Source organism: Myotis nattereri (assembly GCF_964212035.1).
Source record: "Myotis nattereri genome assembly, chromosome: 16".
In the NCBI taxonomy this organism is placed as follows: Eukaryota; Metazoa; Chordata; class Mammalia; order Chiroptera; family Vespertilionidae; genus Myotis; species Myotis nattereri.
The window spans coordinates 2,156,938-2,278,833 of NC_138091.1; the positions used below are offsets into that span (position 1 = coordinate 2,156,938).

The window sequence follows — 121,896 nt, forward strand, 5'->3', positions numbered from 1 at the left end:
CGGGCCGGGGAGGAGCCTGCAGCTGAGGTGCGTGCCCTTGACCAGAGTCGGACCCGGGATCCTTGGGTACCCAAGCCAGCGCTCTAGCCACTGAGCCACACCAACCAGGGCCAGCCATTTCAAGGCCTCAAAGAATTGGGTGACACCGAAACAACTTCATGAGCTGATCCAATTCTCTAAATACTTTCTCTCACTCTTTTTTGTAAATCCTTTCACAGTTTCACTTTAGCTTAGCTTAAGTCTGAGATGGTCTTTAATAGTTTCTTTTCATTCATTCTGCCTAATTTTACTTCTGGATTTTTCTAGTTGTGTACACAAAAGATTAAAGTAGAAGCATCAAGGACCCTCAGCTCAGCCACCTCAGTGCTATGGGAGGCTCACTGTCGGGGCCTTGTCCACTGGGAGACATGATTTCTGTGTTAATTCTGAGACCTGTAGAGTCTAAACCAGCTGTGGGCAAACTACGGCCCGCGGGCCGGATCCGGCCCATTTGAAATGAATAAAACTAAAAAAAAAAAAAAGACCGTACCCTTTTATGTAATGATGTTTACTTTGAATTTATATTAGTTCACACAAACACTCCATCCATGCATTTGTTCCGGCCTCCGGTCCAGTTTAAGAACCCATTGTGGCCCTCGAGTCAAAAAGTTTGCCCACGGCTGGTCTAAACACACTTCCAGGGAAAACCAGCCCTGACATGCACATCGCTAGGCGAGCCCACAGAGATTCCAAGGCCCGGCTCCTCTCTGTGTGACCCCATCCCAGGGCTCCCTGACCTTCCCCCGGCTCCTCCCAGCTCCTCTGGGGCCGGCGCTGACACCCCCTGGCCCAGTGCCGCACCCCGGTTCAGGGTTCTAGCTACTGTCACCGCCCATTGGCTGTCCAGGTTGGAGAAGCCAGTGTCCTCCCTCTCTCAGCCAAAGAGAGCTCAGTCTCTCGTTTAACCAGCCAAGATTTCACTCACTCTCGGTAGGCGTTCTAGTTAAAAGCCTAAATTTAAAGCAGCCACCCATTCCCCCTTTTCCCTGGGCTACCTCAGCCCTCCTCTGTCTCGAGGGTTTTCTAAGAACAGCTCAGGTAAAGCCACGGCCTGCAGTTTTGCAGTTTCTTTTATGCATTTAGAATTAAGAAGGTGTAAGGAAGATGACATGAAGGCGGGAAAAGCAAGCTGGGGCTGGATTAAAGGTTAGTTAATAATACTACGTGCTTTCCTGAGGGTGGTCACGGCTCATGTCAGAGGTGTGTTCAGCTAGATGCACAAAGAACAGTGGGCTGGGTTGGCTTAAAACCCATCTTTTCCATTCGACACAGTGACCCCACTTCTAGGAATATAACCTAAGAAACCTGAAACACCATCAGAAAGGACATGCACCCCGACATTCATAGCAGCACAATTCACAATAGCTAAGGTCTGTAAACAGCCAAGTGCCCATCAGTAGATGAGTGAATAAAAAAACTGTGGTACATTTACATCGTGGAATACTATGCAGCAGTAAAAAAGAAAGATCTCTTACATTTGCAACAGCATGGATGGACCTGGAGAGCATTATGCTGAGCAAAATACAGTAAGTCAGTCAGAGAAAGATAAGCATCACATGCTCTCACTCATATGTGGAATCTAATGAACCAAATAAACTGATGATCAAAAGCAGACCTAGCCCTAGCCTGATTGGCTCAGTGGATAGAGCATCGGCTTATGGACCAAAGGGTCCCGGGTCTGATTCCAGTGAGGGGCATGTACCTTGGTTGCAGGCTTCCCCCCAGCTCGGGTCCGGGTCGGGGCGCGTGCAGGAGGCAACTAATCGATGTGTTTCTCTCACATCAATGTTATTCTCTGTCTTTCCCTCTCTCTTCCACTCTCCCTAAAAAGCAACGGAAAAATATCCTCAGGTAAAGATTAACAAACAAACAAACAAAAATAGACCCAGAGTCATAGAAGCATGAGCAGACTGTTGAACCTCAGAGGGAAGGCAGGGGAGGGTGGGTTGGAAGAATTAACCAATGAACTTGTGTGCATATATGCATAACCCATGGACACAGACATGGGGTGGTGAGGGCCTGGGGGATGCGGGGGCAGGAGCAAGCTGGAAGAGGTTAATGGGGGGGGGGGGGAAGGACCCATGTAATACTTTCAACAATATAGATTAAAAGAAAAAACAATCAACCCCCCAAAAAATCTATCTTTTGTGATTTCTTTTTCCCCCTGATTATTTTTAGTATAGACATTTTTATTATTATTATCTGTTGAAATTGCATAGGTAACAAACAGATGTCAGAGGAATGGTGGCCTGAGAGATCCCCATGGTCTTTCCCCTTGAAGTTTCAACAATTTGAACAGCTATAACCCAACAAAGCATTCCCTGCTCAATGCACAAGCATGAATGAAAGGTGGGCAAGTGAGAGCAAAAGGCGGAGAGGAGAAGGGGGAAGGGCCAAGGCAAGTCACGGACCCAGCCCTGCAGCCAGGAGCTCAGAGCGGGTTCAGCGCAGAGCAAGGAAGAACCCGGTTGTGGCTGGAGGAGCAGAGAGGTTCCTAGGCGTTCCTGCAGGAGTGACCCGCATGAGCTGCAGCTGAGCCCAGAGCCCTGGGAAGGGCACAGCATGGGGTGTTGCCTTGGTTGTCAGGTGGTCCACATTCCAGGCAGAGAGACAAAGCCATGGAGCCCTGCCACTCCAGAGTCTCCCAGGGTGCACCCCCTTCATCCTTGGCATTGGGGTGCAGAGCACATTCTCTGCAAACCCGAGAACTGGTACTACAGAATCACTTTCTTCCCTGAGCAAAGGGTGCACTCTGTGACTAGCCCTGAGGTAGGGGTGGAGGGTGGGGAGACCCCCCCCCCGCCCCCGGAGGTATGAAGTTACCATTACTTGGAGGCCAAAACAACACAGAAATTGGCTGGTTCCCCCATCCCATCCCACCCGACCCTCACACCTCTCGCTATAATGGACAATAGCATCTGGCTGCCAGAGACAGCACTGGGATGTCACAGAGCTCAAAAAAAAACTTGTGATGCAGCACCACCTACTGGAAAGTACTAGAAAGACCTCTTTGTATTAATCTGCTAGAGAAGTACCACTCATACATAGCTGCTGAGAAAGAGAAGGAATCCATCAAATACCATGAATAACCAAGGTAGTGAGGCAGCTCAGGAACAAAATGAAAAATCACCAGAAAACAAACTTAAACATGGAAATATGCTATATATATGACAGAGAATTCAAGATTGCAGTTCTGAATTCCAAGGAAATACATACAGACAATTTAATGCACTCAGAAAACAAATTAACAAAGTGAGTACTTCACCAGAGAATGAAACTTTCTAAAAGAACCAAACAGACATTCTGGAGATCAAGAGCTCAATAAAAGAGATCAAGAATGAACTAGCAAGCATAGGAAATACAATGGACCAGATGGAGAGAAGGATTCATGATATGAAAGATATAAATCTAGAAATGACACAGAGGGAAGAAGAGAGAGACTTGAGCATAAAACATATGAAAGAGCTCTATGAGAACAGACTCCCCCAGAAAGAGCAATATAAAAACTAGGCACCCCAGAAGAAGAGAGGGAGAAGGGAATGGAGAGTTTATTGAAAGGTGTGAATGAGAACTTCACAACCTCTGGAAAGAGCTAGAGCCTCGAATCCTAAAGCAAACAGAACACCTAGTTACCGCAATCCAAAGAGGCCCTCTCCAAGGCACATGGTATTAAAACTGTCAAAAATTAATGACTAAGAAAGACTTCTCAAGGCAGCCAGGGAAAAGAAGTAAAGGAAAGCCCATTAGGTTATCTCCGGACTTTTCAGCAGAAACGCTACAAGCCAGGAGAAAGTGGAACCAAGTATTCAAACTACTAAAAGAGATGAATTACCAGCCCAGAATAAATATCCAGCAAAATTATCCTTTAAATATGAAGGAGAGATAAGGACATTTCCAGATATACATAAGCTGAGGGAATTTATCATCAGAAAACCTCCATTGCAGGAAATATTCAGGGGGGCTGTTCTACCTGAAACAAAGAAAAGGTGCCAAACTACCAGTAAGATCACCACCAAAGTTACAGCATAAACAGCGATAATTTGTGACAACAAAACCATAAATAGAAGGAGGGGTAAGGATCTGAGTGCTTTTCTGCATCTATTGATATAATCATGTGATTTTTATCTTTCATTTTGTTTATGCGATGTATCACATTTATTGATTTGTCAATATTGTATCAGCTTTGCATCCCTGGAATAAATCCCACCTTGTCGTGACATATGATCTTTCTAATGTAATGCTGGATCCGGATTGCTAACATTTTGTTGAAGATTTTAGCATTTATGGCCTGTAATTCTCTTTCTTTGTAGTGTCTTTCTCTGGTTTTGGGGTTAGGCTAATGCTGGCCTCATAAAAAGAGCTTGGAAGTGGCCTTCCTCTTGGATTTTTTGGAGTAGTTAGAGGAGGACAGGTGTTAGTTCTTCTTTGAAAGTTTGGGGAAACTCCCCTGTGAAGACTTCTAGTCCAGGGCTTTTGTTTGCTGGGAGTTTTCTTTACTGCTTCTATTTCATCTGTCTATTCAGGTTTCCTGATTCTTCCTTATTCTTCCTGATTCAATTTTGGAAGATTGTGAGTTTCTAGGAATTTGCCCATTTTAACCAGGTTGTCCAATTTCTTGTCATATAGTTGTTCATAGTATTACAATCCTTTGTATTTCTTTGGTGTCAGTTGTTACTTCTCTGCTTTCATTTCTGATTTTATTTACTTGGTCTCTCTCTTTGTTTCTTGATGGGTCTTGTTAAAGGTTCATCAATCTTGTTTACCTTTTCAAAGAACCAGATCTTGGTTTTATTGATCTTTTATATTGTTTTTTAGACTCTATGCCATTTAGACTCTATGCCATTTATTTTTGCTTTTATTTTTATTGTTTCCTTCCTTCTACTTATTCTAGGCTTTTCTTGTTCTTCTTTTTCTAATTCTTATAGGTGTAGGGTTACATTGTTTATTTGAGAATTTTCTTGCTTCTTGAGGTAGGCCTGTAATGATATGAACTTCACTCTCAGTACTTTTTTTTGCTGTGTCCCAAAAATTTAGGGCTGTTTTGTGCTCATTTTCATTTATTTGCAGGTAATTTTCTATTTCTTCCTTGATCTCCCTGGTAACCCATTCATTGTTTAATAACCAGCTAGTGTGTGTGTGTGTGTGTGTGTGTGTGTGTGTGTGTGTGTTTGAGTTTTTTCATTGTAGTTGATTTCTAGTTTCATGCCATATGGTCCAAGATGCTTGGTATGCTTGTAATCTTCTTGAATTGGTTAAGACATATTTTGTGTCCTAGCATGTGGTCTATCATTGACAATATTCCATGTGCACTTGAGCAGAATGTGGATTCTGCTTCTTTGGAATGAAATGTTCTGTAAATATCAATAAAATCCATCTGCTACGGCATGTCATTTGATGTCACTCTTTCTTGTTAATTGTTTATCTGTAAGATCTATCTAGTGATTATATAAAGTCTCCTACAATGACTATTCTATTGCTGTTGATCTCTCCCTTCAAGTCCACCAAAAAGTTTTTTATATATTAAGGTGCCCCTAAATTGGGTGCATATATGTTTACAAGGGTATGTCCTCTTGTTGGATCAATCTCTTTAATTATATGTACTGACCTTATTGATCTCTTTTATTGCCTTTGTTTTTAAGTCTATTTTGTTAGATACAAGTATTGGTAACTCAACTTTTTTTGTTTCCATTTGCATGGAATATTTTTTCCATCCCTTTACTTTCAGACTATGTTAATATTTTGTTCTGATGTGGGTCCGTTGTAGATGGCATATACATGGGTCATGTTTTCTTAACCATTCAGCTACTCTAGGTCTTTTGATTGAAGTATGTAACCCATTTACATTTAATGTTATTATTGATAGGTACTTACTTACTTTCCATTTTTTTCTTTGTGCCAGTGTTCCTCTTTCTATTTCTTCATCTTCTCTAAACAATCCCTTTAACGTTTCTTGCAATGTTTGGTTTGGTTTTAATAAACTTCTTTAGCCTTTTATTTTTCTGGGAAGCTCTTTATTTCATCTACAAGTTTAAATGATATCCTTGCTGGATAGAATCATCTCGGTTTCAGGTCCTTGCTTTTTATTTACTTTGAATACTTTATACCAATACATTCTGGCCTGAAGTGTTTCTGTTGAAAATTAGCTGACAGCCTTATAGGAACTCCCTTCTAGGTAACTGTCTCTCCCTCTCTCTCTTGCTGTCTTTAAGACTCTCTTTTTGTCTTTAATTTTGCCATGTTAATTATCATGTTTCTTGGCATGGGTCTCTTTGGGTTCATCTTGAATGGGACTCTCCGTGCTTCCTGAACTTGTGTGACTATTTCCTTCTGCAGGTTAGGGAAGTTTCCTGCCATTATTTCTCAAACAGGTTTTCTATCCCTGGCTCTCTTTCTTCTCTTTCTGGTACCCCTTTGATGAGGATATTGTTATGTTTCATGTTATCCCAAAGTTTCCTTAAACTATCATCACTTTTAAAATTTATTTTTCCTTTTGTTGCTCTCATTGTTTTTTTTCCTACCTTGTCTTCCAAATTGCTGATTCAATCTTATGCTTTATCCAGTCTACTGTTAATTCCTTCCAGTGCATTCTTGATATCAAATATGGTATTCTTCTTTTCTGACTGGTTCTTATTTATGGTTTCTATGTCCTTTCTCATACTGATGTATTTCCCACTAAGTTCCTTGTAATTTTCACTAAGTTCCTTGAGCATCCTTATAACCATTACTCTGATTTCTATATCTGATAAGTTGCTTGCCTCCATTTCATGTAATTATTTTTTTAGAGATGCCTCCCTTATTTTATTTTTGGGGTTGTTTCTTTGTGTCCTTATTTTAGCTGTCCCTTTGTTTTTGTTTCTATATATTAGATAGAACTGTTACAACAGTCTTCGTGGGCTGGCCTTATGTAGTAAGTGTCCAGTGGGACCCAGTGGTGCAGTCTTTTGGATCTCCTAAGCTGGATGTTCTAGGAATGGCCCTTCTGTGGGTTATTTGGGCTCTCCTGTTGTAACTGAATCTTGACTCTTTTTCTCCCATTCATCTGTTGGGTCTCCCCTCAGGTTAGCTGACTGTGGAGCTCACCCCCGACCACATCATGTGAGCTGTTGTTCAGGTGCTCTTAGCTCTGTGGGCAGCAGTGGCCTTGAGAAGCAGCAAGGCAGCAGTGGGAGCACCCATGGCCAGCCAGAGCAGATGAGGCCACTGAAGGAGGCAGCTGTAGCCAAGAACTGCCACAATCAAAGCTTTATTTTAAGAAATTTAAAAAGACACAATGAAATCGAAAGCCATTTGATGTTTATAAATTAGCAAAATCAACATAGTTAAAATGCCCATATTACCCAAAGCAACAGATTTAATGCAATGCCATCAAAATCCCAATGTCATTTGTTAAAGAAATAGAACAAAAAATCCTCAGAATTGTATGGAACCACAAAAGACCCCCGAATAGCCAAAGCAATCCTGAGAATAAAAGTACAAAGCTGGAGGTACCACACTACCTGATTTCAAATTATGCAACAGAGCTATGATAATCAAAACAACATGGTATTGGCAGAGAAACAGACACACGGACCAATGGAGCAAAACTGAGAGCCCAGAAATAAAACCACATACATATGGGATACTAGTATTTTACAAAAGAGACAAAAACACACAATGGAGAAAAGAAAGCCTCTTCAATAATTGGTGCTGAGAAAATTGGAGAGCTACATGCAAAATAATGAAACCAGATTACAGTTTTTGCCCCTGTACAAAAATTAATTCAAAATATATCAAAGACCTAAATATAAGATATGATACAATCAATTACATAGAAAAAAACATAGGTACTGAACTTACGGACCTGGGTCATAGAGAACATTTAATGAATTTGACCCCAAAGGCAAGGGAGGTAAAGGCAAAAATAAATGAATGGGACCCATTAAAAGCGTCTGCACAGCCAGAGAACCTGCCAACAAACGAAAAGACAGCCAACCAGATGGGAGAGGACATTTGGAAACAACAGCTCTGACAAGGAGTTTATATCCAAAATATATAAAGAATTCATACATTTCAGCACCAAACAAACAATTCAGTTAAAAAATGGGCAGAGAACCTGATGGACACCTCTCCCAAGAAGACATACAGATGGCCAACGGCTATAAGAAAAGGTATTCAACCTCACTAGCTATTAGGGAAATGCAAACCAAGACTACATCGAGATGCCACTCACACCTGTTAGACTAGTGATTACCAATGCAACCAGCAGCCACACGTGTTCAAAAGGTTGTGGAGAATAAGAAAGCCTCGTTTGCTTTTAGTGAGAATGTAAACTGCTGTGTCCACTATGGAAAAGAATATGGAGGCTCCTCAAAAAGTCAAGAATGAGCCCTAACTGGTTTGGCTCAGTGGATAGAGCGTTGGCCTGTGGACTAAAAGGTCCCAGGTTCGATTCCAGTCAAGGGCATGTACCTTGGTTGCGGGCACATCCCCAGTGGGAGGTGTGCAGGAGGCGGCTGATTGATGTTTCTCTCTCATCGATGTTTCTGACTCTCTGTCCCTCTCTCTTCCTCTCTGTAAAAAATCAATAAAATATATTCCAAAAGAAAAAAAGTCAAGAATGAAATTACCATATGACACAGCAATTGCTCTTTTGAATATCTACCGCCAAAACTAAAAAACTTTTTTTCACAAAGACATATGCACCCCTATGTTTATTGCACCATTATTCATGGTGGTCATCACATGCAGACAACCAAAGTGTCCTTTGATAGAGGATTGAATAAAGAAGATGTGGCACACATATGCTATGGATACTACTCAGCCATAAGAAAAGATGAAACACTGCCATTTGCGAAAACATAAAAGGACCTTGAGAAAATGCTAAGCAAAATAAGTAAACCAGAAAAAGCAAAGAACAATATGATTTCACTCATATCTATAATAATAAAAGCATAATATGCTAATTAGGCCAGACAGCCTTCCGGACGACCTTCCAGATGAAGCTGAGGCTTCGAGGGAAGCCCGGGTCCCTAGTGCCAGCGGGAAGATGGTGCCGGCGGCCGGGGGAAGGAAGGCCTGCTCTTACACGGATTTCATGCATCGGGCCTCTAGTGTGGTATGTAAAACTGAAACTCAGACACCGGCAACAGTATGGTGGCTACCAGAGGGAAGGGGGGGGGGTAATGGTAAAGGGCACCAATCATATTGTGGTGGAAGATGATTTGACTTTCAGTGGTGGGAACACAATGCAATACACAGATCATGCATCACAGCAATGTACACTAGAAACCTATATAATCCTATTAACCAATGTCACCCAATAAATTTAATTTCAAAGTTGCATATGTGCCATAGACTCTTTGGTATGTCTCATAAATTTCATAGTTAAGACCTGGCCAGTTTGGCTCAGTGAACCAAAGGGTCCTAGGTTCAATCCCGGTCAAAAGCCCGTACCTTGGTTGCAGGCTCCTTCCCGGCCAGGGCCCTGGTCGAGGCACATGCAGGAGGCAACCAATCAATGTGTCTCTCCCACATCAGTGTTTCTCTCTGTCTTTCTTTCTCTCTTCCATTCTCCCTATAAATCAATGGGAAAATATCCTCTGGTGAGGTTTAACAAAAAAAATGTTTTCACAGTTAAAAAATAAATATAGCCAGACCAGTGTGACTCAGGGGTTGATTGCTGACCTATGAACCAGGAGGTCATGGTTCAATTCCCAGTCAGGGCACATGGATTGTGGCTCAATCCCCAGTAAGAAGAGTGCAGGAAGCAGCTGAATGATGGCCCTTTCTCATCATTGATGTATCTGTTTCTCTCTCCCTTTCCCTTCCTCTCTGAAATCAATAAAAAAAATATTTTTACAAAGTCTACTATATAAAAAATAAACACGTCATCATGAGGAGGGTCAAGATGGCAGCATAGGCAAATGTGGTACTTGCCTCCTTCCACAACCACACCAAAATTACCACTAAACTGTAGAACACCATCATCAGAGCCACCTGAAAACCAGCTGAACTGGAGTCCTACAACTTGAGAATTAAATAAGAAGCCACAGTGAGACTGGTAGGGGGTCAGAGGTATGGAACAGGCTGGTCTGACACCCACGTGTGGTGTGTCGTTGTTGTTTATCAGGAGAAACGTCGTGGCTGAAGAGGTCTCCCCTGAGGAGCAAGGAGTCCCACTCAAGAACCCTCAGCCCAGTGTTCCAATACCAGGAAGAGAAATCCCTGTAACTTCAGGCTGTAAAAACCAGCAGGGATTGTGGCTGAGTGACACGGAGGCTGCTGGAGACCCAGGCAGTTCCTCTCTTTCTCATCCTCAATCCCCACTGGTTTTTACAGCCCAAACTGATGGTGATTTCTCTTCCTGGCACTGGAACCCAGGGCTGAGAGAGTCTGGTGTGAGGCTGGGACCCCTCACTTCTCAGGGGGGACCTCCATAGCCAAGTTATCCCTCCCAATTAAAAACCCCACACATGGTCCACCCTCCTACCAGTCTCAATGCAGCTTCTTTAATTCCTTAAATGTAAGACTTCCATTCAGCTAGATTTCAGGCATTTCTGAATGATGGTTGTTTTGAAGATTAGTTGTATTTTTATGTGGTTTTATTCCAATGGAATGCAAATTGTCCCCTCGGGAGTTTGACCAACCAGGAGTTTGACTGCTCACTATGATGTGCACTGACCACTAGGGGGCAGCTCAAAATGAAGGAAGGCTCCGGCCTGCAGCCGGCAGCCAGCAGCCAGGAGAAGGAAGGCCCCAATGAGCCCTGATTGCCAGCCAGGCCTAGGGACCCTACCCGTGCACGAATCTCATGCACCAGGCCTCTAGTTAGAATTATATTCCCTTTAAACACCTAGCCAGCATCTGATCTATTTGCCTCAGGTTTGTTCTATGTACCAGTTGCTGCTCCCGAACTTCTTTACGAGAGATAACTCTCCTATGTGCCTTTTCTTTGCCACCTAGGGGGTGTCTTTCTCTCATTTTAATCCACCTGAAATAGTAGATGGGAGGCCACACCCTCAATCTAATATTTACCCTCAGGTACTTCAATCCTGTGAGAGATGTTGCTGGGTTTCTGGCCCAAAGCCTTTGAAAACCACCTCAGACTGTTAGCAATCAGGAAGCAGCTTGGGGTTCAGCCTGCTCTGTCCTGAACTCCTGACTGATCCCAACTCCTTTCCATTCTCTGAAGCTGTTTTCTTTCCTGTCATCCGTCCCCAAAGCAGCCAACAACAGTGAAGAAACATTACCATCTTTTTTCCAGCCTCCTCCCCAAGAATGATGAATTCAGGAGTCACTCGGTGTGTCTTCCCAACTGTCACACAATACGGGTTTGCCACATGGTTTGCTTCTTACATTGCATGGATCCTGGTCTCTGCAGCCCGCCACCAGCTCCCCGTCTTGTCCCTGCGCTGCTAATTCAGCTCCTATTTCAGGATCTGCAGTGGCAGCATTTCCCTTTCACAGTTTCTCTATGAGTCGGGATGTCAGGCTGTGTGAATCAGCCCCCAGAATTCACTGACCTACTACTTGAAACGTTCACTCTCTGCTCATATTCGGTCCCATGTGGACTGACAGGGGGGAGGGGGGTCCAGTGCTCAGGGACCCAGCCCCCTTTATCTCAGATGCAGCTGTGCCATTGAAATGACCTCGGCGGCAGCTGTGAAAGGAAGGTCTCAGCTGCCGTGGAAAGCGGCAGCCTTGAGGAGCCTAGAGGACTCCTGTGCACTCCTGGGCGTGGGGATGACAGGGCCAGGAAAGGGCTAAGGAGGTGGGAGCTGTGCAGACACTGCAAACCCTCAGCGCCAGAAAGAAACTCCCTCAGGGCAGAACCCCACACGGAGAAGGATTTGCTGCGAGCAGCATCCAAATCAAGCAGAACAAAGACAATAAAGATCAAAACATAAAAGAAAGAGAAAAAAGGAACAGAAGGAAAGGAGAGAAGAGGAGAAAGAGAGAAAGGAAGGGAGGGAGGGAGAGAGGGAGGAAGGGAGGGAGGGAGAGAGGGAGGAAGGGAGGGAGGAGGGAGGGAGGGAGGGAGGAGGGGGAGGAGGGGGGAGGGAGGAGGAAAAAAGGACCAGGGGATATAAGACTTTATTTCATAAAAACAACAAAGAAGCAGCTCTGAAGCCATGAATCTCAAGAGGCGGCTCTGACGCAGCCCCTCCCGAAGGTCAGAGGGTTCCCTTCATGTGAAAATGAGCATCAGAAAAGGCGTGTCGTCCCATCCATGCAAAGTGGCCATGAGAACCATGAGCAACGCCCTGTGGGTGACAGAGGCTTTCCAGAAATGCACGCCCACGGAGCACATGCCCACAGCGTCAGAGCTGACGCCAATGTTGTGAACGAGTCCACAAGATCGAAAGGATATAAATCAAAATACTAGTTATACACCTTAAACTTACACAATGTTATATGTCAGTTATCTATCAATAAAAATAAGTTTTAAAAAGATGCTGGTCATAAATAATTCTGGCACATGGAATTACAGATGTTTTCTTTTTAAATTGCTCAATATCTTCTAAAATTTCTACGGTGAACACCCAGCATGTTACAAATTAAGACAAGCCCAGCCGGTGTGGTTCAGTGGTTGAGAATCGATCTATGAACCAGAAGGTCATGGTTCAATGCCTGGGTTGCAGGCTCGATCCCCAGTGTGGGCTATGCAGCTGATCAATGATTCTCTCTCATCATTGATGTTCCTCTCTCTCTCTCCCTCCCTCTCTGAAATCAATAAAAATATTTTTTTTTAAAAGATTAAGTAAAAGTAGCCCACCTTTCCTGTGGGCAAAGGTTTCTCTCAGGCCCTGCAGGTGGACAGCTGATGGCACAACCAAGCCAGGAAGCTGTGCGGCTGCACAGGCAGATGGGCTCACTGGGTCGCGCTTCTCCTCTTGGAATCATGCGGGGGTCCTCTCACACCCAAAGCGCCCCGTGCTGCCTGCTCACCGCGGCCCGTCCAGGATGAGTTACTGGAGTGAAAACTCAGGGTCAGAGGCCACATCCAGCGAGAGGGGACGCCTGGTGAAGGGTGGCACATGATGACAACTGAATGGTAAGCAGCCATCAAAATAGCGATTATCGGGTACATCGCCTCAAACTTAATGCGTGTGGAACAAGGATGCATGTCTGACATGATTCCAGTTTTGCAAACATGTGAAGAATGAATGGGACCCAATTATCAGCCTCATGTGACACCCATTAATATTTTAAATTAAAATGCCTTGACCCCTTCTGAGGGAAATCTGGCTTTCTCGAAGCTTCCCTGGGAATCCTCGGGAGGCTGATGGTCCCTGGAAGCCCCTGCTCCCCGCCCTGGCCTCTGTCTGTCCTCACGGCCTGGCTGGCTCCATGGACACAGCCCCTTCTCCTCCATGTGCGACCCTCCCTGGCCCTGTGGGTCTCACTTGGACTGAGAAATGGAGGAGCCTGGGGTGTATGGCGAGGGTCTCCTCTCTGCAGGCTGCTCCTCCTGGACACGGGACATGGGACACGGACACGGGACACTGGACACAGGACACAGACATGGGACATGGGACACGGGACACGAGACACAGACACTGGACATGGGACATGGGACATGGAACACAGGTACAAAACATGAGACATGGACACAGGACATGGGACAAACACGGAACATAGAGCACAGATACGGAACACGGATGCGGGACACAGAACACGGGACATGGGATGCGGAACATGGATACAGAACACAAATAGGAACATGGACACAGGACATGGATATGGAACACAAATAGGAACATGGACACGGGACACGGATACGGAACACAGACACGGGACACGGATATGGAACACGGACACAGGACATGGATACAAAACACGGACATGGGACATGGGACACGGGACACAGACACGGAACACGGATATGTAACACGGACATGGAACACGGAACCGGGACACAGAACAAGGATACAGACACGGGACACGGGACACGGGACACGGGACACGGGACACGGTCTGCCTCTTCCTGCAGCTCCAGGAGGCCCTGCTGCTCCCACAGCACCCTCAGCACGTTCTCTTAAACCAAGGCCATTCTCTCTGTAAGGGCGCTCTGCCCCCGCCTTAGGGCCATTCTCTCTGTAAGGGCGCTCTGCCCCCGGGTTAGGGCCATTCTCTCTGTAAGGGTGCTCTGCCCCCGTGTTAGGGCCATTCTCTCTGTAAGGGCGCTCTGCTCCCGCCTTAGGGCCATTCTCTCTGTAAGGGTGCTCTGCCCCCGTGTTAGGGCCATTCTCTCTGTAAGGGCGCTCTGCCCCCGCCTTAGGGCCATTCTCTCTGTAAGGGCGCTCTGCCCCCGCCTTAGGGCCATTCTCTCTGTAAGGGTGCTCTGCCCCCGTGTTAGGGCCATTCTCTCTGTAAGGGCGCTCTGCCCCCGTGTTAGGGCCATTCTCTCTGTAAGGGCGCTCTGCCTCCGTGTTAGGGTCATTCTCTCTGTAAGGGCGCTCTGCTCTTGGGTTAGGGCCATTCTCTCTGTAAGGGTGCTCTGCCCCCGCATTAGGGCCATTCTCTCTGTAAGGGTGCTCTGCCCCCGCCTTAGGGCCATTCTCTCTGTAAGGGCGCTCTGCTCCCGCCTTAGGGTCATTCTCTCTGTAAGGGCGCTCTGCTCTTGGGTTAGGGCCATTCTCTCTGTAAGGGCGCTCTGCTCCTGGGTTAGGGCCATTCTCTCTGTAAGGGCGCTCTGCCCCCGGGTTAGGGCCATTCTCTCTGTAAGGGCGCTCTGCCCCCGTGTTAGGGCCATTCTCTCTGTAAGGGCGCTCTGCCCCGCCCCCCCCTCCCCCCCCCCCCCCCGTTAGGGTCATTCTCTCTGTAAGGGCGCTCTGCTCCCGCCTTAGGGCCATTCTCTCTGTAAGGGCGCTCTGCCCCCGTGTTAGGGCCATTCTCTCTGTAAGGGCGCTCTGCCCCCGTGTTAGGGCCATTCTCTCTGTAAGGGCGCTCTGCCCCCGGGTTAGGGCCATTCTCTCTGTAAGGGCGCTCTGCTCCCGCCTTAGGGCCATTCTCTCTGTAAGGGCGCTCTGCTCCCGGGTTAGGGCCATTCTCTCTGTAAGGGCGCTCTGCTCCCGGGTTAGGGCCATTCTCTCTGTAAGGGCGCTCTGCTCCCGCCTTAGGGCCATTCTCTCTGTAAGGGCGCTCTGCTCCCGGGTTAGGGCCATTCTCTCTGTAAGGGCGCTCTGCTCCTGGGTTAGGGCCATTCTCTCTGTAAGGGCGCTCTGCTCCCGCCTTAGGGCCATTCTCTCTGTAAGGGCGCTCTGCCCCCGCCTTAGGGCCATTCTCTCTGTAAGGGCGCTCTGCCCCCGGGTTAGGGCCATTCTCTCTGTAAGGGCGCTCTGCTCCCGCCTTAGGGCCATTCTCTCTGTAAGGGCGCTCTGCTCCCGCCTTAGGGCCATTCTCTCTGTAAGGGCGCTCTGCTCCCGGGTTAGGGCCATTCTCTCTGTAAGGGCGCTCTGCTCCTGGGTTAGGGCCATTCTCTCTGTAAGGGCGCTCTGCTCCTGGGTTAGGGCCATTCTCTCTGTAAGGGCGCTCTGCTCCCGCCTTAGGGCCATTCTCTCTGTAAGGGCGCTCTGCTCCCGCCTTAGGGCCATTCTCTCTGTAAGGGCGCTCTGCCCCCGCCTTAGGGCCATTCTCTCTGTAAGGGCGCTCTGCCCCCGCTTTAGGGCCATTCTCTCTGTAAGGGCGCTCTGCTCCCGCCTTAGGGCCATTCTCTCTGTAAGGGCGCTCTGCTCCCGCCTTAGGGCCATTCTCTCTGTAAGGGCGCTCTGCTCCCGCCTTAGGGCCATTCTCTCTGTAAGGGCGCTCTGCTCCCGCCTTAGGGCCATTCTCTCTGTAAGGGCGCTCTGCTCCTGGGTTAGGGCCATTCTCTCTGTAAGGGCGCTCTGCTCCCGCCTTAGGGCCATTCTCTCTGTAAGGGCGCTCTGCTCCTGGGTTAGGGCCATTCTCTCTGTAAGGGCGCTCTGCTCCTGGGTTAGGGCCATTCTCTCTGTAAGGGCGCTCTGCTCCCGCCTTAGGGCCATTCTCTCTGTAAGGGCGCTCTGCTCCCGCCTTAGGGCCATTCTCTCTGTAAGGGCACTCTGCCCCCGGGTTAGGGCCATTCTCTCTGTAAGGGCGCTCTGCTCCTGGGTTAGGGCCATTCTCTCTGTAAGGGCGCTCTGCTCCCGCCTTAGGGCCATTCTCTCTGTAAGGGCGCTCTGCTCCCGCCTTAGGGCCATTCTCTCTGTAAGGGCGCTCTGCTCCCGCCTTAGGGCCATTCTCTCTGTAAGGGCGCTCTGCTCCCGCCTTAGGGCCATTCTCTCTGTAAGGGCGCTCTGCTCCTGGGTTAGGGCCATTCTCTCTGTAAGGGCGCTCTGCTCCCGCCTTAGGGCCATTCTCTCTGTAAGGGCGCTCTGCTCCTGGGTTAGGGCCATTCTCTCTGTAAGGGCGCTCTGCTCCCGCCTTAGGGCCATTCTCTCTGTAAGGGCGCTCTGCTCCTGGGTTAGGGCCATTCTCTCTGTAAGGGCGCTCTGCTCCTGGGTTAGGGCCATTCTCTCTGTAAGGGCGCTCTGCCCCCGCCTTAGGGCCATTCTCTCTGTAAGGGCGCTCTGCCCCCGCTTTAGGGCCATTCTCTCTGTAAGGGCGCTCTGCTCCCGCCTTAGGGCCATTCTCTCTGTAAGGGCGCTCTGCTCCCGCCTTAGGGCCATTCTCTCTGTAAGGGCGCTCTGCTCCCGCCTTAGGGCCATTCTCTCTGTAAGGGCGCTCTGCTCCCGCCTTAGGGCCATTCTCTCTGTAAGGGCGCTCTGCTCCCGCCTTAGGGCCATTCTCTCTGTAAGGGCGCTCTGCTCCCGCCTTAGGGCCATTCTCTCTGTAAGGGCGCTCTGCTCCCGCCTTAGGGCCATTCTCTCTGTAAGGGCGCTCTGCTCCTGGGTTAGGGCCATTCTCTCTGTAAGGGCGCTCTGCTCCTGGGTTAGGGCCATTCTCTCTGTAAGGGCGCTCTGCTCCCGCCTTAGGGCCATTCTCTCTGTAAGGGCGCTCTGCTCCCGCCTTAGGGCCATTCTCTCTGTAAGGGCGCTCTGCCCCCGGGTTAGGGCCATTCTCTCTGTAAGGGCGCTCTGCTCCTGGGTTAGGGCCATTCTCTCTGTAAGGGCGCTCTGCTCCCGCCTTAGGGCCATTCTCTCTGTAAGGGCGCTCTGCTCCCGCCTTAGGGCCATTCTCTCTGTAAGGGCGCTCTGCTCCCGCCTTAGGGCCATTCTCTCTGTAAGGGCGCTCTGCTCCCGCCTTAGGGCCATTCTCTCTGTAAGGGCGCTCTGCTCCTGGGTTAGGGCCATTCTCTCTGTAAGGGCGCTCTGCTCCCGCCTTAGGGCCATTCTCTCTGTAAGGGCGCTCTGCTCCTGGGTTAGGGCCATTCTCTCTGTAAGGGCGCTCTGCTCCCGGGTTAGGGCCATTCTCTCTGTAAGGGCGCTCTGCTCCTGGGTTAGGGCCATTCTCTCTGTAAGGGCGCTCTGCTCCTGGGTTAGGGCCATTCTCTCTGTAAGGGCGCTCTGCTCCTGGGTTAGGGCCATTCTCTCTGTAAGGGCGCTCTGCTCCTGGGTTAGGGCCATTCTCTCTGTAAGGGCGCTCTGCCCCCGGTTTATGGGGATCTGTCCTCCGTGTTTGGGTGGGAACTGGCTGCAGCAGAGAAGGGTCTCCAGCCCCGCACAGCCAGGCCGCGGGCGTGGATGCTGGCCTAGGGTTGGGCTGCTGAGTGAACCCTGCAGGCGTGGCCCGAGGATGCAGGTCCCCATGCGGGCCGGGCCCAATGCCAGGTGGCTGAGTCGGAGGGAGGGAGGCTGGCGAGGGGCACCCAGACTCTCCGGGGAGCTGGGGAGCTGCAAAGGCGAGGTGGCCCAGGTCGGGCGTGTCCCTGCGAGGAGTCGGGGTCACTGGCTGAGGCCGCCTCTGGCCAGGAAGCCTGGCGCGGGGGCCTGCGGTCCCGACGGTTCTCCTGGCACCGCCGCCCGGGTGCTCCCCGCGGCAAACGGGGGGATGGGGGGGTGAGGGGGGTGAACGCGAGCGATCCTGAGACTCGCCCCCAGGAAAGCGAGATGGGAGACCGCGCCCCGTGCGTGTGCTCCGCGGGCGGGCGTCCCCGGGGAGGGCCACCGGCCAGGGCAGCTCGGGCGGCGCTTCTACCCCCGCGGCGAGGGCGCCCGGGCCCGGGAGCTGCCGGCTCTTCGCCGCCTCCCCGTCGGTTCTGCCGTCGGCGCCGCCGCCCTGAGTGCGTCCTTTCCGTCAACCTCGTCGGGTCCGCGGAGACGCTCCCCGGGGCCGCCGCTTCCCGCTGGGCCGCCGGCGGACGCCCCGCCCGGAGCCCGGAGCCCCGAGGTGCGGCCGGAGCCCCGAGGTGCGGCCGGAGCCCTGCTCGGAGCGGAGCTCAGGGGCGGCGCTCAGGGGCGGCGCCCGCCAAAGGCCGGCCGCCTGGGCCCTCGACCGCCAGCTCCTGCCCTGGAGCGGGCCCCCCAGAGCCGCAGAGACGCGAGGAGGAGCCGAGGCGCGGGCCGTGGGGCTGCGGGCGCGGAGCGGACCGACCCGCCTGGGAAACGCCCCGGGGCGTCCGCGGCTGCACGCGGGTCCTGCGCGGGGCTGCTGGCCGCACCCGCAGGGGCTCCGCGGGGCCCGGGCTCTCAGAGACCCAGGCCGTGACCTCGCTGCGCGGCCTGGGAAAGAGGAACAGTCTCCGCCGCCCGCCGGGCACGGTCCCCCTCCCCCCCCCCCCCCCCGGCCCCCACCTGGCGCTGCCGGGCCTCCCCCTCCTGGGGGCTCAGAGGCTCCGAGGGATGGCCAGGGGCTGGGCTCGGAGAGGTCGGAGGCCGTGCAGGGCGGACTGGGGCTGGGGTGCAGGGAGACAGGGGGCCTCGCCCAGCTGAGGTCTTTGGGCCCTGTCCCCCAAAGCGGGGGCTGGAGGCTGTCCAGGAGCCAGATGGGCGGAGGCTGGGCTCTGGCCGCATGGTGGGAAGCAGGTCCATGCTCCCTTGTGAGTTTAGAGTTCAGCCCGCACTGCCCCTGAGCAAGAGAGGAAGTGCCCACCCCTCCGCCATAGGGTGCTGGCCCCACCCCAACCCAACCAAGGGTGCGCTGCAGCCCACATCAGAGCTGGACCCAAAGAGCCACAGAAGCAGCACAACCAAGGGGGTCCCGCCGGCACCAGGCACTGCTGGGAGCAAGCCCACTTTGGGGGCAGCCCCTGCACAGCACCTCATACCTGGTGTTCAAGGTTCACCCTAGAGTCACCGAATCACTGACCCACAAAAGGGCCAACTGCAATCAAGTCTCAACTACCTCAGGGGGTGCATATAGCCCACAAGAGGCATTCCTGGAGCACGGAGCTCAGAGGATCCAGAGGTTGTGCACGGAACCCAGCGAGACACTGCGGGCCTGCACCACACGCAGCCTGCACGCTGTGCCAGGGCTGAGCCCACATCAGCCAGCAGGAGGGCCAGTCACCCCACCGATGGGACATCAACGATTCTCTCATCACTCATGTTTCTGTCTCTCTCTCCCGCTCCCTTCCTCTCTGAAATCAATAAAAATATTTTTTAAAAATAGCTGGGGTAGCAAAATGGACTTCAAAACAAAGGCCATAAAAGAGACAAAGAAGGTCCCTACATAATACTAAAAGGAACAATCCAACAAGAAGATATAACCCTTGGAACATATATGCACCCAATATAGAGGCACTCAAATATATATAAAACTAGAGGCCCGTTGCACGAAGATTCGCACAACAGGCCTTCCTTCCCCTGGCTGCCGGCCCTGGTTTTCCTCCGGCAACCGGGACCCAGGCCTTCGCTCAGCCGCCGCAGCGAGGCTTGGCTTCTCCGCTCTGGTTGCAGCAGAGAAATCAAGCCTCTTCAGTCTTCAGTCATCTTCATTTGTCTTCTGTCTTCGCTCCACGCCTGCATATGCAAATTAACTGCCATCTTTGTTGGGTTAATTTGCATACTTATCCTGATTGGCTAGTGGGCATAGTGGAGTGACACCAATTTGCATGTTTCTCTTTTATCAGTGTAGATACCTCTTGGAGGATTTTAAAGTCATAGTAGGGGACTTTAACACCCCACTGTCATCACTGGATAGATCCTCGAGACGGAAAAAAAAATCAATAAGGAAATAGAGACCTTAAATGATACACTAGATCAGATTGATTTAATTGATAATTACAGAACATTTCATCCCAAAGCGGCAGAATATACGTTTTTTTCAAGTGCATATAAAACATTCTCAAAGACAGATCACATGTCAGGACATGAAATAACTCAACATATTCAAGATTAAAATCATATCAAGCATTTTCTTGGATAACAATGGCATGAAACTATAAATCAAAGACAATAAAAAAATTCAAGCCTTGGCCAGTGTTGTTTCATGGTTAGAACATCAGTTCATGAACTGCAGGTTTGATTCCCAGTCAAGGGCACATACCTTGGTTGCAGGTTCAATCCCTGGCCCTCGTCAGGGCACATGCGAAAGGCAACCAATCATTGTGGCTCTCTCACATCAATCTTTCTCTCTCTCCTCCTCCTCTTCCCTGCCTTCTACTCTCTCTAAATAATAATAATAATGGAAAATATATCCTCAGGTGAGAATTAACAAAAAAAAAAATTGAATTAAAATCACACACATGAAGACTAAATAACATGTTATTAAACAATAAATGTGTTACTAAAGGAAGAAATATTTTTACTTCCTGGCAACAAATGAAAATGAACACACAATAACCCAAAATCTCTGGGACACAGCAAAAGCAGTCCTGAGAGGGAAGTTCATAGCATTACAGGCCTACCTCAAAAAATAAGAAAAATTAATAATAAGCTATTTAACCCTACAACTTAAAGAATTAGAAAAAGAGGGGACTCGGAAGATGGCAGCCGGCAGGACGGAAGTGAGGAAGAGTGTGAGAGAGTGAGGGAGCGAAAGGGAAGTGTGTGGATGTGTGGTGTGTGTGTGTGTGTGTGTGTGTGTGGTGTGTGTTTGTGTGTGTGTGCGAGAGTGTGTGTGTCTGAGCGTGTGGTGGTGTGTGTTGTGTGTGTGAGAGCATGGTGTGGTATGTGTGTGTGCATGTGTGTGCATGTGTGAGAGTGTGGTGGTATGTGTGGTGTGTGTGTGTGAGAGAGTGTGTGTGTGAGTGTGTGGTGTGTGGTGAGTGTGTGTGAGCGTGTGGTGGTGTGTTTGGTGTGTGTAGTATGTGTGTGTGAGTGTATGTGTGAGCGTGTGGTGTGGTGTGTGTGTGTGAGTGTGAGCGTGTGTGTGTGAGAGCAAGGGACAGTTAGATTCTGCAATGCTCCCTCATGGGCTGGGAACCCCCACTACCGCTGCATCACTCCCGGGTGGTTGGCGCTGGCACAGAAACCACGCCATCTTGAAGGGCAGAGCTGCTATGACTAGGAGCCCAAACTCACCACCACCCAGACTGGCCTCAGACAAAAACCAAGACCCTACAGCCAATCTGGACAAAGACCTGCTGCCACAGCTGCAGATTCATGGGCACTGGCTCCACGCATGCTGGTCTCAGGCTACTGTGAGTCCTGAAGTGTGTTACCCTCCTGCCTACCTACCCGGCAGCACAGGTCCCACGCATCCCAAGCTAGCCCTCTGACTGTTGGTGTGCGCGGACCGCGTCCACCACAGTGGCACATCTCCCAGGCACCAGAACTGGCCACCTGACTGTTGGTGCATGCGGACCCTGCCCACCATGGCTGCTGCATCTCCCAGGCACCCAGCCAGCCCCCCTGACTGTCAGCTTGCGTGGACCCTGCCAGGATCGCAGCAGCAGCATCTCCCAGGCACCAGAACTGGCCGCCTGACTGTGGGTATGTGAGATGCTCCAGCCAAGCCTGCCGTCACAGCTCAGGCTCCACACAACTGGGACCTGGACCCTTCAACAACAGCAGAAACGGGAAGACAAAAAAGCAACCCCCAACGGAAAGTAAAGGAAGAAACGCAAAAAAAAAAAGGAACTAAATGAAACGGAAGCATCAATATGTCTAAAAAAGAATTTAGAGTAATGGTCAGACAGTTCATAAACCTGATGGATGATAAAATCGACAACCTATGTAAGAACCAAGAAGAAATCAAAAGTGATATAGCTACAATAAGGAACATGATGGAAGGCTTCCACAGGAGACTAAGAGAAGTGGGGGACCAAATTAGTGAGCTAGAAGATAGGGCTGAGAAACAAGCCCAATCTGAACAGCAACTGGAGAAAAAAATTGGAAAGCAGGAGGAGAGCCTAAGGGAGCATTGGGACAACATGAAACGAAGCAACATACATATAATAGGGGTGCCAGAAGGACAAGAAGAGCAGCAAGGATTAGAGAACCTATTGGAAGAAATAATGACAGAAAACTTCCCTGATTTGGGAAGAAAAAAATCACCCAAGCACAGAGAGTCTCAAACAAGATGAACCCAAAAAAACTCACACCAAGACGCATCATAATTACAATGGCAAATGTTAACAATAAAGAGAGAATCTTAAAGACTGCAAGAGAGAGACAGAGAGTTACCTACAAAGATCTCCCATTAGATTATCAAATGATTTCTCAACAGAAACACATCAGGCCAGAAGGGGATGGAATGAAGTATACAAAGTGATGCATGGCAGGGGACTGAGTCCAAGAATACTCTATACAGCAAGGCTATCATTCAAAATTGAAGGGTTAATTAGGAGCTTAAAAGACAAAAAAGGGGCTAAGGGAGTTTATCACTGCCAAGCCAGCAATGCAAGAAATGCTAAAGGGACTGCTGTAAGAAGAACAAAGAAAAGGAGGGGAAGAAGGAACACAGGCACCAAAAATATAAGTGGCCACAAACACATACCTTTCAATAATAACTTTAAACGTAAATGGACTAAATGGTCCAATCAAAAGACATTGAGTGGCTGAATGGATAAAAAAAAAAAACATGACCCATATATTTGCTGTCTACAAGAGTCACACCTCAGAAGAAGGGACTCACACAGACTGAAAGTGAAGGGATGGAAAAATATCTTTCAGATAAATGGAAATGAAAAAAAAGCTGAGGTAGCAATACTTATATCGGACAAAATAGACCTCAAAGTGAAGGCCATAACAAGAGATAAGGGAGGCCACTTCATAATACTAAAGGGATCAATACAAAAAGAGGATATAACCCTGATAAACATATATGCACCCAATGCAGGAGCACCCAAATACATAAGAAAACTCCTGGAAGATATCAAGGAAGAGATCGACAATAATACAATCATAGTAGGGGACTTTAATACACCACTGACAACACTGGATAAGCCCTCTAGACAAACAATCAGCAAAGAAACAGCAATCCTAAATGACTCACTAGATCAGATGGACTTAATTGACATCTTCAGAACACTTCACCCCAAAGCCACAAAATATACGTTCTTCTCTAGTGCTCATGGGACATCTTCAAAAATAGACCACATATTGGGTCACAAACAAAGTCTCCCCAAATTCAAGCATCTTCTCAGACCACAAGGGCATAATATTAGAAATGAACTACAATAAAAACAACCCAAAATACTCAAACACTTGGAAGCTGAATAGCATGTTATTAAATATTGATTGGGCTACCAATGAGATCAAAGAAGAAATTAAAAACATCCTGGAAACTAATGACAATGAAAACACAACAATCCAAAACCTATGGGACACAATGAAAGCAGTCCTGAGAGGGAAGTTTATAGCTCTACAGGCCTGTCTCAACAAACAAGAAAAAATGGTAGTAAATCATCTAACTGTACAACTCAAAGAATTAGAAAGAGAGCAACAAGAAAAGCCCAGAGTGAGCAGAAGGAAGGAGATAATAAAGATTAGAGCAGAAATAAATGACATAGAGACCAAAAAAACAATACAGAAAATCAATGAAACCAAGAGCTGGTTCTTTGAAAGGATAAACAAGATTGACAAACCTCTAGCCAGACTCACCAAGAAGCAAAGAGAGAGGACCCAAATAAACAAAATCAGAAACGATAGAGGCGAAATAACAACAGACCCCACAGAAATACAAATGATTGTTAAAAAATACTATGGACAGCTCTACTCCAACAAACTAGACAACCTGGAGGAAATGGACAAATTCCTAGAAAAATACAACATTCCAAAACTCAATCAGGAAGAATCTAAAAATCACAACAGGCCAATAACTATGGAAGAAATTGGAGCAGTCATCAAAAAGCTTCCAGCAAACAAAAGCCCAGGACCAGACGGCTTCACAGGGGAGTTTTACCAAACATTCAAGGAAGAACTAAAACCTATCTTCCTCAGACTACTACAAAAAATTCAAGAGGAAGGAACACTTCCAAGCTCATTCTATGAAGCCAGCATCACCCTAATACCAAAACCAGGTAAAGACAACACAATGAAAGAGAATTACAGGCCAATATCCCTCATGAACATAGATGCCAAAATCCTCAACAAAATCTTAGCAAATCGGATCCAGCAGTATGATCTTTCCATCAGAAAGATCATACACCATGACCAAGTAGGATTTATCCCAGGGATGCAAGGATGGTACAATATCCGCAAATCAATAAACGTGATACATCACATAAACAAATTGAAAGAAAAAAACCACATGGTCATATCAATTGATGCAGAAAAAGCATTTGACAAAATTCAACACCCATTTTTGATAAAAACTCTCAGCAAGGTGGGAGTAGAAGGATCATACCTCAACATAATAAAAGCCATATATGACAAGCCCACAGCCAACATCATACTCAATGGACAAAAACTAACACCATTTCCCCTAAGAACAGGAACAAGACAGGGATGCCCCCTCTCACCACTCCTGTTCAACATAGTACTGGAAGTGTTAGCCATTGCAATTTGGCAAGAAGAAGAAATAAAAGGCATCCAAATTGGAAAAGAGGAAGTAAAACTGTCCTTATTTGCAGACGACATGATATTATACATACAAAACCCCAGAGACTCCATCAAAAAGCTACTAGACTTAATACATGAATTTGGCAATGTAGCAGGATACAAAATTAACCCCAAGAAATCTGAAGCATTTCTATACACCAATACTGAACTTTCAGAAAGAGAGATTATAAAAACAACCCCTTTTACCATCTCACCAAAAAAATTAAGCTACCTAGGAATAAACTTAACTAAAGAGGTAAAAGACCTCTACTCAGAAAACTACAGGACGTTGAAAAAAGATATAGAGGAAGACATAAACAGATGGAAGAATATACCGTGTTCATGGATTGGTAGAATCAACATCATTAAAATGTCCATACTACCCAAAGCAATCTATAAATTCAACGCACTTCCCATTAAAATACCAACGGCATACTTCAGAGATCTAGAACGAACTCTCCAAAAATTCATCTGGAATAAAAAAAGACCCCAAATAGCTGCAGCAATCCTGAAAAAGAACAAAGTAGGTGGGATCTCAATACCAGATATCAAGCTGTATTACAAAGCCACTGTTCTCAAAACTGCCTGGTACTGGCACAAGAATAGGCATATAGATCAATGGAATAGAATAGAGAGCCCAGAAATCAGCCCGAACCAATATGCTCAATTAATATTTGACAAAGGAGGCAAGAACATACAATGGAGTCAAAACAGTCTCTTCATTAAATGGTGTTGGGAAAATTGGACAGATATATGCAAGAAAATGAAACTAGACCACCAATTTACACCATACACAAAAATAAACTCAACATGGATAAAGGACCTAAATGTACGACAGGAAACCATAAAAATTCTAGAAGAATCCAAAGGCAACAAAATCTCAGACATATGCCGAAGCAATTTCTTCACTGATACAGCTCCTAGGGCACTTGAAACTAAAGAGAAAATGAACAAATGGGACTACATCAAAATAAAAAGCTTCTGCACAGCAAAAGAAACCATCAACAAAACAACGAGAAAACCCACTGTGTGGGAAAACATATTTGCCAATGCCATATCTGATAAGGGCCTAATCTCCAAAATTTATAGGGAACTCATACAACTTAACAAAAGGAAGATAAACAATCCAATCAAAAAATGGGCAAAGGACCTAAATAGACACCTTTCAAAAGAGGACAGTCAGAAAGCCAAGAGACATATGAAAACATGCTCAAAGTCACTAATCATCCGAGAGATGCAAATCAAAACAACAATGAGGTACCATCTCACACCTGTCAGAATGGCTATCATCAACAAATCAACAAACGACAAGTGCTGGAGAGGATGTGGAGAAAAAGGAACCCTCCTGCACTGCTGGTGGGAATGCAGACTGGTGCAGCCACTATGGAAGACAGTATGGAGTTTCCTCAAAAAACTAAAATGGAACTCCCATTTGACCCTGTGGTCCCACTTCTAGGAATATATCCCAAGAAACCAGAAACACCAATCAGAAAGGATATATGCACCCCTATGTTCATAGCAGCACAATTTACAATAGCTAAGATTTGGAAACAGCCTAAGTGCCTATCAGCAGAAGAGTGGCTTAGAAAACTGTGGTACATCTACACAATGGAATATTACGCTGCTATAAAAAAGAAGGAATTCTTACCATTAACAACAACATGGATGGAACTGGAGAGCATTGTGCTAAGTGAAATAACCCAGTCAGATAAAGATAAATATCACATGATCTTACTCATTTTTGGAAGATAATGAACAATATAAACTGATGAACAAAAATAGAACCAGAGCCATAGAAGCATCAAATAGACTGTCCAACCTATGTGAGAAGGCGGGCGGTGAGGGGGTAAGAGATCAACCAAAAGACTTGTATGCATGCATATGAGCATAACCAATGGACACAGATGGGAGGTGGTAGGGGTAAGGGCATGTGTTGGGAGGTGGGGGCAGTTGGGGAGTGGTCAATGGGGTGGTGGGGGGAAAGGAGACTTATGTAATACTTTAAACAATAAAGAATTTAAATTACAGAAGAAAAAGAACAACAAGAAAAGCCCAGAGTAAGTAGAAGGAAGAGAATGATAAAAATCAGAGCAAAAATAAATGGCATAGAGACTACAAAAAATACAAAATATCAATAAAACAAAAAGCTGGTTCTTTCAAAAAATAAACAAAACTGGTGGACCTTTAACCAGACTCATCAAGAAACAAAAAGAGAGGACCCAAATAAATAAAATCAAAAATGAAAGCAGAGAAGTAACAACTAACACCAAGAAAATACAAAGGATTATAAGAAAATACTACAAACAACTATGTGCCAACAAATTGGACAACCTGGGAGAAATGGAAAAATTCCTAGAAACATTCAATCTTCCAAAACTGGATCAAGAAGAATCAGAAAGTCTGGATAGGCCAATAACAACTAATGAAATAGAAGCTGTAATAAAAATAAAACTCCCAGCAAATGGAAGTCCTGGACTAGATGGCTTCACAGGGGAGTTTTCCCAAACATTCAAAGAAGAACTAACACCTGCCCTCCTCTGTTCCAAAAAATTCAAGAGTAAGGAACACTTCAAAGTTCTTTTTATGAGGCTAGAATTATCCAAAGTTTCTTCCAAAACCAGATAAAGACACTACAAAGAATAAAATTAAAGGCCAATATTCCTGATGAACATAGATGCTAAAATCCTCGACATATTAGCAAACTGCATCCAGCAATATATTAGAAAGATCATACAACATAACCAAGTGGAATTTATTCCAGGGATGCAAGGCTGGTACAATATTCACAAATCAATAAATGTGATACATCACATAAACAAATTGAGAGACAAAAATCACATGATCACATCAATAGATGCAGAAAAATCATTTGATAAAATCCAGCACCTGCCCTAACCTGTTTGGCTCAGTGGATAGAGCGTCGGCCTGTGGACTGAAGGGTCCCAGGTTCGATTCTGGTCAAGGGCATGTACCTTCGTTGCGGGCATATCCCCAGTGGGGGGTGTGCAGGAGGCAGCTGATCAGTGTTTCTCTCTCATTGATGTTTCTAACTCTCTATCCTTCTCCTTTCCTCTCTGTAAAAAATCAATAAAATATATTTTTTAAAAAATCCAGCACCTGTTTATGATTTTTAAAAAACCTCTCAGCAAAGTGGGAGTAGAGGGATCATACCTCAACATAATAAAGGCCATATATGGCAAACCTACAGCTAACATCATACTCAAAAACTAAAAGCGTTTCCTTTAAGATCAGGAACACGACAGGGATGTCCGCTCTCCCCACTCTTATTCAACACTAGCGGCCCGGTGCACAAAATTCGTGCAGAAAGGGGGGTTGTCCCTCAGCCCGGCCTGCACCCTCTCCAATCTGGGACCCCTCGGGGGATGTCCGGCTGCCGGTTTAGACCCGATCCCACAATCCTCTCACAATCGGGGACCACTGGCTCCTAACTGCTCACCTGCCTGCCTGCCTGAAAAGGCTAAAGGAGTTCATCGCCACCAAACCAGTATTATATGAAATGCTGAAAGGTATCCTTTAAGAAGAGGAAGAAGAAGAAAAAGGTAAAGATACAAATTATGAACAACAAATACACATCTATCAACAAGTGAATCTAAAAATCAAGTGAATAAATAATCTGATGAACAGAATGAACTGATGATCATAATAGAATCAGGGGCATAGAAAGGGAGTGGACTGACTATTCTTGGGGGGGGGAGGGGTAAGGGGGATGCGGGAAGAGACTGGACAATAATCGTGCACCTATGGATGAGGACAGTGGGTGGGGAGTGAGGGCAGAGGGTGGGGTGGGAACTGGGTGGAGGGGAGTTATGGGGGGAAAAAAGAGGAACAAATGTAATAATCTGAAAAATAAAGATTTAATTTAAAAAATAAAAAAAATTAACTAAAAAAAAACAAAATAAAAATAAAACCAAAATGAAACAGAATGACAAATGTTAGAGCAGCGGTTCTCAACCTGTGGGTCGTGACCCCTTTGGCAGTCGAACGACCCTTTCACAGGAGTCACCTAAGACCATCCTGCATATCAGATATTTACATTATGATTCATAACAGTAGCAACATTACAATTATGAAGTAGCAACGAAAATAATTTTATGGTTGGGTCACAACATGAGGAACTGTATTTAAAGGGCCAGAAGGTTGAGAACCACTGTGTTAGAGGGAAGGGGGAGGGGGGACTGAATGAAAAAGGCGAAAAGATTAGCCAAAGAACATATATGCATAATCCATGGATGTAGACAACAGTGGGGGGCGGGGGCTGAGTGGAGGTGGGCAAAGGGGGGTAAAATGGGGGACATCTGTAATAATGTCAACAATAAAATTTAAAAATTTTTTGAGCCGAAACCGGTTTGGCTCAGTGGATAGAGCGTCGGCTTGCGGACTGAGGGGTCCCAGGTTCGATTCCGGTCAAGGGCATGTACCTGGGTTGCGGGCACATCCCCAGTAGATGTGCAGGAGGCAGCTGATTGATGTTTCTCTCTCATCGATGTTTCTAACTCTCTCTCTCTCTCTCTTCCTCTCTGTAGAAAATCAATAAAATATATTTAAAAAAAATTTTTTTTGAATAATGCGGAGCTTTTAACTTAGCCTGATTAACCGACTCAGGGGGAGGGAAGGGGTGGAGGAGGGAATGAGCTCAGTGACCAGACCCTACCCTGGATGGGCTGTTTCTAGGGGGCGAAACACCCTTCATTCACCAGCCCTAGAGCCAGGCAGCCTGGTCCTGCCCCCTCCGGCTCTGTGATTTGGATACATTGCCTAGGGTCTCTCTGCCTGGCTTTCGTCCTGTGTAAATGGGAGAGGCCATAGGACCCAGCTCCCACACCTGCTGTGAAAATGCAATGCGTTAACCACAGAGTGTGCGAGACCGTGCCTGCCGCTTAACTAATGCTCAGCCTCTGCCTCCAGGAGCAGAGTCTGGTACAGGACACAGACTTGCGGCCGGTGTGACTGGGGCGGAGAGCGGGGAGGGGCTGTGGGAACCCTGAAGAAGGAGTGGCCAATAGAAGAACCCTGCAAAGGCAGAGCCGGTGAAAATGAGTTTTGAGGGATGAGCAGGAGTTGACAGGCAGAGAGGGAGGTATAGTGAACGTGTGTGTTGGGTGGGGTAGCTGCACAACCTCCAACCCCTTCTCATTCGGGAGGGAGCCTCCCGTATGGAATCCTGGGTGGACACTGTCCTGGTTCCCACTGTGGAAGCGAAATGAACCAGACTCGGGTTTGGCCAATAGGCCGCTCCTGCCTGGGACTCTGAAGTGTAACATGTGGGGCAAGGGCCACGGCGGAGTCCCGGCCAGATGCCAGGCCCTCCCCCCGGCCTCCTCAGAGCTGGAACGTTCTGTCCAGGCTATGAGCCCTGAGACTGAGCCGGGAAACCCCTTCACTTGGGAGGACAGTCACTTCTGTTGCCTGTGACCAAGGATTCTGAGGGAATTCCTAGCAGAAAGGCCAGAATGAACACGAGATTGTAAAGAATATAAACGGAACCACTTCAAAAGGGAGGTGGAGCTGCCGGGCCAAAGGAGCGGCCTGCCCTCCGATGCTCAGGCCGCGGAAGGTTCGAGAATGGGGCAAACGCTTCTTTGGACTGACTGGGCCCAAGAACTTTATTTCCCCAAAACTGGGAAGAGAACAGGAAGCAGTTCTGACCAGCGGGCTGATGACTGCCCGGCCGCAGGGAGAGCATCATTCAGACCGGCATCACTGTGCGTGTGACCCGCACGGCAGACGCTGTCCCCTCCCTTTCTCACCAACACCTGCCCCGGTGTCAGAGCGCCGGGCCTCCTCCTGGGCCAGAGCCTCCCCGAAGCTGCTCTTCCTGACCTCAGATAAATGCTTGTTGCCTCTCACTTTGAACAAAGGCCCTTTATTTTCACGTTTGCAAGGTGGAAGGGGGAGACGTCCTGGTGACCCTGGCCCGGGCCCTCCCCGCTCACCAAGTTGTTCTCACGAAGACTCACTGGGATTAGTCTCGGCGGGGGGCTGGGGGCGGGGGGGCCATTTCATAGCCAACAGAACTGGCACCTATTCGAGGTGCCAGTGACAGAGGGGCCAGATGGCTCTGCTCCGGGACCCCAAGATGGGCAGGTCGGTCGCCACCTGCACAGCAGCCGGGGGCATGTGGGCCCAGGAACACACCGATGCCAGGGCTTATGAGGCCACAGAGAGTGAGGTTTTGGCTTAAAGGCAACAGAGGAAGAAAGAACTCTGACCCTGATGCTCATCCTTCTCTCTGCGCTGTGCCGGTCAGGAGGTGCTGGAGGACAGGGACCAGAGAGGTGGGTTTACTAGCTGCACACCTGCTGTGTGCTGGGCCTACGATGGGCCTCCGTGCTGGGGTTTTATTAGAACCACCTGTTATCCTGTAAGATCCGAGGTAGCACCTTCAACTCGCAGATGAGGAAACACGTCAGAGAGGCGCTGGGACACTGTCTGTCAAGGGGGACGGAGTCCCATCCAGGCTGCCGGACTTCAGAGCCGATGGCAGAGGCCGCTGGCGGGCGGGCGGGCAGGCCGGGCAGGGCTCTCCGCGGTGGCGTCTCTCCCGCCTTCAAGGCTTCCAGTGACTCCCCTTGCCCTGAAGAGAACGTTCAGACCAGCGGTTCTCAACCTTCCTAACGCCCGACCCTTTAATACAGCTCCTCATGTTGTGGTGACCCCCAATTTCATTGTTACAAATGGAACATAATTAAAGCACAGTGATTAATCACAAAAACAATATGCAATTATATGTTTTCCGATGGTCTTAGGCGACCCCTGTGAAAGGGTCGTTCGACCCCCAAAGGGGTCGCGACCCACAGGTTGAGAACCGCTGGTCTAGAGGCTTAGGCAGGACCTGCAGCCCCATGTGGTCTGCCCGCCCCCTGTCGCACCAAGCCCCCCGCGACTCCGCGAGGCTGTCCCACCGGCTCTCTCCTCTCCTCCTGCCCCCCTCCTCTGAAGCTGCGGACTCTCCAGCGTGTCCAGCGCCCAGGAAGGTCCCACACTGGCGGCCTTTCCTGGACGCCCAGCGCGGTCACGGGCTGCAGCGCCGTCCGCCAGGAGGAGAGGCTCCCGGAGGAGGGAGCGCGGTGGCCGCCGCGTCCACCCCCAGAGCTCGCTCCTCCGCCGCACGTGGCTCATAAGAAGGAATTAAACGTAGATCATTGTGATCAAGTTCATTTAATTTAAAATTTAATTGTTATTCAATCCAATGTGTCTCCTGAGGGCGCTACAATTTAAAAAGTAGGACATGCAGGCCTGTCTTGGTCCCGCAGCGGCTCCAGCTCTAGATGCGCCGGGCACAGGCGGGGGCCCAGTCCCCTCCGGGGCCGAGCCTGCGGGACACCCACCCGGCTCCGCGGGCCGTGCGCGGGCTCCTGGCCGGGAGGGCGGGGCGCCGGGCCGGGAGGGCGGGGCGGGGGCGCGGATGCCCCGGGCCGGGAGGGCGGGGCGGGGGCGCGGATGCCCCGGGCCGGGAGGGCGGGGCGGGGGCGCGGATGCCCCGGGTCGGGAGGGCGGGGCGGGGGCGCGGATGTCCCGGGCCGGGAGGGCGGGGCGGGGGCGCGGATGCCCCGGGTCGGGAGGGCGGGGCGGGGGCGCGGATGCCCCGGGTCGGGAGGGCGGGGCGGGGGCGCGGATGCCCCGGGCCGGGAGGGCGGGGCGGGGGCGCGGATGTCCCGGGCCGGGCGTCTCCAGCCCGGGGGCGGAGCGGCGTCGCCTCCTCCCTCCACCTGAGCCGCTCCCACCGGAGCCAGTCCCGGCCTCGCAGCGGCTTCCGCGGGCCAGGACCTGCGCAGGGCGGGGCAGCTGTTCACCCGGCCGCCCGTCAGAGGCCTCGGAGCAGAACCCCGACAGGACCCCTGGTCCCCCCAGGGCCCCCGGGCAGTGGGAAGAGCGCCCCGGAGAGGAGCAGGGGAGGACAGGACGCGGCCGGCGGGCGCCTGGGAAGGGAGTCCCGCCGCGGAGGCTCCGCGGGTGCGCCGTCTGTGCTGGGAGGGGACGACGCAGTCCCCCCGGCCCCTCCCCACACAGCAGCCGAAGGGCGGCCAAGCGGTGGCTGCCCCCTCCCCCGAGGTGCCAGACAGGCTTAAACATGGAGCGGGCAGGGGCCCTCCAGCTCAGTTCCTGGGACTTGGAGTCAGAGAGCCGGCGCCCTGTCCGCAGGCGGCGCGGCTGCCGGTGCCTGGACGGCGGATCCGGTCCCAGCGTCGGGGCTGCTGGCGGTGCGGCCTCCCCGGTGGTTCCCTGCCTGAGCGCAGGGTCCGGTCAGTCAGCGCGGCTCTGCCCTCTCCTGGGGTGCCTCCCGCCTGGGGCCCTCCACCGCCTCCAGCCCAGCCTGGCACGTTCCGGGCAGTCTGCTCCCTGGGCGCCCTGCCCTGGTTCTGGGCTCCACGGTGGTCCCCGAGGGCACCTCCCCTGCGCTGGCCGTCTCCGCTGTCGTGGCCCCTTCGTGCCAGACTGAGCAAGACAGACAGATTCATCCCGCCCCAGGAGAGCCCGTCCCAGACTAGGCGGGAGCTGGTCAGCAGACAAGAACCTAAAAATACCAGGCCTGTCAGAGTGAGAAGCAGCATGTATTGGGATCAATAGGAAGAGCTGTTGGAGGCGTCTGGTTCAGGCCGAATCCCAGGGAGGCTCTGGTGAGGACAGAGGCGGGTGAGGGAGGGGCCTGCCCCGCGGGCGGAAGGCGCTTCTGTCCGTGCAGCTCACACAGCGCAGTGATGCCAAGTCTAAACCACGTTCTCACTTTCTGTCGGGTAGTCATCAGCCCAGTGGTCAGAACTGCTTTCTTGTTGTTATGCCCAGAATTCAAGATCCCCAAGAAACCACGCCAGGGAGCCAGTCCGATGCAAAAGCAGAAGGTCCTTTATTGAGTTAGCTAACCCGACCCGGGCCTCCAGTCGACACAGCGACCGGAAACCGAGTGCTACTCAGGAGAAAATCAGGGCTTTAATAGTGAGGGGAGGGGAGCTGACTGTAGGCCCTCCAATTGGCCAGGCGCCAAGTTGGGTCTTGTTCCCGGGCGTGGCCAGCAGGGGCCTGGACCTCCGGGAAGAAGGCACTCCTCTGCCTCTGCCCCAACATGGAGGATCCAGGGCAAGATAGAGGGCATAGCCTCGCCCTTTCACTTGTTATCTTTGCAGTTTTTTTAAAGAATATACTTTTATTGATTTCAGAAAGGAAAGGAGAGGGAAAGATATAGAAACATCAGGGGAGAACCAAGATGGCGGCATAGGTTAACGCCAGAGTTTGCTGCCTTGAAAAACTACTTCATAAGTGAAACTAAAAGTCTGAACGGACATCACCCAGAACCACAGGAACGCTGGCTGAGTGGAAGTCCTACAACTAGGAGGAAAGAGAAACGCATACGGACACTCAGAGGAGGCGCAGTGCTGAAGTCAAATTCTGAGGTGCGGAGTGCGCCCGGCGGAGGGCGCGGTTGGCGTTTTCAATCGGGAGGGAGTCGCAGACTCTGAGCTCCAGATACGGGCGAGTCTTTAGGGACCCAGACTCAAACAGGAGAAGCGGGTCTGTCTGGCTTCGGTCAGAGCGAGTGCAGCTTTCTCTCCGAGCTTTGCAGCGGGTGCTGGGACTCAGAGAGGCAGAGCCCCTGGGGACAGGACTGAGAGCCGCCATAACTGCTCTCTCCGGCCCACCCTGTTGATCCTGTGCGACCCGCCCCACCCAAGCCCTGCACAGAGCCATTTGCCGGATAGCCTCAGGCAAAGGCTAGATTAGCACCTCCCTAGAGGACAGAAGTTCTCTCACTGCAGACACAGCTGATTCTCACAGCCACTTGGCCTGGAGGTCAAACCCTCCCTGGTATTAGCTACAACAATCAAGGTTTAACTATAAGACTGCGCACAAAGACCACTAGGGGGTGCACCAAGAAAGCATAACAAAATGCGGAGACAAAGAAACAGGACAAAATTGTCAATGGAAGATCTAGAGTTCAGAACCACACTTTTAAGGTCTCTCAAGAACTGTTTAGAAGCCACCGATAAACTTAATGAGATCTACAAGAAAACTAATGAGACCCTCGATGTTATGTTGGGGAACCAACTAGAAATTAAGCATACACGGACTGAAATAACGAATATTATACAGACTCCCGACAGCAGACCAGAGGAGCACAAGAATCAAGTCAACTATTTGAAATGCGAGGAAGCAAAAAACACCCAACCGGAAAAGCAAAATGAAAAAAGAATCCAAAAAGGCGAGGATAGTGTAAGGAGCCTCTGGGACAGCTTCAAGCGTACCAACATCAGAATTATAGGGGTGCCAGAAGATGAGAGAGAGCAAGATATTGAAAACCTATTTGAAGAAATAATGACAGAAAACTTCCCCCACCTGGTGAAAGAAATGGACTTACAGGTCCAAGAAGCACGGAGAACCCCAAACAAAAGGAATCCAAAGAGGACCACACCAAGACACATCATCATTAAAATGCCAAGAGCAAAAGATAAAGAGAGAATCTTAAAAACAGCAAGAGAAAGAAACTCAGTTACCTACAAGGGAATACCCATACGACTGTCAGCTGATTTCTCAACAGAAACTTTGCAGGCCAGAAGGGAGTGGCAAGAAATATTCAAAGTGATGAATACCAAGAACCTACAACCAAGATTACTTTATCCAGCAAAGCTATCATTCAGAATTGAAGGTCAGATAAAGAGCTTCACAGATAAGGAAAAGCTAAAGGAGTTCATCACCACCAAACCAGGATTATATGAAATGCTGAAAGGTATCCTTTAAGAAGAGGAAGAGGAAGAAAAAGGTAAAGATACAAATTATGAACAACAAATATGCATCTATCAACAAGTGAATCTAAGAATCAAGTGAATAAATAATCTGATGAACAGAATGAACTGGTGATTATAATAGAATCAGGGACATAGAAAGGGAATGGACTGACTATTCTTGGGGGGGAAAGGGGTGTGGGAGATGCGGGAAGAGACTGGACAAAAATTGTGCACCTATGGATGAGGACAGTGGGTGGGGAGTGAGGGCGGAGGGTGGGGCGGGAACTGGGAGGAGGGGAGTTATGGGGGAAAAAAAGAGGAACAAATGTAATAATCTGAACAATAAAGATTTAATAAAAAAAAAAAAAGACACTTGAAAAAAAAACAAAACACATCAATGATGAGAGAGAATCATGGATCGGCTGCCTCCTGCACGCCCCACACTGAGGATGGAGCCCGCAACCCAGGCCTGTGCTCTGATGGAAATTGAACTGTGACCTCCTGGTTCAACCCCTGAGCCACGCCAGCCGGGCTTCTTTGCATCTTTCGGGAAACCAGCCCAAAGGTTATTTTGTGGTTTTGAACCTCTGAGGTTTGAGCACAGAGGTGCGAGCAGCCCCCTGGCCTGGCAGCTCTGCCACCTGCACAGCGGCTCTGTTAACGTGACCGCGAACCAAGTAAGTGTGAAGAGCACACAGCAAGGCGAGGGGACGAGTGATGGGTGAGCGGTGGTCAAGGGCCTCTGTGCGGAGGTAGCAGCTGAGCAGGAGAGCATCCCGGGCACCGAGGACGGGAGTGCAAAGGCCCTGGGCCAAGGCGCAGGGCGAGTGGAGTGTGGTGGGCGGGTGGGCAGTGAGGCCCAGCTGGAGTGAGCATTTTGGGGGACCCTCAGACAGGTGCTGGGGGGGGAGTAGCCACAGAGGGTCTGAGAGGGGAGAGACTGAGCTGACTTAACGAGGCTGCAAGGGCAGCCGCCCGCTCTGGCCCAGCCTGCGGGGCTTTGTGACCGCGAGGCTCTCCCACCAGAGGTCCCAGTTCTCCACCTGTCAGTCCTGAGGCCCCCGAGCCCAGGCCTGGGACAGGCAGCATCCAGCCCCTGCTGCCCGAGGCGGTGGAGAGCCCGGGACCAGGCGCAGGTCCTGTGCAGCCCTGTGCCTGTGCCCTCAGCCTCAGGCGGGGAGACGGCCCGCCATGGGGGCGAGCGCAGGGCGGCCGGCCGGGACGCGTCATGGGTTGTATCGCTGTCCCGGGCCTGCAGCCGGAGCAGGTGCTTTGTGAATGTCCATCGATCTGCACACTGGCCTCCCGCCGTGGTGCCCGGACACCCCCTGTGAGAGCGAGGGCTCCAGTCAACTGAGCCTGTTCCCAGCTCCTAACACTGGGGGGAGGGCCCTGCCCACTCCAGCGCCTTCTCCCCTTCTCCGTGGCCAGTGCTCGGCCAGGAGCTACCTGGGAAACGGTAAAGTGCCCTTTAACCCTGTAGAGGGCGTTGCAAACTGGAAGTTACTTTGTAAATTGTTTTGTAAACAGCCTTGAGCTTTGCAAACCACGAAGTTGTTTGAAACGTTAAGGCTCTCTGTAAACGGCAGGAGAGGGCTGTGCCTGCAGTGTCTGTGGGGAACCAGACCCCCGACCTGTCACCCTGCTTCAGCAGAGTTCCCAGCAGGGCCTGTGCACAGAGCGGGGGAAGGGGCAGCCAGGACGTGCACAGGCAGCCAGGGCTGAGGTGCAAGGGCAAAGCCCCAGACTCTACCCCCTGGATCCCCACCAGGAACCTGGGAAGGTGGCGGTGGGAGGGGCGAGGGAGGTAAGAGTTGGCCATGGGGTGTTCGGAGGCCTTGTGGGCAGGGCTCTGGGGACATGGGGATCCCAGTCGGCGTCTGGTGTCTCCTGGTGGCTGCAGGACTGGGACGCGACCTGGGGTTCGGTGGCCTGCCCTGGGCATGCGGGTGGGACGACACACACACAGGGTTTTAGACTCACTCACGCCTTCCTGCTTTGCTGTATGTTTTATTCATTAACAAAGGCTGAGCGAGCACAGTGGCAGTCAGATCTACTCAGACGAAGCCTGGCTGGACCAGGGGAGAGGCAGGCCTGGGGGAAGGGGTCCCAGGCGGGGGGTACAGTCTGTGCAAAGACCCCAAGGTAAGAACAGCCTTCATCATGGAGGGAGGTTGGGAGGGAGCGGCACAGACGTGCCTTCAAGTGTTCAGTGTGTGCCAGGGAAGGGTTAGTGGGCAGAGGGCTGTCCTGGACTGGAGGCTCTTTGGCACCAGGTTGTGCTGAGGACAGGTGGGGGCCTGAGGACAGGGGCGCTGGGGTAGAGGAAAGAGGACCCCAGAGAAGATGCCCTGAGTTCCCCTGGAGGACTAGGGAGGCACATTGTCAACCCTGAGATGTGGGTGGGCTGATCCTCCTGGCTGATGACTTGGGGGTGGAGGGGGGGAGATGTGACCCCTTCCCGCCCAACAAGCCAGACCTGGGGCTGCAGTTGGAGTCTGAGCCCCTTTGCTAAACTGGGAGGAGCCCTTGGGTCCTGCCTTGTTCCCACGAAGGGTGTGGACCGAGAGAAAGCAGCTAAGGCGGACACGAGCGCTACAGGGACCAACCCGCTCCTGCCCGACTGCCTGAGCCGCACACAGCTGTGCTCACGTGAGCAGTCACTCCTGCTGCTAACAGCGGTGACGGCAGTTCCCGCCCAGCCCAGACCCGAGGACCACAGGTCAGGCTGGACCTTGGCAATGCCGCCTTCCTCAAGCTCCCCTCCAAGGGTACACGGCCTGGCTCCAAGCTGCTTCTCACCATTACCAGCTCGGTGCTTGGGGCGCGTCACTTCAGCTCTCTGGGCCTGTTTCTCAGAAAGTGGGACAACATCGTAGCCCAAGACAACATCCCACCTCCGTGAGTGGACAGCATCCAGGGGAGGGTGTCAGCAGAGCGCTCTCCCATGGCCAGCGGTCAGGCCTGTGTCTGCTGCTCCGCCCAGCACCCAGCACAGGACCGGCCCCTCAGCACCGCCCCGGGGCCCTGGTGCAACCCCCTCCCCCGACCACACAGCCCGGCCCCACCCCAGGGCAGGGGTCCTCCCAGTGGCCACAGGCACCCCGAGGCGTGGGCTCTTCACGGTGACAGTCTCACGCCGCCTTCGGACCCACTTTTTTTTTTTTATTAAAACAGCAAACAGGTAACTGCCCCCACCCATCAGGGACAGAACCCAGGACAGGTAGTCCTTTCTTAAAAAAAAAAAAGCATATATGTATATGTGTGTACATACACACCCACACACACACACACATATTATGAAAAGCTAATCTATAGCCTGCCAGGCCAGCCCCGAGGAGTGTCTCTGAGCAGAGACTGGAGGCCAACCTCCTAGAGCCACCCGAGCAGAGGTGAGTCTTGGCTGCTGGCGCCGGGGGTGGCAGAGAACGTATGTGGCTCCACACCGTGCAAAACAAACAACAACAACAGCAATAAAAACCCAGCCAAACCCACAAAGCAAAAGGGAAAAAGAGGATAAATTAAAAAAAAAAAAAAGTGAAACGACACCCCTAGTAGATTTGATAGGAGGGGCTGGGCCACGGGGTCCCGGGGGGGCCTGCGTGCCGCGCCCGGCGAGGGCTCCAGCAGCTGGGTCTCCCTCAGGGGGCTCGAGGTCCACGTGGCTCACCCGTCCGCACCCCACACCACCCAGCAGAGTCCTGAGCCAAAGTGTGCAAAGTCCATTCAGTCAAGAAGTAGAAAAATATACAACTTGAAGGCATCTGGGCGGGGCCAGGCAGTGCACAGGTGCCGGCTGCCTTCTCTGTGAGGGGCGGCAACATCTGGGGGCATCCAGGTCACCACAAGTCCAGGGTCTTGGGGGCTAAAGACTTGGGGTCCTTGAAGCAGCAGGACAGAGGCACTGGTAGGCCCATGAGGGCCGCAGGGAGCCCTGACAGTCTGGTTCTTTGGCACTTGGGACCAGCCCCTCGAGTCCTCCCAGGATGCCCACGGCCAGTGGCAGTAGCTTATGGGTGTGGGCAAGCATCGCCCCGCGGAGGGCTCTGGGCTGGGGGCCCCTCTACGAGTCCTCTCCCAGGATCTTCTTCACAAAAGCAGCGATGTCTGTCTTCTTGGTCTTGTGTAAGGTGAAGAAAGGGTGCTCCTGGGGGAGGCAGGACAAGGGGTGAGGAGAGGTGCTCCCGCCACACCCCCCCCCCCCCCGCAGCCCAGGCCTGGTGTGCTTCCTGCGGGCAGACTCCCACGCATCCTCCTAGGACTCGCCCCAGAAAGCCCTCCTGGTTAGGCAGCAGTCACTGCCTCCTGGGCCCCCCACTAGCCATCCATAGGCTACAGCACATTCAACGGGGAATGCCCGCTCCATCATAGGTAAGTCCTTATTCATCCTTCCAGGCCCAGTTCAAATGTCACCTCCTCTAAGAAGCCTTCCCTGATGCCTTCAGATAAAACAACCCACCTGCCTCCCCACCCCGCCCCTGTGGCCCTGCGTGGGCTACCTGAATGACTGCAGGGCCAGCCCGAGGAGCTGCTCACCTGTGCGTGGGGACGCAGCCCCCTCCCTCCCTAGAGAGCCACCCAGCGCTGCCCCCATCACTCACCATCAGCTCCAGGTAGCTCATGCGCTCCGCGGGGTTCTTCCTCAAACTAGGAGAGAGCAGGGCAGGCTGGGGTCAGGCTGGCCTGGAGGAAGGGGTCCAGCCCTCCAGGCCAGCCAAGTCCCTGAGCCTGGGCAGCGAGGGGACACATGCTCCGGGCTCAGGGAAGAAGGAGCGGACTGTTCCGGGAGCTCCTGAGGATGGAGGGGACCCACAGGCGCAGACTCAGACTCAGGGCAAGTTCTCTGCCTCTGGGGTTTAGCTTTCTTGTCTCTCTAGCAATCTAGGAAATTTCCAGTGAACCTCCTATTGGAATGATACAAAATGCTGCCATTAACACTCATATCCGTGGTGTCCTTCGTCAGGAGGGAAATTCCTTATCACAGGTCCCAGGAGGGGGAGCCCTGAGTGCAAGGAGTCAAGGGGATGGTGGCTGTTCGTAGAGCCTTTTGTCTTCAGAAGGAAAGGCTGTGCGTTTCCCTCTGTCTCTTTACTCATAACACAGAGACTAACGTCATTTTCTTACTCTTTCACTTCTGAACAGCTTGTAACTTCATTTTTCAAACGTTTTCATAAGCCAAGAGTAAGCCAGAATTCACCTGTATCTCCACGCAGCTCTCCCGTAGTGGGGACGCGTTCTACCTCCTTGTGGGCAGACCATGGCCGCGGCCTGCCTGCGCCTCTCCCGTCTCCGTCCCCAAGCACTATTTCATAAGGCTCCTGCGGGCACCCTTAGCTTGTGGAGTTCCAACACCAGTAACCTGCCTTTCTTCGTGCTACTCCAGCCTGAAAAGCTCTGCTTTCTCTCGGCCTCCCTTGCTCTGTCCGTGTCAGAGGGCCAATGGCAGGCTTCCCGGCGCAGCGCTGCCTCTGGGTTTGGATGTGGCGCTGCTGGGGGCTATGTGCTGAGGGAGAAGGTGCCGGCCAGGGCGCTGCACTCACCACTGGGCAGTGAAGTCCACAAACTCCGGAGAGAAGCGGTCAGCCGGGAGCTGAGGGGACGGCTCCTCCACCACCTGCTTCAGCTGCTGGAAGGGGGTCCCCCAGGACTCGTAGGGGAACCGCAGGATGGCCATCTCGATCTGCAGGGAGGACGGGGTGCTGTCACCGCATCAGCCGCAGGACAGGTGGCCAGGGCCACGAGGCCGGTCAGGGCTGACCCATGACACCAGGTGAAAGGTGAAAGCCAGGTGGACCCAGCAGCTGCGGCTCCGACCACCCAGCAGCAATGACGGCTCGTGGAGGAGGGCCTGCTGAGCGTGACTAGCTGACCATCCTCAGATATTCAAACAACCTGAATTCAGACGGTTTCACTTAAAAACCCAGGTTCCGGCTAATCTAAAAAAACCCACAGAGCTGCAGCCGAGTCACCTGTCCCTGAGGCAGCAGCAGGCACAGGATGCGGACCGGCAGCAGCTCGCTGGTCACAGGTCACTGCCCCCCAAACATCTCCCTCACGGCTCCCTAATGTCCCCCTAACACCTCCGCCGGGTCTGAGCAGCTGCTGCTACAGAGGCGGCAGGTGGAAGCGAAAGACGCTCTTACCCATCTCCCCAAGGCCCTAGAGGAGATATCGGACCCCGAGGCCCACACTCAATCGCTCCTTGCCAGCAACACCTGCTCCAGGCCCGTCGGGTATGGAGTCTGCAGCCCCTCCTCCTCCATCGCCCCCACGACCCGCCCCACGCCCTGCAAGACCCATTCCCAGCCTCCTCCTCCATTGCCCCCACACACCCCTCCCCCCCACAAGACCCATTCCCAGCCTCCTCCTCCATCACCCCCACACATCCCTCCCCCGCTACAAGACCCATTCCCAGCCTCCTCCTCCATCGCCCCCACACACCCCTCCCCCACTGCAAGGCCCATTCCCAGGCTCCTCCTCCAGAAACCTTCTCCTCTCCCCATCGTGGGTTCTCCCTGACCCCCTGGATGTATGGCCGCGGAAGGTCTGTCCATCCTGCTGGGCGTGGACCTAGGCTCCCTGCATATGGCTTTGGGGCCTGCTCTGCACCCAGGCCAGCCCCTCACTCACGCCTCGCTGCCTTGGCAGGAAGTCACTGTAGAACACACTGGCTAGCTTATGACCAACTCTGAGCTCAATTTTCACTGCCGAAGTGAAAACACATCAGGTCCACACAGGAACCGCCTGAAACTGCAGTCGTCAGGCCGCAACTCAAACACACGCTCATGCTGGCAGCCACCCAACAGCTCACCACCTGCTGTGCTAAGAAAGAGCCTTCCCATGAGGCTGACGGCCCTTTCCAGCCGAGACACACCCCGAGACAAGGCTATGCACAGCGCAATGGGCATTGGTGTGGTTCTGTGTGTGTGTGTGAGAGTGTGTGTGAGTGTGTATGAGTGTGTGAGTATGTGTGTATGAGTGTGTGTGTGAGTGTGAGTGTGTGTGAGTGTGCGTGTGTGAGTGTGTATGAGTGTGTGTGTATAAGTATGTGTGTGAGAGTGTGTGTGAGAGCGTGTGTGTATGAGTGTGTGTGTGTGAGAGTGTGTGTGTGTGTGTGTGTGTGTGTTCACAGGACAATCTCAGGCCGTGCTCCTAAAATGTCTACTGAGTCCAATAAGCAGCAGCGAGGCCATGCATGGGCTGCCAGAGACGGGCCCAGAGGCCACCCAGAGTTGATCATCAGAAACACGGAAACATGTCCAACCCCGGCCGGCCCTCCATTCCTGGGCCTCCACTCTGAGGAGCTCAACAAACTGGAAAACAAACAAAGCCAAGCCTTGAGCACAGAGGAGTGTGAGCACAGAGGATGTGAGCACAGAGGGGCGTGAGCACAGAGGAGAGTGAGCACAGAGGAGAGTGAGCACAGAGGGGCGTGAGCACAGAGGAGCGTGAGCACAGAGGAGAGTGAGCACAGAGGAGAGTGAGCACAGAGGGGCGTGAGCACAGAGGATGTGAGCACAGAGGAGCGTGAGCACAGAGGAGAGTGAGCACAGAGGAGAGTGAGCACAGAGGGGCGTGAGCACAGAGGAGCCTGAGCACAGAGGGGCGTGAGCACAGAGGATGTGAGCACAGAGGGGCGTGAGCACAGAGGGGCGTGAGCACAGAGGGGCGTGAGCACAGAGGAGAGTGAGCACAGAGGAGAGTGAGCACAGAGGAGAGTGAGCACAGAGGATGTGAGCACAGAGGAGAGTGAGCACAGAGGAGAGTGAGCACAGAGGAGAGTGAGCACAGAGGAGAGTGAGCACAGAGGATGTGAGCACAGAGGAGCGTGAGCACAGAGGAGAGTGAGCACAGAGGATGTGAGCACAGAGGGGCGTGAGCACAGAGGGGCGTGAGCACAGAGGGGCGTGAGCACAGAGGAGAGTGAGCACAGAGGAGAGTGAGCACAGAGGATGTGAGCACAGAGGAGCGTGAGCACAGAGGAGAGTGAGCACAGAGGAGAGTGAGCACAGAGGAGAGTGAGCACAGAGGAGAGTGAGCACAGAGGATGTGAGCACAGAGGATGTGAGCACAGAGGGGCGTGAGCACAGAGGAGAGTGAGCACAGAGGAGCGTGAGCACAGAGGATGTGAGCACAGAGGATGTGAGCACAGAGGAGCGTGAGCACAGAGGAGAGTGAGCACAGAGGATGTGAGCACAGAGGGGCGTGAGCACAGAGGGGCGTGAGCACAGAGGAGAGTGAGCACAGAGGAGAGTGAGCACAGAGGAGAGTGAGCACAGAGGATGTGAGCACAGAGGAGAGTGAGCACAGAGGATGTGAGCACAGAGGAGAGTGAGCACAGAGGGGCGTGAGCACAGAGGAGAGTGAGCACAGAGGAGAGTGAGCACAGAGGAGAGTGAGCACAGAGGAGAGTGAGCACAGAGGATGTGAGCACAGAGGAGAGTGAGCACAGAGGAGCGTGAGCACAGAGGAGAGTGAGCACAGAGGAGAGTGAGCACAGAGGAGAGTGAGCACAGAGGAGAGTGAGCACAGAGGATGTGAGCACAGAGGAGAGTGAGCACAGAGGATGTGAGCACAGAGGAGAGTGAGCACAGAGGAGCGTGAGCACAGAGGAGCGTGAGCACAGAGGAGAGTGAGCACAGAGGAGAGTGAGCACAGAGGATGTGAGCACAGAGGGGCGTGAGCACAGAGGGGCGTGAGCACAGAGGGGCGTGAGCACAGAGGATGTGAGCACAGAGGAGAGTGAGCACAGAGGAGCGTGAGCACAGAGGATGTGAGCACAGAGGAGAGTGAGCACAGAGGATGTGAGCACAGAGGAGAGTGAGCACAGAGGAGAGTGAGCACAGAGGAGAGTGAGCACAGAGGATGTGAGCACAGAGGAGAGTGAGCACAGAGGAGAGTGAGCACAGAGGATGTGAGCACAGAGGGGCGTGAGCACAGAGGGGCGTGAGCACAGAGGGGCGTGAGCACAGAGGGGCGTGAGCACAGAGGAGCGTGAGCACAGAGGAGAGTGAGCACAGAGGAGAGTGAGCACAGAGGATGTGAGCACAGAGGATGTGAGCACAGAGGAGAGTGAGCACAGAGGATGTGAGCACAGAGGGGCGTGAGCACAGAGGGGCGTGAGCACAGAGGGGCGTGAGCACAGAGGGGCGTGAGCACAGAGGAGAGTGAGCACAGAGGAGAGTGAGCACAGAGGAGAGTGAGCACAGAGGATGTGAGCACAGAGGGGCGTGAGCACAGAGGAGAGTGAGCACAGAGGGGTGTGAGCACAGAGGAGCGTGAGCACAGAGGAGAGTGAGCACAGAGGAGAGTGAGCACAGAGGGGCGTGAGCACAGAGGAGCCTGAGCACAGAGGGGCGTGAGCACAGAGGATGTGAGCACAGAGGGGCGTGAGCACAGAGGGGCGTGAGCACAGAGGGGCGTGAGCACAGAGGAGAGTGAGCACAGAGGAGAGTGAGCACAGAGGAGAGTGAGCACAGAGGATGTGAGCACAGAGGAGCGTGAGCACAGAGGAGAGTGAGCACAGAGGATGTGAGCACAGAGGGGCGTGAGCACAGAGGGGCGTGAGCACAGAGGGGCGTGAGCACAGAGGAGAGTGAGCACAGAGGAGAGTGAGCACAGAGGAGCGTGAGCACAGAGGGTGTGAGCACAGAGGATGTGAGCACAGAGGAGAGTGAGCACAGAGGAGAGTGAGCACAGAGGAGAGTGAGCACAGAGGAGAGTGAGCACAGAGGGGCGTGAGCACAGAGGAGCCTGAGCACAGAGGGGCGTGAGCACAGAGGATGTGAGCACAGAGGGGCGTGAGCACAGAGGGGCGTGAGCACAGAGGGGCGTGAGCACAGAGGAGAGTGAGCACAGAGGAGAGTGAGCACAGAGGAGAGTGAGCACAGAGGATGTGAGCACAGAGGAGAGTGAGCACAGAGGAGCGTGAGCACAGAGGAGAGTGAGCACAGAGGAGAGTGAGCACAGAGGGGCGTGAGCACAGAGGAGCCTGAGCACAGAGGGGCGTGAGCACAGAGGATGTGAGCACAGAGGGGCGTGAGCACAGAGGGGCGTGAGCACAGAGGGGCGTGAGCACAGAGGAGAGTGAGCACAGAGGAGAGTGAGCACAGAGGAGAGTGAGCACAGAGGATGTGAGCACAGAGGAGCGTGAGCACAGAGGAGAGTGAGCACAGAGGATGTGAGCACAGAGGGGCGTGAGCACAGAGGGGCGTGAGCACAGAGGGGCGTGAGCACAGAGGAGAGTGAGCACAGAGGAGAGTGAGCACAGAGGATGTGAGCACAGAGGAGCGTGAGCACAGAGGAGAGTGAGCACAGAGGAGAGTGAGCACAGAGGAGAGTGAGCACAGAGGAGAGTGAGCACAGAGGATGTGAGCACAGAGGATGTGAGCACAGAGGGGCGTGAGCACAGAGGAGAGTGAGCACAGAGGAGCGTGAGCACAGAGGATGTGAGCACAGAGGATGTGAGCACAGAGGAGCGTGAGCACAGAGGAGAGTGAGCACAGAGGATGTGAGCACAGAGGGGCGTGAGCACAGAGGGGCGTGAGCACAGAGGAGAGTGAGCACAGAGGAGAGTGAGCACAGAGGAGAGTGAGCACAGAGGATGTGAGCACAGAGGAGAGTGAGCACAGAGGATGTGAGCACAGAGGAGAGTGAGCACAGAGGAGAGTGAGCACAGAGGAGCGTGAGCACAGAGGAGAGTGAGCACAGAGGAGAGTGAGCACAGAGGAGAGTGAGCACAGAGGAGAGTGAGCACAGAGGATGTGAGCACAGAGGAGAGTGAGCACAGAGGATGTGAGCACAGAGGAGAGTGAGCACAGAGGAGAGTGAGCACAGAGGAGAGTGAGCACAGAGGATGTGAGCACAGAGGGGCGTGAGCACAGAGGGGCGTGAGCACAGAGGGGCGTGAGCACAGAGGATGTGAGCACAGAGGAGAGTGAGCACAGAGGAGCGTGAGCACAGAGGATGTGAGCACAGAGGAGAGTGAGCACAGAGGATGTGAGCACAGAGGAGAGTGAGCACAGAGGAGAGTGAGCACAGAGGAGAGTGAGCACAGAGGATGTGAGCACAGAGGATGTGAGCACAGAGGAGAGTGAGCACAGAGGATGTGAGCACAGAGGAGAGTGAGCACAGAGGAGAGTGAGCACAGAGGAGAGTGAGCACAGAGGAGAGTGAGCACAGAGGAGCGTGAGCACAGAGGATGTGAGCACAGAGGAGCGTGAGCACAGAGGAGAGTGAGCACAGAGGATGTGAGCACAGAGGGGCGTGAACACAGAGGGGCGTGAGCACAGAGGAGAGTGAGCACAGAGGAGAGTGAGCACAGAGGAGAGTGAGCACAGAGGATGTGAGCACAGAGGAGAGTGAGCACAGAGGATGTGAGCACAGAGGAGAGTGAGCACAGAGGAGAGTGAGCACAGAGGAGCGTGAGCACAGAGGAGAGTGAGCACAGAGGAGAGTGAGCACAGAGGAGAGTGAGCACAGAGGAGAGTGAGCACAGAGGAGAGTGAGCACAGAGGATGTGAGCACAGAGGAGAGTGAGCACAGAGGATGTGAGCACAGAGGAGAGTGAGCACAGAGGAGAGTGAGCACAGAGGAGAGTGAGCACAGAGGAGAGTGAGCACAGAGGAGCGTGAGCACAGAGGATGTGAGCACAGAGGAGCGTGAGCACAGAGGAGAGTGAGCACAGAGGATGTGAGCACAGAGGAGAGTGAGCACAGAGGATGTGAGCACAGAGGAGAGTGAGCACAGAGGAGCGTGAGCACAGAGGATGTGAGCACAGAGGAGAGTGAGCACAGAGGATGTGAGCACAGAGGAGAGTGAGCACAGAGGAGAGTGAGCACAGAGGAGAGTGAGCACAGAGGGGCGTGAGCACAGAGGGGCGTGAGCACAGAGGAGAGTGAGCACAGAGGATGTGAGCACAGAGGGGCGTGAGCACAGAGGGGCGTGAGCACAGAGGGGCGTGAGCACAGAGGATGTGAGCACAGAGGAGAGTGAGCACAGAGGAGCGTGAGCACAGAGGATGTGAGCACAGAGGAGAGTGAGCACAGAGGATGTGAGCACAGAGGAGAGTGAGCACAGAGGAGAGTGAGCACAGAGGAGCGTGAGCACAGAGGAGAGTGAGCACAGAGGAGAGTGAGCACAGAGGAGAGTGAGCACAGAGGATGTGAGCACAGAGGAGAGTGAGCACAGAGGATGTGAGCACAGAGGAGAGTGAGCACAGAGGAGAGTGAGCACAGAGGATGTGAGCACAGAGGAGAGTGAGCACAGAGGAGAGTGAGCACAGAGGAGAGTGAGCACAGAGGAGAGTGAGCACAGAGGAGAGTGAGCACAGAGGATGTGAGCACAGAGGAGAGTGAGCACAGAGGATGTGAGCACAGAGGAGAGTGAGCACAGAGGAGCGTGAGCACAGAGGATGTGAGCACAGAGGGGCGTGAGCACAGAGGGGCGTGAGCACAGAGGGGCGTGAGCACAGAGGAGAGTGAGCACAGAGGAGAGTGAGCACAGAGGGTGTGAGCACAGAGGATGTGAGCACAGAGGAGAGTGAGCACAGAGGATGTGAGCACAGAGGAGAGTGAGCACAGAGGAGAGTGAGCACAGAGGAGAGTGAGCACAGAGGAGAGTGAGCACAGAGGAGAGTGAGCACAGAGGATGTGAGCACAGAGGATGTGAGCACAGAGGAGAGTGAGCACAGAGGAGAGTGAGCACAGAGGGGCGTGAGCACAGAGGGGCGTGAGCACAGAGGAGAGTGAGCACAGAGGATGTGAGCACAGAGGGGCGTGAGCACAGAGGGGCGTGAGCACAGAGGGGCGTGAGCACAGAGGATGTGAGCACAGAGGAGAGTGAGCACAGAGGAGCGTGAGCACAGAGGATGTGAGCACAGAGGAGAGTGAGCACAGAGGATGTGAGCACAGAGGAGAGTGAGCACAGAGGAGAGTGAGCACAGAGGAGCGTGAGCACAGAGGAGAGTGAGCACAGAGGAGAGTGAGCACAGAGGAGAGTGAGCACAGAGGATGTGAGCACAGAGGAGAGTGAGCACAGAGGAGAGTGAGCACAGAGGATGTGAGCACAGAGGAGAGTGAGCACAGAGGAGCGTGAGCACAGAGGAGAGTGAGCACAGAGGAGAGTGAGCACAGAGGATGTGAGCACAGAGGAGAGTGAACACAGAGGATGTGAGCACAGAGGGGCGTGAGCACAGAGGAGCGTGAGCACAGAGGAGAGTGAGCACAGAGGGGCGTGAGCACAGAGGGGCGTGAGAACAGAGGAGAGTGAGCACAGAGGATGTGAGCACAGAGGGGCGTGAGCACAGAGGAGAGTGAGCACAGAGGAGAGTGAGCACAGAGGATGTGAGCACAGAGGATGTGAGCACAGAGGAGAGTGAGCACAGAGGAGAGTGAGCACAGAGGGGCGTGAGCACAGAGGAGAGTGAGCACAGAGGGTGTGAGCACAGAGGAGAGTGAGCACAGAGGGTGTGAGCACAGAGGAGAGTGAGCACAGAGGATGTGAGCAGAGAGGGGCGTGAGCACAGAGGAGAGTGAGCACAGAGGAGAGTGAGCACAGAGGATGTGAGCACAGAGGAGAGTGAGCACAGAGGAGAGTGAGCACAGAGGATGTGAGCACAGAGGAGAGTGAGCACAGAGGGTGTGAGCACAGAGGAGAGTGAGCACAGAGGATGTGAGCACAGAGGGGCGTGAGCACAGAGGAGAGTGAGCACAGAGGAGAGTGAGCACAGAGGATGTGAGCACAGAGGAGAGTGAGCACAGAGGAGAGTGAGCACAGAGGATGTGAGCACAGAAGAGAGTGAGCACAGAGGATGTGAGCACAGAGGGGCGTGAGCACAGAGGGGCGTGAGCACAGAGGAGAGTGAGCACAGAGGAGAGTGAGCACAGAGGAGCGTGAGCACAGAGGATGTGAGCACAGAGGAGAGTGAGCACAGAGGATGTGAGCACAGAGGAGAGTGAGCACAGAGGATGTGAGCACAGAGGAGAGTGAGCACAGAGGATGTGAGCACAGAGGAGAGTGAGCACAGAGGATGTGAGCACAGAGGAGACTGAGCACAGAGGAGCGTGAGCACAGAGGATGTGAGCACAGAGGAGAGTGAGCACAGAGGAGAGTGAGCACAGAGGAGAGTGAGAACAGAGGATGTGAGCACAGAGGGGCGTGAGCACAGAGGAGAGTGAGCACAGAGGAGAGTGAGCACAGAGGATGTGAGCACAGAGGAGAGTGAGCACAGAGGAGCGTGAGCACAGAGGATGTGAGCACAGAGGAGAGTGAGCACAGAGGATGTGAGCACAGAGGGGCGTGAGCACAGAGGGGCGTGAGCACAGAGGAGAGTGAGCACAGAGGATGTGAGCACAGAGAGGTGTGAGCACAGAGGGGCGTGAGCACAGAGGAGAGTGAGCACAGAGGAGAGTGAGCACAGAGGATGTGAGCACAGAGGATGTGAGCACAGAGGAGAGTGAGCACAGAGGATGTGAGCACAGAGGGGCGTGAGCACAGAGGGGCGTGAGCACAGAGGAGAGTGAGCACAGAGGATGTGAGCACAGAGGAGAGTGAGCACAGAGGAGAGTGAGCACAGAGGAGAGTGAGCACAGAGGAGAGTGAGCACAGAGGATGTGAGCACAGAGGGGCGTGAGCACAGAGGAGAGTGAGCACAGAGGAGAGTGAGCACAGAGGAGAGTGAGCACAGAGGAGAGTGAGAACAGAGGATGTGAGCACAGAGGAGAGTGAGCACAGAGGATGTGAGCACAGAGGAGAGTGAGCACAGAGGATGTGAGCACAGAGGGGCGTGAGCACAGAGGAGAGTGAGCACAGAGGATGTGAGCACAGAGGAGAGTGAGCACAGAGGATGTGAGCACAGAGGAGAGTGAGCACAGAGGAGAGTGAGCACAGAGGAGAGTGAGCACAGAGGAGAGTGAGCACAGAGGGGCGTGAGCACAGAGGAGAGTGAGCACAGAGGAGAGTGAGCACAGAGGAGAGTGAGCACAGAGGAGAGTGAGAACAGAGGATGTGAGCACAGAGGAGAGTGAGCACAGAGGATGTGAGCACAGAGGAGAGTGAGCACAGAGGATGTGAGCACAGAGGGGCGTGAGCACAGAGGGGCGTGAGCACAGAGGAGAGTGAGCACAGAGGAGAGTGAGCACAGAGGATGTGAGCACAGAGGAGAGTGAGCACAGAGGAGCGTGAGCACAGAGGATGTGAGCACAGAGGAGAGTGAGCACAGAGGATGTGAGCACAGAGGGGCGTGAGCACAGAGGAGAGTGAGCACAGAGGAGAGTGAGCACAGAGGAGAGTGAGAACAGAGGATGTGAGCACAGAGGAGAGTGGCAACAGAGGATGTGAGCACAGAGGGGCGTGAGCACAGAGGAGAGTGAGCACAGAGGAGAGTGAGCACAGAGGAGAGTGAGCACAGAGGAGAGTGAGAACAGAGGATGTGAGCACAGAGGAGAGTGAGCACAGAGGAGAGTGAGCACAGAGGATGTGAGCACAGAGGAGAGTGAGCACAGAGGAGAGTGAGCACAGAGGAGAGTGAGCACAGAGGAGAGTGAGAACAGAGGATGTGAGCACAGAGGAGAGTGAGCACAGAGGAGAGTGAGAACAGAGGATGTGAGCACAGAGGAGAGTGAGCACAGAGGAGAGTGAGCACAGAGGATGTGAGCACAGAGGATGTGAGCACAGAGGAGAGTGAGCACAGAGGAGCGTGAGCACAGAGGATGTGAGCACAGAGGAGAGTGAGCACAGAGGATGTGAGCACAGAGGGGCGTGAGCACAGAGGGGCGTGAGCACAGAGGAGAGTGAGCACAGAGGAGCGTGAGCACAGAGGGTGTGAGCACAGAGGAGAGTGAGAACAGAGGATGTGAGCACAGAGGGGCGTGAGCACAGAGGAGAGTGAGCACAGAGGATGTGAGCACAGAGGAGAGTGAGCACAGAGGAGAGTGAGCACAGAGGAGAGTGAGCACAGAGGAGAGTGAGCACAGAGGAGAGTGAGCACAGAGGAGAGTGAGCACAGAGGATGTGAGCACAGAGGGGCGTGAGCACAGAGGGGCGTGAGCACAGAGGAGAGTGAGAACAGAGGATGTGAGCACAGAGGAGAGTGAGCACAGAGGATGTGAGCACAGAGGAGAGTGAGCACAGAGGATGTGAGCACAGAGGAGAGTGAGCACAGAGGATGTGAGCACAGAGGAGAGTGAGCACAGAGGAGAGTGAGCACAGAGGATGTGAGCACAGAGGAGCGTGAGCACAGAGGATGTGAGCACAGAGGAGAGTGAGCACAGAGGATGTGAGCACAGAGGGGCGTGAGCACAGAGGGGCGTGAGCACAGAGGAGAGTGAGCACAGAGGATGTGAGCACAGAGGAGAGTGAGCACAGAGGAGAGTGAGCACAGAGGAGAGTGAGCACAGAGGGGCGTGAGCACAGAGGAGAGTGAGCACAGAGGAGCGTGAGCACAGAGGAGAGTGAGCACAGAGGATGTGAGCACAGAGGAGTGTGAGCACAGAGGATGTGAGCACAGAGGAGAGTGAGCACAGAGGAGAGTGAGAACAGAGGATGTGAGCACAGAGGAGAGTGAGCACAGAGGAGAGTGAGCACAGAGGATGTGAGCACAGAGGAGAGTGAGCACAGAGGAGCGTGAGCACAGAGGAGAGTGAGCACAGAGGAGAGTGAGCACAGAGGAGCGTGAGCACAGAGGAGAGTGAGCACAGAGGATGTGAGCACAGAGGAGAGTGAGCACAGAGGAGAGTGAGCACAGAGGAGAGTGAGCACAGAGGAGAGTGAGCACAGAGGAGCGTGAGCACAGAGGATGTGAGCACAGAGGAGAGTGAGCACAGAGGATGTGAGCACAGAGGGGCGTGAGCACAGAGGGGCGTGAGCACAGAGGAGCGTGAGCACAGAGGGCGTGAGCACAGAGGAGAGTGAGAACAGAGGATGTGAGCACAGAGGGGCGTGAGCACAGAGGATGTGAGCACAGAGGAGAGTGAGCACAGAGGAGAGTGAGCACAGAGGAGAGTGAGCACAGAGGAGAGTGAGCACAGAGGAGAGTGAGCACAGAGGATGTGAGCACAGAGGAGAGTGAGCACAGAGGAGCGTGAGCACAGAGGATGTGAGCACAGAGGAGAGTGAGCACAGAGGATGTGAGCACAGAGGGGCGTGAGCACAGAGGGGCGTGAGAACAGAGGGGCGTGAGCACAGAGGGGCGTGAGCACAGAGGAGAGTGAGCACAGAGGATGTGAGCACAGAGGAGAGTGAGCACAGAGGAGAGTGAGCACAGAGGAGAGTGAGCACAGAGGAGAGTGAGCACAGAGGGGCGTGAGCACAGAGGAGAGTGAGCACAGAGGAGAGTGAGCACAGAGGAGCGTGAGCACAGAGGAGAGTGAGCACAGAGGAGAGTGAGCACAGAGGAGAGTGAGCACAGAGGAGCGTGAGCACAGAGGGGCGTGAGCACAGAGGAGAGTGAGAACAGAGGATGTGAGCACAGAGGGGCGTGAGCACAGAGGAGAGTGAGCACAGAGGATGTGAGCACAGAGGAGAGTGAGCACAGAGGAGAGTGAGCACAGAGGAGAGTGAGCACAGAGGAGAGTGAGAACAGAGGAGAGTGAGCACAGAGGAGAGTGAGCACAGAGGATGTGAGCACAGAGGAGAGTGAGCACAGAGGAGAGTGAGCACAGAGGAGAGTGAGCACAGAGGAGAGTGAGCACAGAGGAGCGTGAGCACAGAGGAGAGTGAGCACAGAGGAGAGTGAGCACAGAGGAGAGTGAGCACAGAGGATGTGAGCACAGAGGAGAGTGAGCACAGAGGAGAGTGAGCACAGAGGATGTGAGCACAGAGGAGAGTGAGCACAGAGGAGAGTGAGCACAGAGGATGTGAGCACAGAGGGGCGTGAGCACAGAGGAGCGTGAGCACAGAGGGGCGTGAGCACAGAGGGGCGTGAGCACAGAGGGGCGTGAGCACAGAGGGGCGTGAGCACAGAGGAGAGTGAGCACAGAGGAGAGTGAGCACAGAGGAGAGTGAGCACAGAGGAGAGTGAGCACAGAGGAGAGTGAGCACAGAGGAGAGTGCGCACAGAGGAGAGTGAGCACAGAGGAGAGTGAGCACAGAGGAGAGTGAGCACAGAGGAGAGTGAGCACAGAGGAGAGTGAGCACAGAGGGGCGTGAGCACAGAGGAGAGTGAGCACAGAGGAGAGTGAGCACAGAGGAGAGTGAGCACAGAGGAGCGTGAGCACAGAGGAGAGTGAGCACAGAGGAGAGTGAGCACAGAGGAGAGTGAGCACAGAGGAGAGTGAGCACAGAGGAGCGTGAGCACAGAGGAGAGTGAGCACAGAGGATGTGAGCACAGAGGAGCGTGAGCACAGAGGAGAGTGAGCACAGAGGAGAGTGAGCACAGAGGATGTGAGCACAGAGGAGAGTGAGCACAGAGGATGTGAGCACAGAGGGGCGTGAGCACAGAGGAGAGTGAGAACAGAGGAGAGTGAGCACAGAGGAGCGTGAGCACAGAGGAGAGTGAGCACAGAGGATGTGAGCACAGAGGAGCGTGAGCACAGAGGAGAGTGAGCACAGAGGATGTGAGCACAGAGGGGCGTGAGCACAGAGGAGAGTGAGCACAGAGGAGCGTGAGCACAGAGGGTGTGAGCACAGAGGGTGTGAGCACAGAGGAGAGTGAGCACAGAGGAGAGTGAGCACAGAGGGGCGTGAGCACAGAGGATGTGAGCACAGAGGAGAGTGAGCACAGAGGAGAGTGAGCACAGAGGAGAGTGAGCACAGAGGAGCGTGAGCACAGAGGGTGTGAGCACAGAGGGTGTGAGCACAGAGGAGAGTGAGCACAGAGGGGCGTGAGCACAGAGGATGTGAGCACAGAGGAGCGTGAGCACAGAGGATGTGAGCACAGAGGAGAGTGAGCACAGAGGAGAGTGAGCACAGAGGAGAGTGAGCACAGAGGAGAGTGAGCACAGAGGATGTGAGCACAGAGGAGAGTGAGCACAGAGGAGAGTGAGCACAGAGGATGTGAGCACAGAGGGGCGTGAGCACAGAGGAGAGTGAGCACAGAGGGGCGTGAGCACAGAGGGGCGTGAGCACAGAGGAGCGTGAGCACAGAGGAGCGTGAGCACAGAGGAGAGTGAGCACAGAGGATGTGAGCACAGAGGAGAGTGAGCACAGAGGATGTGAGCACAGAGGAGAGTGAGCACAGAGGAGAGTGAGCACAGAGGGGCGTGAGCACAGAGGAGAGTGAGCACAGAGGATGTGAGCACAGAGGAGAGTGAGCACAGAGGAGAGTGAGCACAGAGGAGAGTGAGCACAGAGGATGTGAGCACAGAGGATGTGAGCACAGAGGGGCGTGAGCACAGAGGAGAGTGAGCACAGAGGATGTGAGCACAGAGGGGCGTGAGCACAGAGGGGCGTGAGCACAGAGGAGAGTGAGCACAGAGGAGAGTGAGCACAGAGGATGTGAGCACAGAGGATGTGAGCACAGAGGAGAGTGAGCACAGAGGAGAGTGAGCACAGAGGATGTGAGCACAGAGGGGCGTGAGCACAGAGGGGCGTGAGCACAGAGGAGAGTGAGCACAGAGGAGCGTGAGCACAGAGGGGCGTGAGCACAGAGGATGTGAGCACAGAGGGTGTGAGCACAGAGGGTGTGAGCACAGAGGGTGTGAGCACAGAGGAGAGTGAGCACAGAGGAGAGTGAGCACAGAGGGGCGTGAGCACAGAGGAGAGTGAGCACAGAGGAGAGTGAGCACAGAGGAGGGTGAGCACAGAGGAGAGTGAGCACAGAGGAGAGTGAGCACAGAGGAGAGTGAGCACAGAGGGGCGTGAGCACAGAGGAGAGTGAGCACAGAGGATGTGAGCACAGAGGAGAGTGAGCACAGAGGATGTGAGCACAGAGGGTGTGAGCACAGAGGGTGTGAGCACAGAGGAGTGTGAGCACAGAGGAGAGTGAGCACAGAGGGGCGTGAGCACAGAGGAGAGTGAGCACAGAGGAGAGTGAGCACAGAGGAGGGTGAGCACAGAGGAGAGTGAGCACAGAGGAGAGTGAGCACAGAGGAGAGTGAGCACAGAGGGGCGTGAGCACAGAGGAGAGTGAGCACAGAGGAGAGTGAGCACAGAGGATGTGAGCACAGAGGAGAGTGAGCACAGAGGAGCGTGAGCACAGAGGAGAGTGAGCACAGAGGGGCGTGAGCACAGAGGATGTGAGCACAGAGGGGCGTGAGCACAGAGGATGTGAGCACAGAGGGGCGTGAGCACAGAGGATGTGAGCACAGAGGGGCGTGAGCACAGAGGAGAGTGAGCACAGAGGAGAGTGAGCACAGAGGAGAGTGAGCACAGAGGAGAGTGAGCACAGAGGAGAGTGAGCACAGAGGATGTGAGCACAGAGGGGCGTGAGCACAGAGGATGTGAGCACAGAGGGGTGTGAGCACAGAGGATGTGAGCACAGAGGAGAGTGAGCACAGAGGAGCGTGAGCACAGAGGAGAGTGAGCACAGAGGAGCGTGAGCACAGAGGAGAGTGAGCACAGAGGGGCGTGAGCACAGAGGGGCGTGAGCACAGAGGGGCGTGAGCACAGAGGAGTGTGCCCGCCTCTGGCCTGTGGGTGCTCCTCTCCACCTCAAACAGGAAACCGTTTACTTGGTGGCGTAGGTCAGGGCACATGCCTGGGTTGTGGGCTCGATCTCCAGGGTGGGGGTGTGCAGGAGGCAGCCAATCAATGATTCTCTCTCATCATGGGTGTTTCTCTCTCTCCCTCTTCCTTCCTCTCTGAAATCAATAAAAATATTTTTTTAAAGAGTTTAACTGTAGCATTAAGAAACATTGAAGGTGTCACCAGTTCCTCCATTTTGTCTGACAAAATGACTGATTCTCAGTCACTGTGAACAGACACAGGTTATAAAATTACAATCATACAGTGATGAGGAGGGTTATGGCAACTACAGCACCAGTACAATCTAAGACCTCCAATGACCCTGACACTTCTCTAGCCTCCCCAACCCTGGCTTCAGGCTCACCCCCAGGGAGGGGTCAATGTCACTGAGGGCACTCCCTTCATTATACCGTCATTTGGGGCACGTTTCAGAGTGAAGCCAACACTTTCTCCGGGGCCTGAACTATTTGACGACGCCCAAAACGCTCCCTGACCGTGTGCCCCTGCCTGGCCCCCCACCAGCCCCAGGCCCAGCCCAGGTACCATGGTGATGCCGAGGCTCCAGACGTCGGACTTCACGTTGTAGCCCTTCTGGTTCAGCTCCGGGTTGATCCTCTCGGGCTGTGAGAAGGACCAGGGAGGCATCAACACCCCTCCATGGGGAGGGGCCCGCACAGGGGTGCCTGAGCCCCTGGCCCCAAACTGAGGGGTCAGTGCTCATCCTACCCCGCCTCCCGGGGACAGATGAGGAAACAGGCCAGGGAGGGTCAGGGTCATATGGTGGAAGCCTAACCCTTGCCTCAAAGGTGCCCCGATGGGGCCTGAGAAGAGCACCTTCAGGACACTGGCGGGGGGGCCTGCACAGACCCCCTGAGCTACCTCCGCGTGGGGGTCCATAAAATCTGTCCTCCAAATGGGTGCTCCAGGGCAGGACTGCTAACCAGAGGGACAGGCCCTGGGCGGGCTGGGTGGCAGCGCCACCTCTGATGGGCAGAGGACCCTCCATGTGGTCCCGGAGTGGGGGTCAGGGCTACTCACGGCCATGTAGGGCTTGCAGCCAGCGTCCATTGTCTTGGCCACAGAATCTACCAAGTAGCCGCTGATCCCAAAGTCACACATCTTCACGTGGCCCTCCTTGTTGATGAGGACGTTCGAAGGCTTTACATCTGCAGGAACAGAAGAGCTGCTCAGCCCAGGTGCCCCCCACACCCCAGCCACTTAGGCAGACCCTGCAGGGCCAGGGAGCAGGTGAGGGACCGAGGCTCCAGGAGGCTCTGCCCGAGCCCCAGGCCACAGCTGGGGACGACCAGTGAGGATGCACTCCAGCCACTGGCTTCGCTGCCGCCCCCAACGGCGTCCAGTGCCGTCCTCAGCCTGTGGACGGGAGGCTCCTCCTGGCTATGCAGCCGCACCCTTCCCAGCTCAGCCTCTAGCTCTGATGTCTTCTCAGGCTGGGGTGTGGGAGTCACCACTGAGGGTGAGACCCAGAAACCACCCGAGTGTCCACGCCCAAGAGCCAGCAGGTTCACGGAGGCTCAGGGCAGCAGCTAACACAACAGGGGCGGGTCTGCAGGCGAACACGGAGCCCCCCCCAAGTCCGGAGCAGGCTGCACAGCGGGCAATCTCAGCAAACGCACCCCCTGCTCCCCATGAGCTGCCTCCAGGACCTGGGTGGAATAGAAACGCCCAGAGAAAGGTCTGGCAGGTTCCATGCTGACCTGTCAGCAGGGCTGAGCTGCGGTGGGGAAGGCCACAGAGGGGCCAAAGGGCTTAGTCTAGTTAACTCTGTAAGAAGCAGCACATCCTGGTAAGAGAACCACCAAGAATAATGAGCAGGAAGGAACTTCAGCCTGCACAGCCTGGGGAGCTCAGAAACATGAGGCCAAGGGAAGGAGGCTGGACAGAGGCACAGCGTGGAGGCAATGGACATGAAGTTCAAGAACAAGACAAACCAATCAATGTTGGGGGGCGGGGTCAGACGAGGAGCACTGGGGGATGTGGGGCGCAGGGGACCAGCCAGAAAGGGCCAAGGGAACTTTCCAGGATGGAGGGGAGGGGGAAGCCTCCTGTATCTTCCTAGGGTGGGGGTTACATGCTGTAAACTCTGAACCAGTGGTTCTCAACCTTCCTGATGTCGCGACCGTTTAATACAGCTCCTCATGTTGTGGTGACCCCCAACCATAAAGTTATTTTCGTTGCTACTTCATAACTGTAATGTTGCTACTGTGATGAATCGTCATGTAAATATCTGATATGCAGGATGTATTTTCAGGGGTCGCGACCCACAGGTTGAGTACCACTGCCAGACTCATGGAAGAGTAGCTACAGAGCAATATGCAAACAATAGGTCCAGACAAAGCCAGTCAGCTGCTGGCAGCCCGGCAGCCCACCTAGTCCTGGCTCGGAGCTCAGCAAACCTGGAGGGTGGGGCGAGGTGGATCACCCAAGCGGCTGGGACTGGCTCTGGGTGGAGACCAAGGAAAATGGCTGGAGATGTGCAGCAGCCTAGCCGGGGAGAGCCTCAGCCATTAATCCAGCACGCACAGCCCTGCGTATCCCTCCCTGAGCTCAGTAGGCTCCTCTTGGAAAGGGAGAGGACCCCCACCTCGCAGGACGGGCTGAGACCGTGCATGGGAGTGGCCGGGGGCCTCCCTGGCAGCCGCAGCGGGCACTGACCTCTGTGAATGACGGAGAGCTTGCTGTGCAGGTGCTCCAGGGCCCTCACTACCTGTGCGCAGGACAGAGAACAGAGTGATGCAAGGACAGCGCAGTAACCCCACCCACCCGTGCCCACCCGTCTCCCTTACTCACACACCCAGCCCCCATCAACCCAGGCTCCTGCCCACATCCGACCTTTGCCCTAGACACCTGGCCTCCTGCTTTTCTCCCACCAGCCAAGTGGGCAGGGTCTTGGGCCCACGCGTTCACCAGGAAATGATGTACAAGAAACCACTGCAGAAATCTGGGCCCATGACCCCCAAGGGGCCATGGCCACTCCCTGCCAGGCTCTTGGGTGAAACCCAGCCTGGGCAGCCTCCCGGCTCCTCCCTCCCCCGCAGAGCTCTTCCCCCCCGGCGCCTGGCTGGGTATGATCAGTCCCAGATGCCGCCAGAAGCACACGGCACAGCCCGACCCATTTCCCTGTCTGCTCCGCTGCCCGGACGCGGGAGCCAGTGCTGCTACCTCCTCGAGCAATGCTCACCCTCAAAAGCTGGGGGCTGGGGAAGGGTGAGGGATGAAGCAGGAAAGAAAAGACTCAGAGACAGAGACAGCATGTGGTGACTGCCAGAGGGAGGGGGTGAGGGTAGAAGAGGGGGAAGGGGGAATAGTGGTGAAGGAGTCTTCACTTGGGGTGGTGAACACACAACACAATCTACAGAAGATGGGCTGCAGAACTGTATACCTGAAACCTATATAACTTTATTAACTAACATCACCCTAATAAACTCAATACAAATGAACAAGTAAGTAAATAGATAAATGGGGGGAGGGGCAAACTTCTGAATGCGACCCTTTCTCCCCTTCTCCCTGCTTAGCGCACCTCCCTGAGCCGCCTCGGGCCTGTCAGCTGAGGAAGCTGTGTACACTAAGTCCGTTTAAAATGCCCCAGGAGCCTGGGCATTGCACACAGGGCCTAGGGGCCCTGGAGCTGCCAGATCTGTGTGTCTCTAGGAGCCCAAGGCTGAGGGTTTCCTCAGCAAAGGCTCTGGCCCGGAGTAGAGGCACTGGGCCACACTGGGGCCCAGCTCAGCCCAAGACACCACCATCAGACTGGGCTTTGTGCCTGCTGGGCTGGCCCAGGGCCTCTGGCTATGGACCTGGAACTCCCAGCCTGCCCCCCCACCCCCTGCCCCAACCCTGAGGCCACTTACAGACACAGCAATCTCCCCCAGAATGTCCTCGGGGATCGTCATGCCTTTCTCAAGCACCTTCCGGTAGAACTTGTCCAGGGATGTGTCCATGAGCTCCATGCAGATCCACACGTCTCCCTGGGGCGGGAGGGGGGGCGTCCAGAGGTCAGCTCAGGCCCGGGGCTGCCCTGAGCCAGGCCTCTGGCTGATACACCTGCCTCTCCCCCAGCTCCTGCCATCCTGCCTCCCAAAGCCTCCTGACCTGTCCACTTCTCCGCCTTCCTGGCTGCACAACAGCCTCCCCCCCTGTCCCCCACCCTCCCCACCCCCGTCACCTCTGGGCTCCCCTATCGGATCCCTAAGTCCACGGTGATTTCCAGGAAGAAGTGACTAAAACACTGGGTCCCTCCGACAGCCACTTCCGCAGCCTGGCCATGACCCAGCTCCACAAAGCCCCCGGCTTCAGCCCTGGTGGCCCTACCACACAGGGACCCAACTCTGACCCTGACAGACAGGTCCCTCCTCCCGCGATGCCTGCCTCCCCCGCCTCTGCACCTTTCAGGACAGCCTTCTCCTCGGGTACCCACAGGCTCCTGGGCCCCCTGCCAGCTCTGACCTAGCACACAGGGGGCTCCGAGCGGCACGGGGATGGAGCCTGGCCTGGCACACAATGGGTCTGGACACTCAACAAGCTCAGGGACCCACTCGGTGCTCAGAGTGAGGCTGGGCCAGGAGCCTGACCTCCCCTGAACCAGGTGGCAACCACCACTGCGAACAATAGCCCCAACCTGGCTCCCGCTCTGTCCACACTCCATGGCCAACACCCCAGCAGGAGCCCATCCTCCCAGCTCCAAGGCCACGCCCTGCTTCACCCAGTCCCTGTCCACATCCACCCCCTACACACCCCCACAGGTGCCCCGCCCGGAGCCCACCCGACAGCCAGGATGCTGCTCAGGCAGGTGGTCACACCACCTGGTGGCACATGCACTGAACGCCGGGCCCCCCCCACACCATTTCATCATGACAACCTCGTGAGGTGGGTACAATTATTGGTCTCATTTCATAGACAAGAAAACTGAGGCAGGAAGCAAAGAAGACAGGCGTCTGGCTCCGAGGCCTGCGCTCTCCAGAGCCCTGCCCTGCTGTCCACAGAGAGGCAGGGCCCGTTCACTCCTGTGCCCAGCGCCCGGCACGCAGGGGCACTCAGCAAGTGTCTGCTGGGGCCCAGAATGACCGAGAGTGGCTTCAGGCTGGGGCCTGGGGGCAAGTGTGTGACAGAGGGAAGGCAGGGTGTCTGAGCTGCTAGCCCCTAGCCTGGCACCCCCCTCCCTCACTCCTGCCAAGGCCCACCTCTCGGAAGAGGGCCCCGTAGAAGGTGACGGTGTAGAAGCAGTCGACCGTGCGCATGTTCACGTCCAAGTCCATGAGCAGGCGTTTCTGCTCCTGGGAGTTCACGGTGGCCCGGATCCGCTGCCAGTGAGAGGGCTGCAGGTCAGGGGCCACGCGGCAGGAGGCAAGCCCCACCATCCTCAGCCCCCACGCCTCCTTCAGGCAGCTTCCCAGGTGTCCCGTGGCCCAGTGCTCCCTGGCAGGGGGACCCTGATCACCTTCACAGCCATGATGGTGCCGCTCTGGGCGTGCCGCACCTTCTCCACCACCCCATAGGCTCCACGCCCGAGCTCTGAGATGGTCACCAGGTCATCGGCCTCCACCTCAAAGTTCTTAGGGAATAGAAGAGAGAGAAGGTTGGTGGTCAAAAGCCAGGAGCTGGCCCTGCCTCCTTCAGTGGAGACAGCTGGGACAGCGGGAAGGGAAGACAGCCAGCCGGTCAGACCTGGATCCAAGTCCTGCACCAGCCGCTCCTGCTGTGTGACCCAGGACAAGTCCTTCCCTCTCTGAGCATCACACCCCCACCTATAGAGCAGGCGCAGCACCAGGACAGTCTGTGAAGGGCCCCCTGCAGGCACAGGGGACTCACGGGAGGCCCTTTCCCTCGCTCGCCCCCCTACTCAGAAGGGTAGACTGAATTATTCAATTTGCTGAGTGCCTACTCTGTGCAAGTCCGTTTTAGGCACTGGCAACACAGAGAGAGAGCAAGGCCTTGCTCTCACAGGAAGCAGCGTGGCGTGGGCCATCTGTTCTCTCATGCTCGCCCTCTCTTGCAGGAGGCAGACCCAAAAGAAATAAGCAAGTAGATGAACTGGCCATCAAACAGGGACGAGGTCAGGGAGGAGAAATAGCCTGAAAGGAGCTGTCTGCAGGGAGAGGCCTCCATAGTGAGGTCTCTGCCTGGAGCCCCCACTGTGTCTCGTGGGTCCAGCGGGGTCCCTGACCAGGACTCGCAGTCCCTGCCCGGCCGTCGGAGGTGCCTGTGGGACTCAGGTTCCAGGCATGCACCCAGGAGTCGGGCAGGGGTCTGCATGCCCCACACAGTCCCCATGGGTGATGTGGGGACAGACTCTGAGGTAAGGAAGCTCAGCAGGGCCCCAGGAGAAGGCCACTGTGCCCTTCCAAAGGGAGTCAGCATGAGGGCTCGGGCCCACAGCACCTCTCCTGGCCCTGGAGGTCAGCTCGGGCCCTAGGAGGTCAGCTCTGGCCCTAGGGGTCAGCTCGGGTCCTAGGGGGTCAGCTTGGGCCCTAGGGGGTCAGCTCTGGCCCTAGGGGTCAGCTCAGGTCCTAGGGGGTCAGCTTGGGCCCTAGGGGGTCAGCTCTGGCCCTAGGGGTCAGCTCAGGTCCAAGGGGGTCAGCTCTGGTCCTAGGGGTCAGCTTAGGCCCTAGGGGGTCAGCTCTGGCCCTAGGGGTCAGCTCGGGTCCTAGGGGTTCAGCTCTGGCCCTAGGGGTCAGCTCAGGTCCTAGGGGGTCAGCTCTGGCCCTAGGGGTCAGCTCAGGCCCTAGGGGGTCAGCTCTGGCCCTAGGGGTCAGCTCGGGTCCTAGGGGGTCAGCTCTGGCCCTAGGGGTCAGCTCGGGTCCTAGGGGGTCAGCTCGGGTCCTAGGGGGTCAGCTCTGGCCCTAGGGGTCAGCTGAGGCCCTAGGGGGTCAGCTCGGGCCCTAGGGGGTCAGCTCTGGCCCTAGGGGTCAGCTTGGGTCCTAGGGGGTCAGCTTGGGCCCTAGGGGGTCAGCTCTGGCCCTAGGGGTCAGCTCAGGTCCTAGGGGGTCAGCTCTGGCCCTAGGGGTCAGCTCAGGTCCTAGGGGGTAAGCTCGGGCCCTAAGGGGTCAGCTCGGGCCCTACGGGTTCAGCTCAGGCCCTACGGGGTCAGCTCGGGCCCTAGGGGGTCAGCTCGGGCCCTAGGGGTCAGCTCGGGCCCTAGGGGGTCAGCTCGGGCCCTACGGGTTCAGCTCGGGCCCTAGGGGGTCAGCTCGGGCCCTAGGGGTCAGCTCGGGTCCTAGGGGGTCAGCTCGGGCCCTACGGGGTCAGCTCGGGCCCTACGGGGTCAGCTCGGGCCCCTTCGAGGAAAAGACTGAGCCCAGGCTTCAGCCAGCACCTACCCTGTCTCCAATGGTGATGAAGGTCCGGGAGTCCAGGTTCCTAGGGGGGCTTTAGGGAGAACACAGATCCCATGAGTCTCTGAGAACCACACCCTTCCCAGCAGAAAGGGGCCAACCTGGGGCCAGAGGCATGTCCATCCCCAGGAGGCAGCGCTCTTCAAGGCCCCTCCTCTCGCCCTGTGCACCTGCTGTGCCAGGTGCCAGGTGCCCCCTCCATCTGAGGTGGGAGAAGAGCACAGTCGGGACCCAGGTGCTGCGAGCCCCAGGCCGCGACCGCGCAGAGGGCTCTGCGGGGCTCTGCCGGGCCCACGACCCCTCCATGCCCCGTCCACTGGGGCCCTCCCAGAGGCCCCCCAAGCTGAGCCCAGGGAGAAACTGAGGCAGACTCACGTGGGGTTGGGCGCGGGCGGCTTGGACACACAGGATATCCGTAAGTCCTTCTTCCTCTTGGCCTTTCCTGAAAGGGAGGAGCGAGGCAGCTGAGACAGTGTCCCAGGCCCAACCTAGCCGTGGGAACTGAGCCTCCCGGATGGGCATCCATCAAGCAGAGCTGTCAGCTCCCAGTTGCGATGCCTCCCCCTCCCTGAGCCTCAGTTTCCCCATCTGTCATGTCAGGGGTGGCTGGGGAACGTGGAACAGATGCACACTGGGGAGCCCCTGGCTGCACCAGTGCCCTGTCCTCCTGCCCCTCAGGTTTTGCCTGTGCTGCCCCTCAAAGGGACGCCCCGGAAGCCCAGTCTCCTCATCGGGGTGCCGGGCAGGCCTGAGCCCTGAGGCCACGCCTCTCTCTCTCACCCGGAGAACAGGCGAGGGCTTGGCCTCCTGCGTCCGCCCCCGGGGATGATGTCCCTGCCTCTAGGAACAGCCGAGTGTGGCCGGGTACTGGGCAGGGGGTCGTGTGATGCTCAGAGACTCCTCCTTGGGTACCATGGGGGGAGGGGGGGTGGCACGGCAGAGGGCACCTCCTTAGGCCCCCTTTTCAGAGGCGCAGGAAACAAGGTGGGGACCTCAGGGAGCCTGTAGGTGAGGAGCCAGGCGGCCTGGGACCACAGCCCTCGCTCCCAGCACCCAGACCAGGGCTACGGTTCCAGAGAAGGGAGGGGCCCTGCCCAGGTCACTGAGCACCTGGGTGGCCGAGCAAGGACAAGACCATGACTTCCTGAAGCTCCCACCCGCTCCTCACAGCCCTGCACCTGCTCTGCCCCCACCTGCCCTCACAGCCCTGCACCTGCTCTGCCCCCACCCGCTCCTCACAGCCCTGCACCTGCTCTGCCCCCACCCGCCTGGCACAGATACCTCCGACACTGGCCCAGGGAACCTGGAACCACCCAGCTCTGTGCCACCTGCCAGGTACGTGGAGCACCGAGCCCCTCTGAGCCAGGTTCCGCTCCCAACTCCGCCATGTCCCACATGTGGCCTCAGCGCCTCCCCGCGACCCCAGCTCGGGGCTCCGTGCTCAGGCCCCGCAGCCAGGCCCCCTGGCCACCCTGCCAGTGACGGGATGGGGTTGTTATTGCCGCTGGGAAGACGAGGCCGGCCCAGCTGTCCTCAGGCTTCTGGATCACTAGGAAACAGAGCAGCCCGTGGAGATGGGCCCCATGTCTGTGCTGTTGTCGGGGGGCAAAGCACAGCAGTCTCCACAGAAGCCGCCTCAGGGACCCCCAGGTACCAGGCCAAGTTCAGACCCCACCTTCGCCCCTACAGGGTGGTGACCTCAGTGTCCTCCTCCGTCCACAGGGACGCACACAGCACACACTCGGCCTCCATCAGCGCCACGGCCCGTCCAGCCTGGCCCAGCGGCCTCGGGCCCATGTTTCCATACACAGCAATGGCAGTGGCACAGCTGTATTCCCAGGCGCTGCCAGCTGCTCCCCTGGCCCTGGGTGCACCAGGCACCTAGGCACGACCTCACATCTGAGGTGCCTTCACCCCATTGCACAGAGAGGCGAGGTGGATGGGTGTCAGGGGCTGAGTGGATCTCCAAAGCTTTCATCCATCCAAGGAGCCTGCCAGTCACGTGTGTGGTCCCACCGCCCCCAAAGGGAGGAAATCGTAGCCCACTTTATTTGGGGAAACTGAGGCTCCAAGGTGAAATCCCTGCAGTGAGTCGGGGGTCTGTCTAGGAGGCACTCCTGGACTTGCTGACTCAGAGACACAAGCAGCCCATCCAGCGGCTCACAGAGCCTCCTACAGGGAGTTTCGCAGAGGGACAGGCCCGTCACCAGCGTTGCCAGTGTTGCCTTTGGTGTGTGGCCGACTGAGGCCGAGACCAAAGCGGGACCCTCCTCTCTGCACCTCAGTCTGAATTTGCAGAGAGGACCTCAGGGACATGCCCAGCACCCAGCACGGGGCCTCCTCTTGGGCCCGGGCAGGGGGTGGGCACACAGCACGGGGTCTCCTCTTGGGCCTGGGCAGGGGGTGGGCACACAGTACGGGGTCTCCCCTTGGGCCCGGGAAGGGGATGGGCACACACCACGAGGCCACCTCTTGGGCCCGGGCAGGGGGTGGGCACACACCACGAGGCCTCCTCTTGGGCCTGGGCAGGGGGTGGGCACACAGTACAGGGTCTCCTCTTGGGCCTGGGTACAGGGTGGGCACACAGCATGGGGTCTCCTCTTGGGCCCGGGCAGGGGGTGGGCACACAGCACGGGGTCTTCTCTTGGGCCTGGGCAGGGGGTGGGCACACAGTACGGGGTCTCCTCTTGGGCCTGGGCAGGGGGTGGGCACACACCACGGGGCCTCCTCTTGGGCCTGGGCAGGAGGTGGGCACACAGCACAGGGTCTCCTCTTGGGCCTGGGCAGGAGGTGGGCACACAGCACGGGGTCTCCTCTTGGGCCCGGGCAGGGGGTGGGCACACAGCACGGTGTCTCCTCTTGGGCCTGGGCAGGGGGTGGGCACACAGTACGGGGTCTCCTCTTGGGCCTGGGCAGGGGGTGGGCACACACCACGAGGCCACCTCTTGGGCCCGGGCAGGGGGTGGGCACACACCACGGGGCCTCCTCTTGGGCCTGGGCAGGGGGTAGGCACACAGCACGGGGTTTCCTCTTGGGCCTGGGTACGGGGTGGGCACACAGCACGGGGTCTCCTCTTGGGCCCGGGCAGGGGGTGGGCACACAGCATGGGGTCTCCTCTTGGGCCCAGGCAGGGGGTGGGCACACAGCATGGGGTCTCCTCTTGGGCCTGGGCAGGGGGTGGGCACACAGCACAGGGTTTCCTCTTGGGCCTGGGCAGGCGGTGGGCACACAGCACGGGGTCCGTCAGAGACCAGACACGGCCGCCGGGGTAGAGGCCGCTCCACAAAGGGCACATTTCCTCCTAAGCGATGAGAATCCGTGGAGCCTTGTATTCTTGACTTGAGGCGTTTGTAATTAGAAGTCAGACATTTCATGTTTAAAGTGAATAACCAACGCGGCCTGCCAGGGCCTCTCCACAGCGCCTCTCCTGCCTTCCTCGGCTCCGCCTGCGCGCCTGCCTCCTGCCCCAGGACGAGAATGTCCTAAGATGGGCGCGGGTTCCGTATGTATCAGGAGCTTGCACACCTGGGCCAGGCCAGGGCGTGAGGAGCACGTGGGGCACAGGCCCTGGGGGACAGAGGTGCTGCGAGCACATGGACGGGGCGGAGGGGAGGGGCATGGTCGGGCCCTCAGGCTCACCAGGCTGCATCTGGGGTGACAAGGTCTCCCTGGGGCTTGGCCACCTGTGGGAAGGAGACCGTCCAGAAGCAAGCCACCGGCCACCAGCTGCGGCCACTCTTCGCCATGGACGTCAGCACCGGGCCCAGATGGCCAGGGCTGCCCAGGTGCAAGGCGACTGTGGCAACCGTCGCCACCACAAACACAACCAGCACGCCAGCCTCAGCAGGCACAGCGCCAGGCTGTGCCTCGGCCTGCACCGCCTCCCAGCAGGCCCACAGGCCGGGGACAAGAACTCAGCCATGGCCTGCAACACCCGGATGTAAAGAGAGGCGCCTGGACTCAGACACAGCTCCCGCCATCTTGCAGCCCTGCCGTCATCTCCTTCCACTCACCGTCTCTGGAAGAAGCCACCCCCTCCCCCAGCTCAGGGCCTCTGCACATTCTGTTCCCTCTGCCTAGAATGTTCTCCCCGACCCTCACCTGCACCTGCTCAGAGGCTCTCCTCGCGGCTCCCGCTAGGCCCCTGACTGATGGCTCCCTGGCGTCCAGCTGGCCTCTCTCCTGTCGCTTCCGCAAGTCTCCTTCACAGCCGCTATGAGAGGCAGCTGGAGCCCCGCAGCCACGCCCCGGCGAGGGCTGCCCCTCCATGTGCCATGCGGTGACAGACCGGCCTCCCAGGCCTGAGTGTCCAACGCGGTGATCAGTGCCATGCCTTAGCAGCGCCTGCCGCGTAGCAGATCAGAGGGAACCACCTGGAAACCCCCAGGACCCAAGGTCACGCCAGGCCCCGGCCCCAGAAGGTCAGTGGTAACACTTACAGCAGCCCCACAGGGAAGGGCTTCCTGTGTCTGTGACCAAAGGGTTCGGAGCGGACGGGTGGACCACGTCACAGAGGGAGGGTCTGTCGGAGCCGATGGGAAGGCGGGTCTGCTGGCTTCAATGACCAAACAGCAACTGAGGGCCTGAGAGGGGGGCTCCCCACCCCCACCCCCACCACCCGTCCCCAGACCTAGGGGGACTCTAACTAAACACATCTGTGCCTCTCTCTCGAGTCAATCCTGGGGGCAGAGGGTGGGCAACCCTCACCATGAACCCTGCCAGGGGCTCCGCTCACAAAGGACCCCACCACATCCCACTCAGCCACATCCAGTCTCCAGTGAGAAAGGCAATGCTCCCATGTGTATTCTTCCCCTCCTGTGGGAGAGTGAGTGCTGCTCATGACCCCCGACTCCATGGAGAGGTCCTGGGCCCCAGTGTCCATCCCCTCAGGTAAAGAGCCACACGCTGGCCGGGAGGTGGGGCAGGCCAGATGTCCAGAGGCTCCCCATGCTCCTTCCCAACCTCTCTCACTCAGCTGGTCACCTCTATCCGTGGGGGACCCTTAGAGAGAGGTCGCCGAGGCCAACACACTCCCGGGGCACTGGTGGGGAAGTGAGGCCCAAGAAGGGGAGGGCAGGCTCTCAGGGGCTCACTAGACAGCGAGTGCTTACTGGCTTTAAGCAGCCACAGCCCATGCCCAGCATTTGACGTTCATTATCTCCACTCACTGCAGTCATCACACCGGCTCCTGGGGGAGGTGCTCAGAGCCCCCGGCGCATGGAGAGGGGAGACACTGAGGCTGGAGCCCCTCCTACGGCAGCCCTCCCTCAGCGAGGCCCCTGGGAGGTCTCGGGGTCACCCCAGTCAGGCCCTGGCAGGCGGCAAGGACAGGCCTGTCACTCAGGCAGGGCCAGTGGGTCCCCAGTGCCGCAGGCAGCGCCCTTCCCCTGAGGCCTGGGAGGATGGAAGGCTCTCTACTTACCTACACATGCCGGGCCTGGCACCTGCCAGTCACCAGCTGTGCCCCAGCAACAGGGGAGCAGCAGGCGAGACTGTGGGGAGTGCTCAGCCCCAGGCCCTGGCCTCCCAGGCCCCTGGTCCCCGCTCATCCCTTCCCCTCTCAGGCCTTTCTCATCTGCTAAGCGCCTGATGAGGACTCTCTCTGCCCTCCTCACGGCACCGTCTGCTCTGCAACGAGCAGACAGGGGCCTCAACGCCCCAGGCTACACTCCAATCATGGCAAGCATCAGTGTCTGAGGACATTCTGATCGTCACAACTTGGGGGTGCTGTTGGCATCCAGTGGGTAAAGGCCAGAGCTGCTGTTTCACAGCCCACAACGCACACCCAGCCCCCACCACTGAGATCCAGCCCTCCCAAAACTGACCACACCCTGGTCATGTGCTCAGTGGTTAGCGCATCTGCCTGAGCCCAGAAGGTCATGGGTTCGATTCCCAGTCAAGGGCGCATGCCTGGGTTGCAGGTTCGATCCCCGGCCCTAGTCAGGGCACATGCAGGAAGCAGCTGATCAATGTGTCTCTCTCACATTGATGTTTCTCTTTCTCTCTCTCTCTCCCCCCACCTCTCTCCCGCCCTTCCACTCTCTCCAGAGATCAATGGAAAAAAGATCCTCAGGTAAGGATTAAAAGAAAACAAACAGCTGACCACGGAAGCACAGACTAGCGGTGAAGTCAGTTTACGTAACACGTCCACAGAATTCCAAACGCGCCAGTGCTGTGTGCGCTGAAGAGAAAGAAGCGGGGCCTCGGGGCCTCTTGAGGGAAGATCTGAGCTGAGGCGGACTTGGGGGGAGGAGACAGCTGTGGAAAGCTCTAGAGCAGTGGCTCTCAACCTTCCTGATGCCGCGACCCTTTAATACAGCTCCTCATGTTGTGGTGACCCCCAACCATAACATTTTTTTCGTTGCTACTTCATCACTGTCATTTTGCTACCGTTACGAATCATCATGTAAATATCTGATATGCAGGATGTATTTTCATTGTTACAAACTGAACATAATTAAAGCATAATGATTAATCACAAAACAATATGTAATTTGCCAAAACCGGTTTGGCTCAGTGGATAGAGCGTCAGCCTGCGGACTGGGAGGTCCAGGGTTCGATTCCGGTCAAGGGCATGTACCTGGGTTGCGGGCACATCCCCGGTGGGGGATGTGCAAGAGGCAGCTGATCGATGTTTCTTTCTCATCAATGTTTCTAACTCTATCTCTCTCCCTTCCTCTTTGTGAAAAATCAATAAAATATATTTTAAAAAAAACAAAAACAATATGTAATTATATATGTGTTTTCCGATGGTCTTAGGCAACCCCTGTGAAAGGATCGTTCGACCCCCAAAGGGGTCGCGACCCACAGGTTGAGAACCGCTGCTCTAGAGCAACAGCGGTCCAAGCACAAGGGCCAAGTGCACAGGGCCAGGCAGGGAGGAGGGGAGGCAGGAGGAAGAGGCTGCGCCAGCCTGTGGAGCCCAGCGAGCAGCCCGAGGCCTCCCTGTGGTGCCAGTGGGTCTAAGGGCTCACAGGTCGCCACTCGAGGGCTGCTCAGCACCATCCAGTTTCACTGACCCAGAAATCCCACTTCAAGAAACTCATCCCTAGGACTCAACTCTCAAAGACAGAAAGAATAAAGAGTCACCAGCATTTGGTGAGCACGTACTGTGCGCCAGGCCTGTGCTGAGCATGGAATCACAGCACATCCAGTCCCTTCCGCAGCGCCAGAGGCAGGGCGCCTGAGCTCTCCATTCTACAGAGGAGGACGCTGAGGCCCAGCAGGGCCTGCTCAGAACCGGACGGTGCCGCAGGCAGGCCCAGTGCAGATACTGGAGAGGCCAGGGCCCCCCCCCAGGCCTGGCGCACAGGTCCTGGCTCCTGGGCCAGTGCTTCTCCTGGGGGTCAGGCCCCGGCTCCCCGAACCACAGCTGTGGCCATGACAACCACCCGCAAGCCACTCCAGCCGAGGTGGACAGAAAGTGAATGAGAAAGGATGGGCTTTGGCATCAGAAAGTCTGAGCCGTGGCCTGACCTTGGGCGAGCCAGACCCCCTCCATGAGCCTCAGCACCCTCCCTTGACATCATGGTGAGTGCAATGGCCTCGACCTTCAGGAGAGAAAGAGCCTAAGTCAGGGCTGTTAAGACAAAGCCAAGTTCCAAAGACAGACCTATGTGACTTCAGTAAGTCACTCCCCACTCTAGGCCGGTGTACTCGTAAAACTCAGTGATATCGCTCTGGCCAGTGTCGCACAGTGGTTAGAGGCGTAAGCCTGCACACCAAAGGGTCACAGGTTCGATCCCCAGCCCTGGTCAGGGCATGTGTGGGAGGCAACCAATCGATGTGTCTCTTTCACATCAATGTTTCTCTTTCTCTGTCTCTCCCCCTCCCTCCCTTCTACTCTCTCTAAAAATCAATAGAAAAAAACATCCTCAGGTGAGGGTTAACCAAAACTAAAACATAACAAACTCAGCTGTGGGGTGGCCATGAGGCTAAATGAGATCCTGCATATGAAATGCCTGGCACCAAACGGCTTGGATCACTGGCCCCTTGGCCTTGGCCCAAAGGCCTCCGGTGACGAAGGTGAATCCTCAGACCACAGGGTGGGCCCCCGAGGACAAGGTGGGCCTCAAGACTTGAGCCCCAATTCCAGGCTTCACGGGGCTGTGACTGGAGAGGGATGTTCCCTGAGTGACACCAACCTTCCCAGAGCCTCAGGAGGAGGGGCCGCCCAGTGCTGGGGCTCATGGGTGGAGTGCCCACAGGTCTCCACGGGGGCCAGTGTGAGGTCAGCCTAGCTGCCCAGGCCACGTGGGCACTGCTGGGCAAAAGGGTGTAAGTGCCTTTCCTGAATTAACACATGCCATTCTTGGTTTTATTGTCATCAGTATCAACACAAAATCTTACACACAGGGTGGATGGAGAGACACCTGGAAAGGGTCCTGGTGGTAGAACACGGACCTGCAGCTGAGGTGCAGACGAAGCGCTGAGGGGCACCTGCGTGTCCCTGGGCCTGGCAGGCCTCCACCTTCTCACCTGGGACAGCAGCCTGAGATGGGTGTCTCATCCCCATGAGTCACAGGGGAGCCGGGACACGGCCGGATCTAGAACCAGCGCCCCCTCTAGAAGTCCCCCCAGACTCACCTATCAAGGCCCAACCACATCACCACAGGGCAACCCAGGATGGATGGAAGCTGTGGCAGTGGCTGGAGGGCAGGGGTGACCAGAAGGCCAGGTCACAGACAAGCAGAAGACAGAGGCAGGAAACAGTGTCCGCCCCGCCCCAGGACCGTCATGGCGGGAATCCCGTCCAGGCCCCCACAGCACCGCCCACCGACACCAGCAGACAGCCTGCTTCCTGTACAGCCACGTCCCCGCGCCCTCGCTGCTTCCCAATGGCCCCAACCCTGCCCTGCCGCCCGGGCCCTCGGCTCGCCGCTCCACCCCTGGCTAAGACGACCCTGCAGTCTGAGCTGGTGCCTCACACGCGATGCAGGGGGCAGCCAGGCTTCAGGCCCGCTGCCCGGCCACGCACTGCCCGCCGGGAGCCGGGAGTTTCAGATTCACTTAAAGCAGCAAGCACAGCTGCACACTCACGCTCGTGACCTCTGAGCCACGGCACCACCATGCCCGAGCAGTGTAGGTCCTGGTGTCATCCCCACGAGGCAGGGGGCACCGAGGCCACCGGCTCCCGAGGAAGAGGCCGACCCGAGCCCACTGGCTGGCGGGCTCGCCTCTCCCACCACCACCCGCCAGGGTTGGCCCCACGGGCCCCGGTGTGGACGCGAACCCAGGGATCTGCAGAGCAGGGAGCTTAAACACGCCACACACAAGCGAGAGCGCCACGTGAAACAAGGCGCGAGCACCTGCGATCTTGCTCCCGGCATCTGTTGTCAGTTTGTATCAAATAATCTCATGAAGTTTCTCTGGAGGTTCGGCTGCTCCTCACACTGACAATTACTTGGCAGAGGAGACAGGGCTGGAAGCGGCCCACCCTGCAGCCAGGACCCGGGCGGTACCGCCGGCTCTGGGCTGCACACCAGGTGAACCGGCTGGGCCTCTGTCAGAAGTCCGGCCTCCTTGCTTGAAGCAGCAGGCCGTGGCTTTACCTGAGCTGTTCTTAGAAAACCCTCGAGACAGAGGAGGGCTGAGGTAGCCCAGGGAAAAGGGGGAATGGGTGGCTGCTTTAAATTTAGGCTTTTAACTAGAACGCCTACCGAGAGTGAGTGAAATCTTGGCTGGTTAAACGAGAGACTGAGCTCTCTTTGGCTGAGAGAGGGAGGACACTGGCTTCTCCGACCTGGACAGCCAATGGGCGGTGACAGTAGCTAGAACCCTGAACCGGGGTGCGGCACTGGGCCAGGGGGTGTCAGCGCCGGCCCCAGAGGAGCTGGGAGGAGCCGGGGGAAGGTCAGGGAGCCCTGGGATGGGGTCACACAGAGAGGAGCCGGGCCTTGGAATCTCTGTGGGCTCGCCTAGCGATGTGCATGTCAGGGCTGGTTTTCCCTAGAAGTGTGTTGAGACCAGCCGTGGGCAAACTACGGCCCGTTTGAAATGAATAAAACTAAAAAAAAAAAAGACCGTACCCTTTTATGTAATGATATTTACTTTGAACTTATATTAGTTCACACAAACACTCCATCCATGCTTTTGTTCCGGCCCTCCGGTCCAGTTTAAGAACCCATTGTGGCCCTCGGTCAAAAAGTTTGCCCACCCCTGGTTTAGACTCTACAGGTCTCAGAATTAACACAGAAATCATGTCTCCCAGTGGACAAGGCCCGACAGTGAGCCTCCCGTAGCACTGAGGCGGCTGAGCTGAGGGTCCCTGATGCTTCTACGTTGCACACACAACTAGAAAAAGTCAGCCAACACCAGACAGAATGAATGAAAAGAAACCATTAGAGGCGCATCGTCCTCCTCGCCCTCCAGGCTGCCCGCCTACCACCCGAGTCTGACCACCGTCCTCTACGTGCTGCCGCTGCTCTGCTGCCCACTGCGCTGCTCCGCCGCCCTGGCCTGGGTCGCCTCGTGCACCAGGCTCGCGCCTACGCCAAGGCCGCGGCCGCCCCAGCCCCCGCCGTGGGCCCGGGACAAATGTCTGTCACCTTCGCCTCTCCCACACAGGTCTTCTTCAATGGCGCCATCGTCCAGCAGGTGGATGTGCCCACGCAGACAGGAGCCTTCAGTATCCTGGCAGACCACGTGCCCACCCTGCAGGTCCTGCGGCCAGGGTTGGTTTTTGTCCATGCTGAGGATGGCACCACCTCCAAATACTTCGTTAGCAGCGGCTCGGGCACAGTGACGCTGACTCATCAGTTCAGTTACTGGCTGAAGAGGCTGTGCCGCTGGACATGCTGGATTTGGGGGCGGCCAAGCCAAACTTGGAGAAGGCACAATCGAGCTGTCAGGGCATCCGGCGAGGCCATGAGGGCTGAGATCCAAATCCGAACCGAGGCCAACGGAGCCCTGGTGAAGGCTCTGGAGTAGGCGGTGCGTGCTCCTCGCCAGTGTCAGCGGGGAAACCAAGGCCCAGAGTGGGACAGGGGTTGGAACCAGCTCTCATGAGTCCAGTACGAGGGTGGGGGCAACCCTTCTGGGAGGTAGCCATCCTTGCCAATGAGGCCACCAGGGGGCAGCAAATCGCTAGCTTCTCCCACAGCATACCCGCTGCGCCCAGGCCTGGTGGCAGGGGTGAGCTGAGACCCTGCTCTGCTCTGGTGGGGACTGTCACCTCCAAAGACCCCACCAACCTGCCCTGCTGCCCTCCACTCTCGTGCTGTAGAGACCTCGCCTCCCTACTGCCTGTCCCCAGTGTGCACCCCATTAAAGACCAGGGGCCCCCGAAAAAGAAACTATTAGAGGCTGTCTCAGACTTAAACAGACCTTCTCTTTTAACCTAAAGTAAAACTCTATAAAAGAATTTCCCAAAAGAGAGAGAGAGAGCGCTAAAGTATTTAAATAAATGAATCAACCTATGTCTTTTAGGTGTCAACCCAATTCTTAGAGGTATTAAAAATGGTATTCTTACTTTAAAAGTGGGAAGGTCATTTGGAACTTAACTTGCCAAGGACAGATATAAATTGTAAATTCCTCCAAAACAGAATTTGGATCCCACTGTCCTCTGCTGTGTCTGTGTGTGTCTATACACATGTGCTGTGAACAGAAAGCACTCTATACCTCTGGATGACGTTGTAAAATGAATGTAAAGGCAGTGCTTGTAAGATTGGGTATTCTAAAACTCTCAGAAACAGATACATGAACTCAAATACTTTTCAAATTCATGCAATCTAAGATTAATCCTTGGGAAATAAAAGCTAGCTAGTCTGTTGGTTTAAGTAAAAGACACATGTCTCTATTTGCTTGGATTTTACAAAAATAAGTCCATGTTAATAACTGACTTTGATGTCTATGAAATACACTTCTAAAGGTTAAGTGATAAATCAACAATAACGACAAATCATCAGGACCATGGGAAACCCAGGCAGCCGCTCCATGCTCCCTGCCGCCCGGCTCCCATTCCCGGCTCCCATTCCCGGTGTTCGCACTCCTCCATGCGCTCGTGCGGGACTGAAGTCAGAGGGAAGGACTGCTGGCTGGCGTTCCCGAGAGGAGACCTGCGCCACGGCCCAGGTGTGGTAGAGGCACTTCCAGAACATGCCCAGGAGTAGCTGCCTCATCTCAGCGAGCTCACAGGGCAGAAAGGCTAAAACCCATGGACTGCCGCCTGTTATCAAGTGAAATACACTGTCCACCCTCATTGGAAGGGACCTTAGCAGGCACCTCCTCACAATGGATATCTGACACTCGCCTCCACCTACCACGGACATCAGGCTCCTCGCAGACGAGAAGCCACGGGCGTCACAGGTGGAGCCGTCCCACGACATCAGCAAGGCCTGGGCAGCTGTGGCTTGGCACTGACCTCAGCACCCACTGCTTGCCCTTCCTGACCTGCTTGCTGTTACGAGTCCTTTGATGCTTGTCCTGTGGGCTTTTCTATATAGTCCAACCGGTCCCGATGACTGAACATGTAAATGTGATGCCAGATGCCAAATACAGGAAGAAGAGACGGAAGGCAGAATGGGCTCATGATTTTCACGGTGGAAAGGACCCCGGGTGGTGGTGTGTTCTTGTTTCGGGTTTGTTGTTGTTGTTGATGTTGAATTCACCTCAACTCAGATCCCACCGCTCAGCGCTGCCCCCTCCACTACGGTCAGCAAGACGAGGCCAGTACCGACTTCCTAGGGATGAGCTTCCCCGCGCTTGAGACCACAGACAGCACCCTGCGGGAGGGGCGCCAGGGGTGTCCTCACGCTGCCCCCCGCGCTCTCCTCTGCGGCCAGCCTGGCCCTACGTCCCTCAGGACGCCTGGCACACCTGGCCTTGGTCTGGCTCTCGGAACTACTATCCCCAGTACCTCCTTCTGTTCCCCGGGCAGAGAGAGCTCTGTGAGAGTCGAGGCGCCGCACGCACCCCGTTTTCCTCAGCTGGCACTGTGCCTGGCACCAGTGATGTTCTACCAACGGTGAGGCCGGCCTCGGAGGCTGTCCTCCTGAGCGCCCCACCCCAGCCCTCCCCTGCATGCTCCGGGAGAGGCAGACCTGTGCACCCCCTGCTCTCTGCTCCCAGGGCCCTTCCCAAGAAGACCCAGGAGGCAACGGGAGCCCCGGCGCCAGCTTGGGGACCAGTGCGAAAGAGCCTGCACCTCTGGCTGCATCCCCGGACCCTGCACCCGACCATCCACGGGTCACCGCCTGCCAATCCCACCGCCAGAAGGCCCAGCCCTGTGTGCTCACCACCAACAAGCGGCTGCAGGAAGGAAGTCACCACAGGTGCCGTTCCGTTCCTGTGACAGACGACCTGGAATCTTTATCGCCACCCTGCAAGGGAGGGTGCTCACCTCACTTCACCGAAGAGGAGACGGCGGGTCAGAGAGGCCATGTGAGGAAGTCAGAAAGCAAGGGAACCAATCAGAATTGGAAGCACAGGCTCGTTCTTACCCCCAAGCTCGGGCTCTGCCCGCCGTCCAGGCTCTCTGCAGGGAGAGGACAGACTGGCTGTGTCCTGTGCTTGACACTCAGCGAGAAGAAAGTGAACGTCTGCAGCCATCTGTGTGGCTGCCAGCAAGACCGGCAGGCGGGGTCCCCACTCCCATTCTGCAGGGGAGGAAACAGCCTCTCCTCACAGAGGTGGGCCCAGGGGGCAGTGCAGTGAAGGCACCGGACACTCCGTGGCCCACGCCCCACAGTGAAAGGGGCTGAGCTGAGCTCTGGCTGCGGCACCTTCCCTCTCCACATGCGTCTTCCCGAGCTCAGGCCAACCCGCACGCCTTGCTCCTCAGCACCCAGGGCCCCCAGCAGTGCGTCTGGCCTGAGAGCCCCCGGGCCCTTGCAGAGGTGCCACCACCTCTCCTGCTCCGTGAGCAAGAGGAAGCAGGCGCCTGCCTAACAGAGGAGGTTCCCGGGCGGGGCTCGCACAGCGCCAGGAGGGGTGGGGGGTCCCCGCCCAACCTGAGGTCCAAGAAGGGAGCCACCCCCTTGCCCAGCTCAGAGCCAGTAGCTGGCCTGCGAGGCTGGGCTCAGTCTCCCCCAGATGGCAGCACCCAGCAGGATGGCATGCCCGGCAGGTGAGTCAGTGCCCAGTGCCCGCTGACTCACCCACCGGAAGCTCCCGTGGCCCTGGCTCTGTCCCCACACAGGCAACTGAGAACTTTGCTCCCTTCAGGCCCCAGGCCAGGCTGGCTGAGAGTTTCCTGTGCGTCACACCAGGGGCGGAGGAAGTCCCCAAGGTGCCACCCTCCTGTCTTCCAACGGCTGGAAAGGCACACGACGGGGGTGGAGGCCCCAGAACACAGGGCAGGACACAGACATGCTCCCTGCATCCTCAGTGCACCTGGCGTGGGGGGGAGGGGGCACGGAGATCAACCATGGAGTGCCCGGTGGGGACCCTCAGGGCACGGAGGGGGAGGGGCAGGATGTGTGGCACCAAGGACACATGTAACTAAGGCAGCAAACCAGGACCACGCAGACAGAACGTGCTCCTGCCACTGGCCCAGTGCCAGCTGCCTCTGGCTTCTGACTCCAGCCAAAGGTGGCACATGGGTGAGGAAGCCCCGCAGGGAGCCGGGCCTCACACCCTCACGGAGAAGTCCGCTGGCGAGGAGGCTGGGTGCCCCTGCAGGGCAGGCAGCTCAGAGGCCAAGGCCAAGTGCCAGCCACACCCTGTATCGGTCAAATCCCTTTGAGGAGCCAGGAGCACCACACTGGGGCCTGTGCCCAGGAGAGGGGGGATGCAGCTCTGTGGGCTCGGCCTAGCCACACACCCCGAGCTGACCTCGGTTTGGCCATCTGTCCAATGGGCGGGACGGCAGTGAGTAAGAAACGTGCCGGCTGTGAAGGGCTGTGCACAAAAGAGGCATCACCTCTGGCTTAGCCGCCTCCAGGGTGGGCATGGCCTGGAGGAGACACCCGCTGGACAGATATGACTGGTGAGGGGAGTGTCCCCCAGCTCAGCTCAAGCACCCAGCACAGGAGGAGAGGAGCCCTGGGGAGGCCTCTGGAGCAGGCAGAACCTGAGCTCCATCTGTCACAGCTGCGACCTCGGGCCCGGCCCTGAACGCCTGAGTCTCCTCACGTGTAACTGGGGCCATGAAGGATAAATGGAAGAGCTGCTGGCACAGGGAGAACAGCTCGGGGAATGGGAGCTTTGGGGATGTTGGTGAGGGGGCATGTAGCTTCCCCACCACATCCTTTCACAGACCCCAGAAGGGCTGGCAGGGCCCCTGGGCGCTCTGGAAGGCCTTCCATCTAACCCCCCCAACATCATCTGCTACCTGAACTCACACCCTGGAAAGTCCTCTCCACAGAGGCTCAGGGAGGGCAATGCCAGGGCTGAAGTCGCACAGCACGGGATCCCGCACTGCCTCCCCGCAGGGTTTTTCCCGTCACAGCTGCGCCTTTAACTTTGATTTGATGATGCATTCCCTGCCGGGAAGATCTGAAAGGGCCGCCAACAACCACTGCTCCCAACCTCTTCCTTCCGCCCACGAACCACTGTGTCAATGTGACACGGGGGACTGTCCTGAGTCCCCCTGTCCTGACCAAGCCAGACCTGGGCCCCGCGCTGGAGAGAATGTCTCATGTCCCAGTTCTCCGGGTGGAGAAGCTTCTGGCTTCCTGGATCCCGAGTTCCACACGGTCTGCAGCGCAAGTCCCTCCCAGCCACCACCCCCTCGAGTGCCTCCGGAGTTACTCACGGAGGTTGGGCAATGGTCAGGGATCCAACTCCCGCTTACGTAAGAGGCAATTACCCTGCCCACCTCCGGCTGGGCCCTGGCTCCCAGCCACCACAGCCCCTCCTGGACGCTGCATACCCTCCCCCTGCCTGGGCCCCTCCAGGGGAAAGAGGCCCACCCAGTGCCAGTGGCTCCCTGTCTTCCCCACCTGCCACTCTGCAGCTCAGCCCAAGCAGAGGCAAGGCCTCGACCCCACAGGCTGAGCCCTTTCTAGAAAAAAAGAAAAAGGTCACAATGGTAATAAGACAGATGGCACAGCAACCATTCCTTCCGAAGTACCTACTGCGCACCAGACACCACGCTATGGTCTCATCGCCCACTCTTGCTTAAAGCGTGTTAGTATTCACTGTGTCACATGACGCTCCGGAGCACAGAGAAGGGAGGTGTGACTGCACCCATTCCACAGATAAGGACACTGAGACCAGTAGCATTCCTGGGCTGGAGGGGGCAGCTCACTCCTTACAGCCACATCCAGCGTGGAAATCTCCCCCACAGCCCGGCCTGCTGGGACACCGACATGCCAAAAACAGACGTTCCTCTTCCCGCAGAAAATCCCCCTCTCACCTCCAGCTCACCCCCCCGACCCCCCTCCACACACACACACATGACAAATCCTGCTGCCACGGCAGTCACCACCTCCCAAAACTTTCCAGGAAGCCGGCTCCTTGGAGAAGACAAGAGCAAGCCCACTGCACAGCCAACACCCTGGGCTGGCAGCTGCCCAGCACCCCAGAGAGCAGGGGCTGGGCTGGCAGCAGCCAGCTCTAGAGATCCTGGGGCCTGGGGTGGAGGGAAGCTCCCCATGCACAGAGAAGCATGCACGGCACGAGGAAGAGGGGGTTGTGGTCAGGGAGGCTGGGGACCCAGGAGAGGTTCCCAGGACACAGGGATGCAGGACAGGACGCAAGATGGCCAGGGACGGGGCAGTGGGGCCTACACGGATGGCGAGAGTGGGGCAGAGGATGGGCGTTCTGGCTGGAGTATGATCAGGGCAGCCCTGGGGGATGGGGGGGGGGGATGGGGAGGGGCGCAACAGTACAGCGAGATCGCCAGCAGGGAGCCCCGCTGGGGCCCGAGGGACAGCCGTCGTCGGATCAGCCTGGCCACAGCCCTGGACCCAGGCGCGGACGGGGCTGGCGCAGGAGCTGGGGCGCCCAGGCTGGGGCAGTTCCTGTCGGGGCAGTTCCGTCTAAAGAAGGTCGGAGTGACGTTCCCGACCTGCAGCGGGTGTGGGGGTGTGAGAGGCGATCTGCCGGAGCCTGGGCCTGGGTGCAGAACCGAGGCCTGCATCGGGGTGCAGGGAGGCCCCCGGCCGGAGTGGGGCCGGGCCGGAGGGATCGCGGACGCTCGGGACTCGCGCCCGGGCCGCACTGGGCGGAAGCCAGCGGCGGGCCGCGGCGCCTACCTTTGGCCGGGGGCGCGCCGGCGGGCGGGCTCGGGGCGGGCGACTCCATGGCGCGGCGGGTCCGGCGGCGGGACTAGTCCCGAGGACAATGGACTCCCCGCGGGCGGAGCAGGCGCATGGCTGCGGCCGGGCGGCCGGGGCGGAGGAGCGCGGCCGGCGGAGCGAGGGAGCGGCGGCGCCGGCGGCCCAGTGACAGGCGCGGGAGGGACTGAGCGGCGCCGGGGCCGGGGCGGAAGACGCGACGCAGGACCCGCCCCGCACACCGAGGCCCCTCCGTCTCCAGGGCCCGGCCCCAGCCTATCAGACGCCGGCCGGGCCCTGCCTGTCAAGCACCACCCTCGCCCTCCGTTGGCCCAGAACCCGGCTCCGCCCCCTCTCACGCCCGCCAGTCGCCTGGAAGCCCAGCCCCCGGCCGGTCCGCCCTCCCGGGCCGGACCCCGTCCCGAGCGCGGCCGGCGGACGTCAGCCGGCTCCCTGCCGGGCGTGCGGCCCCCCGAGTGCGTCATCCGGGAACAGCCCGGCTCTCCGAGGGGCCCGCGGGCGTGGGGAAGCGGGAAGGTAGGGTGCCGCAGGCGGGCGGGCGGGCGGGCGGGGGCGGGGGCTGAAGTGCGCCCCGGAGTGCAGATCCCGACGCGGCCACTTCCTCGCTGGGGTGACCTTGGCCGGTCAGAAGAGCCCGAGCCCCAGCGTTCGCCTGCTGGCGCTTCGGCTGAGAACGGCACTGGGCTCCCCGGGGCCCCCCAAGTGTTTGACACGGACCCGGCACGGCAGGCGGCACCCACTCCCGCTTCAAACGGCCGCCAGGACCTGCTCTGCGCGGCGCTGGGAGCCGCGGGGATGCAGCGTGAACTCGGTGGGACCTCGTAAGAAGCCGATAGATGTATCTTTGTTCACGGTTGCGTCGCTGCTGTCCCACATTCTACACCTGGGGAAACTGAGTCTGAGAGTAAGATGGCATTTCAGTGTACTTGACTCCACTCAGCAAGCCTTGAAAAGGGTCTCATCCTGGCTGTCCCTGGCCTCTGGTTCTCTCCTCTCCTCTTGGGGCCTCATCAGCTCCGCTGGGGAATGGCCAGATGGGCCAGTCCTCTCCGATGATCAGTCCGGTGCTGGGATCAGGTGACTAGATGGAAGGCTACAGGCTAGTGGGGGCAGGAAGCACCTGGCAAAGGTCAGGAGGCCAGCCCTGTGCCTAGGGCAGGCATGCGTGTGTGGCCTGCCAGGGACCTCACGTGATGGAAGCAAATTCCAACGCCCGCTGGAAACGCTTGGAGCAGGGGTGCTGACCTCTGCTTGCCCCTTTGTAAAACAGGGGTGATCCCTGCAGGCCCCACCCCACCCCACGCGTACAGTGATGGGGAGGGCCAGATAAGATAAGGGGGAGACCTTATAATTATCCTTCTCTTCCTGTGTCCCTTGCTTACCCTTTCCAGGAAGTGGGTGGAAAACCATGAGCTATGGATGCGGACAGGTATGGGTTCCAGTGTCAACTCAGCCACTCACGGGAAGTCACTGAGCAGCTCCGTGCCGCCCCGTGGGACAAGGAGGCCTCTCTGGAAGGGGTTCCTGAGCTCGGGCTGAGGAACTGCTGGCTCACAGCCGGGCCCTCACTAACTGCCCAGGAAATGTTTGTAAACACTGTGGGCCGCCTCCTGCAGGAAGCCATGCTGGCCTTCCCACTGCTGGTGTCTAGAGTGGCCCAGAGCACTCCGTCCGAATGGGCTCTGCGGCCTTGGGCCTTCGCTTCCTCTCAGGACCTGCTGCTTCTCCAACTGAAGGTGGGCACCAGGAGCAGCTCCCCTGGCAGGATTGCCAGCTGGGCCCGGTGGGCTTTCTGGGTTCAGGTCCTGCCGGCCAGTCGGACTCCCACTCCTGCCACGTTCCCCTGCCTTCTGCTCCTGGGCCTTCCTGCTGCCCCTTGCACATACCAATCCCGGTCCTGATGCAGGGCCGCCTCCCCTGCAAGCTGTCCCCTCTGCTGGAACATCTTCCCCGACCCTCTCTCATCGTCACTCCTGGGGCTGGTTCCCTGCCATCCTGCAGGCCTTCTCCTACGGGCCTTCCTAGTCACTCCCCAGATCAGCGTTAATTCTCCGCACGGCACCGTGCGCCAGTCTCTCTCCCGCTGCACTGTGGGCCCCTCCTGGGCAGGAATCTTGCCAACTCATTCTCTGCGGTGTTCCTGATGCACAGCCCAGCGCTGAGCACATGGAAGGTGTCTAATAAATATTTGAGGAATAAACAAAGGAAGGACGGAAACATGCCACAGATATCGATGAAATGCCTCGAGGCCCATGCTGACCTCCCAGGCACCCATATGACTCAGACAGGCCCTCCAGTTGGAGACATTGACAAGGTTAGTCAGGGAGCCGGACAGACAGCCCAAGAATTACAAAACTCCATGAGGGTGCTATAAATAGATGCATGAGCAAGAGTCCCAGGAAGACGCCAGACTCCACCTGGGTGAGGTCAGGGAAGGCTCCTCAGAGGAGGGGACTTTAAGACTAGACCTTGAAGGATCTGTAGGAGCTTCTCAGGCAAAGAAGCTAGAGTCTCCCTAGAAAGGGTTGTAGGTACGAAAGGGGCCGCACAGGAGGGCCAGTGGGGAGCACCACAGGAGAGCTGTTTCTCAGCTGCTGCAGCAATATCTGCCAGCCGCCCTCTGCCTGGAAGTAGTACAGTGAGGCCGGGGGACCCCACCGCCATTCAGAAACCAAGGGGGGCATTTGACGGTCACAACAGCTGCTCTTACCCTGACTCTGAGAAGAAAAGTCCCAAACACCCCTCTCTGCAGACTCAGGGAACTGAGGCATGGGAGGAAAGGGAGGGTGTAACCAAGCATTGATGTGGGTGTGAGCTGAGGGGCAGGACCTGGGGTGACAGAGGGCTGGAGAGAGGGTGGCCTGAACCCAGGATTGGGGAAGCTCATTCATTCATTGAACAACTATTTATTGAGCACATACTGTGTGCCTAGTACGAGGGCACAACACTGAACTAGATAGACACAACTCCCAGCCCTCCGGAGGTGACGGACTAGTGGGTGAGCCCCAGCAAAATGCCCAAGTGCAAGCAGTCTGCCAGAGGATGATAATTCCTATGGAGAAAAGGAGGGAAAGGAATATGGATGGAGACAGGGACATGGATGGGTGGGGTGGGGCCTGTCACTTTAAAGAGGGAGGTCTAAAACGCCTCCCTGGGAGGGAGGCTGAGCCTGGACCTGCGGAGGAGCCCTGAGGATGTCTGGGGAGCACACGCCTGAGATGGATGGCCTGTAGGGGAACGACAGTGCGGCTGCAGGAGTGGGAGATGCTGAGGCCCCTTCTCTCACCTCTGTGCTCTCTTGCTCATTCACACACCTTGGCATAGTCCCAGCCCCACGGACCCCTGTAGACCTACGTCCACACAGCCACGTCCAGGCACGGGAGTGCCACACCTGCTCAGGTCCATCGCAGACAGTCCACAGGCTCAGCTGCGCCTTCCCACCTTCCTGAAGCCGAGGTCTCCCTGGCCTGCTGACCCACAGCGCCCTCTGGTGGCCAGTTGTGGCGTGGTGCTGGCCACGCTGTGGGAACTCTGGGCAGCGTCAGGGACCTCCCTCCTCTCCTCAGGGCTTCCTGGCCCCAGGCCCTCCACATGCGGCCAGACAGAGCTTTCTGCATCCAGGGCTGCGACTCCAGAACGTGCTGAGGCTCCCTAAGTGGGGAACAACCGCCAGGCATCTCCCCAGCCCAGCCCAGCATCCCAACGCCAGCTCTATGCCCGGCACCTTTGCAAAGGCTGTTCCCGCAGCTGGGGATGTGCTTCCTTGCATTCTCCACCTGACTCATTCCTGCCCCCTTCACGAAGGACCAGCTTTGCCTGGTCGGTGGGGCTCGGTTGGAGTGTCATTGCACATACCAAAACGTCACAGGTTCGATTCCCAGTCAGGACACATACCTAGGTTGCAGGTTCAATCCCTGGCCCTAGTCAGGGCATGTGCAGGAGGCAACTGATCGGTATCTCTCTCTCTCTCTCTCTCTCTCTCTCTCTCTCTCTCTCTCTCGCTCATCCCCTCTCTCTAAATGTCAATGAACATGTCCTTGGGTAAGGATTTAAAAAAAAAAAAAAAAAAAGACCAGCTTTGAAACCAGGAAGGGAGATTCTGTGGAACACCCCCAGGCCCCACCCAGCCCCTCTCATCAGGAACCCCAGCTCGGCCAGTGGTCGCACCCCCACCTGCCTCTCCGTCACACTTATGCTGGCCCAGCGCAGGGTGGGGCTGGAGGCAGTTCTCTGGGGCAGGAGGAAGCCCTTGAAGAGTTGGAGGGAGGCAGGAGCCTCTGACTCAGGGCCAGGCTCTGAAGTCACAGCACAAAGAGGAGGAACTTGGAGGATCCATACACGTTAGATGGCTCCACCAGCAAAACAGCAAGTACCGTTGTTAGAGCCGCTACTCCGTGCTAATCCTCGAAGCGCCGCGTCGCAGGGACTCCTCCAGGGCCAGCCGCACGGGGCACGGGCTTTGCTTTGATCACTGAGGTTCCCTGCACACGGCAGGCGCTCAGGGAACAACTGTGCCTTGGAGGAAGGTGAGAAAGGATGGGGAAACTGAGGCTCGGGCGGTGCAGAGCCACGGCAATGGCAGAGCTGTTGTTGGAACCGTCAGATGAGACAGTGTCCCTTCCTTTTCCGACACAAGCTTGTCTTCTGCAGAGCAAAACAGCTGCTTTCTGGAGAGAGGCCACGCTGTTGGATCTCGACGGAGCCCTCGGGCCTGCTCTGCCCCACATCCTGCAGAGCTGCACCCCACGAGCCTGGCTCAGAGACTGCCTGCCTTCCCTGGTCCTCACGCGTGGCACTTCCTGCCCAGGGGCGGGCACAGGCATTGATTGACACCTGTTGCCCTCCGAGCCTGAGACTTGACATGAGCTGATGAGGCTGGTGTGGCTATACCTTCATCTCAGAGACAAAACCGAGGCCCGAGGTTTCAGACAGGCCCACTGCCAGGAGGGATGGAATCGGGCTCTTAACGCAGGTCATCGGAGTAGCCTCCTGCACGGCGGGCATTGGCTGGGAGACTCGCGCTGGTTCCCTGGGATTCAGGGCCTCCGAGTTGTTGGGGGGAAGTACTGTACACCCAGAGACAAGACCATAGACCGGGGAGAGGAGGGTGGACCAGCATGTGGGTCAGGCCGACTCCACGACCTGGGTGCAGCCCAGTATCAGCTGCTCAGGCTGCTTTCAGCTCTGAGGGGAGTCCTGGCTCCCCAAGAAGGAGCCAAGTGACCTTGAGCCAACACTTGTCTCAGCCACGCCTTGGAGATCATCACTTCCATTTTTATCAGTGTTTCTCTTCCCTTTCTTTTCTTAAAAAATATACTTCATTGATTTCACAGAGGAAAGGAGAGAGAGAAACATCAATGATAAGAGAGAATCACTGATCAGCTGCCTCCTGCATGCCCCACACTGGGGATCGAGCCTGAAACCTGGGCCTGGGCCCTGACCGGAATTGAACCGTGACCTCCTGGTTCATAGGTCGACGCTCAACCCCTGAGCCAGGCCCCCGGGCTCTGTTCCCATCAGCTGTTCCCAGCCTGGGCTTACCGCCCTCCCATGATGAGGGTCTCACCCTCTCACTGGCAGTGTCTTCCATTTTCAGGAAACTCTGACCATTACCAGCTTCTTCCTTAAGTTCTGCTGAAGTTTGTCTCTTAGAGATCCCAAACTCAAATTCAATCCAGCCCTTCAACATAAACTCTTGAGCATGTATTTTTGCTTGACCCTGAATTAAGTGCTAAGGGTACAAGGTCCCTGCCTTCCTGAAGCAAGTCTTCTGGGGGAGATTGAGAAAAAGGCAAATACGTCAGTGAAAGTAAATATATAAAGTAATTTCAGGTAGAGATCAGGCTACGAACAAAAGTCAAGCAGGGAGATGTGGCAGGGGCACTGGGATGGCTCCATCAGGCAGGGTGGTCAAGGAGGCCTTCCTGGAGGAAGTGTCCTCTGAGCTCAGACATAAGTGACAAGAGAAGCCATGTGGGACCTGGGGGCAGGGCCTGACTTAAAACACCCTGACACACAGAGGTCCTCAAGGAGGAGGTCACCACCACCTGAGCAGGGACATTTGTCTCCCTTCCCTCCCAAGTCCCCACTAAAATGACAGTAACATTTCAAAACAGGAAGGCAGTCTCGCAAGGGCAAAAAGAGTAGGAAAGTCAATGACAGGGACAAGAGGAATCTACAAAAATTTTAAAGCTGGAAAATAAATAGAAAAATGTTACCAACTTAGCAGAGAAGAGGAAGGTGAGCTCAGTGTGCAGGGAGGGGCAGTGTGTAGCCCAACCCCAGATGGGAGCACAGCCCGAGAGGGGTGGGGGCCCATGAGGACCAAGAGCCTGTAGAGGAAGAATTAACCCCCCCACCTCCCAGGAGTCTCCAGGCTGAAGGACCCCTGGCGCCCTGCTTGCTGCAAGAAGAAAACAAGGCAATGATTAACTCCTGAAAAAAACACAAAATGGAACATGGAGTTATAAAGTACTGCCTGGCTCAGCTGGGAATGTTTACATAATCATCACATTGTAAACACTAAACACCGGTGTATCCAAGAATGGCGATGAGAGTGGGCACTTGGGGAAGAGAAGTGGGGAGCCGGTGTGACAGCATGACATCATCACCTTGGTAGCAGGACGCCACGAGACACTGGAGTGGACGAGAAAGAACGGAAGTGGAGTGTAAGCCCGTGGCTGAGAAGCGGGAGGAAGAGCTGACAGGCGGAGGCAGGTGCACTGGGAGGTCGGCAGTGGATGCAGGCAGCCCGGTCCATCGGGTCACCGCGTTCCCAGGCCTGGAACAGCCTGACCCCCAGCGGATGTCCAGCCTCCGTGTGTCCAGGGGTGTCAGCAGGCAGCGGCCACGCTTCCGTGGCTTTTACCAGCTGTGTAGTGCTGTGTGACTCGTACACTGTGCAAGTAGTACTTCAATGAAAATAAAAGGTAAACTCTGAGGAAAAGGAAAAGGCCAGAGTGTCCTACGCAAGCAGGCAGGGAGGCAGGAGAGGAAGGACGCGAGGTCAGAAGGCAGGCCCAAGGCGTGGGAGGCCAAACATGGAACCTTTTTAGCGGACCTGAGTCACTCGGGGACTCTCCGGCGGCCAGCCACACGCTCCAGAACAAAAGCCCGAGTCATTCCCCAGGCCCTGTGGACACTGCCCCGCCCGAGCCGGTGCCGCCCCAGCCTGCGGTCCTGGGAACCGGGTGACCTGGTGGCTGCCTGGAGCGGGGAGGAGGGCCCACGCCCAGTGCCCACCAGGGAGACTGGAGCAGGGGAGGGGCCGTGCCCACCCGGGAGCTGCGTGTGGGGCCCCGCGGGCGCGCCTCTGCGGGGTCTGCGGGGAGAGCTGGGCCACACAGCTCGCGGAGGAAAGTCAAACCCCTGACCAGACCGCGCCTGTGACAAACACTTTTTAGCAGGAACAGTAACGACTTTTAAAAATTTTTTATTTTTCAATTACAGCCCACATTCGATATTATTTGTATTAGTTTTCTGTGTGCAGTATGGTGGTTAGACAATCGTATACTTTACAAAGTCCCCACCTGGCACCACACGCCGTCATTACCGTAATATTTGGCTGTTCTCCCTAGGCCTCGGCGGCACCTTGCATCCCGGTGAGTCCTCTGTAAGCACCAATCTGCACATCCTAACCCCTTCCCCTTCTCACCCCTCCAACTGCCAGTCTGTTCTCTGTGTCTGTGAGGCTGTTTCTGTTTTGTTCATTTCTTCTCTTTATATTCCACATACAAGTGAAACCCTGTGGGATTTCTCCTCTCTGTCTGAGTGACTTCACTCAGCAAGACACCCTCCAGGCCCGACACCCGGAGCCGGCGGGCGGGTTCTCCCTGGGACGGGAGCTTTCCTTTCTCCGAGCTTTTCTGCCTGTAGACCCTCCGTCCAGGCTGGAGCCAGCGGTGAGATTTCCCTCTTTGTTATCCATTTGTCTACTGATCGGCACTTGGGCTGCTTCCAGATCTTGGCTGTTGTAAATAACGCTACAATGAGCATAAGGGTGCATATATTTAGCATCTATTTTTCAAATTCGTGTTTTGAGTTTCTGTGTATATATTCCCAGAAGTAGAATCATTGGGTCAAATGGCAGTTCCATATTTAATTTTTTGAGGAAACTCCATACTGTTCTCCACAGTGGCTGCACCAGTCTGCCTTCCCACCAGCAGTGCACGAGGGTCCCCTTGTCTCTGCGTCCTCGCCAGCACTTGTCTTTATGTCGATTCTTTCACTGTCTCCCACCTCCCTGCACAGAGAAGAAGCTGTGTCTCCTCAAAAGAAAACTCTGGACCAGGCGGGCAAGGGCCTTACCACCCGCCCCAGCTCCACGAAGGCTCAGCCAGCCGCCCTCCCAGGTAGGTGTTCTGCTCCCAGACCCTCTGGGGTGCAGGAGCAGTTGACCTTGGGAAACTGCAGATGTTCTTGGGTGGAAAGAAGAGGGTGTCCCCCAGGGGGAGGCAGGCTGCAGGGGACACGGGAGGCCACCAGCAAAGGCTTCATCTCCTCCCCACACCCCGCCTGACGCTGGTGGGGATGGCCCGGTTCACGTAGGCAAGTGGCCTGCTTTGCGTCCTCAGCCTAGATTCCCAATCATATGCCAGGAGCCGCTTGGAGATGGAGCCAGAGCTGCCAGCCCGAGAGAGTGCCTTGCGTGGCTTAGGCCTCAGCCTTGGAAGGTAGCAGGCAAGGTAGCCTTTGCACTGAGCCTAGGGAATTGTTTGCAATGACAAGAAAGCAGTGATGATGAGTGCCAGACCGAAAATTAAAAACCTCGTTTAGCATTAACACCACTATCATACTGTCTGCACCGTCAGACACGCCTTCCAGGGCCCAGTGTCCCCTCCCTTTCCCATAAACACCCCTCGCCTTCGCCTCCTAGTCAGACAGCTGGTGGTTCTGCCTGGTCAGAGCAACCCCAGTAGCTATGCTTGTTGATCTCAAGAAACGTGCGCTGTCTCTCGCTTAAAGGCCCTTCTATTTGTGAGTTAGCAGAGGCCATTGCTTGTGCAAGAAACGGCAGGAAGGACACGCAGCCTGGCGCCCTCAGAGTGTGTCCCCCAGGGCTGTTCTGTGCGTGGCTGGGAGCTGGGCACGGCAGGGGACGGCGGCTGTGCAGGGACCAGGGTGCCACATGCCCCAGCATGACCTCGCCTGCGCCTGGTGGGAACGCTGCTTCCTGCCACCTGGTCTCTGCGTCGAGACATTGGGAAAGTTTGCTAAGAGCTGCAGCTCGGTCCAAGCTGCAGAGTAGAAATGGAGGAGATACTCCATCAGGTCGGCAATATGCTTTCTGGGCACTGATATTACAAGAAATGCTTTTTCTGTCAAACATTTCTGCAAGACCCATGTGTTGCTTTTAACATATATTAAATATATAGTATTTTAATGTTAATAAAGTCCATAATATAATGTTAATGTAATATTTTAATATAAACAAATGCCATGGTTATTTTTATTGACTTTTTGAGGGGGGGGGGGAGGAAGAGGGAGAAAGTGGGGCACATCAATTCGCTGCTGCACCTCTTTATGCACCCCCTGCGCTCTGACCAGGGACCCAACCCACAGCCTCGCGCACCAGGACAACGGAGCCAGCGCCAGGATCACTCTGAGCCCTGCCTGTCGGCTAGCACGGCGCCCTCTGCCCTGCGCCTCCCTGCGTTACCCACAGAGACGCCCAGGGGCCAGGGCGCCGGCTGCAGGAGCCGGGGTGGTCGGTGTGGCTGAGGCTCAGGGTCGCAGCCGGAGCTGCTTCTAACCCAGCCCCGGCCTCACCCGAGAGGGAAGCGGTGACTCGGGTTGACCCCGGGCCAAGCTCCAAGCCTGCGCGCACAGGCCGCAGCAGACCCGCGTGGAGAAAGGCATGCCCGCGGCCGGGAAAGTCCCAGAACGCCCGTCCGCTCGTCTCCTGCTGCGGTACAACCTTCTCCCAAGCTCCGCGGTGAAAGCAAGTGTGTTAGATGCTCAGGACAGCGCAGGGGCGGGCGGCCTCTGCCCACAGGTCTGGGGCCTCAGCTGGATTCCTAGAGGCCCGTCCTTTCCTGCTGCACCTGGGCCGGGAGGACTCCAGGCTGGGCCCCCGCTGGGGCTGTGGGCGGGACTCCTGGGGGGGGGGGGGGGACACCTGTGGGCGGGGCTCCTGTGGGGAGGACACCTGTGGGCGGGGCTCCTGGGGGGGGAGGACACCTGTGGGCGGGGCTCCTGTGGGCGGGGGCGGGGAGGACACCTGTGGGCGGGGCTCCTGTGGGCGGGGGGGGGGGAGGACACCTGTGGGCGGGGCTCCTGGGGGGGAGGACACCTGTGGGCGGGGCTCCTGTGGGGTGGGGGGAGGACACCTGTGGGCGGGGCTCCTGGGGGGAGGACACTGTGGGCGGGGCTCCTGGGGGGAGGACACCTGTGGGCGGGGCTCCTGTGGGGGAGGACACCTGTGGGCGGGGCTCCTGTGGGGTGGGGGGAGGACACCTGTGGGCAGGGCTCCTGTGGGGTGGGGGGAGGACACCTGTGGGCGGGGCTCCTGGGGGGAGGACACCTGTGGGCGGGGCTCCTGGGGGGGAGGACACCTGTGGGCGGGGCTCCTGGGGGGTGGGGGGAGGACACCTGTGGGCGGGGCACCTGCACGCAGCGTCTGGCCAGGGCGTCCTCCCTGCGTGGCAGATGGACTCCCGAGCACAGGAGCCCACAGGCAGCGGGCAGCAGCTGGCTGGCGCTTTCTGATGCAAAGTTAGGGCCACACTTTGTCACTCTGGTGGTTGAAGCAGCCCAGCTGCTGCGAGGGAAAGCACCATAGCCGCCCACCCCACAGCCCCCCGCCCGGAAATGGGAGGAAGGACACAGGGTAGAGCAGCCGCTATTGAAGACCCGCCCCCTTCTGCAATCTCTGTGGACACGGACCATTCCCAGTCCCCTCCCCCTTCCCAGTTGGTCAGCATGTCCCTGGGGCAGGGACCCTGGCGGGGTTTCCTCCTCCAGTGAGGAGCTGGAGCCAGTCCCAAGTCCCGATGGGGCAGGTGTGGAGAGGGCAGGTGTGGACATGATCTGAAAAAGACTCAGAGGCCTCCTCAGTGGCTGGTGGAGGAGGGTGGGGCCCAGGGAGGAGCCGGAGTCCTGGGGAGAAGGTGCCCTTTGCAAAGATGAAACCAGGCAGTGGCGGAGGGGGGGGGGGGGGGGGCGGGAGAGCACGCCTGGTGGGGCATGTGGAGTTGAAGGGAGTGAGGGCCCGTCACCTTTCCAGGCTGAGTGCCTGCCTCCCCCCCCCCCCCCCCCCCCCAGGAAACCCCGGCTGCAGCTGGAATCACTATCGCCTTCTCTGGCTCCCAAAACCCCTGTGCTGCCCTCATCACCCTATAGGTCCTATGGCATAGGAGCCCCTAGGCCCGGGCCTGATGCATTCTGGGTCCCCAGTCACCCAGTGCAGGGAAGGGGCACACCAGCTGAAGGGCTCTGGGTGGAGGGCCAGCGTCCCCCACAGGCTACTCAGAGCCCGTGGGTCCATGCTGGCTTCTCATTTACTAGTGTGCCACCAAGTGAGTCATGGGACCCACGGCTGCTCCGAGCCGCAGGTCCCTTCTCCGTGAAGTGGGGTTTGAAGGGACTCACTGAAGAGTTCTGTGAGTAGAACGTGCCCGGCACATGGTCAGACTCACAAGGCCTGGCTGTGAGGGGCCCCGCCATGGCCTGAGGCAGAGGAGGCTGCTGGGGTGGGAGCTGGAGGCGTGGGCTCCCCGGAAAATTACGCTTCAGCCTGGCCCTTCCCTCAGGGGTGTCAGTCTGACCCACAGGGAAGGGCGGGTGGGAGGTCCCTCCCCAAACTCCCCGGCAGCCGGGTTAGAAAAGGGCAGGCCTCGGAGGGGGATCAGAGGCGGCTTCCCAGTGGAGGGGGAGGTTCCCGTTCAAGCTCACAAGGTGACAAGGTGCAGAGTGAACAGTGTCCCACCTTTGTCCCCTGCCCCCTGGGTGCTCCCAGGACTCGGTCCCGTCTGTACCCTTGCAGGACGAGGCGATGGCTGTCCCTTCTCCCTCCCCCACCCACCTCTGCGACCGAGCACCCCGAGATCCAGGTCCTTCCACGGCAGCCAGCGCACAGAGAGCAGCCTCGTCCTTACGCGTCTGCAGAGTCTCCACCAAATGATACTCCCACTTCGCTCGCCCCGCTGCAGCCTGTCGAGTAAGACTCCCTCCACGTTCTGCGTGGAGTAGGGTTCGGTATCTGAAAGAGGAGCCGCACAACAAATGAGAGAAAAAGACACGAGATAATTTTGCAATATTGGGGGACCAGGCGGGCAAGTCCCGAAGGACTTCCACCACTGCTCAGGCTGCTCCAGTCTTTTATTGATCTGGAGTAGCCCTTAGGGTAAGGAGGTTTCAATGACACACAGATCAGCAGACAATTTCCAGGAATAGACAAAGTATCTGATTAGCTCATCAATAGATTTCCGGGAGTAGGCAGAGTATCTGATTAACAATAATCAACAAGGATCTACATAAGTATCTAAGGAATTAAGGGAACTAAGGGGGGGGGATGCTTCAACTATTATTACCTAAATTAACTGGGTGGTGCACAATTCTGACCTTTGCTGGAACTTCAAAGGTTACTAGCTTTTGGGGGGTCTCTGTCTAAACTCAGCTAGTGAAGACAATGAATGGACTCCGGCAGCAGGCCTTCCAGGTTTTTGCATGGACAGTGCAGATCCCCGCACACAGCCTTTCCCACCCGCACAAGTGTCTCTGAGGAAGGCAGGCCCAGAGGGAGATGATGGGCTGAGGGCACCGTCACAAAACAGGCTGCCTGCGGCCCGCCGCGCTGCCCTCCCCTCTGTGGGAGCCCCAGCAGCTGAGCCAGCCCGTTCCCGCCAGGATGACGTTAAAGAACAGGGACCCACGGTGGGAGAGTGGCCCCGAAGCGGACCTGTATCGTGGGTAAGGTGCAGAGAGGGGAGCCACAATTAACGTGAAGGGAGAGGGGGACGGGGTGAAACGGCTGTGGTGTGGTCAGGGAGGGTGTGCCCGTGCCGGCCGGGTGCCAGGACTGCTGGCCACACGGAAGGGCGCTGAGCTGGGCTCGCAGTCACGTGCTCAGGCCGAGAGCATAGCGTGCCTGGGTTTAAATCCTGCTCTGCCACTAATTTATTGACTGAGTCACTTGGCCTCTCTAAGGCTCATTTTCCTCATCTGTAAAATGGGTCGTAAGAGCTGCTCCCTAGAGTGAGATACTTCACCCAGAGCCCCATGCTTGGCACCTACGAGGTGCTCAGTAAACAGCCCCTGCGAGCCCCCAGTTGTCTTCTGCTCAGCCTGACAATGTGCATGAGCCGGGCGAATGTCTGCTGCCTGAGGGTGTGAGCAAAGGACAATGTCAGTGCCAGGAAATCGGTGCCACCCCCGGGGCCGTGGGCTTGGGTGGCCACAGCGCCTCTTCGGACCTCCGCTGTCTCATCTGACCAGCGGCAATCTGACCCTGCATGTGTGGTGACGCTTGAACGAGGGGCCATGTCTGTGTGCACCAGCCTTGGAAGCCGGTGCTGGCCAGGGGAGGGGTGCTGTCCCAGGGCAGGGCGGGCCGGGGTGGGCTGGGGCGGGGCGGGCGGGGCAGCACCTCCACAGCCTCCTCTGGACCAGCCGAGCAGCCGGCTGGTTGTGATAAGTGACAGTTATAAACAACCAACAACACAGACGGCCCCGCTCCGTGGAGAACCCAGCAGGGGACCCTGGCAGAGGGACACGAGCCTTTCCTAGCCACACGACAAGACAGTCATAAACGCAGGAGTCATAAGGTCACGATGAGAAGCACACTCACTGAGTGTGTATGATGTCATTTAACCCTCAAAATAGCCCGGAGAGAAAATATTTTCGAAACACATCTCTGTAAAGGGCTTATACCTGGAATACAAAGAATCATAAGAAAACCAATAACCCAACTTAGACAATGTGCACAAGGCCTTAGATACCTCACCAGAGAAGACACCCGGATGGCCACTGAGCTGCGCACCATCGGAAGGAGCGAAACCGTAAAGGACTGACGTGCCTGTGTGGGACGGGCTGCGCCGCCCTGGAGCCCTCACAGCTGTGGCGGGAGTGCAAACGGCACAGCCTCCGATAAAACTAGACACACACCTGCCTGCAGCCCAGCCCCTCCACTCCCAGGAGAAATAGAAACCACACACAAAAACCTGTATGCAAATACGTACAGATTTATTCTAAGTAAAACAAAGAACTCAAAAGTCCACGAATTTTGAGAACGGAAAAACCAGTTATGGAACACTGGCCACTGGAACACCGCTCAGCCGTGAAAAGAGAGTGAACTGCAGGCACAGGCTGCTGGGGTCCCGCCCCAGCAGGTCCAGTGGTCCCCAAAGGTGTGGACGGAGTCGTCGAAGAAAGAATGACACGGAGACAGCGTTCAGTTGATCAGCAGCCTAGCCAGGATCTCTAGCCAGGATCTCCAGCCAAGTTCTGTTCAGGATCTCCAGCCAAGTTCTGGTTAGGATCTCCAGCCAGGTTCTGTGTCCATGTTCTCTTGATAGGTTCTCCAGCCAGGTTCTCCAGGTTCTCCAGCCAGGTTCTGTAGCCATGTTCCCTCGCAAGGTTCTCCAGCCAGGTTCTGTCACCAGGTTCTAGTCAGGTTCTCTTGCCATGTTCTATCCAGGTTCTGTAGTCAGGTTCTGTCTCTAGGTTCTTCAGCCATGTTCTCTCGCTAGGTTCTGTCTCTAGGTTCTGTGGCCAGTTTCTGTCCAGGATCTTTTCCCATGTTCTCTCACTAGGTTCTGTGTCTAGGTTCTGTCTCTAGGTTCTGTGTCCTGTTGTCTTGTCACATCTGTATTTATACCAGTTGATTCCAATCCTATCAATCTCTATTCCAAAGGTTAGGGCGTTTCTTATCTCCATTCCAGGGAGTAAAGATTATGTAGCTTAAGCATGATTGTTCATAGTTAAAAGTGATTAATTACCCGCCTGGCACTTAGTTAAGGGGTTTTACTCCCTCCCTAACTTCAGGGGAAAATCCCTACCTGGGGAAACAACCTTTCTCAGAGAGGAGACCTTGGTTAAAACACATAGTGCCAAGAAGGTGAGCAAACATATTAAGAACAGTATGCCATATATGCCAGGTCCCTTGAAGCAGCAAGGATGGACCGGCTCCCGGCAACAGGCAACAGCGTGGGCTGGTGTCCATGCGTGAGGCCAAGTCCAAGAAGCCAGGCTGAAAGGCGACAGCCATCGGATTCCCTGGCAAAGGCAAACGGCTGTGACACACACACAGGCCGGTGGCCGCCACTAAGGCGGGGCTACCGGACAGGGGCAGGAGATGTGAAAGTGAGCTGAAAGCTGCGGGTGGTCTCTGTGGTGGTCATTGCAAAGCTGCATGCATCTGTCACACATCATCAAACTTACATTGACTGGGGGGACTTCATTGCCTGTAAATCACACCTTATTAAAGCCAGAGGAGAGAGAAGCCTGTTTGGTTAAGAAAAGAAGCCCAAACAGCTGGGGCCATTCCTGCTGTTCCGCGAGGAAATGGAGGCTCAGCAGGATGGCGCGATGGCCCCGAGGCTGCAGCAAGCCCTGCAGGAGGCGAGGCGTGGTGGGGGAACCCAGGCACGGTGGGGGAACCCAGGCACGGTGGAGCTGGAGGCTGGGCCATGCCCTGGGGGCAGCCTGGGTGGCACAGTGGCCGGCGCGGCTGAGATTTCAGGGATTGCAGGGCAGAGGCACGTGAGGGCACTGACGGTGCTTCTCAGGGGTCACCTCACTAACTGCCCCCGAGCTGTGGCCCGAGAGGCAGGCGAGTCCCCAGTTCACACAGCAGAGCTAAGCCTTGGACGCTAGAGCCGTGCTCTTGTTCTGGTGACGGAAGGGCAGAGGGAGGCCCCCAGGACCAGCGTCACTCCCCAACTCCACGTGCACCTCAGTCCGCCCATTTCTCCTCTGGGCTTCAGCCTCCCCCTCTGTAAAGTGGAGCTACAACAGCACCGCCCGCGGAGCTCCAGGAGAGAGGGGAGCCCAGGGTTGGAAAGTGCTGCCTGTGGCCTAGGCCCACCAGCCCAGACACCGGTGGGCTCACGTGGGGGAGGAAATGGGAGGAAGGGAGCCCGTGGGAAAGGACACGCCCTCCTCTCCTTTGGGCCTCAGCTTTCCTTGCTTGCAGGGGAGCGAGCTGGGCTACATGACAGCTGGCAAACTGGGGGCCATTTCCAGCCCCACAGACATTTTGTTTTGTTCCCAGGGTTGCTTTCTCCCTACCCTTTCCCCCATTTTTTTTTTTTTTTGGTTAATCCTCACCCGAGGATATTTTTCCATTGATTCTTAGGGAGAGTGGAAGAGAGCGGGAAAGACAGAGAGAAACATCGATGTGAGAGAGACACATCGCCTGGTTGCCTCCTGCACGCGCCCTGACCAGGGCCCAGGCTGGGGAGGAGCCTGCAACCAAGATACATGCCCTTGACCGGAATCAAACCAGGGACCCTTTGGCCTGCAGGCCGACGCTCTATCCACTGAGCCAAACCGGCTGGCCGCCCCCTCCCCAATTTTTATTATGAGAAATTTTGAGCACATAAGTTGGAGCCTGGAGTGGCCGCTGCTCACACTTGTCCTCTGGCTCCCTCCTCCGCGCCTCCCTCCCAGGCAGACACTAGTTGTTGAGGGTAACTCCTTGCCATCATCCTCGTCTTTTGTTCCTAACCCTCAGCACGTAGCGCCGGAGAACAGACATTCTGCGTGTAAGCACGATGCGGCTCACCAGCGAGGGACAGCAGCCGTCCCAGACACCTCACCCACGGTCCGTGTCCGAGCGCCTAACCAGCCCAAGTGCCTTGCGGGGCTCCATTGTTCTGAGCCAGTATCTAACAAGAGTCACACACTCCACTTGGTTTTATCTCTTTCTCCCTCCATTTTTTATTTTGAAAAAAATTACACCTCCAGAAAAGTGCATGAATATGCGCCTGGCCCCACCGGCTGCTGGCACTTTGCCTCTCCCCCACTCCCCAGCCCTTGAAGAGTTGGTGGCAGACACACATAATTGTGCTTTTCCATCTGTTGCCATCACTTAAACATCAGGAGAGCTCACTCAGTCTTTGATTTCCAGCTCCTACTGAAAACCCAGAGGCCCCGAGCAGGTCTCCAACACGGAGCAGTCAGCGGCAGGGAGCGGCAGCCGCCCCTCTGGAGTGGCAGTGGGTCTCCACTCTGTCGCTCGCATGGCCCCCTTTGTCCGACATCCCGCCTGCCTCTCTCAGTCACAGGTTCAACCCTCCCTCCACTCCAGGCGCTCTCCTGGGGAGGATGCCATCGCCCCCTCTGGGGGCTCCTGGCCCATCGTGGGGCGGGTCCTCCACCAGGTGTCAGACTCGGAACTTAGCCTCCCCAGCACCAAGGAGAACGCTGACAGTTCTCAGACTCCCCGAGCCCAATCCGTGCCTCTCAGGGCAGTGTGAGGGTTAGCCAGGCCTGCCCCCGAGCACTCTGCACAGCACTGGCCCACAGGGAGCACGCAGTAGGTGTGTCTGCTGGTGTAAGCTTTCTCAGAAGACAGGCACATACATGTATGAACAGAATCCCATGCGGTGAAAAAATGGGAACTGACCTACATGCTCGACAACAGGGAACTAATGGATTAGATAATCATTGCGTCCTTAAGATGCAAGAGTCGGCAGCTAAGACAAAGATGCCACATTTAGAAATGACCCAAAAGAACACACACAAAAAAGAAAATTAAAAAAAGTTTTTAAGAACTGACCCAAGTCAATAAAGGACCGTATCAAAGGGAATGGTTAAGTCTAGTCCTCTGCTAGGACATTGTGGGTTTATATGTGGAAAACTAGAAAAATTCATAAGAAATAAGTAAAAAGGCATCCCCTCTGTGTGGAGGCAGATTGCTCCTAGTTGCAAATATATATATGCATACATATATACATATACATATATACATACATATACATATGTATACTTATTCTTACTCTGTTTTTATGGGGTGTTGTGTGTGAGTGTGTGTGTCTTAGTTTAGAGGGAGAGAGAGGGAGAAACATCAATTGGTTGCCACACACACACACACACACACACACAGGCCAACTGGGGTTCAAACCCCCAACCTGGGCATGTGCCCTGGCTGGGAACTGAACCCACAACCGTTTGGTGCTCCAACCAACTGAGCCACACTGGTCATGACTGCTGTATATATTGTGTTTTGATTTTGAAACATGTGACTATATTAGCCAAAAATTGAATTAAAAATATCATTAAAGAGCCCTGACCTCTGTTGTTCAGTGGTTAGAGCATCAGCCCAGCAATGAAAGGTAGCATGTTCAATCCACTGTCAAGGGCATGCACGGAGTTGCAGGTTCATTCCTGGCCTGGGAGTGCGTGTGGGAGGCAACCAATCCATGTGTCTCTCTCACATCCATGTTTCTCTCTGTCTCTCCCCCTCCCTTACACTTTCTCTAAAAACCAATGGAAAAAACACCCTCAGGTGAGCATTAACCAACCAACAAACAAAACAACACAAATGCCCATCAAGGGTGGGCAAATTGTGGTAAAAGCCCACAACGGAATACTACTCAGTGATGAAAAAGGCACCCTCAGCATAGATGAATCTCACAGACAGGATGAATGAAAGAAACTGTACACTAAACAGTATATACCATGTGGTTTCATTGATGTGAAATTCTGGGAACAGCTAGAAGTCAAGGTAGCAGCGACTTCCAGGGGTGGGACACGGCTCAGAGGGGGCAACGGAAGCCCTGGCATTACTCATCTTGCCTGGATGGTGGTCACCTGGGAGTGAACAGCAAGTTTACACGTTAATTAGCAAACGAGTGAAAAGTAACCTGTAGTCCCGTGACTCCGTGCTGCAGCTACCGGTGGGAGCGAACACGGCTTCAGATGGGAGCCGGTGCAGGGGCAGCAGGGGCCTGGCAAGTTCTCTTTCCAAAAAGAAATTGGACCCCGAGAGTCCTGTCCTCTCCCAGCAAGTCCCTGGTCTTGTTGGGACGCCCTTTCCCCATCTTTGGCTTGAATCCAGGCATCTCCAAGGCCTTCTGCCTGCGACTCTGCCTCTTGCGGGCGGTGGCCGGGCGCTATCTCAGCCCCACAGCCGGCCACCGGGGCGGGGCCGCGGGCGCCTCCCCGTGGCCTCGCAGGCCCTGGGCTGCCCCGGCTCGTCTGTAGTCGCGGTGCCTGTTTCTCAGCGGAGCTCACCGAGTCCTCACTGAACCTCCCTGGAGCTCAGCAGGGTCTGGCTAGGCACAGGCCGCGCACGCAGCAAGTGCTGAATAAACGGCGGCTGCGAGGGACTCATCGGACTTTTCCTGCAGATCAGGATCTCTCTCTAAGGTGGGGTCCGTGTGGGGCCCAAAGTTACCCGTGAGTCAAATGCAAGGGGGAAAAGTGGCCTCTGGCGGCTGCGGCGCGCAGGGGGCGGGCCTGGCCCTTTAAGAGCGGACGGAATGTATCAAAACAAACCGGCCGGCACCCACTGGCCGCGCGCGGCACGTGACCCCGGCTGGGCCCGCCCCCTTTTGTCGGCCGCGTCCGAGTGTCAGTGTCGGCGCCGCCGCCGCGGTCTCCGGTGCGGGTCCCGGCCTCCCCGCGCCGCCGCCGCGCCCCGCCCCTCGGCCCGCGCACTGCCCCGCGCCCGGCCTCGGAGCCGCGCTGCCCGGGGCCAGCGGCCTCGTCCCGACGCGGATGGCGCACTCGCCGGCCGCCGTGCCAGGCGCGCAGGAGCCGGGCTGCCCCATCCGCGTGGAGCACGACCGTCGGCGCCGCCAGTTCACCGTCCGGCTCAACGGTAACGCGTGCCGGGTTGTCCCGCCCTTTGTCTGCGAGGGACGGACCCGCGGGAGCCACCCTGCCCGGCGCGGCCCGGCCCACGGCCCGGGGGCGGCGTCGGGAGCGCGCGCCGCGGGGCGACCTCGGGGGCGGAGGTTCCGCCCGGCGCTCCGGACGCCGCCGGGGCTGCGGCTCCGGGCCGGGTGGGGGCGTGGCCGACCCCGGCGGGGCGGGGCGGGGCGGGGCGGGCTGTGGGGAGAGGCGCGTCCCCGCGGGACAGCCCTGGCCGCGGCCCTGGGGACGCGCACCTGCTCGGGCCGGACGGCTTTCCGGTGTTCCCCGAGGCCGCCGTCTGAGGTCCTGGAAAGCGGGTCGGCGGGACCTCCCGCGCCCCGGGCGTCCAGTAGCTTCCGGCTGCCCCGGGAGCCTCCGCTTCGCTGCCCCGAGCGGCGTGGGAAGGCTCCTCTGGGCAGATGGAGGGCTGCTTCTCCCCAGGAAGGCGGTGGCGGGGGGGGGGGGGGTGACCCTCTCGGACCCCAGCCGCCTCTGCTGCCCGGTTCTCCCTCCCGCCGTGGGAGGGGCCGCGCACACCCCGGGTGAGTGCTGAGTGCTGAGTGCTGAGTGCTGAGTGCTGAGTGCTGGGGTGAGTGCTGCGCAGCGCATAGCAAGTGCGAACAACGGGCTGTGCTTGCTTTTGAGACCAGAAAGCACAGGCAAGCCTTGCTTTCCCGGGAAGGGAGGTTCCTCCACACCCTCCTCCTGAGAGTTCTGGGGGTGAAAAGTAGATTGTGAAATGAAGGACCATAAACTCCCTGCATCCCATCCCTTTTGCTTTTATAACTTTTTCTCCTTACCAGCTGGGCCGCTGTGGCAAGGTCCACGCTGAAAGGGCCTTCAGCGGCCACTGTGCCCATTCCTGAGAAGGGAAGGCAGAGGCCCAGGAAAGGGGGGGCTGCCTGAGGTCAGGCAGTGAATTGGGGCAGCACTGGAACAGGGTCCTGCCCAGTGTGACTCCTGGAACTGGACACCTCCAACCTGCACTTGGACGCATCAGGAGGGGCTGGGAGCTGGGGCAGGGACATTCCCGAGACACCCTCCCTCCCTTTGAGCCAGGCCCTAGCACATCCGTGCAATGTGGGGCAGCAGCACCCTGTTATTGCTGGGGTAGCCTCCATGTGCCCACCTACTGCGGGGCAGTGGAGCTCTCGGGGTGCTGCGGGGGGCAGTGGAGCTCTCCGGGTGCTGGGGGGGTAGTGGAGCTCTCGGGGTGCTGGGGGGGCAATGGAGTTCTTGGGGTGCTGGGGGGGCAGTGGAGTTCTCGGGGTGCTGGGGGGGGCAGTGGAGCTCTCCGGGTGCTGGGGGGGCAGTGGAGCTCTCGGGGTGCTGGGGGGGTAGTGGAGCTCTCGGGGTGCTGCGGGGGGCAGTGGAGCTCTCGGGGTGCTGGGGGGGTAGTGGAGCTCTCGGGGTGCTGCGGGGGGCAGTGGAGCTCTCGGGGTGCTGCGGGGGGCAGTGGAGCTCTCGGGGTGCTGGGGGGGTAGTGGAGCTCTCGGGGTGCTGCGGGGGGCAGTGGAGCTCTCGGGGTGCTGCGGGGGGCAGTGGAGCTCTCGGGGTACTGGGGGGGTAGTGGAGTTCTCGGGGTGCTGCGGGGGGCAGTGGAGCTCTCGGGGTGCTGGGGGGGTAGTGGAGCTCTCGGGGTGCTGCGGGGGGCAGTGGAGCTCTCGGGGTGCTGGGGGGGTAGTGGAGCTCTCGGGGTGCTGCGGGGGGCAGTGGAATTCTCGGGGTGCTGCGGGGGGCAGTGGAGCTCTCGGGGTGCTGCGGGGGGCAGTGGAGCTCTCGGGGTGCTGCAGGGGGCAGTGGAGCTCTCAGGGTGCTGGGGGCAGTGGAGCTCTCGGGGTGCTGTGGGTGGCAGTGGAGCTCTCGGGGTGCTGGGGGGCAGTGGAGCTCTCAGGGTGCTGGGGGAGGTAGTGGAGCTCTCGGGGTGCTGGGGGGCAGTGGAGCTCTCGGGGAGCTGGGGGAGGTAGTGGAGTTCTCGGGGTGCTGGGGTGGGCAGTGGAGTTCTCGGGGTGCTGGGGGGGCAGTGGAGCTCTCAGGGTGCTGGGGGGCAGTGGAGCTCTCGGGGTGCTGGGGGGTAGTGGAGCTCTCGGGGTGCTGAGGGGTAGTGGAGCTCTCGGGGTGTTGCGGGGGGCAGTGGAGCTCTCGGGGTGCTGGTGGGGCAGGAACTTGCTGAGGCCCCCGGAGGATGAGGTGTGGAGGAAAGCTTTATTGGTCCCGCCTCCCGCCCGCCGTGGGAAAAGTCCCGTCTTATCTCGGCTGAGCGAGGATGAAAGCCGCTGCCGGGTGTCCGCTGCCGGGTGTCCGCTGCCCGGGTGTCCGCTGCCCGGGTGTCCGCTGCCCGCTGAAGCCCAGTGCAGACACACCTGCGGCCTAGCTCCTGTTCCAGCTGCTGTCCATGGTGTGGGCCCCACAGAGCCATGGGCCATGCCGCTTCTAGGGCCACGTGGCAGGCGAGTGTGGGTCATGGAACAAGAAAGAATAGGAGCATAAAGTGGCGAGAGAGAGAAAGTGTCATTTTCTGGGGATTTTAACCAAAGATTTCTCAAACTTGCCATGGGCTCCACCCTCCCAGCCAGTCCATGGCTCCCCAGGCTAGACTGACAGGCAGGCATCTTCCCTGACTTCACTGCACATGCGTCCGTGTCTCTCTTTGCTTTCTTCCTGTCTACATATATAAACGCCTCAGCGACCATTCGACTGTTGGACCGTTCAACTGGTAGCTGTGATGCATACTGACCACCAGGGGGCAGACGCTTCAACCGGTAGATTGGCTTGCTACTTACTGGAGTCCGGCTGATCAGAACTGGGCTAGACGGGCTGGACATGCCCTGGAGCCCTCCCACGGTCCCTCCCCAGCCGGCTGGCCCAATCAGGGTCCCTCCGCCTGGCCTGCGATCCGGGACCCCTTGGGGGATGTCAGAGAGCTGCAGACCAGGCCAAGGAACCCCACCGCACCCGGCCTCTGGTTATTAATGAACTAGCTAGTCACGATGGTAACAATCCCATATTATGGATGAGTAAACTGAGGCTTAGACACCAGGGCAGGAGAGACTTTCCAGCATCACGAAGTGCCAGAGCCAGAACTCAAACACTGTTTTTTGCACGTGGAAGCCAGTCCTCCCGCGGCGGTGGTGCCTGGCCAGGGCCTGGTGCTCTTGCTGGGGAGGGTACCGAACTCCAGGGTGGGCTGCAGGGCGGCGCGGCCCATTCTCGCAGGGTGGTTTTATTCACTTGCAGCAAGTAGGAGAGAGAGGAGATTGTATCTGGAGCTCTGCCTCCGCGTCTATACGCTACTTGGTCATGCTTGACTTCTTCTTTGCAGTTGGCTACTTTTATGTTTTTGAAGTTGAGTTCCTGTCAAACTCATCCAGTTTACAGCTGGCCCGCAGACTACTGTGCGACATGTTAACATGCAGCAAGACTAGAACTCAGTAGGCATAGCCCAGACCTTGAGATCCTGTCCTAAGAGGGGCCTCTGGCTTTTCAAATCCTCTTTTCTGAGGGTCCAGGGAGGCTCTGGTTCCCCTGGTGCTCAGGCGGTGCTGTATGCTCACAGGGACAAAGGAGAGAAGGCTGTTGGGGGTTTTCCTTCTTCCTGATGAGTCCAGCCAAAGGAGACCCCGCCCCCGCCCCCCCCCCCCCGCCCACCACCCCCCTCACTCGGGCACCCCGGAGCTGGCTGTGGTCACAGCTAGACGTGCCCAGCCACGTTTCTAAGCGTGCCCACCTCTGGAACCTGCTGCCCCGACAGCTAACTATAAAGTGTTCCAGGGACCCCAGCCACCCCAGGGTGCAGTGTGAGACTGTCTGTCCTCCTTCCGCCTGCACGCCAGGCTCTGCAGCCCGGCCTGGTCCTCCTGGCGTGGATGGGGGTGCGGGGGGCGGGGGGGCGGAGAGGGCGGTGGTGAGAGCGGAGTCATCTGTGCCTGGGGCCGCCCTGCCTCAGTGGGGAGGGTCAGTGTGTAGCAGCGTCTCCGCTGCCCTGAGCCAGCTGACTGTGCCTCTAGATCAGTGGTTCTCCACCTTGGCTGCACATGAGAATCACCTGGGAATCTTTTTTAAATCCTGATTTCTGGGCCTCATCCTCCGGAAAGCCTGTTTCTTTGTGATGGGGTGGGGCCACAACATTAGTAACAAAGAAACAGAACTTCCGGAGGATGAGGCCCAGAAATCAGGATTTTAAAGCGATTCCCAGGTGATCCTCATGTGCAGCCACGGCTGAGAACCGCTGGTGCAGAGAGATGTGAACACAGGCTGAGAGGCCAGTGGCCCTTGGCTCCCGGGCTGGCGGCCCCTCTGGCAGCGCTGGCTGCTGAGCTTCCTGCCAGCTTGGTGAGGGAGGGGCTGAGCAGCTGTGCTCTGGGTGGCCCGGTACAGAAGCCCTGACTCACCCTCTGCCTGTTGGTGGGTGCGGACACACGGCTCTTCCGTTTCACGAACAAGGACACTGACTTGCCCGGGGCCCCTTGGAGGGAGAAGGGTTAGGGCCTGGTCCTTAGGGAGTGGCTGGAGTGTGCCAGGCCCTGTGCTAGGTGTCAGGGACGCGTGGGGCTGGCGTCTCGAGGACAGCAGGCAGCACCCCCCCCCACCCCCCCCCCCGGGAGCTGCCCAGGAACCAGGCCCTGAGAAGGAGGCAGGGCAGGAGGGCGAGGAAGGGCTCTGTTCAGAATCGGGTGCTCAAGAGGCCTCCCTGGGAAAGTGGCGTTGAAGTCAAGACCAAGGAGAAGCGAGGGTTCGAGTGGGAAAAACTTTTGAGTGAAAGGAGCAGTCGGGCCGAGGCCTGTGGTGCCTGCCTGCCTCGGGCAGCGGTGGGTCATGTAGATGTTGTCAGGAGGCCCTGGGGCAGGTGGTGTGAGGCCTTGGCTGTGACTCTGAGTGAGGCGGGTGCCCAGCGGGCGGCTCCCCTGGCTGTGGGGCGGGGCACAGGGTGGTTCCAGGCTCCCCTGGCTGTGGGGCGTGGCAGCAGGGAGCTGGGCCCTGCACTGGGCCGGGCAGTGCGGGCAGAGGGGCGGGAGTGGCCCCTGCAGGCAGTTCTGAAGGGGGCCTGGCGGGGTCTCACTGGCACGGGCGGTGAGAGGATGCTCGACTCAGGCTGGTCAGCCCTCAAGTCCAGGCTCGGAAATGCTAGCTTGTGTGTCACCACTTCCTAGTGGGGAAAGCAGGGCGCCCAGCCTGTAGGCAGCTAAGCCACAACCGTGCCCACCCTGGATGGCCCTTTCTCTGGCCTTCCCTCTCCCCTTGCCACCAGGGCTGAGCGCCCCACTTGCTTCAGGGAGGGTGTGATGCTGCTGTCCCCAGAGTCTGTGGCAGCGGTAGAGTCAGTCCCAGTGCTGACCGGGGGCGGGGGCGGGAGGGTGCTCTGTGTGAATGCCCGTGGCACTGGCCAGGGCAGCACCGCAGGCCTTGACCCGAAAATGGCACCGCTGGCTGAGCACCTGCTGAAGCTGCGACACACACACAAGCTGCTGGCCCTTCCTTGAGGCGGTGTCCACTGGCCACCCTTCTGCAGTCGCCTGGGTCCCCCAGGGTCCACCCCCTCAAGGCAGACAGAAGGGCCACGTCAGGAAGAACAGAGCTGTGTGTGACACCCGCCGGCCAAGTCCCGGGCCTCAGTCTCCTGGAGGCGGAGAAGGAAGCGCATGGAACAGAGTGGCACCAGCAGGGACTGCGTGCGCAGACGCGGCTGAGGAGGCCTCCACGTCATCCGCCTCCATCAGAGCATCTGCACGGGCACAGGCGTGGAGCGCCCACCATCTCCGCGTCCCTGCCACCACAGCCTGCGGGAGGCCCGGGACGTGCCCGCTGGACCAGCAGCAGGCCCTCCAGGCAGCGCTGTGTGCACCCCGCCAGGCCAGCTTCCGGAGGTGCTCTCCAGGGCAGGGCAGGCGGAGGAGGGTTCCTGGTGCCCGGAGAAGGTGCTCTCTTCCCGGTCAGCTGCACGGCCACCCTGACGTCATCCACGAGATGTGCACCGAGAAGAACGCCCAGCTCGGCTAGGAGGTGTAGGTGTGCCCAGCAGCGGGCACACCCGGGCACTCGCAGACACAGGCAAACCCGAATCCTTGTGAATCAAGCCGCAGGCCACCCTGGCCGCAGGCTGCAGGGGACAGCCCTGGGTTTTAAAAGTCATTTTCTGGGCCCGTCCTGATGGGGCAGGAGACAGCCATCCTGTTCGAAATCACCTTTGGACTTCACGACGGTGCGGGCAGGCCTACCTCTGCTTGTGGTGAAGGCCAGCCGGTGCTTTTGTTTCCCCACACGGAGCATAGCCCGGGGAGCGTGTCAGTGTCATACTCCTCGCTTTAAAAATAAGTGTGTGTCCTTCTAACGATGTTTTGGGTATTTTAAGGACCATGAGGAGTTTGATTTGAAATTACACAAGATCCCTATTGTGGGAGTTTTTTTAAAAACAAACTGTTCTGTGATTGCTCAGCCCAGCCTCATGTCTGTTGTTATAGACCCGCCTTTTCCTTCTGTTGTTTTTCAAACAGCACTTTTTAAAAATATATACATTTTAAAAATTTTATTTTTAGTGAGAGGAGAAGGGAGAAGAGAGAGAAAGAAACATCGATGTGAGAGTGGAGCATCGATCGGCTGCTTCTGCACCCAAGAAGGAGCCGCCCCGGGCACGTGCCCAACTGGGGATCGAGCTAGGGCAGTGCCTTTTTCTTAATCCTCACCTAGGGATGTGTTTTTATTGACTTTAGAGAGAGGAAGGGAGAGGGAGAGAGAGAAAAACATTGATAGGAGAGAGAAACATCAATTGGTTGCCTCCCCTCCGCACCCTGACCGTAAATGGAACCCGCAGCATTGTTGACTGGTCACAAGTTAACTTGTGTCTTTTTCTCTACTCGTCCATCAGTATTTCCAGAAATGGGACGAGCAATCCATCTAATCCTTCCATCCGTCTTTCATTATGGGGAGGTTTCAAAAAGATGTGTTGCGGCAGAGAACGTGCGAGCGAGCTCTGTGCAGACCCTGCGACCGGCCGGCCGGTGACGTGTCTCGCTGGAAGGCGGCGCTGCCGGGAGAGCGGTGAGCCCGGCAGCGCCGAGGCAGAGAGGACTGCGGGCCGGCCGCCGGCGCTGGGAGAACGGGCAGGAGACGCTCCGCCGCCTTGGAGCCGAGGCAGACATTTCAGCGCCTGTGCAGTGTGGAGACCACACAGTGGAGGTGAAGTAACCAACTCATTCTTTGATAAAGAGTTTTTCAGTCTGTTACTCTCACCAATTTACACCATCGCCACAGGGGAATGCCACAGAACCCCTGCCTGCTGCTCACCGCGGACACGTTGCTTATACAGATACAGAGAAGTTTCTCGGTTTAATTATGTTGAAGGGACGAAGGAAGAAGCCAGATGGAGAGATGACTGGTCATCCGATCCTTTACTTGAATCGCCCATATTTCCAAAAACCATGACTGGAAAGCGGTTGGAGGGAACACGGACATTCTCTCATCCGAACGACGATTCACAACATGTAACATGGACCGTCTTCACCTCTGAACTTAATGTTTATACACCAAACGGCGGCTCCCACTCGAGGGAGCAGGGACTCCAAGGAGAGCGTGCTTCGGCTGCAAGGCGTGTGATCGCAGCAGCGGTGACGGCGGGATTTTAGTGCGGACACTAGTGAACGCGGGAGTGGCTGGAAGTGCAAACTCGAGAGAGACGGGTGAAGGCAGGAAGTTACAACGGACTGTGTTATCCGTCGTAGGGCCTTTTCTTGGTTCTTGACATCGTATTCACCAAGATAATTACTACAACAGTGTCTGCAGCTGAGCTGTTACTGAGGCACAAAGCCCCAGCCCGTGGAAGAATGAGGGAGAGCCACGGTGCCACCACGACGAACAGAAAGGTCGCCAGCCCACGGGGCGCGTTCTGGCCTGACACAGCTGGTCAGCAAGGTGCTGAGAAACTGCCTCCACGTGTATTCTCTCCAGGGGAGACCCCGAGCCCCCCCATGCCAACCCCCGAAACCCTTCGCTGCCTCAGTGTCCTTCCTGGCATCAACAGGAGCTGTGTGCTGCAGGTGTGAAGGTGACTAGGGGACCCCACAATTGATGTGTGTGAAAGGCCCAATGAGGAGCAGCTGGTGGTTTTTATGTAGAAACTAAATCATTCTCAGTAAATAAATCTCTGCTTTGGAAACTAAAAGGAAGGTTCATCTGTGGCCCTAGAATCCTGGAGCTCCCACGGCCTCCCACCCCACTTGCAGATGGGAAGTCCGAGGTCACAGGGTCGGCTGCCTCTGGCCTCCCTCTGCCCCCACAGCTGGTGCGTTCAGATCCCTGGAGACCAGGTCCCTGCGTGAGCCATGCGGCTGCCCCAGGAAGCCCTGGGCTCATAGCACCGTGATAGTCCCTGGGGCCGCCCATGCAGAGCCAGGGAGGTGCCTGGTGTGGCAAGAGGACCAACCAGTAGCTCTCCTGGGTAACCCAGGGTCTGCCTTCATGTGCTTCCCCACTGTGTTGGCTGGTCCCCGGAGTTTTCCCAAGCCGCAGCCCCCTCTGCCTAACCTCTGAGCCACCACCCGTGGCCCCTCCCCAACCAGGCTCTGCGTGTGGAGAAGCCCCACATGCCAGCCGGGTGTTCCCGGGGTCTGCTCCCTGCTCCTGTACCTACTCGTGCTGCTCAGCCTTCTCACTCCCAGAGGGAACAGAAGCCCTGCCTACTCTCCCATCTGTCCAGTGAGCGTGCTGACCTGCCGGCACTCTCAGCACTGAGATGTGTTGGGGTCCAGCCCCAGCAGGTCCAGGGGTTCCCGAAGGTGTGGACAGAGTCAGCGAAGAAGGAAGGACACAGGCAGAGTTCAGTTGATCAGCATAGCCAGGTTCTCTAGCCAGGTTCTCTTTATTCTCCTGTTACCTCTGTATTTATACCAGTTGATGTTAGTCCTATCCATTCTCTTCCAAAGGTTAGGGCTTTGTTATCTCCATTCCAAGGGCATTACTCTACTGTTCTGTTAAGCTACAAGGAAGTAACTGAAGGAGATTATCCTAAGTAAAGATTATGTATCTTAAGCGTGATTGTTCATAGTTAAGGTGATTAATTACCCGCCTGGCACTCAGTTAGGGGGTTTTACTGATTTATTCCCTTCCTTAGTCCTGTCAATCCCTAATTCCAGGGAAAAATCCCCACCTGGGGAAACAACCTTTCTCGCAGAGGTGACCCTGGTTAGAACACATAGCACTAAGAAGGGGAGCAAACATATTAAGAACAGTATGCCATACACGCCAGGTCCCTTGGAACATGCTGTGCAGATGTTTCTTCCCTGCAGCGGCTGTCAAGCAGCAAGGATGGACCGGCTTCCGCAAATTCCCTCTTTTTTATTTTTTAAATGACAGCGCATGTAAATCAGCAGCCACCTCTCAGATTGGGTTGTTTAAGACTCAGAAGAAGACTTGTTTGTGGCTTTGCCAACAGGTCAGTCCGAGGCTTAACCCTGTATCGGCTCCCCACAGACGGCCGTGGAGGTGGCGGCTGCCTGGCCTCTGCACAGACCCCCCCGTCTCCCCCCAGAACCCTCTCCTCCTCCCCGCCTGCCGGGGCGAGAGTTCTCAGTGACCACCTTCCCTGATAACTTCTGGGGCTGTTGGCCCTGGGGTTGGGGCCGGCGAAGGGTCCTGGGGTAGAGGCCAAGGGTAGGGTCTCTTAGGACCTGAGTAGCTTTAACTTTTCTCAAAACCACTGCAGACTGTGGTTGCAGTGTGACTCTCGGGCCCAGGAGGGACGGAGCGATGGTCCCGGGACAGGTGAGACCTTGGGCATGAGGTGTTGGAACTGTCCGTCACCTGGCAGAGCGTGGACGGACCCAGGCCTTCCCCTGCCTTGGACTCGTTCCTGTGGCCTCCTTTGCTAGTCAGTGTCGATCGCTCACCGAACCCAGCCCTGCCCAGGCTCTGCCCACAGTGCTGTCAGCAGAGAGAGTGGTGCCCTGGGCCCAGCTGCCCGCATGCGCATGGCAGAGGGCGAGTACCCAGGCACACAGCCCTGTCCTGGCCTCTGCTGGGGGCAGGGGACCTCTGGGAGGGGACATTGGGCCATCTTGGGTCACAAGGAGGAGCCAGCCCTGGAGGCACTAGGCAGTGGGGGGAACAGCAGGCCCTGCACACTAAGGCCCCTGAAATCATGTGCCTGGCCTGCCAAGGCGTTAGGGTGAGTCTGACCAAATACCGCAGGCTACATTTTTAAAATATATTTTTATTGATTTCAGAGAGGAAGAGGGAGGGAGGGAGGAAGAGAGAGAGAGACATCAATGATGAGAGAGAATCATGGATCGGCTGCCTCCTGCACGCCCCACACTGGGGATCAAGCCTGCAACCTGGATGTGCGCCCTGTCCGGAACCAAACCGTGACCTTCTGGTTCATAGGTCGTCCTTCAACCACTGAGCCCTGCTGGCTGGGCTGGCAAGCTAATTTTTGGGGGCTAAATTTTGTATGGCCCTCCAGTGATGTTACAAATGTCCCAGTGGCTCTTGGCAGAAAGAAGGCCTCCTCCACGGCCATCTGTGGGGAGCCAATATAGGGTTAAGCCTCGGATTGACCTGTTGGCAAAGTCACAAACAAGTCTTCTCCACTCCTGCTCTTGGAGGAGGGAGGCCAGGCAGAGGGAGCCACCTGACAGGCTGGGGGTGGAGAGCGGGGGAGTGAGGACAGCCAGGAGGCCGGGGTGGCTGGACCGGATCCCTGAGCAGAGGACAAATGGGGTCTGACTTGGCTTCCCTGGTGGAGGCAGAGGTGCCCGCGGAGAAGTGAGCAGCAGTGGCCAGAGTCTCAGCATGTTTTGAAAGCTGTACCCATGGACTTGTCTCAGGATCAGCTCAGAGTCTGCGAGAAAGACAAGGCAAGGAGGTCCCCCGGATCTTGACCTGAGCCACAGGGCTTCGCCATTTTCTGGGGCTCTCCAAGCAGGTTTGAGGGAAAAGGAGGGGCACTCTGGCCATGTTGGTGTGGGTAGTTGGGACTCTAAGACACAGTTGCCAGGCCACAGACCAGGGGCTCGGGCTGCCGCCAGCACGGCGTGCCCAGCGGTGTGGAGGGGCCCCCGTCGCGCGTGCTTCCCTCACGCACAGCTGTGCCCGGCGCTCGTCTCTTTCAGGCAGAAGAGCTTTGCCCGTCGCCAGCCAAGTCCATGCGTCATGAGTGTGACTGCCTCCGAGCCTCCGCGTCCATCTGTGAGCAGGGCTCTGAGAGTCCTGCCCGTTTGTAAGGGTTTCATGAGGCTTCGTGTGTGCAAGGAGCTGAGCACAGGCCTGTCTCCTGCCAGGCCTCGCCTATGAGCTGCAGCTATGGCACCTGCTGTCTCTGAAGGCGCAGGCCCAGGCTCTGGGGAGGGGCCACAGGTCAGCCTCGAACCCCTAGAGCAGTGATGGCGAACCTTTTGAGCTCGGCGTGTCAGCATTTTAAAAAACCCTAACTTAACTCTGGTGCCGTGTCACATACAGAAATTTTTTGATATTTGCAACCATAGTAAAACAAAGACTTATATTTTTGATATTTATTTTATATATTTAAATACCATTTAACAAAGAAAAATCAACCAAAAAAATGAGTTCATGTGTCATAGATTCGCCATCACTGCCCTAGAGTGTCTGGCAGAGAGAGAACAGTGTAGTTTATAGGACACATCTCCCTTGAGCGTCTTCCCTGGCCTGGGCACTGGGGACCAGCAGGAGCTGATGAACCAGGATGGGGGGCAGCCCCAGGCCATTTGGGGATCTGTTCCATCCATGGCCCAGTGGCCTCTTCAAGGACATTGATGGAGGGAACGGGCAGGCGATGAACAGGGAGGCGAGCAAACTTCTAAGGCGTGAGGACCCGCCACCTCCCTCTTGAGGGCTGGCAGTGGTGAGAAGCCGAGATCTTTCCAGTGGCTCGCAAGGCCCCCCGTGATTTGGCCCCAGAGCCTCCAGTGTGGCTCACTCCCACGCTCCCCACTCGTTCCAGCCACCCTGCTGGCCTCCCAGTGCTTCTTGCCCCGTGTGCTCAGGGCCTGTGTGCGGCTGTTCTCGGCACCTGGCCTGCTCGCCCCCCACGTGTGCTTTTGTGTTCCTTGCCCCTCAGGCCTGTGCTCAGGGGAGGCCTCCCCTGTGCACCCTCCTCTCCTCGGCTGCGTCCATCTCTCGCTTGTCTCCGAGATCAGTCTTGTTATAATGAGACGACTTCCTGTCTGTCTCCCTCCAGGAGGGAGCGTCTGGTCGGTTTTCTTTACTGTTATACCCAACGTAGAACCCTGCCTGGCATGTAGGCCCTGATGCGTTGGGGTAATTAAATGGCCAGGGCGGCGCGCAGGCTGCTCCCTCCGCTGGCCCCTGTGGTTCTGTTCTGGGTGTGTTGAGTTACCCAGCAGGTGTGGGAGCTGAGACCAGAGTCCCAATGCACGGCCAGAGCAGGCGGCAGTGGGGCCAGAGCAGGGCCCGCCCACCAGAGCAGCCGTCAGGCCTGAGGAGGGGATGCAAGGGCCCCTAGGGCCTCCCTCGGCTGGACCGTTAAGGGGAAGGTATTCCAGGCAGAAGAAACTGCCTTGGGAAAGGCCTGGAGGCAGGAGGCAGAGCAGAGACTGGTCTGAGGCCTGGGCTCCCCTTCGCCTGACTCGCCGTGGGGTGTGGGTCTGAGTCTGCATCTGCACACAGGGCAGTGGCCTGAGCGCCGCCCCTAACTGGGCGGCCGTGTTCCCGTACGCAGTTCGCTGCGCCCTCAGCCTTCAGGCTTCTGTTGGTGACATCGCAGGCCCCGCCCAGGCAGCAGGGAGCAAATTATGGGGCTTTAAAGTGAAAAACACATGAAATACAATTTGCTTTTCATAACCACACTTGACGTTGACATGTTTTCCTTTATGGACAGCAAACTGTGTGTTCTGATCTCGGGGCCCTCGCACTGGCTGTGCCCTCTTCTCGTCCTTCCCTGCACCTCTGGCGAAATGGCCCTCTGTCCCCTGATCAGCTTAGTTCCTTCATCCATCACAGCTCCCTGAAGGCAGACCGTGGCGCTGTCCTCAGCTACTCGTTCTCCCCACACTCGGCCATCAGCACCCACATTGCTCACTTGGACTATGCGGCCGCCACGCCCCTCTTCTCATAGCAGCCAGAGGAGGATCACGAGACACAGACACCTCCTGTCCCTCCTCTGCCAAGGACCCACTGTGGCTCCCGGCTCATGGTGGTTGCGAGGCTCTACGGGCCCCCTCCCCCGTCACCCCTGCCCTCCCCTCATCTCCTCCACCCTCTCACTTGCCCACTCCTGCCTCAGGGCCTTTGCACTGGCTTCTCTCAGCCTGGGACACTGCTCCCCAGACAGCACACGGCCCGCTCCTCTTTCTCCTGCCTCCTCTCCACCCCCCTGCCTGCTTCTCTGCTCTGTTTCCTCTTCGCGTGCGTCCACCAGCACAGGCCTTTTGTCTGACTGCTTATTGCTATGCCCTCAGCACCTGAAACCACGCCTAGGGCTCAGCAAACAGTTGTTAAACGGGCCTGGTGGGTGGGTGTGTGCACAGATGGGTGGATGGGGGCTGGGTAAGTAGATGGGCAGGCAGAGGGGAGATGGGTGGATGATGGATGGATGGATGTGGTTGGATGGATGGATGATGGATGGATGGATGGATGGATGGATGGATGGATGGATATGGTTAGATGGATGGATGGATGGATGGATGATGGATGGATGGATGGATGGATGGATGGATGATGGATGGATGGATGGATGGATGGATGTGAGGATGGATGGGTGGATGGGTGGATGGATGGATGGGTGGATGGGTGGATGGATGGGTGGATGTGGTTGGATGGATGAATGATGGATGGATGTGATTGGATGGATGGATGGATGATGGATGGATAGATAGATGGATGATGAGCGGATGGATGGATGGATGGATGGATGATGGATGGATGGATGGATGTGAGGGTGGATGGGTGGATGGATGGATGGGTGGATGGGTGGATGGATGGGTGGATGTGGTTGGATGGATGAATGATGGATGGATGTGATTGGATGGATGGATGTGGTTGGATGGATGGATGATGGATGGATAGATGGATGGATGATGGGTGGATGGATGGGTGATGGGTAGATGGATGGATGTGGTTAATGGATGGAAGGATGGTTGGATAGATGAATATGGTTGGATGGATGGATGGATGGATGGATGGATGGATGTGGTTGGATGGATGGATGATGGATGGATGGATGGATGGATGTGGTTGGTTGGATGGATGGATGAGTGGATGGTTGGATGGATGGACGATGGATGTGGTTGGATGGATGGATGGGTGGATGGGTGGATGTGGTTGGATGGATGGATGATGGATAGATGGATGGATGGATGGATGGATGTGGTTAGATGGATGTGGTTGATGGATAGAAGGATGGATGGATGGATGATGGATGGATGGATGTGGTTGATGGATTGAAGGATGGTTGAATGGATGGATATAAATGGATGGATGGATGGATGGATGTGGTTGGTTGGATGGATGGATGGATGGATGAGTGGATGGTTGGATGGATGGACAATGGATGTGGTTGGATGGATGGATGGGTGGATGTGGTTGGATGGATGGATGATCGATGGATGGATGGATGGATGGATGGATATGGTTAGATGGATGGATGATGGATAGATGGATGGATGATGGGTGGATGGATGGATGGATGGATGATGGATGGATGGATGGATGGATGGATGGATGTGAGGATGGATGGGTGGATGGATGGATGGGTGGATGGGTGGATGGATGGATGGATGTGGTTGGATGGATGGATGATGGATGGATAGATGGATGGATGATGAGCGGATGGATGGATGGATGGATGAGTGTATGGTTGGATGGATGGACAATGGATGTGGTTGGATGGATGGATGGGTGGATGTGGTTGGATGGATGGATGATGGATGGATGGATGGATGGATGGATGGATGGATGGATATGGTTAGATGGATGGATGAATGGATGATGGATAGATGGATGGATGGATGGATGGATGATGGATGGATGGGTGGATGGGTGGATGGATGGATGGATGGGTGGATGTGGTTGGATGGATGAATGATGGATGGATGTGATTGGATGGATAGATGTGGTTGGATGGATGGATAGATGGATGGATGATGAGCGGATGGATGGATGGATGGATGATGGATGGATGGATCGATGGATGGATGGATGTGAGGATGGATGGGTGGATGGGTGGATGGATGGATGGGTGGATGGGTGGATGGATGGGTGGATGTGGTTGGATGGATGAATGATGGATGGATGTGATTGGATGGATGGATGTGGTTGGATGGATGGATGATGGATGGATAGATGGATGGATGATGGGTGGATGGATGGGTGATGGGTAGATGGATGGATGTGGTTAATGGATGGAAGGATGGTTGGATAGATGAATATGGTTGGATGGATGGATGGATGGATGGATGTGGTTGGATGGATGGATGATGGATGGATGGATGGATGGATGTGGTTGGTTGGATGGATGGATGGATGAGTGGATGGTTGGATGGATGGACGATGGATGTGGTTGGATGGATGGATGGGTGGATGGGTGGATGTGGTTGGATGGATGGATGGATGGATGGATATGGTTAGATGGATGTGGTTGATGGATAGAAGGATGGATGGATGGATGATGGATGGATGGATGTGGTTGATGGATTGAAGGATGGTTGAATGGATGGATGGATGGATGGATGTGGTTGGTTGGATGGATGGATGGATGGATGAGTGGATGGTTGGATGGATGGATGGATGGATGGATGGATGTGGTTGGTTGGATGGATGGATGGATGGATGAGTGGATGGTTGGATGGACGATGGATGTGGTTGGATGGATGGATGGGTGGATGGGTGGATGTGGTTGGATGGATGGATGATGGATGGATGGATGGATGGATGGATGGATATGGTTAGATGGATGTGGTTGATGGATAGAAGGATGGATGGATGGATGATGGATGGATGTGGTTGATGGATTGAAGGATGGTTGAATGGATGGATATAAATGGATGGATGGATGGATGGATGTGGTTGGTTGGATGGATGGATGGATGGATGTGGTTGGATGGATGGATGGGTGGATGTGGTTGGATGGATGGATGATCGATGGATGGATGGATATGGTTGGATGGATGGATGGATGGATGGATGGATGATGGATAGATGGATGGATGATGGGTGATGGGTGGATGGATGGATGTGGTTGGATGGATGGATGATGGATGGATTGATGGGTGGATGTGGTTGGATGGATGGATGATGGATGGATAGATGGATGGATGATGGGTGGATGATAGGTGGATGGATGGATGTGGTTGGATGGATGGATGGGTGGATGGATGGATGGGTGGATGTGGTTAGATCAGGGGTGGGCAAACTTTTTGACTCGAGGGCCACAATGGGTTCTTAAACTGGACCGGAGGGCCGGAACAAAAGCATGGATGGAGTGTTTGTGTGAACTAATACATGTTAACACTGCTGCTGGTGAAGGAGCGGAGGGGAGAGCAAGAGAACCCTCCACTCTTTCTGCTCTGCGGGGCTGGATCTGGCCTGCAGGCCGTAGTTTTCCCACGGCTGGGTTAGATGGATGGATGATGGATGGATGGATGGATGGATGATGGGTGGTTGGATGGATGTGTTTGGATGGATGGATGGGTGGATGGATGGATGGGTAGATGTGGTTGGATGGATGGATGATGGATAGATGGATGGATGGGTGGATGTGGTTGGATGGATGGATGGATGGGTGGATGGATGATGGATGGATGGATGATGGGTGGGTGGGTGGATGGATGGGTGGATGGATGGATGGGTGGATGTGGTTGGATGGATGGATGGATGGGTGGATGTGGTTGGATGGATGGATGGATGATGGATGGATGGATGGATGTGGTTGGATGGATGGATGATGGATGGATGGATGGATGGGTGATGGGTGGATGGATGGATGGATGATGGGTGGATGAATGGATGTGGTTGGATGGATGGATGGGTGGATGGATGGATGATGGGTGGATGGATGGATGTGTTGGATGGATGGATAGATGGATGGATGATGGGTGGATGGATGGATGTGGTTGGATGGATGGATATGGTTGGATGGATGGATGGATGGGTGGATGTGGTTGGATGGATGGATGATGGGTGGATGGATAGATGGATGGGTGGGTGGATGGATGATGGATGGATGGATGATGGATGGATGGATGATGGGTGGATGGATGGATGTGTTGGATGGATGGATGGATGGGTGGGTGGATGGATGATGGATGGATGGATGATGGATGGATGGATGATGGGTGGATAGATGGATGGATGGATGGATGGATGGGTGGGTGGATGGATGGATGTGTTGGATGGATGGATAGATGGATGGATGATGGGTGGATGGATGGATGTGGTTGGATGGATGGATATGGTTGGATGGATGGATGGGTGGATGTGGTTGGATGGATGGATGATGGGTGGATTGATGGATGGATGGGTGGGTGGATGGATGATGGATGGATGGATAATGGATGGATGGATGATGGGTGGATGGATGGATGTGTTGGATGGATGGATGGATGGATGGGTGGATGTGGTTGGATGGATGGATGATGGGTGGATAGATGGATGGATGGATGGATGGATGGGTGGGTGGATGGATGATGGATGGATGGATGATGGGTGGATGGATGGATGTGTTGGATGGATGGATGGGTGGATGGGTGGATGTGGTTGGATGGATGGATGATGGGTGGATAGATGGATGGATGGATGGATGGGTGGGTGGATGGATGATGGATGGATGGATGATGGATGGATGGATGATGGATGGATGGATGATGGGTGGATGGATGGATGTGGTTGGATGGATGGATGGATGGGTGGATGTGGTTGGATGGATGGGTGGATGGATGGGTGGGTGGATGTTTGGATGGATGCACAGAGAGACAGATGGGAATAGACTTTGGCTGGAGAAGCCCCTGTTAAATGTTTCCCAGTGGGACTCTGGGGAGGGCTGGTGAGCTCCAGGCTTGGCAAGACTGCAAGGCACAAAGGCCTGTTTGCTCTGTCTTATGTGCCAGCGTCACTTCCCTGTGGATGCCAGTGCCACACCTTGACCTTCTCTGGGCCTGGCGAGAAGTCCTGCTGCGTGTCTCTGCTCTCCTGTCTCTTCGGGCTCTGGTTTAGTGGGGGCTTGGCAAGTCCGGCAGTGCACCCAGCGCTGGGCCTGGGCCTGCAGACCCTCTGGAGGGAGTGCAGGTGGGGACACAGATGGCTGGGCTGGGGGCCCTGAGGGTCCTGGGATGCTGAGACAGAATAACGACGACTCATAGTGGCCTGGAGTATTCTGGGTGTTGTCCTAGCATTTTACAGAGATGACTCTTTAGTCTCCAAACAACCCTATGAGGGGTGTTTTATTATGTCCCCATTCTATGAATGGGGAAACTGAGGCACAGAGAGGCTATTGAGGCTCCAGCTCCAGCAGCCTGGCTCCGACGCCTTCTCTCCACTTCAGCTGCCATGCTCACGCGTCTACCCTCCCCTGCAGGATGTCACGATCGGGCCGTCCTGCTCTACGAGTACGTGGGCAAGCGGACCGTGGACCTGCAGCACACCGAGGTCCCCGACGCCTACCGCGGGCGCGGCATCGCCAAGCACCTCGCCAAGGTAGGGCAGGTGGTGGGCCCGCTGGCCGGCCTCAGCCTGTTTCTTGGCCAAAGTGCAGATGGGTCCCACCCTGCTGCCAGCCTGCAGCTGGGAGTTGGCGAGGGGTGTGGGGAGGGGGCAGCAAGGGGGGTGGCTGTGGGGCGGAGGGGGATGGGGGGCTGTGGGTCGGGTTGTGTGTGTGGCTGTGGGGTGGCTGGGAGGCGGGTGGCTGTGGGGCGGCGGGGGGGGGAGGGTGGCTGTGGGCTGGCGGGAAGGGGTGGCTGTAGGGTGGGTGGCGGCGGGAGGAGTGTGGGGTAGTGAGGGAGGGGGCTGTGGGACTGCTGGGGGGCTGTGGGGTAGGGAGGGGGCTGTGGGGCGGCCGGGGGGGTGTGGAGTGGCGGGGGGGGGCATGGGGGGGAGGCGGCGGGGAGGGGCAGCGTGTCTGCTGGTCCCCTGCTCCTGGGGCTGGGCGGGGGGCGGGTCCTGGGCCCAGGCCCCAGGTTCTGCACTGCTGCGGTCCGGGCCCTGGCCCTGCTGTGCATCAGGAGCTCGTGGCCGTGTCCCCGGGGTCCAGTGTGTCCTAGGTGCTCTGTGGCTCTCAGAATGAATGGGTGACGAATGTTCAAGGAAATTGGCTGGTGCCCCACCCCCTTCTCCCCAAAGCACCTCCAGCTCCAGCTGCGGGGAGAGCAGTCTGACTGCAGGGGACTTGCGCGTGGACCAGAGAAGCCTTTTGTGGCTCTGAGGCTGCTCCTGGGCTGGCTCCCCCTCCGCCCCACACCCCCAGGCCTCTGCCTCTCCCACCCTCCATGGGACCCAGAAAAAACTGAGAGCCCTGGCCAGTGTGCTCGGTGGTTAGACTATCAGCCCGCCCACCCAAGGGTCGTGGGTTCGATTCCCTGCCAAGGGCGTGTACCTGGGTTGCAGGCTCTATCCCTGGCCCTGGTTGGGGCGCTTACGGGAGGCAACCAATCGATGTGTCTCTCATTTGGAGGTTTCTCTCTCTCTCCTCCTCCCTCCCTCCCTCCCTCCCACTCTCTCTAAAATCAATAGAAAAAGTATCCTTGGGTGAGGATTAACAAAAATAAATAAAATAAACTGAGCTTTACTGACCTGGGAGCGGGGAGTGGAGCCCTCTCTCCCCCTAGGGCAGTGGTTCTCAACCTTCCTGACGCCGCGGCCCTTTAATACAGCTCCTCATGTTGTGGTGACCCCCAACCATAACATTATTTCCGTTGCTACTTCATAACTGTAATGTTGCTACTGTTATGAATCGTCATGTAAATATCTGATATGCAGGATGTATTTTCATTGTTACAAATTGAACATAACTAAAGCATAGTGATTAATCACAAAACTATATGTAATCATATATGTGTTTTCCGATGGTCTTAGGCGACCCCTGTGAAAGGGTCGTTCGACCACCAAAGGGGTCGGGACCCACAGGTTGAGAACCGCTGGCCTAGAGCCCTGCCTGCCAGGGCCTGAGGCACAGACCACGGGCACTTACTGTGACGGGCACCTTCTTGGGCTTCCAGTCTTTTTTTCTGCAAATGGGAGGATAGCTGGTTTCTGTCACGAGAGGCCTTAACCCGGGTCAGGGGTGGGCTGCGTGGAGGACACAGAGGCCGCTCAGGGGCGGAAGGTCAAAGGGCCAAGTAAGTGCTGCTTCTTTTCATCAGAACAGCCGGCCGCCCACACTGTCCTCGGCTTCGTTTCAGCAAACGTTTTCCTGGTTACTAACCCTCACCCGAGGGTATGTTTCCCACTGATTTTTAGAGAGAGTGGCAGGTGTGGTCAGGCAGGCGCCAGGTAAGCCCGAGGGCCCTGAAGGGGGAGGGCAGGCTGTGGACAGCAGCCCGGGGCGTGCTGGATGACCAGACAGGCAGCAGGCGGGCCTCCAGGCTCAGCCCCTGCCCACGTGGCCCTGGCTGTGGGCTGTGCTGGGCGGAGACGACCTCCCAGGCGTTTCGGGAAGAGCTCAGCATCCAGTCCTGGCTTCCTCCCTCCCGTGGCCTGTGCTCCAGGCAGTTTCCCCACAGCTCCCAGCTCCCTCTGGCATGCGGGTGGTGGCAGCCGAGGGTGGGCACTGACCGCTCCCTCTGCCTGCGCAGGCCGCCCTGGACTTCGTGGTGGAGGAGGACCTGAAGGCCCACCTCACGTGCTGGTACATCCAGAAGTACGTCAAGGAGAACCCGCTGCCGCAGTACCTGGAGCGCCTGCAGCCGTGACCCTGGCTGGGGGCAGGCGCGCCCTGCCAGACCTCTCCTCGCCCTGGCCCTGCCTCCGTGCGCTCTCAGGCAACCTGGATCCCATGGCGGTGGGCCGCTCAGCTGTTTTGTAAGGACGCTCATCGCCCCCGGAGGCGGCTGGCCGAGGATGGGCAGGTCCGGTGACTGGCAAGGGGAGGCCCGGGGCCGCATCCCGGCAGCTCCTGCCTGCAGACCTGGCGGCTTCTCCGAGACCGTACGGCCTGTTGTGGGCCGGCCTGTGCCGCCCGTAGGCAGGACTGGGACGCGGACGGGCATCCTGTGGCCCGCTGCGCCCCTTGTGTTCCTTGCTCTGTGATTGGCACCCCCTCACCACCCCTGCCACTCGGTCCTATTTGCAGAGGGGGTGTTCGCAGTGTTGAGAGGAGCAATAAGAAACTATGTGCCAACTTCCAAAG

General features: G+C 56.3%; 2 protein-coding genes and 1 pseudogene across 3 annotated transcripts; 2 read left to right on the plus strand and 1 right to left on the minus strand.

Annotated features, from left to right (window-relative positions):
• Window positions 1–38,785: 38,785 nt before the first annotated feature.
• On the minus strand, window positions 38,786–81,028 carry MAP2K3 (mitogen-activated protein kinase kinase 3). Its single transcript, XM_081109953.1, has 12 exons — window positions 80,754–81,028; window positions 63,991–64,057; window positions 63,601–63,649; window positions 61,722–61,835; window positions 61,465–61,584; window positions 60,136–60,252; window positions 58,940–58,991; window positions 57,302–57,429; window positions 56,807–56,884; window positions 41,182–41,321; window positions 40,243–40,288; window positions 38,786–39,788 (listed from the first exon to the last, which is right to left on the minus strand). Exons 1-12 carry the CDS (start codon window positions 80,800–80,802, stop codon window positions 39,705–39,707), a joined length of 1,044 nt encoding a protein of 347 aa, XP_080966079.1. The 5' UTR covers window positions 80,803–81,028; the 3' UTR covers window positions 38,786–39,704.
• Window positions 67,209–74,597, plus strand: LOC308532059 (ATP synthase subunit delta, mitochondrial-like; annotated as a pseudogene). Its single transcript has 3 exons — window positions 67,209–67,555; window positions 71,625–71,679; window positions 73,960–74,597. The product of its transcript is annotated as an ATP synthase subunit delta, mitochondrial-like (transcript).
• Window positions 81,029–100,457: 19,429 nt separating the features above from the next.
• NATD1 (N-acetyltransferase domain containing 1) lies at window positions 100,458–121,459 on the plus strand (the record flags this gene model as incomplete). The annotated part of the gene is made up of 3 exons (XM_081110241.1): window positions 100,458–100,560; window positions 119,131–119,249; window positions 121,343–121,459. 3 exons carry the CDS (start codon window positions 100,458–100,460, stop codon window positions 121,457–121,459), a joined length of 339 nt encoding a protein of 112 aa, XP_080966367.1.
• Window positions 121,460–121,896: the final 437 nt, after the last annotated feature.

Bases quoted from the DNA above. Each gene is read 5' to 3' on its own strand.
- MAP2K3 (XM_081109953.1), bottom strand. From the start codon at position 80,802: ATGGAGTCGCCCGCCCCGAGCCCGCCCGCCGGCGCGCCCCCGGCCAAA. The intron at 64,058-80,753 runs GTAGGCGCCGCG...CCTCCCTTTCAG, and splicing joins CGGCGCGCCCCCGGCCAAAG to GAAAGGCCAAGAGGAAGAAG. The intron at 40,289-41,181 runs GTGAGTGCAGCG...GCTCTCTCCTAG, and splicing joins GTGGACTTCACTGCCCAGTG to TTTGAGGAAGAACCCCGCGG.